Below are 144,179 nucleotides of genomic sequence, written 5' to 3' on the forward strand. Positions count from 1 at the left end.
TGGGGCCTTGTCCCCCCCCCCCCGGGGTGGCATTTTTAGCCATAGAGTCACATTCCCTCGTGAGGCACCTTCCAGGGGCTGTATGCCAGCCTTGGATGGGGCCAGAGGCAAACGTTGGTGGAGCAAAAGATGGGATGCTTGCCTTTGTACCATGCAAAATCCAGAGGTTTTCTATACACGTGTATCTCTCCATCCAGGGAAGCAAAGGCATCATGACAGATACATTCTAGCCAGGCAAAAGCACCTGAGGAAAACTGTGTTAGAGGGGTGTGGCCTGAGGGCCAGGTAAAGAGGGCTGCATTTGCCTTTTGTGGCTAAGGTTCCCGATCCCTAGGTTAAACTTTCCCCCACCTTTTTTTTTTCCTGAGAAACACCACCAAGCTGACAGGGGAATTGCCCAGAGCTTGCAAGGGGAAGGGGGTGATCTTGTCTTTTGATGGGCAGAGCTAGCTTTTAATCACAGTGAACCATTTCCCAAGGCCACTCCAATCACAGTAATTTGAGAGAGGGATGTTGAAATCATGGAACACGTGTTCCAATGAACCCTATGACCGATGCCGTCAGGAGTCATGTACTCCCAGCAGGGTCACCCATGGCGGTAAGGTCAAAGGAGAGGAACCAGACAAAGAACGATCCAAGAATGTTCTCAACGGCAGAACAGGCGGAGGATAACAATGTGTGTTACAACGGCTGTGAAGGCGGATGAAGGCTGCAGCAGATAAAGGACTTCCAGTTGTCGTGGTATACATGCCATTGGATCAAAGCCTTTTTCCTGTCAAGATTGTGTGTTGATCGTGGTGCGCCGATCTCCCCACGTAAAACAAAATCACGCACAGGTGTCTTCCATAACAAAAGTCCCATGGAAAGACTTCATTTTGGAAGACAATCTTACTCGGTCATGAGCGATCGCCAAGCAAGCTAGTTGAAATCATGGTTCAGGTGGGTTGCCCTTCTCCTCTGAGTTTTATCTGTGAGAGCAGTGCCTAAGAGTTGGAATTAGACCATTAGGGTAGCTTGCTTCATTCTCAATGTTTTTTTCCTAGCAAACAATTAAAAAACATACTTCTTTTTTCCTCATGGAAGGTGCTCCCACGAAGGAGACAGGGTGGTGAGAAAAATCTGCTGTTTCCAGTTTTTTAGCATGATAGGCCTTGGACCTATTTGTCTGAAGTTTGGCAGGTTTCTTATCCAAGACACCTTTCCTCATGCATCTGGTTTTCAGACACAAAAAAACTAGAACAGGAAACATTTTTTTATTTTATTTTCCCACTACAAATTGGTAACATCCACCAATGGAAAAGGAAAAAAAGGGACCTGGGAGACCAGGGTTTGAATCCCCACATAGCCATGAAGCTCACTGGGTGACCTTGGGCCAGTCACTGCCTCTCAGCCTCATGAAAACCCTATTCATAGGGTCGCCATACGTTGGAATCGACTTGAAGGCAGTACACACACACACACACACAATATAGTCAACAGGGATGAAACAGGGCTTTGGGTTTAACAGATCAGATTCAAACGCCAAAAATGAATTGAAACAGATCAGGCTGGTTCCACATGTTAAAGACAGGGGATACAAGGTGAATCTTGTGGTCACTGCATACCCCCAATATATCTCACACTAAAGTCAGAAAGGAATTACTTTCACTTGCTTTCGAGACCAATAAATGTACTGAAACCTTCCCCAACCTGGTGCCCTCCAGATGTTTCAGGCTACAACTCCCATCAGTCGCAGATATCATGACTGTACTGCATGGGGTTGATAGGAGTTTTAGTCCAAAACATCTGGAGGGTCCCAGGTTGGGGAAGACTGATACACTGGTCTGCTGTAGGACTTTAAACCCACTCCCTATGTATACTTATTTGAGAATTGTGCCATCAAGCTGCTTGAGTCATACCTCTGAATAGACTCACATAGCACTGGGAATTCTAATCCAATATATCCGTATTGCAAACGAACAGGGTGGTCTTTATTCTGGACTGGTTAATCTAGAAAATTGGTCTCCATCTCTCCCCTACTGCTTTATTGTGGCCTAACAGATTGCCACAATGGAATTTATCCCTGAACAGAAAATTGTTGCCCATCTCCTCATTACACAGACCTAGGTCTGCTAAGCTTGAGCACAGATGCTGAAAGATGAGCCTTTAGACCATAGCCCTATCTTTAAAAGAGTCATATATGCAGCTCATTCTTCTAATGCGGCTGCAGTCTTATGCACCTTTATCTGGGAGTAAGGCCCATTGAACTCAAGTTGGCTCATTACCAGAGTGGGGTGAGGAAGGGGGTGGAAGAGATTCAGCAAAGCCCAAGAGAACTGTTATGGATAGCATTAAGTTTAAGTTGAAACCGAGTAGTGTTTTGTATTTTTCTCTTTTATAGGTCACAAGGACTTCAGCAGTTATTAAGATCACTTTTTAAAATAAACACATCTGCAGGCTTTGACACATGTATTAGCACACTGACCGATGTGCATTGAGGATAAACTGTTTCAAAACAGAGTGGTCTTTCAAGAGCAATTTGTGATTAAGCGCACAGTCTGCTGTTTGATGGATGAAACTAAGAAAGCCTAAGGCCTTGAATGGTCCCTTTGGCATATAAAACCATCGCCATGATACATGGGTGTGTGTAAGAGGGTGTAATCACAGGTGTGCAGAGACACAATTGAGATGGGTTGCTCTCATGCACGGTACTCCCGCTTGCAGCATAAAATATCCCTAACAAAAGTTGCCTCTTAGCTCTGTCCTGGATGTGAGTGGGCAATACAGCGCTGGAAAAGTTGGTACATGCTTGGAGGCTGAAAACAAAGTGCAGGGAGGAGTGGGAGTCACTGTCCTCAACCATATCTCCAAAATGTGGCTATTCGGTTTAGAAATTGTAGTATTGTATTGGTGGTAGTATTATTGGCAATATTACCTAGTTGAACAGCATATATCATTATCTATATTCTTCCTGCATACTGATATGCAGCTTATGTATCCCCTCCAGAGAAGGGACAGGTGGAAGAAATCAGCCACAGCTGGCTGAGTACCTGGGGCCCGGTTCTGCAAGGCGTGGCAACCTGCAGCACAGGAGTCCAACAGGGAGAGGGTGGTGGTAGTAGTAGCCGAGCAGCAGCAGCAAGCAAGCAAGATTACTGCAATGCACTCTACGTGGGGCTGCCTTTGAAGACGGTTCAGAAACTGCAGCTTGTGCAAAATGCAGCGGCCAGATTGGTAACAGGGACGAGACGGTCCAAACATATAAAACCGATTCTGGCCCGCTTGCATTGGCTGCCTGTATGTTTCCGAGCTCGATTCAAGGTGCTGGTATTGACCTATAATGCCTTATAAGGCTTGGGACCACAATACCTGATGGAACGCCTCTCCCGATATGAACCTACCCGTACACTACGTTCAAGATCAAAGGCGCTCCTCCGGTTGCCTACTCCGAGGGAAGCTCAGAGAATGGCAACAAGGGAAAGGGCCTTCTCAGTGGTGGCCCCCAAATTATGGAATGATACTCATGACGAGGTGCGTCTGGCACCAACACTGTTATCTTTTTGGCGCCAGGTCAAGATTTTCCTCTTCTCCCAGGCATTTTAGCATGTGTTCTATATTGTTTTAAATTTTTAAATTGTGTTTTAAATTGTTTTTAAAAGATGTATTTTAAATTGTATTTGTTTTTAGTTATTGTAAACCGCCCAGAGAGCTTCAGCTATGGGGCGGTATACAAGTTTAATAAATAAATAAATAGGTATTAATTGCAGGTGACAACAGTGACTGTTAAAAGGAAATTTCAGCATTCATTTGCTTTATTATTACTCTCTAAATCCCGAATCATGAGGTTCACTGGGTGACCTTGGATCAGTTACACATTCCCAGTCTAATCTACCGTACAGGATAGTTGTTAGGAGGATAGTATGAAAGGGGGTGCATGTTTACCAACTTGAACTCCTTTGAGGAAAGACAAGATATAAATGTAATAAATAATGAGGCATGCTTGTAAAGGGCATTAAATGCAAATTGCAATGAGGTTGTTCAACAAGTGTACATTAGTAGAGACATAATTAACATTTTTAATAAGGAAATTTGGCAGTTCTGAAAGATGACAAATGCTTTCCAAAGCTATGCATGCCAGGAGATATCTTGGATAACAATGGTTAGAAATGGCAACAATTCTATCCAGTTGTCAAAAGCAGGCCAAATGATTACATTTAAAAAGATTCACATACTTTCAATTCAAGGTTAATAATCCCATAACTTCCTGCAAGACAGCTGAAGCCCATAGATGAGCTTCTTCCTTCTGGAAAATATTTCCCAGAAGTACACTGACTCCAAGGTACCTTATCTAGTACTAGGTTGGAACTGGGGAATCTGAACACTGACAGCTTCCCATAATGGAAGCCTACTGTCTAACAGAGGAAGAAGGAAGAGCCACCAGACTGAATGGTCCTCTTCACCTGCAGCCTCCAATTAAATTAAAAATCCTTTGCATCTTCAGGGCTGTGTGTATTTCTTAAAAAGAGAAGAAAAGAGTATAAAAAGTTATGCCTAAGTAGCGCAAGTTCTACAACCTGCATAAAGTTTGAGTATTTGCTTATTTTACATTATTTATTCTGATTCAAGTAGTCTAGATGAGATATAAAAACTGGGGTGTTGAAGTCTCGCCCTCAGACTACTGGAAATCCTGCTCAGCTCTCACCTAGTATCTTCCTGTAAGAATAAATTATTTTTAACCCAAACAGAAAGCTAAAGATTGTATTTTGCTGATGCGTATTCGAGACAATACATAGACAGCATATATGATAATAGCTGCTAGAACCTTGTATGCTAAATACTGAAGTGCCCAAATTTTTAAGAAGTGGACATCTCCTATAATGGCTAAACTTACATATTATCTAAGAGTGAAAAAACCGGACAAATGGAATTTTGTATTGGTAAATTTGTCTTATTTTATTCACTGTTGAATTGATTATAGCAAAACTTCATTTTACAAAACTTTATTTTCAGTTACAAGCCTCTCTTAAGTGAGTCTTGATGGTTTCCTCTTTACTTATGTTTTAAATACTTGTTTGATTTCCCCCTTAAGATATCATTGTAAATGTGTATTTTTCAGTTTCTTTTAACAAATAAAAAAATGCCCAAAATAATTTGTGAAGGCATGTTTGTGATTTTGACGTCTCAGCATACATTTGTAATTGTATTTACAGAATGAGTTGACGAAGATTTCTATATTTTATGACAAGTTTATTTTTAATAGGTTTGTTACCCTGGGATTGTGTACACTACACTTTTTCATTGCCTTCCGAGATTTTTTACCAGGCATTGCCCATAAGCTTTCAAGGCTTTTTGCAGTCATAAGAGCAAGGAAAAAAACTGGAAAGAAAAAAAAGGGACTGAAGTCTTTGAGATGCTGAATTCTGCATATTGCAGAGCGGTTGTGAAATATACAGAAAGCTCATCCTAATTTAAACCATCTATACCAGGAAGCTTGAGCCAGTTTCATGATTAGCCTATCAGGATTTTAGCAGGATTAATTGTTTACATAGCATTTGATGGTTTGGCATGCTTCTTTTCAATATCTTGCTTCCCCCCCTTTCAGGGATTCATCCCATAAAGATGTCCAAGCTAGCTGCAGTAAAAATGCTCCTCCCCTGCTTGCCCAAAACTACTGCTCAAATTAATTCATATAAATTCTTGAAAAACGAAATTAATGCCAGCTATCACCACTTTTCAGGTTTTTTTATTAGTGCATTGCAGAGGCAATTCAGTCATTTTGCAATAAGGTGAACAGACCTGATCTGTGGTCAAAGGCTGCATACACAGTCTCAAGTCTGTCTGGAAGCCACATCCTTCTGATCTGAAAAGCTCTAATCGGTGGGGTGGGGGATAGAAACAAACTCATTGCTGAGAAGTACTTAGAAGCTTTCTATAGTATCTCAAGGCTGAGCAAAGCTCTTTTAAATATTTCTGGGGCTTAGTCCTTACCCACACCAAAAGCAACAACTCTGTATTAGTGCTTCCTATGCAGAGAAGAGATACTTACTAAAAAAAACCATGCCAAAGGAATCCATATTTTGTCAACTTATTGAAATATATTTCTCTGCTTGTTGAACTTTTTACAGCATTGTCAACAACAGACCCTCCACAGTTCATGAATAACACTAGTAGAACACTAAGTAGGTTACATAAAAAAACTACAGAGCAATAATCAATTTGCTGGTTTTCTTCTAAATATTAAAATGAAAAGAAAAAAACCCACATTTTAAACTCAGTTCTGGAACTGCTCTGGAATTCGTAAGGATCCTGACATATAAACATATCCAAAGAAATTGCACAACTGAGATGAAAAGGTGTTGAGAGTGATGCTCTTAGACTGCAAATGATGTCACTGACATCCAAATATATCTTAGTTTCAGTGCTTGAAATAATGGATGATTAGAGACTGGAAACAGCATTTACAAGCAAATCATTATTTAAATACAACAGTATCCAACATAGCTGCTAAACACTGGACGATGTTGCAAGTCATCAGCACATCCACATGTTCTTCTAAATGACGTTTGGGGTCCTAAAATACAAGTAGAAAATTATCATGCATAGACGTTATTGGAACATCACATTGGCAAATAATTGTTCTGAGTTTCTGTTTGATGGCAGAACAGATGCGGTCAATAATTAAATCTTGAGGTTCTCTTATGCAAGCTATTTGATGTAGTTTGTAATAAAAATCTTGGTGGAACCATTAGCTGTTATGCAGAGTGAGGCTGCACAGTGTTATATGAACTAGGGCTGCAAATCAATAAACAGTTACCTGGAGTAAGTCCCATTGAACACAATGGAGCTTATTTCTGAGTAGACACGTATTGGATTGCAGCCTAAATCTGTTGCTACCATGAAAGCGGCATTTTGAACAAATGCAGGAACCAACAATAAGCTAGATATACTTCACTTTTCATTAATATCCCGAGACTGGTGGGAGATTCTTGTGCCCATAAAGGCAGAAGGCAATGATGTAGCTCCCTGCACTTTCAATAGCTTTCCCATTCATTGCAGAGGCACGAGCAGCTCTCTGTATGCAAAGAAATCCAGGTAAATAGGGAAACCAACACTGAACTGAAAGCTCTGTGAGGATGCTGGAATGCACATGGGATTCTTGATCATGGAGTATTATTATTTATTAGTTTTCTTATCCGCCCATCTCCATGAGGTCCCAGTGTGGGTTACAAGCATTAAAAATACAATATTAGAAACAGTGCATGTGTACAGGGCTCCAAAAACATGAACAATCACTGTCTACACCTGTTTTGAGTCACACACAATGCCCTAAAATTACAGTACTGTGCCATTTGCACAGTGCTGCTTTTCTATTTTAAAGGGCACCCATTCAAAGCCTGTTCAAACATAGCAGTTCCCCCTTGTGGTTGTTTTATGGTAGTAGTGTTAAATCAGAAGTGGTGGTGCTGAGTTACTACAGGGTCCTGCTGCTACAATATTTGCCACTGCAGACTATGCTTCCCATGTTGATCCTGCTAGTTGGCACTATGGAATCACAAGGATCAGCATGAGAATAGTCATAGCCAAGTAAGCAGGGTTTTGTTTCCCGCCCCCCCCCCCGCAAAAAAAAAAATGTAAAACAGCCTCAGAGGATGCAATCAAGACTGGGAAGAGTGGCTGGAAGAGAACAGACTGCGTTACACTTTTCTTTCCTATAATTTGTCCATTCAAAATCATACCCCTCCCCAAAGTGCTTTCCCTTCTTCAGAGAAGGAAGCTGCCCCTCCCCCACACCCCCATCTTGTTGTATCCTCCAAGACTGCTTTTCATTAAAAACAACAAAGAAACAAAGAAACACTGTTGGGGAAAATAATCCGGTCCTGCTGTCAAAGGTAGTTCCACCCTTGTTCATTAGCCAACTGTATCAGATTACAGTTGCAATCCTATACCCACTTACTTAGGAGTAAGACCCACTGAACTCAATGGGACTTACTTCTAAGTAGACATGTATAGGATTGCATTGTAAAACATGTTGTATTATTACCCTAGCAAAAAAGAAAATTTAAATATCTGGGTATGCAGCACATTACAAACAATTAGCGATTTTCAATAATCCATTATAACAACACTCTCTCTTTCTTATTCATTTATCAAGTTTATTAATGAAATCTGGGCTCCATTGACATCAATGGGAGCTTTGCCATTTGCTTCCAATGGAACTGGGACTTCATCCCATGTTATTTTAAGATATCCTCACTCAAAACAAAAGTGCTTTCCAATTAAATAAATGAAAACAAACCATAAAATACAGATAGGGGGGGAAACATTGAAGTAAAAAAAAAACCCTGATGCTAAAATGCTCTTTTTAGAAAATTTTGATTTGCAAACAAGTAGCACACCCATAGTGTGCTACTGAATTAAACATTATTTCTGTCCACTCTTGGACTGTTTAATTCGACTCCACGAAGGAGCTTTGGAGAAAGGAGGATTCTTCTTCTGCCAAGCTTAGTTCTGCTTTCCAACAAAAAACTGACAAATAAGTAACCCTATGATTGATCTCAAACACATACTAAGCTGCAATCCAATACACACTTACCTGGGAATAAGTCTAATTAAACCCAACGGAGTTTAATTCCTAGTAGTTATGTATTAAATTGCAGCCTAGGGTATTTTTCTGAACCCTCTTTTTTCCCCCAGCATCAAACATTGTCAGAACAAGACCAGTTCTTCTCAATAGTTCTTCCTATTGTCCCAAGTTGAAACTTTCAGGAGAATTTTACTTATTACTTTTGTATATGGCCCATCCAACCAAGTACTCTGGGCAGTTTAAGTAAACAACGAAGCACAAATACAATTCACACTAAAAATCCAAATAAAACAAATCACAAAGGCAAAAGGCCCAGCAGAACAACTCACATTGGCCTAGATAACAGCCAAAGCGATTTAAACCATTAAAGCCAGAATAAAACCCAGTAAAGGGAAACGTCCAAAATCTGAAGCGCCCACGAGACTGCAGTTAAGACGCCGGGGACAACAAGAAGTCTTCCTCAGAGGCCTTACAGACCTCAGTGCCAGGCAAGCTTTCCTGGAGAACATTCCATAGGGGGGGGGTGCCACCATTACAACAGCCTCTCCTTAGTAGCCGCCCACCAATCCTCATTAGGCAAGGGAACCTGGAGAAAAGCCTCCAAACAAGGTCTAAGCAGGTGTGTTAGGGAGAAGGCAATTCTTCTGTTAATCTGGCCCCAAGCCATCTGGGAATTTAAAGGCTGGAAAGAACCGCATGCATCCAAAATAGCTCAAGCAAGATGAAAGATAATATGGGATCTGTGGGTGAGATAACTAGTCCATTCTCCCTCAACTTCATTTATTCTCATTAATGGACTCTACCCTGCATTTTTAGTACAGTATATTAAGGTGGATTTCCCCACACTCTTTGCTTGGACACTCCAATATTTTATGACACTAGGTAGCAAGAAGATAACATCTTCTGTTCTATGTCCATAATTATTTAGAAGTATAGTGTTGTGTTCCAGTGCTGTAGTTCTGTTTGTGCATCAGACTTCCATCTGCACAATGGTACTTCCTTTTCCTTCCCGCCCGTTTGTAGCCCCTCCTTGCAGGGCCAGTGCCAGAAGGCAGCCAGGTCAGGCCCTGGCCAAGGGCCTCTATGGCCCAGAGGGGCCCCTGAAGGGCCCCTCCTTAGGATGGGAGGGTAGTGCTCCTGTTCCACGATCCGTAGCAGTGTCAACTCCTGACCTTGCCGCAGATCGCAGACAGTGAGCTCCCAGGCCCCCCCATACCAACCTCAGGCCTGCAATGCCCGTTTGCATGCCCCACCTACCTTTTCTGTTGTCTTGAATGTTGTGTGCACTGCACACACATACCTGCCATCCACCAAGATGGTGGTGGAGACTTCCCTAAGGGGCTCATGCCCCTGCAGCCATCTTAGTGGATGGCAGGCATGTGCACATTTAGCATAGCACTCATCCATATCATCAACCAAGATGGCAGCAGTGGCACTAGCCCCTCAGGAAAGCCCCTGGCACCACCTTGGTTGATGGCAGCCATGCGCACACAGTGTGCACAGCATTCAAGACAACAGGAAAGATAGGTGGGACATGTGGGTGAGCGCTATGGGCCTGGGGCAGGCTGGTGCCCAAGGGCCCAGTCATGCTTGGTACTGGCCCTGCCTCCCCATGTCCCCTCAGAATCTCCTTAGAAGTTTGGGGGTCCCTACAAAGCAGATTTTGAGGGCATGGGGGGAGGAGAGGAAGGGAAGTCCTGTTGTGCAAGTGGAAAGCTATTTGCCCAGCACTGGATTCAACCAAAAGTAAAAATAAGTACTGCCTCTTTCTTCAAGGAAAAGCGTTTGGGATTCCCCCCCCCTTTTTTAAACCCACCAACATTCTGGAGTATTGCAATCCTTTAGTTTTTCCCTTCAACAAAATGGCCGTATTTGGTCAAGACACAAAAAGAGTACATTTGATCTTCCAACTCACCCAGTCCTAGACATTCCTGGATACACATTCTGTGCCCTGAAACTCATGGTCATGGGACCCAAAACTGAGTATTTGCATAGCACTTGATAATGTTCAAAGATCCTTATAATGGCCACAATATTACACCATCTCTTACTTTCAGGGAGTTTTCAACTCTTTATGACAGATGGAACAAGTTCAGTGGGTCTTTGGTTGAAGTGCAGATCTTATAGTAACAATCCCAAATTACTGTCCTGTGACCCAAAGGAAAACCAGGCTGCTTATGGACTTTATGTATTGGTAATGGCTGTATTTTTTGTGCTGATAGCTGGATTTTATAGGGATATTCTTGCTCTCTTGGCTTTTCTGCTCAAGTGCAGGAATACTAGTGAAAACCCACTGTGTTTAAGGCTAAGATGCCAGATGGTTTATTTAGGCATAAAAATGTACCAAATGAAACGGTGGCAGATGCCAAATGACTATTTTTTGCCCCACCCCTATTGAGACTATCTTAAGTCAAAGACTTCAAATAATTGGTTTCAGTGAAAGTAAGTGCACCATTTGTAAGGAGTTAAGGAGAAAGAAAAATCATCAGCATGTGACTAAACAAAAACACACAAAACATGTTATTTCACGTCAGTATAATTCATTACACCTCACCTGCTTGCCAACATTTTTTATTGCCAGCTGTTCAGGTGTCATCTTATCTTCTTCTTCCACAGCCTGTGAAGGATATGCAGAAAAGGTTAGCGTTTGAGATCTTATTAAATCAGGAGCTCCTCCAAAATTAAAGGTTCTTTTATAACACTGATGCTGAAGCTACAGCATCACTTTAAGCACTACATATCCAATGGAAAAGGAAGCTAACTTCAGTGATTCCAGAATGGCACCAAGTCATGTGTGTTATGACAACAGGTCCACATTTCCTTCCCCCTCCCTGCAGACAGTGCTTTCTTTGCTACTGGAAGCGGTCTGAGGTGTAGTTTTTACATCTATAGCAGTAACAACATACATGATCCTTCAGAGTGACACAAAAATAGAGACACTTTAAGAGCAGGGGCCTAAATTTTGACAGAAGGGGAGATGGAGGAGGGACGAATGCAACATGAGTAACAAAGAATATACAAGTGTCACTGGATCTTACTCAAGTGCTTCTGATGTGGTAAGCCCTTTTCCTACTCTAAGCTTACACCATCTTTATACTAGAAGGTCTTCTTTGTTGTGTACTTCTGTACAGGAGCATTCCCCTAGCTTTAAAATAAACAGATGCCTGGAGCGTTAGGGCTAGCTCCGTTCTAAAATAATTCATGTCCATTTGTAAGACACTTTTAATTTTCAAAAATGTCATTTCAGCTAGTTTGTTTCTTCTCATTTTCTTGGTTGGGTGTGTCCCCAATTCCAGTGCTAAGTACTTTCATTTTCATTTTTCTGAAGGATGAACAGCTATCCCAGTAGCACATGTGGATTGGGGGCACACATTGACTATCATCTGGACAACCCTTATATCACAGCAACTGCTCAGGCAAAGGCATAACATGGTACCTTGTTATAGTTCTTTGCTAATTCCAGCATTTCCTTCACTACTGTTTCATTGAGTTTGCAGTGTTCACTGTAGTCTTGAAGGGTTAAACCTTCCATCCAACTCTTCTTATGTAAATTGAGCAACATCTGGGGGAAAAAGTCAACAGAGTTGGTCCAATCAGTTAAGTATTACTGACTGTGGAAGTGTTGGCCGCGTTTAAGGGCAAGAGAACAGGTATTAATAGTTGTGGCCTGTACATAAAACACAGCTATGCAATAAACTCTGAATTGTAAATAACATTAGTAGGACAGATGAGAAATCATGCAGATATTTGATGTCTATCAGGATCTGTAGCAACCAACAGCAAGAGAAAGGAAAGTCTGTGGTGATGGAAAGTGTTTAGAACACTGTTGTCAAGTCTGAATTAAGTGGGGCTACTGTAGATGACTTTTTAATTCTGCTGGTTGACTCCTCACCCCAGAATTGAGTATCCATTCCCTTGGAGATCGTCCAACGAGATAGAAATTGTTTGTTCTATAAGATAATTGTAAAATTTGAACCCCCCCTCACAGGGGGATTTGTAAAGACCTGACTGAGTGCTAAAAATAGTTTGTGATCTTGTGGTTTCAAGCCTTCTGCCAAACTATCAGCTTCCAATACATAATTGGTGTCAGAATTGCAGAGGTCCTATTCTCAGTCATGAGAATGAAGCCATGAATGTGCAGAGAAGGACATTGGACTGAAACGGATGCTTGCACACTAGGTGAAGACTGCACATGTTAATGGAAAGAGCCTCAAATCCAAAATCTTCTCTTGTCACACTTGGCAATTATTGCTATCACCTTTACAAAAGTCCTTGCAGTGCAACGAACAAAGAAAAAAATTCCTCAGGTTAGTTCTAAGGTCTAGACTCCAGCATGTGCAGAGGAAAGAAGGATTTGCCAAGATGTGATCAAATATAAGTTTCTTGATGTCTTGAAAGTGCAGGTCTATTACACAAGCATCTATGCTAACACAACAATCTCCCATTTCATCAAGTATGTTCCCTGTGCATATCAGGGCATGGTTTTTCTGTCTGCTTTTAGAAGTGGCAAATAATTTATCATGTAGTTCTTGCAAGCCTTAGAGTTGGCTCTGAGTAAGAAGGATAGATTCAGTTTGAATGCATCGCTTTCACGAAAACTATTCAACTGTTATGTCCTGAATACTGACTTTAATTTCTATGCTCCTCCCCACAAAATAAGTAGCGTGGGAGGGTATTTGAACAGAGGAAGAATTAAGTTGACTCAAAGGGTAGAATCTAGCTGGTGCCCTTGTGCGTTTGATCCGGCTGTTCTGCCCCAACTAGGCATTATGTTAATTAAAATACTGCCTGGAAGCTGGTAGGTAGAATCCTCTTTAGTAAATCTGTTAGCAACTGATTAGGTCTGATTGTCTGTTATCATGCCTCAATTGGCTGCTCCTGGAAAGAGTCTTTAGTTTTGTGTTTGGGGTGGTTCTTTCCAGAAGGAAGACATCTTCCCTCAGGCCTGGTTCTCCACAGCTTGGAGGGCTTGGCTGTGCATTTTCTTTTCACCACACATCCATTCTACCACCTTTGCTCAAGTGAATCTACTATTTAACATCTCTGTGCAATTAAGTGTTTTATTGCTGAATTTATTAGTTGCTGTTCAAGATTACATGAAAAAAATAGAAGATATGAGTTATATATAGTGTGGATTGGACCTGGATTTATCTGCCTGGATAGACATACAGCTCAAAGTGTGTTGAGGCGAGAACACCAGTGGATGCTCTGCTAACACTAGAGGGCACCTCCCCCATCCAGCAGCCCCTAGCACCTCCCCCCCCAAAAAAGTGACTCCAGAGAGCTAGGGGACTTTCTAGAATAGATGGGAGAATCTGCTAAAATCCCCTCCTCCTCTGTGGGTGGAGACATTAATTGGATCAAAAGCCCTCCTGCTGAGTGCAAGGGCAGCAACTGGATTCCATCAAAAACGTCTACTGCTAATGATTATTTATTTTTATTTATTTATTAGATTTATATCCCACCCTTCCTCCAGCAGGAGCCCAGGGCAGCAATGATGAACAAGCCAGGTGGAAACTATTGAAGGTATCATAAGATTTTGCACTGGGGGAAAATTAGTAAAGTTTGTAAGTTAGAAAAGAAAATAGTAGGGGGAAACTGGTACAGTAGGGTCCTGCTCATACAGCGGGTTATGTTCCGGACCCCTGCTGTAAAGCAAAAACCGCTGTAAAGCAGATCCCATTGACTTACATTGACCAAAATGGCACCCGGCGGCAAAAAAACACTGTAAAAGCACAAGCACTGTAAAGCGGAGCCTTTATACAATTCACAACCGCTGTATTAGTGGAACGCTGTAAAGCGGGGCCCTACTGTACATAGAATTCTCCAATGACATTTTTACTGTATCGTTTGAAGCACAGACAATCTCCATAGTTGTAATGGAACCAAACAAAAGCATAGTGTGCTAGAGGAAATTATTAACTTGCCCCAGAAAATTTAAGGGAAAATTCTAACTGGATCATACAAAATTTATGCTTCCTTGAAACAAGGATCTTATCATTTATGTCTTTATAAACATGAGGGCCGATTATTGCAGTGCAGTTTACATATGACTGTCCTGGAAATTTCTTTGGAATATTTAACTGGTGCAGAACGTTCTACATTGCCATCTTTATAGGTACTGGAAGGCATAAGTATATTCAATTTGTACTATAGCAACTGCACAGTATGTTTGCTTTCAGAGACAATTCAAAATACTGGTTGCGATCTTTATACCCTAGGGAATACCTCATTCTCTACACACAGATCAGTAGGACCACAGAAAGAGAAGATAGCTTTCAGATATATGTAGCTTCAAAAATAGCCATATTTTCCTCATAATTTAAACAAAGACGTTTCTAAATTATCGACTTTAAGACAGACTGATCATCACTAACAACTTATTTAGCATTCACTTGTTAGACATGCAAGTGACTTCTGGAAGAGTTGCAATATTCTACAATGGAGTTCAAACTGAGGTTCATTTGGTTGAGGCAACGCATCTATATGACATAAAAGGGGGAGAAAGTGACAGAAATGACAACAAAAGATTTCAGTAAGTCAAAATTCAGATCACAACACTGGAGCATGGTGTCAGTTTAAACCATTTGCAATGACTTTAAAAAAAATAAAATACTCCGAACAATTGAAAATACTCTAGGAACAAAACTTGCCTTCTGTTCTAGTTCATTCTTCCTGTAGTTGATAGTAATGGAGTAGTAATGTCGATTTAATCCATGAATTAAAGCCTAGGAAGAGAATATTTACAAGGAATAAATAAAAGGCACTTGACCACTTCTACCTAAGATATGCAAGAGTCAGATTAAAGTCTAGAAATATGGACTTGATCTGTGAGTTCACCAAAGCTGCACAAATGTACAACCACAAATTACATATCTTATATATCTTAGTGCACTTTATATCTTGCTATAAACCCATCAAAAAACAAACACACATTCTTAAAGGGTACAACAGAACAACTGGTGGACATTTGGGTAAGTGAACAACAGGCCAGAGATGACACAGGGTTTTGTTTTGGCTAGAAACTGGCTATAAGTTATGATTAATAATGTATTCTGTCAACCATAATGTTAATTTTGGTGCAACTATGCAAGACACATCTTTTAAATAGTGATAAGCAAACCAGAATAAGACCATATTCATTATAATATAATAAACAATATAAACTTTCAAAAGGAGTATTTGTCTCAGAGGTCTTATAAATAAATGAAAGTTAAATAAATGCACGCAACTAATTCTGACTAGGATCCAAGAAATATATCTCCACAAGAGAGTCACACCTTCAACCAAGACTTGCTGATTTTTTTTTGGGGGGGGGGGAGAAGGGGATAGCTTTTGCCTGTTCTGGTGCAGCAGTTTCCATGGATAAAAAGATAAAATCACTTTTAAAAGCCAAACAGCAGCTTGTCTCTTTGATGGTGGGAGCTGCTGCAACAAAACCCTGTACTACAAGAGCTGTTATTCCACATGCAGACACATAACTATTTGAATCCTGGCCTCTGTTGCTAAGGGTTGACACATATTAATGGATGGTAATTTAAAAGAAATGTTGGAAATCTACAACAGGTTAGGTTTGGGCTTGGTATAAGTAATCTATAGAAGCTGGCTATGCTTTTAATGGGTGATCAGAGCCCAAGGTATTACTTAACTTTCTAAAAGAAAATAATAATGAAGTATGACACTTTGGGGTTTGCCTGAGAGGTCATTACATACTGCCTTGAAAAGCCCAGTAATATATTCTCTAGAAACAAACAAGCACAGGCTTGCCTGCACCCAATCAAAAACATTAGTGGGTTCTTCCCATACTCATTATGGTTTGTAGCTTGCACAGATTCAAATCGAGTAATATATTTCTACCTTATTAAACAGAAATTCTTTTGTTTGCTTGAGATTGTTAAGCTATTCTACCAACATACATTGTGAAGTCTGAGGGGTTTAAACTATGACTAGATATAAAATCTCCAGAGTGAGAGTAAGTGCTGGAGCCGACGATTCCAACTCAACAGTGGTTTTATGCTGTTTTCAAATGCAAGGCCAGTGTTTACAGCATATGTTGCTATTCGTGCTCCTGTAATTAATCTTCAGAGAAATAATTAGGGTTCTTGGTGGCAACTATCTGGGCCTTTTAAAATTCATTTTAAAAAGAATATATATATATATATATATATATATATATATATAATGATTGCCATTAGAGTGTGAGAATGATAACGACAAAGCATTAATCATTCATGAGGGAATGCTTGTTTAAGAAACAAGATGCTTTCTGTATGGAGGTCTGTTTGCAACCCATTCTGTATCATGAGGAAATGTGAACCTACCCGTACACTGCACTCATCATCGAAGGCCCTCCTCCGGGTGCCTACTCTGAGAGAAGCCCGGAAGGTGACAACAAGAAAAAGAGCCTTCTCAGTGGTGGCCCCCGAACTATGGAATATTCTTCCTGATAAGGTACACCTGGCGCCAACATTATTATCTTTTCGGCGCCAGGTAAAAACCTTCCTCTTCTCCCAGGCATTTTCAGCATTTTAGTAGTATTTAATATGCATTTTAGTATCTGTTTAATTATGTTTTAATTTTTGATATCTTTAACTTATTTTAAATTGCTTAATATGTGGTTTTAATTGTATGTTAGATGTTTTTACCTGCTGTGAGCCGCCCAGAGAGCTTCGGCTATGGGGTGGTATAAAAATTTAATTAATAATAATAATAATTAATAATAATAATAATAATAATAATAATTAATACCAGGCTTTTATTCATTTATTTTAATTTAACAAAATTCATATATTGCTTACTAGAATAAAAGATCTCCAAGCAGTTTACAGTAGAAAGTCTTTAATATTTAAATACGCACTAAAAAACAAAACATGAAAAGGTTACATAAAAATTGTATGTAACTTGACCTGTAAGCTTTTTATATACAGAACAATGCATTTGAAGTTCAGTATTCAGCCTGAAAAGACAATAGACAGGAATTCAACTGACTTGTTTTAACATTTTCTCTCTTTACAAGTTAGAGCAACAATGATGCCATTTACATACATACAGAAAAGACAGAGACTAACATTTTCTAAAGTCTTTTCAATGCTTGGCTGCATTGCTACATGGTCATTCCCTACAGCACTTCCCTTGAGTAAATTCACTAGCTCTTGACTTAATTAACTACAGTTAAGATAAACTAGGATCTCCCTTAACTAGGGTCTGTTAAGCAACTTCACATGCTGATTGAAATCCTGGATAAGTAGAAAACCTGGTGAGCATTAACTGCAGTTAAGGTCAATGCTGGCAAAACTCTTAATTGCAGGGACGAGGGATTCATCTGAAGAAGGGCGGATGGAAAGATGAATCCCCGGCTTGATTAAGATACTTGGTATGTTACATCTGCACTGTCCCAAAATAGGAAGCATAGAGAAGACAGGAATTCTGAAGATAAAACATTCCATCAGTGTCAATGGAACTTACTTTCACATAAGTATAGCTGCAATTCAACTGTAATACTGAATTTAGTTTCTGAAACTTTTAGGGAAGTATTTAAGAAAAAGAAAAAAAATCACATATATATATATATATATGAATATTACACCCACCTTGATTCCAAGTACATGTGCTTACTGGGTAGACAACTGCAATCATAAATACATTTACTTGGGAGTAAGTTCCATTAAAATAATGGAATTATGGTTTTGGTTCAGATGGTTTTGGTTCAGATGTTACTTTGGCCCCAGGGTTCTATCTAGCTAGAGACTGATAGTAGGCTCTGGGACCCTTTCACTGGAAGGTAGTGGCAACTGATGAACTTGGGAGATAAATGGGATCACCCAGTTTATCTTCAGCCCATGGTCAAAAGAGGATGCTCACGAGCCCATTGGCTTGTACTTTGATGACACTGCAAATCAATCCCAGGAGGTAAGGAAATATTTGAAAAGGCCCATTTTCTGTGGTGCCAGGACTACAGTGCTACAGGGAGGGAAGCCATAATGCGAAACAACAGATTTGTTGAACAGAGATTCTGGAGTCAGCATCAATATTCCAAGTAATTAGTTTGATGACTCAATCAAACTGCCCTTATGAACTCATATGAACAACCAGGACCAACAGAAAAAAAGCCCAGGAGCATCAGTGTTCAAAACACTGAAATAATTTATTTTATCACTTGTCTAGAATCTTCATATGATCTCTGGAATAACAGCTTCTTGTAACAGGGGCACAGCAAAGGTAAAAATGAGCCACTATGTACATTTTTAACGCCATATCAAACCTCACTTTGGCTGTAATAATTAGATCTCCGTAGTAAGATTTAGTATTTTAGAAGTATCAGCATTTTGCAAGTATTATTTATTCCATTTGTCTATAAACAGCTTCATGTGCAAACATTTCAAAGCAACGTACAATAAAATGAAATATGCTAAAGGCCCTGCTCTGAGTAAGCACAAGATGAATATGAGGAATACGGGGTACCACTAAGAGAGACTCATCTAATGACGGGTCTATAAAAGGTTACATTCATAAAAAGAGTGTGTGCACAGAATGTATTAATAATATATATCAATATAGATATATTATATAGATATACAGACATACATATGCTTACACCAAATACTGAATTTACCTGGATAGATGGCTTGTTTAAGTGACCCAGATTTGAAGTTGTTTGTCTAGGTTCATGTCCCAAGACCATCATATTAGCATTGATCAACCTGAAGGCATCAATAACAACCTGTAAAAACAAGACGCCAAAGTCAATTCTTTGTAGAAAATGCAAGTGATTGCACCAAGTAACAGTGGAGAAGTCACAATCAACTCACATCTGTTTTTGGCCTTTTCCCAGAAAATTATTTAATTATAATATTAATAAAAAAGAACCACCTGCTGTCTCTGTCATCAGCACACTAACTCAGCCGAGTATTGTAAGGCGACACCAATTATTACATTTTTCAGGCAGTTGGGAAAAAATAAATTTTAAGTTTTATACATTCTTATTTTGATGGCTTAAGTTTACCTATATACACGCACGCACGCACGCACGCACGCACACACGCACGCACACACGCACGCACACACACTATGTAACTTTAAAAACATGTTTGTCACCTACATCTTACCTATTCAAATTGAATGACAGGGAGACTAAACCTGAAAGTGAGCACAAGCTAAGGGACTATGTTTAAAACCCAGTCCTGTCACATCAATTATACTATTGGAATACTTGAAACGACAACAAAATTATAGTCAGCAAGGCACTTTCCCCATGTAGTCCCTTCTACAGATGCTTTTTACTCCCTGCAAGTAGGAAAGAGGCTATAAACTGTCGGATGGATTATGACGACCTTGTCAGTGTCATGGCCAGGAGCAAAACAGAGCAAAAAAAGAAAAGAAAAAAGGAGCGGAACAGAAATCAAGGTCACTCGCAACAGTAAATATACAGTGGACAACTTTTAGTTTATTACTTAATATTTTTGTATTCCCGAAGAGCCCACAAATAACAAGACACAAATGTTTCTCTGATTTTGCCTCAGATGCCTTCAGAAAAGACTCCGTGTCTACAAAATATATTGTGCAAAATCTGAGGTGGGGCAACAGACACCAAGACCACAGCGCTAGAGCCAAGTCATTCCTCAGTTAACCCTTAGTCCTTCAAGCCAATTTTCTTAGACTAGATCCAGTGTTCTCAAAACAAAGCTGGTGTGCTCTAAAACCCTTTATCTCACTTCAGCTACAAATGCACTAAGGCTACAATCCAACATTCTAACTAAGGCTGGGAGTAAGTCCCACTGAACCCAGTGGAACTTACTTCTGAGTAGACATGGATTGCAGCCTAAGTGCCTTTAGGCCAGCCACTATCCCTCAGCTCCCAATCCATAATAAAAAATGGAAATGGACTGCCTTCAAGTCGATCCCGACTTATGGCAACCCTGTGAATAGTGTTTCCATGGTAAATGGTATTCAGATGTGGTTTACCACTGCCTTCCTCTGAGCCTGAGAGGCAGTGACTGGCCCAAGGTCACCCAGTGAGCTTCATGGCTGTATGGGGATTCGATCCCTGGTCTCCCAGGTCGTAGTCCAACACTCTAACCACTACGCTACACTGGCTGTCTAATCCATAATAATCGGCTAATAATAATGGCCTATTTAACAGGATTATTTACTAAGAATGTGTGAAGCACTGCAAAGGACAGGAGAGACTCTCAACCTTACAGTTTCACAGGAAAAGTGTGTCTGTGAAAAACCCACCGTATCTTAGGAAATGATAGCAACACACAATTATAACAACACAAAACCACACATCTCCACTAGGGGAGCACCAGTGGCAAGTTAAATAAGATGTACATGTCATCACCATATGAGGAACTGCCATTTTTTAATGCTTCTTCTAGCACAAGTGCTTTCTGTGCAGAAGCAGCACTTGAATCAGACCATGAGGCCACGTTAAGCACGAAGTCAGAAGTACCAATGAGACCTCAGAAAATGGAAATAAATGGGGTTAAACACAAATCCCGAGGCTAGGAAAACAAAAAATTACTGTATCTTGATTCAATCCATAAACTACGAAGGGTGGTTGACCCTGCTCTTCAGCTGCTGCCCAAGGGCAGCAGACAGGCGTTTAAATTGTCTGGAACAACTTTTTGACAATTACATATCCTTTAAGGTTACATGGCAACAGAGAGGAATAGCAAATGCATAAGTATACACTTTGCTGGCATACTATGCGATGCAAGCCTTTCTTCACATTCAACACTGCCATAAGGGCAATGAATAACAAATACACATACAGTATGAATTTTCTTAAGGCACCATAAATGTCATCTACACATTCTAACGCTCAGCAAATTAAAAGCATAAATTGTAATCCGGCATCCAAGGTTTTCTTCAAGCCCTTGTAAATAAATGACACATCGAATCCTAAAGTCCTGACTGATTAACAAAGCTCTCTCATCATCATCAAGTTAGAGATAAAGAGGAGAATCCTCTCTACATATTTTAGCTCATGTAGTGCTCATCTTGCATAACCTAGTGGAGTTACTGGAGGATCTACTAATGGTGGTAACAATAGGCAGATGCACAGTGTAGGCTTGTATCAGTGGTTCTCAAACTTTTTTGGTTCGTGGCACACTGTAAAACATATAAAAATTTTCTGGCGCACTTCGTGTACAAAATTAAAAATATATTAATATATTTTAAAATATGAATAAAAATAAACTATAGAAAACTATTACTTACCCTATACAAATGGGTTTCTTCTCATTTTTAAATATACTTTCATAATATTTGAGGCACACCTAGCCACCTCTTAGGGCGCACCAGTGTGCCTGGGCGCACCGTTTGAGAATCACTGGCTTATATTAACTGAGAAAGGAAGTTCTGTAGCTCATGGGTAGAGCACCAACTTTGCACACCAAGGGTCCCAGATTCAATCCCTGGCATCTCCAGTTAAGTTTTGGAAAGACTCCTGTCTGAAATCATCTACCAGGCTAGATGGACCAATGATGCAATTCCGATTTAGGCAGCTGTCTGTGTTCTTATACAAACAGCAAAACTATCAGAAGCAGGATGTTGGGGGGATGGGTTTCCCTTTAAGAATTACAGGAACAAAGCACCAAAACAGCATGAGCCAAATTTATGAAGGAAAGGTGTCTTTTGATTTCTAGAACTTGTACAAAGTGAACCAAACCTTCAGGAGCTGATTGGTAGATTTTATACCATGCTCAGCCCTCTCCTCCACCTCACGAACTGGGTAGCTCTATCCCCAGGTCAAATGGGTTAATACCAGGCCATCTCTTTTCAGGAGTGTGCAAAAAAGAACTATGATTTGCACATTAGTACTTTAGAGTAATTGAAGTTTTCCTATGCCAGAGGTAACTGAAGCCACTAAGAATCTGTCTTTTGGTTGATTGGGGGATATCTGCATATTCCTTCTATCCTTATGATTATCCTGCCTAATTAAATCCATCCATCCATTTTAACCTAGCATTGTAGTTCACTTCAGGATTTTTTCCCTTTAAGAAGTTCACTTAGGCTTCCTGACTGTGAGATCCAAACGTATGCTTCCTAGCAGAAGCAACTTAAAAGAGAAAAATTGAGGATGCATAAGAGGTGGTTTCAATTTAAATCAGATGTTTCAATTTAAATCAGATTTTTTTTAAAAAAAATTAATAAAATAGTAAATTTCTCTCTCATTCAATTCTTATTATATCTTATTATCTTATATCAATATCTTATTATAAACATGCTAAACCTACACTTACAATCTCATGAAAATGAACTGTGGCTCTATCACACACACATACATTGAGTTACCTACCAATCAAACATGGGCATTCATTTCAGTTTTTCATCTCATGAAAATGTCTGCCCAGTCTAACTACAAACTTTTGCTTCTTGGAAGTTCTGGACTTTCAGTTTCTGTTGCTCTGACTAAAGTTACATTTGCAAAGGCACAGGCTGGATGGGAATGGGGTTGTTGTTCTGGGCTTACGTGGTGGTAGAGCTGCACCACGCAAGGCAAAGGAATTAGGGCAGAGACAATATAGAAAAGGACAGCTGGAGGCAGAGTAGAAAGGAACACTGGAGAGGACTGGAAAGAAAAAAGGGAGGACGTTATTTTAGTACAGTCCCAGCTTCCCCCCCCCACTTGTGCCACAGAAGATCATAGCTTCTGGGCGTAAGAGAGACCCTATCTGGGAATATTTTGAAGAAATTCCTTCCCTGGGCAAAAAAGCAAAACATGCAAAGTGTGAACAGTGCAAAAAGGAGATGCAGGGACTGGCTGCATAAATGATGACACATCGTAATGAAACCTGCTTATTGGGAGAAAGTGATGTGGATGAAGCTGTGGATATGTCTGAAGAACAATGTGGATCAACTGGTTGGTAAATTCAGTAGTAGGGCCCCACTCATACGGCAGGTTACGTTCTGGACCCCCGCTGAAAAGTGACAACCGCTGAAAAGCAGAACTCATTGAACAGAATGGCGTGCGACACCCGAAAACCACCGTAAAAGCGGAACAAGCGCCATATGAGTGGGGCTTTAGTCTAATTGTGTCTAATTGAGACCGCTGCATTAGCGAAACGCCGTAAAGTGAAGCACCGTAAAGCAGGGCCCTACTGTAATTCACTTTGTATGCACTGTGGAAATGCATCATTTGTCAAGACTCTCCATGCCTTTTAGTATTAGTGTTATTCAACAAGCTGTTTGCTATGTTGCATGTTAATAGAAAAAAAAGCTTAGCTCCTTGTTTAACCAGTTAACTGGGTTTGGAATCTATAATCCAAGTTTACAGTAGAGAAAGATGCAGTTATGAGTTGCCACAGGGTGTCATTTTCTTATTTTATATTGCAGAATAAGCCCCTTATTTTGGAACATCATGGCAGACCATCATGGTGATGCTATAAATCTATTTCCTGTTTTACTTCAGCATAACTCAGCTTCCCTGGGGAACTCCATTCTATACTTGTTTTCTCAAAAAACAAGCATCTGCAGCTTGATACAGGCAATATTATGTACTATTTCCTAAATTAATAAAAACCAAGTTATCTAAACAATTACACAAAGTGTACCCTCCTTGAAAATGCTATATTAAGTTGTAATTTAACATGTTTTAGTAATCAGATTTGTGCCACTTTATAAGAAATATATGAAGAATTGTGACAAACTTAATTTAAATAAAGGGTTTCTCTTGGCGATTTAAATAATGATTTTAAATCACCTTGATTTAAATCAATCCACTTTGCTTTGCACAATCCTGATGAGAAAATATGCATGCACTTGGAAGTTTTGGGGGAGGGGGTGATGGCCCAGGACAGGGCATTCTCTGTTGCAGTTTCTAAGTTGTGGAATTCCCTCCCCAGAGATGTGTCTGGGATCTTTATTATGCAGTTTCCATTGTATGCTGAAGACACACCTTTTTACCCTTGCCTTTGACATCTGAGAAATATATATTTTAGGACCCACCCTATTCTTGTGACTGTAATTGTTTTAAACTGTTTTTAATATTTTAAATTGTGTAAACCGCCTGGGACGTTATGGTGAAGGGCAGGTAATATATTGAAGAAGCAAACAAACAACTCTTGGATTTATGGAAAGGTTGCCTCTTGGCTGTTGTCTCTCAGACAATATTATTCCACATATCAGCTGATAGAGAGGGAACTACATTCACAGCTCACAGTGCAGAAACATCAGCAGCGCACATCAGCAGCGCACACCCCTGCTGAAAGATTTGTGTGTGTGTGTGTGTTTTGTGTGTGTGTGTGTGTAATTTCAAGAAAGAATAACACTTCTACTCCCGGTACATGCAATGGGAATCTAGACAGATTACCTACATGTGGAAAATAGTTTCCATGCATGGGTTTCCACACATGGATTTCCCTTGCTAGTTTGGGGCAACTGTCTGACAGCACTACAGCAACTAAGAAAGCTTAATCTTGTAGAGCTCTGTGCCAGCTTTAAAATCTAATATTTTTATATAATGTTAATTCGTACCAGTTTCCCAAACTCTTGAAACAGCATTTGAACCAGATGTTTTAATTTATGAACACCTGCAAATGCCCAACCACAGCAAAAAGGGAGTATAAATAAAAAGTAAGCAAAAACATAACTAAATATTCTACGCTGCAGTTCTCTAGAGGTTTACTTGATAGGAAACAACACAAATAAAGAATTTACACCGAGGAGAAAGATACAATTACTTGGCAGTGTATCAGATTCAAAAGGTGCTTCATATTTTAGAGTACTAACACTTACACTCCTAGAACGGATTCTGACTGCTCCACTAGACAACATGGAACCCATCCAAGACTGCAATGGCATTTTTTTAAACAAAATTGCTTCGTCTTGTATTTGAGCTCCATATGTACTTTTCAAGATAGATCACTGAAAATGATGCTAAATAAATGGCCAAACATCAGGTTTTGTAACTCTGTTATGATTATAGTGCCCCATTTTTGCAAGGTCATGTTTGGGCAAAGTTTATGGGAAATGCCTTTAGCCATCTAGTGGTTTGCTATGGAACTACACAAGGCACAAACACTTTTGGAACCCAGAACAGTCATTCAATAGCCTTGTTTCAAATCATTTCTACGTTGCTGCTTGAATGGAGTAAAAGCTGACAATTCTAGGTCTCAAAAAATGACAAGTGGTCTGCCTATTTCATTGTGCTGGTCATCAGCACTCAGATAAGTCTCTGGAGAAAATAATACCGGCTATTATACTTGCGAACTGCAACTGTGTAACGGCACCCAATTTTGAATTAAGGAATCATCATTTCTTATAAACTACTGGACAAAAATATGACTTGAGTGACATTTTCCTTCTACTTAGCAGCATCATTACAACCAATGAGAAAAAGAGTATTTTAACTACACTAAGATTAAAGGAACTCACTGTGATCACTATAGCAACTGTCTTAAGGAAAACTAACATGCTCAACAACCTGCAACCTAAAATTAGATCTAGGACGCAATAAAAAGCATAAATGCAGCAACACACCCTACATTTTGATTTCTATGCAATCTTATAATTGCTTTTTTTGCGCAGCAAGAACAAACGAGTCCCTTCTTTAGAGAATCGTATCAAAATAAATAGGCTCATTAATGTCCAGTGCACTAATGAGCAATGGATGAAGGAGGTGTTAATTATGCTACAGTAAGATTCAAGGATAAAGCCCTGGTGAGCACTTGGATATATGCAGTACCTCAAGCCTTCTTTCGGTTTGCGTATTTTGAAGTTCAGTGTGATGCAGTGAAAGCAATGCAGTCACCTTATATTTAGCAGTGGAAACTTTATGGCCGTAAGCAGTTGGAACACAGATCTCACAAGGGTCAATTCAAGAGGAAATAAATTGATATTACTTCCATTTATGCAAGTATCTGAGAGTGTTGCAGACCTCTTAAATTTCCTTTGACCACAAGGATTTGTAATTGCATTAAAATGCAGCCTAAAGGCTTAAATGAAAATTGCCTCTTCCTGAGAAGGGGAATAAAGAGTGAAAAAAAAAGTATACAGATCAAGGTGACTTTTTATTATTATGAATTGCCCTATACCGAAATTCTTTTCACCAACTGGACTATTTAATCCTGCCTAGTGCAAGTGCCTTGAGACTTTGCAGAGGTCACTTCAACAGTAGACAGCTTATAACAAAACCATTAGCGGTTTGGCTAGCTTAAGGAAACCTCTTACTTTCCTTTTTTTGTTTATTATCACTGCATGAATCTGCAGCATATGATAGTTTATAATTTCTCAGGCTTGTTAAATTCATGTTAAAGGTCTGTTTTCTTGTTGAATAAATTTTGTTCATATAATGCTGCCTATTTCATACAGTGAGTCTTTAATAGCACCTTTGGTCTATGCGCAACTCACAGATCAAAACAGAGGACTAAAATAGGGGTTGATGATGCTATTTACATGTGTGATTCCTGCTGTCTTCTTGTTAGTAGCTTTAATATAATAGAAGACCTTGTCTGTTTTGTAATTAACACATCTTTACTGGAGAGATATTTGGAAGTGATTGCTGTGAATATACTGGTTAGTAAAATAAACACAATCACACACCACTTTCTGTTATCAGACAAATTTGTGAATTGTACACATTATACTCCAGATCAACAAACTGTGATATAACAGCCAAGTAGAAGACACATTTATATAACCTTATATTTTTCTGAAAATGTGTATTCATCCTGACCTTGCAAATATAATTAGTTTGTGGGATGCATGGAATTCAGTACTAGGGATGCTTTAGTAATCGCAGTGACTGGAAATAGGTATTAAATATTTGCAAGCTGCCAATATAAAATAAAACCTGCGTCTATGTGTACAGCTGTGTTGGTTTCAAAACTGTATGAAAAACAGCTACATTCCTTATTTGTTTCAGCTACTGTCTTCAGACCAAAGATCCATAATATTGCTTACATTTTGGCAAAATCTAGGATTCAAATAGGTCTCCAAGGAACCTCATTCATATAAATTTTAGTCAAAACATGCAATAATCCATTTAACAGACTAGCATCCTAGCAGGATCTCTCAACACTGTTAGCCAAGTAAAGGGATTATTTTTACTACTTTATTTTTTAAAGACTCCTATTTTCTAACATATCATTGTGTTTTTAAAAAATCCAAGACCTTCCAGGGGAGTTACAGCTTTTACAAATGTCTATATATCTAAATGTTTAACTTTTTAAATATCTATACATAATCATATGTAACAACAAGTCGGGGGGGGATGGGACATACTTCTAATATAGATGTAATATCCAAGGCAATGAACTGCAATCAGTTAATTCAGCTCAGTTAATCAGAACTGAAGGTCTTTCTGACATAAATATATTTGCAGCAACCCCCCCAAACTCTCTATGAAATATGGAAACGCTTTAAAAAATACATTGTGTCGCTTTGCAATTCAATCATCTAGCTATTGTTTCTGCCATATGTTTGTTGAAGAAACATAACAATGCCGAAGAAATTCTGTGCAAATGACATAATGTAGCTATGCCAGGTGTGGAAGAAGTAATGCCCCATCTAAAATCTCCTTTATCACCTGCAATTCACCTGCTATCAACTGCTTAGTTGGTTTCTATATTCTTTAAAAATTAAATGGAACACATGACCCTCGAAAAGCAGCTGAGGTTTATGACCAGTTTGTTATTTATGCTGCCATGCACACTTAGACAAGCACAACTGAAGAACATCTTTGGTCCTCTGTAAACCCACAGCATAAAAAATTCAGAGAAATCTTACTTTTTATGCCATTTCCAATGGAAAGCACTAAGAACAGAAAATGACTCATGCCAAATGCATATCACTGAATTGCTGTGATTGTGAGTTTAAGGTCTGCTACATGGAAATTATTTATAAAAATGTCAATTTTAGCTCTGGAAAACAGATTCCTAGGAGTACACACATTTTCTTTCTCTATCCTTGGAGATTTTGCTTGCTTTGATCAGGTCTACCATGCAACCTGAATACCCATATTGGGAGGGAAGACAGCTACAGAATAATACATTTATCTTGACAAGCAAAGGCATGCATCTGTAACCCACAAGCAGCAAAACCACAAGTTTCAAAGCTATATGCCTTACTGAAGATAGATGGATTATTCTACATCCACTGTGGTAAAAGGCATTTAAAAATAATACTTTTAAACAAAAAGTCTACTTGGAACTTTTTCGTTTAGGGTAGGGAAATAAACAGAAATAACCCTTCCAATTTAACTAACAAGCACTGCTGCCTTATCTAATGCCTACCATAACTGAGGGTTACTGCATTAAAGAAAATTGTTCAGCATATATAGGGATTGCATAAGTTAAGTAAAATCGTTCAATTTCTGAACAAACATAACACCTCCACATAGCAAAGGATGAAATAAAAAACCTAAACAAAATCCTTTAACGCGCATTATACATACATTAAGGCTAAAAGGGAAAGTAACTTGAGATGAAAACTGGAACTAGAGTACTATTTGCAGTTAATATTCAGTGTTAGAAACCCACATTGGCTCAATTCAGATGATCTTCCAAACTATGGCTTTGAGGACTGTAAATGAGCAGCAGGCTCATGTGTTTTCTCATTCCCCTCCTACTCACACAGGGCTTTCCTCCCTGCCCACACATGCAAGAGTGCCTCCTCGGATACACGTTTAGCACTAAGCATAGTTTGTAACAACGTCCGAATTATCCAAGTGATAATTGCTTGCCTTTTGAAAGAAAAACTGGACACCCACTAACTTTTGATTTCTAAATCTGATTTCCCAAACTTTGTTGATTCAAGAATGTGGAAAACTATGGACTGTGCCAAACAGATAAGTGAGAAGAAAGCCACACACAATAGGGAAGGGGGTTATCTGTGAATCCATGGCTTAGTTATGGTCCTCCAAATGATGGTTTCATCACTCAAACTGAGCCATTTTAGATGTAGTTGTGTATAATGTGCAACTGCACTTAGTACACGTTATAATCTAACTGTTGTCTCTTATCATAAACAATGTTTGTGAAGTGGGCACCTTCCACTAAGGCAACAATAAGCTAATTTAGTTTCCCAATCATCTATCCATTTATCAATTTCTCTACTGCAAATAGGACTCTGAATGAGAATGATTTTGAATGATTATGTGTAAGCCAGCAGTTCTCAATTTTTGCCCCAACAGACCACTTGAAAATTGCTGGGGTCTCTGCAGACCACTTATTAAACTTATTTGTTCTGCAATTCAAATCACACAAATAGTTTATATTTTAATAATAATATTCTTGCCTTTCTAATATGACTGAAGAAAAATTAAGTGATTTCCCCCCCTCTTTAGTGCTGGCATCATATATACACATACACATATGTGTTTCACCAGGTAAAGAGAAAGATTGTTCAGACACAAGTTATTGCAATACTAAAATTAGTTTTAATGTTTGTCCAAAATGTGTCTTAAGCGTACACTCTATACAGCTTAAAGCTGGTAGTCTAGCATGCTGACATTACAAAGATTCATGCCTCTGGCAACCTTCTTCCTGCTTCCCTACATGTACTCAGAAGATATGATGCTGGGGGGGTGGGGCAGGGGAGAGAGAGAAAAAGAGAGACACTGTAGTCAGCACTGGAGTTGAGGCTCTGTGATATGACTGAAGAGAAAGCTTATGAGTTAAGCTTCAGTTCCAAGTTGTCAACTTGACAGAACTGAAGTTGCATTTAGAAGCAGCCAGAGATGTGTGCCAAAGTCATCTCCTTGCATTACAGAAGATCTGAAAGTGTCAGTCACACAGCCCATAGTAATGCAGAGAGGCCAGATAAATCAACACTGAGCTTTCTTGATTTGCTTGGCATTTCTCTCAACCATTTCATTAAGCTCTCAGTACTTGTCCAAATAAGCCAGTTAGACCAAAGGCAGGTAAGAATAAAATGCTTAAGAAAGGGCACTATTCCGCGTATAGATTAACACTCTGCATGTAAACACTCTTAAGCTGTGAAGCAATTTACATACAGGAAAGCACTTGTGGATGAATCGACAACAATCTCACCAAAACAAATTACATCATGAAGAAACTTGTTGCAGGGCCACAATATAGCAGACACCACATTAAAAACCAAACCCCACACCCCATACAAGACAAACAGAATGCATGATAGTAGCATAACCTCAAGGTGATGGAGGTGTGAATGATGGCTGCCAGGTCCTATCTAACTCAAAAGGACACAGCCCTTTCAACAGATGGAAGTAGCTCTAAGTGCATCAGGTCAGTGCTAGGAGCAGATGCAGAACCAAAATCACTCCATGACTACAAACTGGAAGAAAGCCCTATCTATGCTGGGAGACCACAGATTACAAAATATGCCAACCACTGTTATTTCTCAATCTCAGGATTTTGCTTCAGAGGGTTCACCCTCTTCAGTCATGGCATGAGTCAGCACCTCAATGAAAAAGAGGGGTATAATTTCCCAGGACAGCACAACCGTAGCATTCTCTTTATGGTGCCACCTGCCAGTCTCCCCCCCGCTCTGGTTCAAATACCTCTATATTTAAGTGGACATCTTTCAACAAGCCTTTTAAGTAGAGACCTTACCCCAGTTTGCATCTGTATCTGAATTGTTCTTATGATGTTATTTTTTAAAAAAATATATATGTTTTTAAAAATGTTTTAAAAAACATTTTGTTTTTAAGGTTATTGTTTAAATATTTTTTTTAATGTTTTATGGCTTGTAGTTTTCTGCTTTCTGGGAAGAAGGGTGGGATAGAAATTTAGCAAACAAATAAATAAAATAAGGATCAAGGTAAAAAATGCAGTATCAGTGCCATGTCTATATGGCTAACATAGATGCAGAATGAGGGTTTGTTGGGAACACAGGAGAGACAGCAGCCAGCAACGCCTGGCCCTTCTGCCCCTGAGAAATAGCCACTGCCGCCTGGACTGCTCGAGAGAAAAAGCTCAACTAGAGTAGTAAGAAAGAGTTTTGGAGGTGTGAGTGGATGAGGAGAGACACCTGATTTATTTCTCAGCAATTGTTACCTAGCTAGGTCGGACCAAATGACAAGGGAACTAACTGTGAGTGGCCATCCAACAGGCCAGTTCCAGCAGGGGTGACCCCAAAGGGAAGACACCAATGGGAGTTTCCCTCTGGGGATTTTCTTGGGGTGACACAGAGGCATGAACCCCTTGCATGTGTTTAAGGTAGACCGTCTTAACAAGAGGTGGTGCAGCAGGTGGTTGGTATATCTGGCTGAGAGATGGGGAGGTGCTTTGGAGGGAAGGTTGAGGCTGTATATAGGTGGTTGAATCCCTTTACACCATATACACTATACACAGAGAGTTGCACTCTGAGCACAGCAAATTTCTTACACCTCTCACATCATCCCCTAATGGAGGGTGATGGGATGATCTTGAGCTCTCTTGTGGTGGGGCTGAGCTATTGTCTTGGACCAGAGAAAAAGAAAACATGAAGCAACAACAAAAGCATTGTGTGTCAGAGGAAAGAGGTAGGGAAGATTTAGGGGTTCACTACCGCCACGATCTTAGAGAGGTAGGCAGCATCATCATTGCAGGGCTAAGACACTTGACATCTGTTGCCGTTCAGCCATCTGTCAAGAGACCTGCGTTGCCCTGCTGACTTGCCCTCCCAGCTGGTGGTGCCATTACTTAATGCCAGGTTAGTCCATAATAGAACAACAGGTGGCTGACCTGGTGTCCATTACCAAGACCTGGGGGCCTCTGACCTTATCCAGCCTTGCCTGCCTGGGTACTTGGGTGTACCATCCACTCTGGGCTCAAATACCTCCCTGACTAAGTTGGCAGGGGTGGTGTCTGGTGTGGTGATGGAGAAGCCCTGGACACTTGTCTTGGAAGACTTCAAAATCCATACCAATTCCATCATGCCTGGGGCAGCTCAGGACTTCATGGCTGCCATGAAAACCATAGGTTTGTCTCAATATATCATGCACCTGACATACTACAGATCATACCCTTGATCTGGTCTTTGCTACAAGGAGATCAATCCTGTAGTGGGAGCGATGGTGAAGTTTTCACCCCATTATAATGGATAGATCACTCCCTGGGTGATGAGGTGCGCTAGATGACAGCTAGAGTGCAGGTGGAGCAAGTCCCCATGGAAATGTGTCAAACTGGAGGTATGAGTATACTGCAGCATCTTCCGTATCTCAGAGGTAGTACTGGCAAAAAGAGCATACAACTCAGCTTTTGTTGCATTTTCAGTAAATAGCTCCACTGAGCAGTTCAGAGTGGTAAATTGGCTGGTCTACACCAGTGCTGCATTATTAAAAATGGACCACTCAATAGTCTGTTGTGAGAGATTTGCAAAGCATTCTGAGGGCAAAACAGCTCAGATCCATACTGAACTTGATGCCACAATTAGCTCAGGTCCATTGAAAGTCCCTGGAGTACCATCTAGTTACAGCCTGAGGGATAAGTTTCAGCTGTGGCAGCCTGAGAATCTGGACAGGACTGGTGGTGAGGCTGACTACATGCCCTCTCAAGCCCTGCCCATCATAGCTGGTAAAGTCTAGTAAGAGGGGATTGACTTGATGGGTCCAGGGTTAATGCCTCACTATGGGAGGCAGTTATGCCCACCACCATGAAAGAGGCAATGGTGTTGCCTCCTCTCATACAGACCTTTCTTGTATCCAGAGGCTTAGAAAGCTCCCATCCAGTCTAATATTCCCTTTCTGCGTAAAGTGATAGATAGGGTGGTGGCCAGCTAGCTGCAGGTATGCCTGGGGAAAGCATATTATCTAAACCCATTTGAGTCTGGTTTCAGGTCCGGTTTTAGCACTCAAATAGTCTTGGTCACCCTGACTGATGACTTTTATTGGGAACAAGACAGGGAGAGTGTGATATTGTTGGTTGTCCTTCTATATCTCAGCAGCTTTAAACACCATTGACCATGGGGTTTTGGAACGACTCAGGGGGGTGGGAGTTGGAGACATTGGATTACAGTGGTTCTACTCCTACCTGCAAGGTTGTTATGACAAACTGTTACTGCGAGACTGCTGACCAGCTCCACAGCTTTTGAGGTGTGAGGTCCTGGACGGGTCCATTCTGTCTCCTATTCTATTCAATATCTATATGAAACTGTTGGGAGCTGTTATCCTGGGATCTGGAGCACATATGGTGATGACACGTAGCTGTAACTCACCATTCCATCTGAATCAGGAGAGGCTGCGCAGGAGTTGGACCACCATCTGGAAGTAGTGATGAGCTGGATGGGGGTCAATAAACTGAGGCTGAATCATGACAAGCTAGAGGTCTTATGTCTGGGAATTAGGTGGACAGTCTCTTCTGAGAGAAGCTACACTCCCCCTGAAGGAACAGATATGTTGTCTGGGAATATTCCAGGATTCCAACCTGTCACTGAGGTCTCAAGAGGCTTCTGTGGCTAGGAGTAGGCTGATTCATCAGGTACAGCTGTTCCCAGATTCTGATCGCCTGACCTCAGTTGCCCATGCCCTGATGACCTCCTGCCTTGACTACTGCAATGCATTCTATGTGGGGCTGCCCTTATAGATGGTCCAGAGGCTGAATATAGTGCAGAATGCAACTGCTGGGTTGGTAAATGGGGCAGTGTGATAGGACTCTCTGCTATTGGTCCAGTGAACTAACAGGTTCAAGGTCTTAGCACGCGTACAAAGCCCTAAACAACTTGGGACCCAAGACCTTAAAAGAGTGCTTCCCCCAATATCAATCATCTTGGTTCCTAGTACTGGGAGGGGAGACCTTGTTTGTGCTGCTGCCACTAGGGGCTACCTGGTTGTCATTGACCTCTGACAGGGCCTGCTCTGTGGTAGTTCCCCATTTGTGGAATGCCCTCCCTAGTGAGGTACCCCTCCCCCTCCCCCCCGACTTTCATGAGAAACTAATACACATTCCTGTTTACCCAGGTATTCGATGGTTGAAAGACCCTGTTCTTGGCAACCCTGAAATTATCAGCTGTGTGAGTATGCAACTCTTTTTACAGGTTTTTATATGTTTTTATTTTACTTTTAATTGTACTGCTTTATCACCTTGGTGTTTGCCTCCCCAGGGTCCTTTAGGAGGAAAGGCGGGATAGAAGCTTATTAACAACAACATACTGTAGGTGAAATGCAAGGCCTGGTTCACACAAAACATCTGCTTAGTGGAGGCTACTGAAGACCATATATGCACAGGTGTGTTCCACAAGGCAAGCTGTTCATGGGCACTAGCTCTTCACAAGATGGTATTTCTTTCATATCACAATTGTATGAAGTAGCTCATATGAGAAGCACACAACAAGACAGTTGCAACTGCAAGCAGTCTCTAGGTGGCAGCTGTTTCATGTGAAGCAAACTTAAAACATTAAGCAGATAGTAGAATTACTGCTATTGATCGTTTGGCCAATTCCTATGCAAGACATTAATGGATACTGCTATAAAATTAACATGTGAAAAAGGTAACAAAATGTATTTCAAAATTCATTTCAGTATGCATTAGATATGGCAGTCATGAAACAGTCATCAATATTTTTGTCTAAGATCTAAAGAACCATTAAACTAATTCCATGTGCCCAAAGGAGCTTTATGATTTTTCCTTTAACATCCCCTAACGCTATGCAGCAAACTGCTTTTGAAAACTGAGTGGAGATTCAAAAGCAGTTTGTGATATGGCATGGTTTTGGGGGAGGGGAGTCTAATTCGTCTGAGTCAGCATGACCTCTTTAGATACAGCTGTAAAGCTTTTTATTATACTATACCAGGGTGGGGAACCTTTGGCCCTCTAGATGTTGGTGAACTACACCATCCCTGACCATTGGCCATGCTTGCTTTGGCTGATGAGAGTTGTAGGTCAGCAACACCAGGAGAGCCGAAGGTTCTCCAACCCTGTGCTGGATTGAGAGAAAGAGTGGGGGGTGATGTTCAATCTATCGTGACACTGTTTAAGGTCTTCTTGGAATTTTCATTTCTGTTTTAACGTGTACATTTAAAAAAAAAATTATATTGCTGCCTACGCTAGGGGAATCTTTTGAAAAAAGGTAGCTTTAAAAAAGTAAACACAGAAAATTGTCTAACAAAGCAAGCTGAAGCGGAAGCTTTCAGAGAGAAACTAACATTGAAATAAAATAACCTTAAATGTGTGATGCCTCATAATGTGTGGGAGAAATATAAATGGGATTTAAGCAAATAAGATGCTATGGGGAGGCTCTGCTCTCATGGTGCTCTCCACTTAATAGTATCCTAAGAAGAATAGGAGGGGAAACGGGCACCATCAATTTGCAACAGGGATGTTGTAGTTTCACCTACTACACCTCTCCATGCACAAGCACTTTGGATTTATCCAATTTTTCCTTTATAATAAATCACAACAAACCAAGAACAAAAGATTCTGCTGTTTGAGTGACTGCTGGAGACAGGATGAGGGGCGCAGAACATACAGAAAATGATATGGCAGACTGAGGTTGATGGGGCTCCTGAACTTGTGGCAAGCACCCCTGTATGGGGTTTTACACTCATTGTGTCATTTTGTCACCATGTGACATCATACGTAGGTGCAGTTATTCTCTGGCAGACTACTTACTTCCAACAAATTACATCTGTTAGCTACTGCTTAGGAAGTAGGTTCACAATGGTCTGGGATAAATACAATAGTTATTACAGAGAATAGCAGCTAAGAGATAAAAAGGAAGCTCCATCTCTATCAATCTCTTCCTCGCATCAGAGTGGATAAGCAGAGAAGGGGGGGGGAACACTGAGAAGGTATAGATATGAGGGCCAATTCAATGGCAAATGGTTTTCCCCAAGTTATGGAGTACAAGAACTTATTCCAACATCATGCTTTTGCCTGGATAATTTCAACAGGCCTGGCACCAGCGGGCAGCCAGGTGGGGCATATGCTGAGAGCCCTAGCCACTCCCGAGGGGCCCTTGCCCAGATCTACAGGCTGGGCCTGGAAGGGTGGAGCTTTGAGATCTATGGTGGTGTTGGCTCACAGAGCATGATTTGCAGCACAAATGATGCTGTGCAACCCGATGCTGATTGCAGAGCGGGTGCTGCACTACCCTCATAGACAACACTGCCCTCCATCACTGGTGCAGGCTTCCCTGTCATCACGTTAGCGCATATGCTCAAAGTGTGCTGACATCATGACACGGGAGGTGGTGGGGTGGCAGTCGGGGGATGTTGGTACCCTGGCACCAGCCCTGAATTCCAAGGTTATCCATCTCCACCCCATAACACAACAAATGCAAGATGGGTTGTGGTTTACTGTCTAAGGCCACAGACACACTTGTGATTATACTGGTTCCACTGATCTCCACCTCTGTTTTTAGAATCCGGATACACACATTGTTCATTATGCTCCGTCCCTTTTTACTCCACAATGTGGGATTTTTGAGATCAGATGCGTTTTCCCTTCAAGCCAGTTTCACACTGACTTGAAAACTATTTGGTCTATCTACCCATGTTGATAGCTACTCCAAGGAGTGTCCAGTGGAAACACTGTGCAGTGGGTGGTCCTAAAAGATCTGACATCAGCAATGGGGCTGAGTATATTCCATCAAACAGTAAGGCTGTGTACAGGCAGGTGCAGATTTGTTTCAAACCGCACACACACAAAATGGTCTCGCTGCTTTGTAAGCAACTAGTGCGCACGTAGCCTAAGGAGAGATGGGACCATTATACATAGGCTCATGAGGAAGAATTAGTGGATAAAATGAAATTGCTGTGGATGCCCGATACCTGAATCATGTTTAGCTGCAGGTAAGAAAAGTTCCGAACTGCAAGATTTCATTAAGGGTCTTAAACAGGGCTACATAAGGATTTACGATAGCCATGCTCTGCCTCCATAGTTGGAGGCAACATGCTCCTGAATACCAGTTGGGGGAAACCGCGGGGGTGGAGTGCTATTGCACCCAGGTCCTGCTTGCGGGCTTCCCATGGACATCTGGTTGGCCACTGTGGGAATAGGATGCTGAGCTAGATGGGCCACTGGCCTGATCCAGCAGGCTCTTCTATGTTCTTATTAAGAAACTCTATTTCCTCTTCCATTCATTCCAAAGTTACCAATTAAACATGTGGGGAACCAGACCAAGTAGCTCTTCCCACATGTTATTAATGTGCACTGCACAAAGTGATACTCGGAATGGGCTTAAACAATAGCAATACCTACATGAAGCTATAGATATTCTGAAACAGTACAAAAATCACAGGAAGGTGCTTTATATCAAATGGGAAATCTTGAAGGCGAACAAAAGATCAGCAGAATAACTTTCAATCAGAAAAATGTACAAAGTGCTCCTTCTCAAAAATCTCTGAAATGAGTATTCGATTCTAGATATGCCTGTGTACTATGTTGTACTTGACAGATACTTCTTGAGTCTTATTTTTTAAATCTTTTTTGTTGTTGAACACAGTTGTACAAACATTCATGGCTTTTAAAAATGAAAGTTAACAACAAACTTGGGTTTGCTATATTCATGTAAGTTGCCATTTTATAATATCATGAAAACAGCAGTAATTGTAGATGGTTACCTGCTTTAATATCACAAAACCATTAACACAAAAACTTAAATACTTAAAATATTTATGAAATCATATAAATGCCATACATATTAATTTAATGACTATTCTACAATACAATAGAAGAGCATGCTCAAACAAAACACCTCAGCAGTATTTTAAAGCAGTAACCACCTAGCCAATTTCTGTATGTTCTGTAGTTTTTCTAATCCACTCTCCCTGTGGCTGAGCAAAATCGAATTGCCTCTCACATTTGCAGACAGCTCTGTGAAGGTGATAATAGAGCTGCTCCCTGCTGTCATGAGGCAGGAAATAGGAAAATGGCATATGGGGCTAGAAAGAAATAAAAAAAAAGAACCAAACAAGAACAAAAGAGATTTCAACAAAGGACAAACTATAACCCAATATGCTTTGCAAGTTAATCTCTTTTCATAATGATTTCACATAATCATTCATCTGCAAACTCACCCTAAAATGTGAATGGCTGCAAAGTCTTCAGGGAAAGTTTTTATTCTGAGACATTTGGAACACACATAAAGCGTTGTGTTCCAGCTCTATAAAGTAAGAATGTTATTTCTATCCATGGAAAGACTGAATCTAGCTCATTCTAATAAGACACATGGTCTTGGTTACTAGCCTTAAGCTCCACTAATTTTAAAAGAACTCAAGATGGCTTACAATTCATTGCATAAAAATAATAATAAAGGTCCCCATTAAAATCACAAATAGCGCAAATATTAACATCAAAGTCAAGCCCCTAGCCTGACCCTAAACATGTTTACTCAGAAAAACTGTACCAAGTTTAAATGGGGCTTGCTGTCTAAATTAAAATTATAGCTTGACTTTTTAAAAGTTGCCTATGAGCAGCTAGCTAGTGCAAAATGCAGCAGTTTGACTGCTCAACTGGGTCAGAGTATTGCCATCACGTTATGCTGCTATCAAAAGACTTGCACTGGCTGCCAATTAATTACTGGGCAAGGTTCAAGGTGCTGGTACTTGTGCATAAAGTGTTATAAAGCTCAGGATCAAAATACTTACAAGATTGTCTCACCCCTTACACACCTGACTGATCACTTCACTCTGTAGGAGAGGGCTTCTTGCAGATACCATCTTATCAGGAGGTCAATTTTGTACGATGTAGGAATTGGACCTTAAGTGTGACAGTACCTGCCCTTTGGAAATCCCTCCCCCTACATATCAGACAGGTACTGTCTTTAAGGTGTCTATTAAAATCTTTTTGGAAGGGAAGTTTTCAAGTGGAGATTTTTATCCCAGTTTTTATATGAGCTGGATTAAAATTGTATTTATATGTGTTTTTATTGTTAAATTGCTTCTGATGTTTTATGGAAAGTGATTCATAAATGAAATAATCACCAACGAACTCTTTAAGAGCAAAGGAGACCACAAAACAAGAGACATCCATTACAGAAGCAAGTTTTCATCTACAGAAATACTGAACTGACAATGCAATCTCTAAAAATGTTCCACGTCTGAGAATCCAAAATGTTCCAATGGGATTTTAAGATAAAACAGATGTTTTCCCCTTTTAATAGAAACTAACACATACCTTTCCTTTCACGCTCTGAATGGGATCCACTACTACAGCTACAGCTCTTTCTGACAGGGCTTCAAAACTCTGCTGAGTATTGATATCCACACCAGACAACCAACAACCAAAGCCAGGGTGACTGTGATACCAGCCAACAACCATCTCAGGTCTGGAACAAAGAAGGCATTTGGAAATGATCCAACACAAAAATATGAAAAACTTCAATGAAATACGGATGTTTTCAAGAGGGAAGGGAACCCAAAAATGTGAAAGGCACCATTAGAAATGTTTAAATTACTGCTCATCAGATTATGGTGAAAACATTAAGATGTGACAAAGGAGTGCAATCATTAAGGGATGCATATTAGCATTGATAGGTTAGGCTCTCAGTTTTTCACCCTCCTACCACACCTTCCAATCCAGTCTTTACCCTTTCAGCACTTCAGTAAATACCTACTCTAGCTCACTGCCACCAAAAGGTGGTTTTTCACAGCAGAATGTCCGTTTCAGATATGGACAACAGGAACAAGCGGCAGGAAAAGATTAAATATCAATTAAACCAGCAGTAGAACTAGGAACTGAGTCAAAAAGCAATTTGCACTGTTCTGCTCAGCTGTTGAGTCTTTCGTTAACATTAATTTTGAAGTTTTTGCGGCAGTATCAGAATTTGAACAAGCAGGTGACAACTGTTGAGAGACCCCAAGTGAAGTAACAAAATTTGTTTAAATATTTGAATGCCTTTTTATCAGGTAACCCCTACTGTGGTGTACAGACCAGCACAGCTGAAAACAAAAACATAATTAGGGTGGGAATAGTCCCCTTTTGTACTAGTGGAAACTGTTGGTTGAATATTGCTTCAGTGTATGCAATAGTTTCAACCAAACCAGAATTTGAAAGTACTCAGCTAAATGCAATCTCCTGAATCTTCTCACAAGGTAGCAAGCCCACAATTAGGTTTTTGTAACATGTTATGTTAGTTGCACAAGACTAAACCAATTACTTCTACTTCAGTACTGGTAAATGAGCCAATAGGAAAATGGGACTTGCATGTGTTATTGCTTTTTTTTTTAAAGCCAATTAAGAAGTCCTTTACCTTCCAGTCTGCTTTAGCATATCCAACATTTTGGCTTGAAACACAGGATCAACTGCCTCTACGCTGACCCCCTGAAATTGGAGACAGATTAACAGCATCAATTATAAATATAAATAATCTGGCATACAGTTACTTAAGGAAATACTTTTCTTGTCACAAAAATATTTCACGATAGTAACAATCTGTTTATATATTACATGTATCTTAGAAGTCAGCTTTTAATAATTGTATAAGGCATATTGTATCCAATCCTTCCCTTTCCTCCAAGTTGCTCAGAGCAGGGTTAACCTCACAACATCCTTGTGAACTACATGTAGGCTATGAATGACTTGTCCAAGGCCACACAGTGAACTTCATGTACGTTCAGGAATTTAAATTTAGTTCTCTGGTATCCAAAATGAACTCACAGTATTATTATTTATTTCTCTGATTTATAGACTGTTTACTATCAAATAGATCTCTAAACTGTTTATCTAAAACACACACACAGGTATGTAAGTCTACAGTTTCAAGAACTAGCTTCTACTTCTAGCTAACTAGCAAATCTAATTTTAATTTGACTATTTATTTATTGAATTTATATCCCATCTTTCCTCCCAAAGGAGCCCAGGGCAGCAGTTGGTTAAATGTATAAAACATTATAAACTCGTACATTTTATAAAAACAAGAACAGTTTGTACACTTCTAAGTGTTCATATTCTGGCCTCTGTTTACAAAAGCCTTCTGGGCAAGCCCACTGTCAATATTCAGAAGTCAATACTAATTTTCCTTGTCCTGTTGAGTATTCATGTCTGCGGCATACTATCAACTCAGCTTCAGATTTATTGCTGGTGACAAAACATCCTCTACCAGCCAAAAGAGTATATCAATGGGAAAAATAGTCCAGAAAATTTACAAGCAAACCCCATCACAATGTAAACGAAGATTAATTCTACCCAAGACCTTGAGGTTCTTGAGTACCCTGAAACATAGGAAGAGTCAACATATAGTTCCCCAATTCCCCCACTCCCAAATTCTATGTTACTCCCACACATCCTGACCAATGATGGTCCTTGTAGGTAGCCCAGGGTATTTCCTTGCTCCCAGATATGTTCACATTTGCCAAGTGAATAAAGCCTTGCTCATCTTTTTGTAATTAATAACATCTGACAGAACACAAGTGAGAGCTCATTAGTGGTGACTGTGGTGAAGAAATAGTGCTTCTTCACCAGCTTGCAGCCCCATTCAATGGAACGTTTCCCAAATGGTTTGAGGACCACCACCGAGACCCTCAGGGCAATGTGAAGGAACTGTCAGTAGCCATTGTGACTTATTAGCTAAGCAATTAAGAGGACATAGCTACTCGCATTCATTTTGACTATAACAACAGAGGCGTACAAACTGTTCTTGTGCAGTACAGTCCACAGAGGTAGCCAGTGCATGGTCTGGAGATTTTTTGTTGAACACATTTTAGTTGATTACACCTTAAGGGTGCAACAAGGCACTTGCTGGGGTGTGTGGTCCACCACTTGTTTGCTTGCTTCTGCCCTCTCATGACTAGCAACATCTAGCAAGAGGGTAATGGCTGGCTGAAGTAATTAATGCTTCTTCGCAGGATGAAAATGATCTAGATCTGTGTCAGCTGCTTTTCAGGCACAGAAACTGCCCTCATCACCTGGACCTCTCAGCAGCAACTTTTAGTACCAACTACCATGGTATCTTACTGGATGCGCTTGGTGGCTTGGAACTGGAGCACTATATTTCAGTATTTCTACTCCTCTCTAGGTGGTTAATTCCCTGCATAGAAGACTACTGCTCAGCGCCAAGGCACATGTTATTGGGTCCCACAGGGTTCCATCTTGTTCCCTGTGCTTTTTAACATCTGAAGCTCAGCTCTATTTCTCCTTTTCACTGGATGTAGGTGAGGCCCTGGAGGTGCTGGTGGCACTAGATGCAATACTTCCTGAACAGAGATAGTGTTTTATCCAATGCAACACAAAGTAAACATCTCCTCAGTGTAATGATTACTGCTAGGGTAACAGGACTCCCCCCTCCCCCTAAACCTGTTCTAAGGGTTTCCCAAACCCTCTGGAGCAGATTTGGGAAAGGTGGGGGGCCTGCAGGGAAAGAGCAGGGAAAGTCCCCATTTGCTAGCAGTAATACTTGAACTGATGGGACACAGTTGTAGCTAAACAATGGGAAATATTCTACTGTTATCTGTACCTTGCTAACCTCTATATATTAGACTAGTGGAATATATTGTACGTGGGAATGTCTTTGATGGGACTTATCAAAAACATCTGTTAGTAAAAAATGCATCTACCAGGTTACTAATTAGGGCTGGTTTTAGGAAGCATATCACCAGTACTTAAAGAGCGACACTGTTTTCAGGTACAATTCATTACCTATAAACACGTAGAGACCTGGCCATCTCCTACCACAGGAACCTGCCTGAACCCTGTAGTCATCCTCAGAGACCTTCATCCATGTGGCTGCTCAGTAAGAATGACAGAGAAGTTGTGGTGCCTCAATGTTTGGGATGATCTTCCCAGAAAAGCTCACCGGGCACCAACAGTGATGTCATTTCAGTGTCAGATGAAGGGTTTTTCTTTTCATGCTCAGGCATTCCAGCATAGTGACCAGCTAATATTTTATTTTGATGCCTCCTTGTGTGGTTTCTCATCTGGTTTTTACCTGATGCTTTTGTGATTTTACTATCTTAACTTTATTTTATTTTTTAATTGTTTTAAATACTAGGAGCTTCAATGCTAAAGGATGGTTTATAAATTCATCATCCATACCGGAAAGATGGGAGCAGCATGCCAGAGAATTTGGATGTATATAATTATAACCTATAAACCAGCACACAGGAGTCTATGCCTTTGGACAAGTCTGAGCTAAGCAGAACTGACACTCACAATAAATTTTTGGTTGATGGTAATAGCCAATTAGTACCAAGTTAAAGAACCATCTCTAAACACAAATATCTGGAACATAAATTGAACTACACTCAAGAGTCTAAGAAACAGGTTCAGAAGTACTGTTATGGCGAAAGAAAGGTATCATTTTAATCCAACACATTCAAGGAAGAGTACTTACCGTTCCTGACTGTGGCATAGCAAACACATCAATCACCCTGACTGTATAGTCATCAACAAATTCTCCAAGCATAAGCCCCATAACTTCCATGGGAACACCAGCTCGGCCATGCTTCAACATCTGGAAAGAAGATCAAATTCTACTGCAAGACTATTCAAGGGACAAATGTTTGATTCTCTGGTGTTTATTTTTTTCCCTATTAGAATGTAATGAAATAAGGCCTTATAGCACTAAAGGTGTGAATTTATAATAATTACATATTCACACCTTTAGTGCTATAGGACCTTATTTATAAAATGTCATTTTCTTGGGACAGCTGGAATTTCCCCATGCTGTACAAAACATTTACGATACCCCCTTACACCATGGCACACACTTAGGCAACAGAGGGGAATTAAGATTTTGAATACAAAAGGCAATGGGATGGGAAGAGAATGGTTCAGATCTGAAAAGCTTGATGATGTCACTAAGATATAAAAGTATTAAAAACAGTAACACTACAATAAAGAAATACAAATTTATAATTGTTGTTGTTATCTGCATCCAAGTCAACTACGACTTATGGCGACCCTATGAATCAGTGACCTCCAAGAGCATCTGTTATGCACCACCCTGTTCAGATCTTGTAAGTTCAGGTCTGTGGCTTCCTTTATGGAATCAATCCATCTCTTGTTTGGCCTTCCTCTTTTTCTACTTCCTTCTGTTTTTCCAAGCATTATTATCTTTTCTAATGAATCATGTCTTCTCATTATGTGTCCAAAGTATGATAACATCAGTTTCATCATTTTAGCTTCTAGTGACAGTTCTGGTTTAATTTGTTCTAATGCCCAATTATTATTGGTCTTTTTTGCAGTGCACGGTATACGCAAAGCTCTTCTCCAACACATTTCAAACGAGCTGATTTTTCTCTTATCCGCTTTTTTCACTGTCCAACTTTCACATCCATACATAGAGATCGGGAATACCATGGTCTGAATGATCCTGACTTTAGTGTTCAGTGATACATCTTTGCATTTGAGGACCTTTTCTAGTTCTCTCACAGCTGCCCTCCCCAGTCCTAGCCGCCTTCTGATTTCTTGACTATTGTCTCCCTTTTGGTTAATGATTGTGCCAAGGTATTGATAATCCTTGACAAGTTCAATGTCCTCACTGTCAACTGTAAAGTTGCATAAATCTTCTGTTGTCATTACTTTAGTCTTTTTGACGTTCAGCTGCAGTCCTGCTTTTGTGCTTTCTTCTTTAACTTTCATCAGCATTCGTTTCAAATCATTACTGGTTTCTGCTAGTAGTATGGTATTGTCTGCGTATCTTAAATTATTGATATTTCTCCCTCCAGTTTTCACACCTCCTCCATCTTGGTCCAATCCTGCTTTCCGTATGATATGTTCTGTGTACAGATTAAATAAACAGGGTGATAAAATACACCCCTGTCTCACACGCTTTCCGATTGGGAACCAATCGGTTTCTCCATATTCTGTCCTTACAGTAGCCTCTTGTCCAGAGTATAGGTTGCGCATCAGGACAATCAAATGCTGTGGCACCTCCATTTCTTTTAAAGCATTCCATAGTTTTTCATGATCTACACAGTCAAAGGCCAACGTATGTTTGCAATATGATCTCTGGTACCTCTTCCGTTTCTAAATCCAGCTTGGATGTCTGGCATTTCTCGCTCCATATATGGTAAGAGCCTTTGTTGTAGAATCTTGAGCATTACTTTACTTGCATGGGATATTAAGGCAATAGTTCGATAATTACTGCATTCCCTGGGATCCCCTTTCTTTGGAATTGGGATGTATATGGAACGCTTCCAGTCTGTGGGCCATTGTTTAGTTTTCCATATTTCTTGACAGATTTTACTCAAAATTTGGACTGATTCAGTCTCAGTTGCTTGTAGCAACTCTATTGGTATGCCATCTATTCCTGGTGATTTGTTTCTTCCAAGTATTTTAAGAGCAGCTTTCACCTCGCATTCTAAAATTTCTGGTTCTTCATCATATGGTTCCTCCGTGAATGAATCTGCCATCCTGGCATCTCTTTTATAGAGTTCTTCAGTGTATTGCTTCCATCTTCCTTTTATTTCATCTCGGTCAGTCAGTGTGTTCCCCTGTGGATTATTCAACATCCCTACTCTTGGTTTAAATTTCCCTTTCATTTCTCTGATCTTTTGGAACAGGGCTCTTGTTCTACCCTTTTTGTTGTCCTCTTCTATTTCTATACAGTAACTATTGTAATAGTTCTCTTTGTCCCTACGTACTAGTCGCTGTATTGTTGCATTTAGGGTTCTGACTGTGTTTCTATCGCCTTTTGCTTTTGCTTTCCTTCTCTCTTTAACCATTTGAAGAGTTTCTTCAGTCATCCATTGGGGTCTTTCTCTCTTTTTAGCTAGAGGTATTGTCTTTTTGCATTCTTCTCTGATAACATCTCTGACTTCATTCCATAGTTCTTCTGGTTCTCTGTCAACTAAGTTTAAAGCCTCAAACCTGTTCCTTATTTGATCTCTATATGCTTCTGGGATGTTATTTAAATTGTATTTTGGCATTATGATTGCTTTGTTCTTCTTCTTTAGCTTTACTCTGATTTTCGATATGACCAGTTCATGACCTATACCGCAGTCTGCTCCTGGTCTTGTTTTTGCAGAAAATATGGAACTTCTCCATCTTCCGCTACCGATTATATAATCAATTTGATTCCTATATTGGCCACTTGGTGATGTCCACGTGTACAGTCGTCTTTTCGGTTGTTCAAAAAATGTGTTTGCAAGAAACAAATTATTGGCTTCACAGAATTCAATAAGTCTTTCTCCTGCTTCGTTTCTGTCTCCTAGGCCCCATTTCCCCACAATTCCTAATTCTTCTCTGTTCCCTACTTTTGCATTCCAGTCCCCCCTGATTATCAGCACATCTTGTTTTGGTGTGTGATCAATTTCTTCCTGTACTCCTGCGTAAAATCTCTCCAATTCCTCCTCTTCTGCATTTGCCGTCGGAGCATATACTTGGATGATGGTTATGTTGATAGCTTTCCCATTTAGTCTCATTGATATAACTCACTCAGACCTTGCGTTGTAGCTCCTAATTGCTCTTGCTACATCACTTCTCACTATTAAAGCAACCCCATTTCTTCTTAATTTCTCATTTCCTGCATAAAATATTTTGTAGTTGCCTGATTGGAAATGTCCCATTCCCGTCCATTTTAGTTCGCTCACGCCAAGTATTGTAATGTTGACGCGTTCCATTTCTTGTTTGACAATTTCTAACTTTCCCTGGTTCATGCGTCTCACATTCCATGTTCCTATTGTGTGCGTCGTACAACTCTGGACTCTCCTTTTGCATCTGTGTACATCAGCCTCTGGGCTTCCTTTTGGCTTTGACCCAGCTGCGTCAGTCACAGCGCTACTCATACTTGTCCTTTGATCTTCCCCAGCAGCTCGGTGAGTGCCTTCTGACCTGGAGGTCTCATCTTCCAGCACTATCTCGTGTTGCATTTTGGATACTCTGTTCACAGGGTTTGCGTGGTAAGAGATATTCAGAGGTGGCTTACCATTGTCTTCCTCTGAGTTTGGATGCATCTTAGTCTGGTGTTTCAGCTTTGACCACTCCGCCTTGGGTGCCCCTGCTAGGAGTCTAGCCTCTTGGTCGAGACTCCTGACGGCTTTGCTCTCAGCTTCTTCAACACACTCAAACCCCCTCACCATGTTAAGGTGTGCATCCGAAGAGGAGAACAAATTTATAATAGATGCTGTATATTACTACAAAATAACTACGGCACAGTTGATATACAAAGACTACAGTAGTTCCTCATTTTTTCACATTAGAACTCTATCCCGTCTTTGTGAAATATCATCCAGCAAATACTTACCTTCAAAAGTGCAAGGGAAGAGATGTAAACCTGTTCAGCTGTGTCAACTGCAGGAGCATCAGTAGGAGGTCCCTAGGAAAAGAAGCAACACATCACTATGTATTTGGCTACATGCATAAAATATGCTTCATTCTAGCAAAAAAAATAGCATTCTGTCCAGCATTTCAGATACAAGGAGAGGTCTAGAGCCGCATTATGTAGTAACTATCAATACCCGCTTCTGGCATCAGCCTCCATCTGTCTCCCTAATAGACCCAATTGAAGATCAGAGGAAGCATCCAAATGGCACAGGGCTACAACTGGATGAAGAAACCCTAACAAACCAGCCTCCTTTGCAGGTATGGAAGCATTGTTAAAGGCACCAAGCTATGAATGAGAAGTCCCTACTGCAAACCTTGTCTCTGACACAAACTCAGTATGCGGCCTTTGGCAACCTACTCTCTTGGTCTCAGCCCAGCAGCTGAATTTCAAGGATAATTCTTACCAAGTTTATAGGGTTGTTGTATGGATTATAGCACAATAATGTGAAATGCTCTCAACTCAAAAGCAGCCTTCCTCAGCCTTGGGTCTCCAGATGTTGTTTGCTTAGCCACTGGTGAGGGATGATGGGAACTGTAGTCTAAACACATCTGAGGACCCAAGGCAGCTTTAAAACATTATACAAATGCTAAGTATTCTTATTGTTACTGGCATATGCACACACACACACACACATGTCCCTCTGGAACTTGTCCAAAGTAGATACCAAGTATGCCCCTATATAATGTATTTGGTCCAAGGGAAGGCAAATGTGTTTCTTTGATCATCTATCTAATCAGAATTTTAAAAATCATGAATAAGGTTTTAGGTGAAAACCTGTTACCAATAATACAGGCTTGGACTCCAGTGACATTCTCTTAGTGAGTTAAATATTGCAGGAAGTCTAATTACATGCATATATATATATATATTTCCAATTCACCAATTAACTACATGTTTCTCACAGTGGTGTGAATATAAATGCTGCTGAGCTAGCATGATTAACTGGCACCAACACAAACACAATTTCCCTTTGCTTTGTCAGTTTTCAGCTAAAGAGGACTTGAAGAAAAAGGCTATGGAAGCACTTTGCAGTTCCACTGGTGCAGCAAGAGAAAAATGGACCTCCAATCCCTAGGTGGAAAAGCTGTGAACAAAATACTCTGCTCTTTGCTTCATGTGTAGCTAATAAAAAATTAGCACAATTGTCCTAGGTGTGAATGATGGCTGCGGCCAGTACTGTGTATTGCTCAAGTGCAGAATGCCAACTAGCATTTGAGAGAAAAAGAGAAAAAAAGTATATGCCCTTTCTGGGAAGCAAGGTGCTTCCTGTGAATGATGACACAGTGGTACAAATTCTTTTTCTAGAAGTGATTTCTAAGCCTAATAGAACTCCACGGAAAATAGCCAGTACATGTTGATTATCAAGGTTGATTATGAAGAAAAACACAATGAGGACTTTTATTTATAAGTGCTGTATTTTGCTTCTCATACTTCTAGCCAAAACAGCTTCCAGTACCTACACAGTAATAAAACTGAGTAACAGAGAGTTTTTTGTTTGCTTGTTTTTGGTAAACAGTAAGAGTTTTTATATGCCTTCTAATGACAGCAAAAGTGGGTGTTTACAGTCTTTCCCAGGGAGAGAATTCCAAAGAACTGTGGCCATAACGGAGAAAGCCCTGCTTGAAGCCCTGCAAATGACATTGTTTTAAAAAGTGCAATTCAGAGCAGTTAACTCTCAGGTAATGTTAATGGGTATGCGACTTTGTACGAGGAGAAGCTTTGAGAAAGACGCTGAAAATAATGGTCATGGTTATTTGGGGCTGTGGAGACTAAGGGAGGCATACCCCGGCCTCCAACACTGACCAGGGCAGTAAAGGACACTGGAGGGCTGCAATCCCTGCCTCCCAGGAAGAACGTCATAGCAAGGGGGAGACAACCTGGCCCCATCCATCAGTCAGTGAATGAGTAACTGCTCCAATGCTTGCTTTCCTCTTCCCTCCCCATTCCTATTTATTTATTGGCCATCTTTTTATCCCACTTTTCAGATAGTATTGTCTCCTAAAGTAGCTCACATCAATTTTGAGAGAGGGTGGGATCTGCCATACACAGGAGAAGGCAAAGACACACAAAGGAAGGGGAATGGAGAAGAAAAGATAGAAGAGGAGAAAAGATCACCAGCTCTTCTAGACCAGCATGAAGTGGTAACTGTAGACAGGCATCCAGTTCAGGCCAGGCAGAGCTTCGCTTGCTGGTGTCCTTGCTTGAACAGCAATTGGTGGCTCTTTGGCTGACAGATGGGCCCAGAGCATCTTTTCCCCCTTGCTTTTGCAGTCCTAGGTCACCTGGAGCTCAGGAGTCTTTCCAGCAGAGTGGGGGAAAGCAAAGCTCCCCACAGCTGCTCCTTCTCTGGCCAACAGATGGAAATGCAACCTCCCAGTGATCCTTGGTCCCCTAGCTAGTAGCAGACACCAGTGTGCGTTGCCCTTCAGCTCTGCAATGTAACGGGCACAAGGGAATTCTCCCTTTTGTTATTCTGTCTATTAGATTGGCAGCTTGAAAGCAAGGACTAACATGTTTTATGTGCAGTCATTAACATTTTGGGTTGCATCCAACAAAGCTGTTGCATTAGTGCAAGAACTTCCGCCTCCAAACGAACTTCCTCTTTTCACAGGCCCTCTCCCCAAATTTGCTCCAGAACAGAGCAAGTCCCATTGTGTAGCAGAAGTGCTTACAGGACAAATTCAATGGATACATTGATACATCATTATCATCAGGTCTGAAGGAATATGGGGAAAACTACCATATGCTGAAGAGAATTTGGGGTAAGTCATTCAAGCAAAAGCCATGATAGTATTTTGTAGGGAGGTACTGGAAACTGATGAAGAAACAAGGCACGTACACAGCATAATGGGATTCAGTAGAACATCTTCCGCAAGGACAGGAACTATTGGTAGTATAGGAGCAAGGGAGCAGTCGCACTGGATAAAGGAAAGGGAATTGTGACGTATCGCCTATGGTCTAAAGAAACTTTCTGTCATTGCCCATTACTTTGGGCTCCCAATGTCCATTAGACAACCCCAACCCTTTCTGGGGTAACACTGCAACAGTTATTTCTACAGTCTCTTGAAAAAGCTCAGAATTTCCCGTCTGATTTAATCACTTTTCCCAATTTCTACTTACACTGCATACTACAATTAAAATTTATAGCAACCCAGTTCAGATGTCTAATTCCATTCTAATGCCTGGTTATACCCAACTCTATTGTTGCAGTCGGCTAATACTAGCATATGAGCTTTCAAATATTTGCATATTTGCCTAAGAAGAACAACACTTTCTACCCTCTAGGACTTTACACATTGTTGCTTTGCCCTCAGTGGTGTTCACAATGTCTCTTAATTTAGCCGCAAGTTGTTAATGTGCAAACACACACTACTCTCCCTGCCCCGCCTCCCAGATTATTAAACCTGCTAAACAAAATATCCCTAAGGTACTTTACCCAGCAAAGCTTGATGTATTTAACCAGTCGATATCCAAGCGCAGCAAGTCCTACTCCCAAATATTCTAATTAGCAAAAAACTACTATATATCAATTAGTTCTCAGGTTTACTTAGTGTGACTACTCTTAAATGCTGTTAAATGCTGTTAATTTGGTCATGTGGCCATATTTATTTTAGAAATGCATTCTATTGCATATGAACATGCAACTGCAATCCTAAGTCTAACTTTGTATTTACGCGCTAGCCTGGTAGCCACAAATGCAATGAATTGCATCTCGCTGATAGAGGAGGGAGGGACAGAGCAATCCATCCCTCCTCTATGCTAAGCATGGAACTGCAGTGGCTGCTGCGGAAGAGGCGGAGCTCTCTGCCCCTCTTCCGATAGCTCCCAGCGGGCTAGTAGCTTTTGTGGGCTTATTTACACAGCTACTCAAGTGCATGCAAGCAGTGTTAGTAACTTCCATAAAAACTACGTAACTTGAAACTGATAGCAAAACCCCAGTTGATCGTGTTTCTGCTTTAGAACAAAATTCTGGAATTCTGAACAAGTATTTAAACCCAGACTTTAAAATCAACTTGAATTTAAAGAAAACGTATCTGGTCTAAAAAATTAAAGCCTCAATATGAAGATGTGCAACAGCAATTATGCAACAAATTTCCTTTTAAAAAAGAGAGGTTAAACCATTCACACAGAACTGATCCTTCAATTTATACTCAAGCATATTGCCTAGAGAAGGCCCTTTGTAAACTGTAAGGCACACAGAACCTTCTTAGATCCATACCATAACCAATTCCTTTGCACACTTCTGTGCATATCTGTAAGCTCGTTAATATGTTAACAAAATATATCTGTAAACCCCAAACTGTCGGAGGCCCTCACGCTGCCCCCCTCTTTACCTCCCAGCAATGTTAATGAAGGTGCATGCAGCCTGAACACTGAATTGTTAGGTTACACATCAACCCTCATCTGCCAGTCATTTTCCATTCCAACCAATAATCTACAAAGTTGATGAAAAGTAAATATACTTTTCTCCAATATACCAGATGCATCAAATTCCCCAGAGAATCAATGTGCTAACACCACCACCAAGGACTGAAACTGAAGCAAGCCTTTAATTTGGTCCTTTACTGATAACTAAAATAAAGCATAAAAAGCAGAACTTTAAAAAACATTGAAGTTCTTTTGTATCCAATGCGTACAAAGCTTGGGGGGGGGAGAGAAATCAATCCCGATTATACTTTTAAGAGAAGAAACAGATGCTTCTTCCTGACTAAACTGTCTCCCAAGTGTTAGTCAGTGAACTGACCTGCCTGCAGGGCAATCATATCAGTCATAAGCCGTATCAATCATTTCTTTTAAGCCATCACTTATTAGCGAATGGAGGATTTAAGGTAGACTCACACTATTAAAAATCATTTCTTTTATCAACATTTAGTGATAAAAAATGTTTCCAAAAGTCTAAAAGAATAAAGTTCAAATAATCAGCTCATGAATCAATCAAATGAGGTTAAAATGAGACACTACTTTTCTTCAGGAGCATTCAGATATGATCCAGTTATAAAAGCTGTGACTTTTCCTTGGGCAGCCCTTGTTGACTAAGTGTTAAAAAAAGGCATTTGCCATTATAACAGCATAAAACTAACGCCTCAGAGTGTTACCTACTCAGGCCTTTTAGCAAATTTGTTAACACTTTTAGGTATATTACTCCACCTTTCTCTTAGTGTGAACTGGTATCAATTATTTAGCCAGTTTTATTACGTTATTAGAATACCTGCTGATTAATCATGAATCAAAGTGTCATTTTAGAACACTGCCCTTCACTTCTTCTTTAAATAAAAAAGCAAGAGTAAACAACTGACAGAGCTACAAAAAATGAACGCTATGAACCTAGAAAGAAATGTGATAACTCATTCTGAATATGATCTCTCTCAATCAAAAGATTTTTTAAAATGTCCCCAAATGTTGAAAAAAGTGGGTCATTTTTAAAACATTCAGTTGATGCTATGTCAGTATAAATGAGCTCTCTGCAGCTAAACTAAATTCTTATATGAGAGGGTGAGATCCGATACCAACTCCAACCTTTATTTTCACAATTAAAACCCCTTTAAAATATAAACACAACAAAACAGACATAAGCAAATGTACAACTATCCAACACTGTCATGTTTATTCTTACCCAGCAAAGTAAAAAAGGGAACCTTTTAATACTTAATTTTGTGAGTATTAAACAACTAGTGTGAAAAACAAGATGCATGTAAACTATTTCTACTGCCTCTGCTTCAATGACTAGCTGAGACAACCTGTTATAGGAGGTGTTAATTGGCAATAGGAGTGCAAGTCAGAAGCATGTTCCCCATCGTCCTAACCCAGCAAGGCTAGGTCATTAAAGTGGAAATGAATTCTTTCATGCTGACTTAACTCTTGGAGTGCAGATTTTCAGCTGTTAAACCTACAGACAATTGAGAGTGTGTTACTTCAGATGGCAGAAAAACCATTTGCCTCTTAAAAAAACCCCCACTACACTGTGTATAAGTTACTTTATGATTCAATGAATTATTCATTAAAAATTAGAAATAATTTTAAAGGAGTTCAAAGGGTTAATGCATACTTCACTATATGCAGATTTACAACTAGTGCAATATACACATAATTTTAAGAGACTTGAAAGTCTACACTTGGAAGAGGAGAATGAGACAAGTGATTTTCCTTAAGAAAGATAAATAATGCTACCATCCAATTGTAATTTTGTGTTTAATTCCATACATAGCTGTTAAAATAATTTGTATACAGTAGGGCCCCGCTTACCAGCGCTTTGCATTCCGGCGTTCCACTAATGCGGTGGCGGGAAATTCCCCCTTTTAAAGCCGATTTTGCGGCATTCTGCGGCATTTTGGCATGACGGCCCCATTATAGTCTATGGGTTCTGCTTTATGGCGATTTCCGCTTTACGGCAGGGGCCTGGTCCCTAACCCGCCATATAAGCGGGGCCCTACTGTACTCCTATGCTTAATATCTCTTTATGCTTTATATTTTGGTGGTGTTTATTTAGATATTTCTATGCCACCCTTCACCACACGGTCACAGGGTGATATACAATGTATTAAAACACATCAATACATGTATCTAAAACCAATGAAAGCATCAGCGCAAGTAAACAAAGCAAAAACAAAAACAAAATAGGTTCAATATAAAGAATATATAGAACAAATAACACCTCACCTCACCTCCAAAAGAGAGTATATCTTCACCATCTTCCTAAAAGAGTATTATGGTGAGGGTAGATGAACCTTTCAGTGGGGAGAACATTCCACAGTTTTGGAGCTGCCGCTGAAAAAGCCCTACTTGCTCACCTTGTCCCTGACAGGGACCATGAGCTAGGCCTCCTTGGCTGATCTTCAAAACTAGACAGGATGGTATCAGAGCCAATGTTTTAAGTAAAGAACACACATCTAAACAATACCATCTGGAGCCAATGTGGTGTAGTAGGAAGTGTGTTAGACTGCAAGGATTGTGAGACAGAGGTTTAAATTCCTGTTCAGCCACGATGCTTAGTGGGTGAAGATAGTTGACCACTATCTTGGAGCTTAACCTCTCTCATAGTATCGTTATGAGGGTACAATTGGGGGTAAGGAAACCATGTATGTCAGTTTGTTGGTGGAAAATGGAAATGGACTGCTTTCAAGTCGATCCCAACTTATGGCGACCCTATGAATAGGGTCTTCATGGTAAGCGGTATTCAGAGGTGGTTTTACCACTGCCTTCCTCTGAGGCTGACAGGCAATGAATGGCCCAAGGTCACCCAGTGAGCTTCATGGCTGTGTGGGGATTTGAACCCTGGTCTCCCAGGTCGTAGTCCAACACCTTAACCACTACACCACACTGGCGGAAGGCAGAGATAAAAACAAACAGAAATTTCAGGAGCTCTATCTTATAAAATAAAGTTAGTTCATAAAATAGTATTGTTAAAATATACCTGCAGCTATCACCTACACATAGAACGAAGCAGTAAGATGTCTTCAGACACTCTTTCCAATTAATATTTTACAAAAATGTTTTCTGAGACTGTTGGTCTAATTTCACAAAATGATCTCCACCTTGCTAGAAATTTCCATTTTTGTTTCCTCCCCAGCCAGGGATATCTACATTAACACACAAAGGGAAGTTAACACACCACACTGATACACAGCAATCCATGCTTAATGTACCAACGAACTCTAAAAGGGGCAATGCGCCAAGGGTTTTCAAGCATCAAAAATTCATTCCACACTATAAACACCAACCAGTCCCACATTTTGGCTCACAGAAAAGAGCTAAGTCCCTTTGCTTTTCCAAGAGACAAATGTTACATGCTATCTGTAGAGATTACTGGTGGGCAATCATACAAAGAGAATTTACTTTCCATAACATTTATAAGGAGAGCATTGAGGAGCACTGTTGTGGACTGAAAACATCTGGTCAGTAAACACTACTAAAGGATTTACAGAAAAGGGAAACAAAGAAGAGTGTATTGCACAAATACCAGAATGTTTTAATTAAAAAAAAATCTCTCTCCAGTACTTTAATTTATATTCCACCCTTCCTCCTAGAATCTATTTTGTTAAAAATTATGTATGTGTGCGTATATAGGAATAAGATTCTTTGATTCTTTAAAAAGTATAGAATTAAGGCAGAGGTCTTGGAATATTGTGTATTAAGTGTGTTCGAACACTGGATGCTAGCAATTTTTAAAACTTAGATAAAAAATCCATGAGAACTACTGAACAATTACTTTGCTTTCAAAGAATGAACGCAGAAAAAGTAATAGTTTGGGAATGGGGTAATGCAAATAGATTGACACAAAGAACCTCCCTAATATCACTAAAAGCTCACTAAATGTATGGAAAAAAAGAACTGCCAGCAGTTGCCTGTGCTTTCAAATGTCTACTAGAGGTCATGTGTGCCCAATTCCTCAACTTTAAATTTTTTTAAAAAAATCAGATACTTGCATACTTTAATTGCTTAGATAATTCCAACATTTAGGGAGGGTTCTGTGTTGCCCCAAACTTTGCATGACATTTAGTTCAGTAATTTCACTGAGATCAGAAGCCATTTTTCAGAGAAGTGGTAGGAGGAGGGACTCATCCGACATTCTGCTATGTCTGAAGCTGAATGGGAGATGCATGTTCACTCCTTCCCCCTCTCTTTATGAAGAGAGCTCTCCATGAGCACGACTCGTTGGTTTAACTCAGGACATAGCAAGAAGGGTGCACGTTAGGAACCAAGCAGTCACTTCCTTCCATCTTACAAACAGGTTAAAATCTTCTACAAGTCTTAGGGATGAAGGAAATGAAAAGGTCAAAATGGTATCTTTTCCTGTCCCTTCCCAGCGAAGGGGCATCAATATATTATATTGCTTAACGACAACCCTTTCAGAATCTTGAATTGATTCATTGATAAGAGGTAAGGTATCTGGACTTCTTTTCTAAATAGATGGTGCGATAGTTTGTTAGACTAGGAGAGGACAGTAATCTCCTGACCCCAACATCTGCTGATGATTACTACTAAGAGCAGTTCAGGAATGCTGAAAATTGTCCCTTATGCCCTTCCTTGTATGTTTTGCCTTTTTAAAAAGAGTAATGGGTGGGCCAACACCTCTCCTCTAGGCTTTTCATTACAGTTTTGGAGCCGGTCATGCATTTACTCAGAAGTCAGTCTCACTGATTTAGGAATACGCCACATGGAAAAAAATAAAATAATTAGCATAGGATTGCAAGCCATATCTGCAGAGGCATGGATGACAGAAAATGTTATGTATTTATTATGATCATTTCTATCACATTCATCTGTCACGCTCCACTCAGTGGAACTTACAACAAATTAAAGATTGCCCCCATTAAAAAAATAAAATAGGGCAGCAAACAGAGACAAGTATTGTGTGTGTGTGTGTGTGTGCATGCGCGCGCGCTTGATAACCACAACACCAGGATGCAAGCTCCTGAGAAAGGCCTAATGTATTGATTGTTCAAGACAAGTTAGCAGAAAACTTGCATTTAGTTTTTTTTTCAACAGATCATTAATCCGTCATTGTAATACACACAAAAGGAAATCAGACTATGAGTTCAGCTTCTACATACTGGTAGATCTGCATGTACAATAGGATTCTTAGATCAGTGGCAGGTCTCTTAGGTGCTACAAGTTTTATCAATGAGTTTTTTTAAGAAAGGGGGGGAAGAGCTTCTACAGAATCAAGCAGTGCACTACTTGAAACCTCTTTCAAAGTGACAGTTTTCAAGTGCCATGTACAATGCCCTAATCTGGAAGTGTCCCAGCTAACCCATCTGATCAACAATTTCACAGATGGAAGCACTTGATGGCTAATTGGCAAGCCTATTATTCAAACAAAATAGCTATTTGCAATTCTTGCTTCTTTATTTCCAGTTGAAGTGCTAACACTGCTAAGATACAGGTCAGTCCTCCCCCGTGCTCCTTTTTAAAAGAAGTGATCTACCTTTACATTGATTCCCACAAGATCTCCATTTAAAAGCATCTAGCCAAAGTTGCAACAAGCAAATATGGCAAGATGCTGTGTTCTCTATTCAAGGACAGACTTAGCTGGCGTTTCAGTTACTCTTTTTGAGGGCTGTATACAGTGTTACTCTGGGTTATTTACCCACCCACCCGCATCATCATGTCACCAGCTGTCAATGCTATTGTGCACTAGAAATGACATTTTAGAATTCAGAAAAGGAAATGCAGTGAGAACAAATGTTTAATTTACATTAATAAATTATATTAGTACATTCTAAATCCATAGTCAACGCAAGGTGATTGTACAGTTACCCCCGAGAGCCCAGGAGTGGGCAGAAGAGAGATTGGAATCTACTGGTAGATCTCTCGGTGATTTGCAATAGAACAGCAAGGGGCTCTGGCTCCAAATTGCTGAACAGCCGCAACAACAAAAATGACTTTTTCCACCTAAAATAGTCTGAAATTAAGAAAGCTAACCAGAAGTGTATTTTGTGTGAAAGGGACTGAGAACTCAGCTCAGTAATAGTACCGAAAACAAGTTACTAGGCTCTGGATGTACTCTGAGGCACCCTCTTCTTTTATTCAATTGCATGTCTTTTGTACTTGGCTCTTGTTAGTAGAGCTCGGGGTTCTAGTGAGAAACAAAATAGGTCTAACATGACTGAAGTCTGCCCACCCCTGCTGTAGCCCACTGGAAAAGTCCCTCCTTATTTGCCTTGTAAGTAAAGAACACCAACAAACACTGCTGTGTGATAACAACTTTGGTTCATCACAATGAGGATTAGATTTATTTAAGAAAACTAGTCCCAATACTGCTCACTAGAAGGAATGGTTATGAACAAGGTCCTGGTTCCCAGTGACAACTCCATCATTTATAAAATAGGAATGATTTTATTGAATAAATTGATATCTTGCCTTTCCTTCCCAAGGGTGCTCAGGGCGGCTAACATAAACTCCAATGAAACCATATGTAATATCCAACAATTAAAATGACAGTTACAAAAACTACAGTGCCTAAATATACCTATCCCCTTCCAAAGGCCTGTTACAAAAAAAGTGGTTACAAGAAAAATACCAGATGCAGAAAATGTTGCATTTATTACATTTTCAAAGTAAAAAGCTATTTAAGGGAAAGGGGAATCTGCTCCAGCTCTTATTTATTCTATTGCGCTCTGATTTCCCTATATACTCCAGGTAGCTCTTTAAAACCAGGACATCAAAGGCATATCTGACTGGCTCTGCTTTTCACACTCGGATGGAATGTGCTTTTGAAGTCTGATAATGCCCTCTTGCTTCCCTGGATGGAGGACAGACAGGGGTGCTCGAGTGCAGAAACTAGCCTAGTGTACAAAGGTAAATTTTACATTGATTACTCCTACCAGAATTGCCTCTGGCACCACCCTCCACTGGCATGTGCCCCCCCATAAGATTGCCCAAAAGAGAATGGGGCCCTTGGCCTCTCCTGCTGTTCCCCAAAGACTGATATTCAGAGGCATGGTGCCTATGATGCTGGAGGTAATATACAGCCATCATGACTAGTAGCCATAGATAGCCTTATCCTCCATAAACTTGTATAATCCCATCTTTAAAACATCCAAGTTGGTGGCCATGACCACATCTTGTGCGAGCAAAGTCCATATTTTAACTACAGAGTGTATGAAGAAGTATGTCCTCTTCCCGTTCCTCAATATCCCACCATTCAGCTTCACTGGATGACCCAATGTTCTAGTATTATGAAAGAGGAAGAGAAACGTCTATCCACACACCTCTATCATGTCCCCCTTACTAACATTTTTTTCTAAACAAAAATCCCTAAATGTTAGTACCTTGCTTTGTAGTGGGGGGTTGCTCCAGCACTCTGAACATTTTGGTGGAGCATTTTGGCACTTTTGCCACCTCTACAATATTCTTTTTGAGACGTACACTGCTTTCCAAATGTGGTGGCACCACAGGAGTTGTGTAAAGATGCTAAATACTAGGGGAGTGTGTTGGATGTTGGGAGTAACTTCAGTTCAGGCTCAAATTTCAGACTTCTGCTGTGCTCCAGATAAGATTAATTTTAAAAACTCATTCTTTTAAAACAAGGCTAATTTAATCCATTCCATGGTCATTTGTGTTACAATTGGCAAAGTGTAAGGAAATGTTTCACATTCAAAATTGTTCACTCCAACTTTCAAACCAAATGAACCTAACACTCTGACCTTCATCTTCTGCAGTTTAAATGTTAAAAAAATGCCTGGCTGATTTTCAATTAATTTAATAAATTTTGCACTGAACTCAATAATAATGTCAGGTATGCTCAGTAAAAACCAACTGTCAGTGTTCTAAAGGCCAGACTCCCAGCTGCTGGGCTTGCCTAATCAGGGGGCCACACCCACACCAAACTTTGATTTTATGCGAGACAGTCATGGCTTCCCCCAGAGAATCCTGGGAAGTGTAGTTTGTGAAGGGTGCTGAGAGACTCCTATTCCCCTGACAGAGCTATAGTGGCCAGACTGGTTTAACAGTCAGCTGCTCTGATTGAAGCTCTGTGAGGGGAACAGGGCATCTCCTAGCAACTCTCAGCACTCTTCACTAACTACACTTTCCAGGATTCCTTGGGAGAAGCCGTGACTGTCCAAAGTGAAATAAACGTCTGGTGTGGATGTGGCCAGGGATAGCTTTGGTTTAAATTAGGGTGGGAGGCTACCTGTGCCTGCTGTAGAATAAAAAGGTGGGGGGAATTCTGAAAAGCAGTGAAACTGTTCACAATGTTTTCCTTTTGGAAAGGAAAGGGGCTTCCCCTCTGCCCAGTGCCCACCCACCCAATCTCCTCCCCTCCCTGCCCCTTCCCTGGTTCAGTGTTGGACTAGGACCTGGGAGACCAGGGTTCGAATCCTCACACAGCCATGAAGCTCACTGGGTGACCTTGGGCCAGTCACTGCCTCTCAGCCTCAGAGGAAGGCAATGGTAAAGCCACCTCTGAATACAGTTTACCATGAAAACCCTATTCATAGGGTCACCATAAGTTGGAATCGACTTGAAGGCAGTCCATTTCCATTTTCAAACATGATTGCACAGAAATAAATCCCATTGAACTCAAAAGATATGCAACTGATCAAGCCCACCCTCCCTTCTCCTCCCTCCTATCCCCTTCCCCTTCTCCCTCCCCTCCCCCTGGTCAGTTTTACTTATCTTAAGCATGATTGCACAGGAGTAAATACCACTGAACCCAATAAGCATGCAAATGATCAAACCTGCCCTCCCCTGCCCCTTCCTTTGCCCCTCCCCCTCCAAACCCTACTTCCTCCTCCCCCTCCTTTCACTTCCCTCTCCCCTTCCCTTTTCCTTCCCTCCCCTCTCCCCTCCCCCATGGTCAGTTTCACCTATCCTAAACATGATTACATAGGAGTAAATCCCATTGAACTCAATAAACATGCAAATGATCAGACCTGGCTTTCCCCTCCTTCCCCTCTCTTCTCCCTTCCTCCTCCCCTCCCCTCTTCCTTCTTCCCTGCCAACTCCCTCCCTCCCCCCTCCAGTCAGTTTTACCTATCCTAAGCATGATTGCACAGGAGTAAATCCCACTGAACTCAATAAAAATGCAAATGATCAAACTTGTCCTTCCCCCCCACTCCCACTCTCCTTCCTTCCTGCTCCCATCCCCCTCCTCCCCTCTGCCCTTCCTCCCCTCCGCCCTTCCTCCTTCCCATCCTGTGGTCAGTTTCACCTAGCCTAAGCATGATTGCAGGGGAGTAAATCCCATTTAACTCAATAAGCATGCAAATTATCAAACTTGTCCTTCCCCCCCACTCCCACTCCCCTTCCTTCCTGCTGCCATCCCCCTCCTCCCCTCTGTGGTCAGTTTCACCTAGCCTAAGCATGATTGCAGGGGAGTAAGTCCCATTGAACTCAATAAGCATGCAAATGATCGATCCATTCTCAGCAAGTTTGCACAGGATCCCATTTCTTAACTCCCAGATTAAAAAGCAGAGAAATTCACAAATAGGCAAAAAAAAATACCTATAGCCCACAGATATTTCTATCAAACTTTAAAAAGCAGGGAAATTGGGCAGCTATAGTGAATGCACCAGGGGAGCAGGAGACCTGACCTGACCTCCTCTCTGAGATATTGGACTGCCCTACAAATTGGTCAAAATGCAAACACTATTTGGGTTGGTCTTTCACAGTCCAACCCACTTCCTGTGTAGCTTGGAAGAATTTGGTAACATGTGCCTCTGAGCATATGGTGAGTGGTGGTAACACCTGCAATCAGCCCAAATAATGGAAACAGATGTGCTGTGCTGATCTTGTTTTAGCAGGGAGGAAGCAACATTATTAAGACAATTGACATAGTTCAGATAGTCACTTTAAATATGCCTGATTTACTTTGCAATTTTAGTGAAGGTTCCTATAGGAAATCAATTTATTTTGCTTCTATTTCTGTGAATATGTGAAGTACAGCAACACTTTGCAAAATTTACACTAAAAAACTCAAAACATAATTGTGGAATAATGGCACTGACTATTCTGCAGAATAGTCTCCAGTGGACACCAAGAGTGTCTCAGCTTGCACAAGATAAAACAGTGGGAGGTAAAATATATTCTAGCAAAATTCTAGGTGTGCTCTATGTTTTTAACTGACCGTACCCACTTTGCCTTAAATGAAATGGTTTAAACATCGCAGCCTGAAGACATGCATCTTGGGTAGGCTAAGTTTGTTTTTTCCAACAGCTAGAGTCATTCCTGAAGTTGCAACATATTATAATCAGTCTGATTTTACATCAAACTGTAGTTTCAGATTCAACTGTTAATGCGCCCAAAATAGAAATAGAACATAAGCTCCAGTTTGAAACACAAAAGGCTGTCTGCACCATCATATGACACTGACCAATAAAAACGCTTTGAAATTAATAAAAATAAATTTGACACAGGTTTCTAGGATGACTAATGAGAAAAGTATTTTTTTTCTAGATTAGATTCTCTATAGAAACAATAGTAACACAGGAATGAAGCAAAGTAAGAACACCAATAAAAATGCAATTCTCCATCTTTGCTTATGGCAGGTATTGCCACCACTCACCACATGCTCAGAGGCAAGTTACCAAATTCTTCCAAACTACATAGCAGTGGATTGGACTGTGAAAGACCAACCCAAATTGTGTTTGCATTTTGACAAATTTGTAGGGCAGTCCAATATCTCACGAGAGGTCAGGTCTCCTGCTACCCTGGTGCATTCACTATAGCTTCCCAATTTCCCTGCTTTTAAAATTTTGATAGAAATATCTGTGGGCTATCAGTACATTCTTAAACCGCAAGGTATTTTGCATATTAGTGAGCTGAATCTTATAGTCCAATAACTATCAATAGCATATTTGTGACAATCATACTCATTTCAAAATTGGTAACTCAAACATTTTACCATCTCACAAGGTAAGAATTTTGTTCCACATGCTACCATTATATTGTTGTTGTCCCATGAATGGTTCCAAACATGGCAAAATGTTTTATGACCAATATTTAATCTAGGTTGTCGGGGAAACAGAATAGCGCATACTAATTAATGCTACATTACCTTATGAACAGTTCCAGGATTGTGCCTTTTATATAAGCTGGTTTATTTATTCAGGAGCTGTTGGCCGCATATCTGTGAACTGTTGTTCACACACCTTTTGGTCACCAAATGATCTCATATGAGAGAGTGGAGCCAATGCCAGAATCATATGGATGATATGAACAGGAGATCAACAAGGTGCAGCTTCAGATTGTGCCTTTTCAGGCTGCTGGAATTGTGCAACAGCAGCCACATACATATAACCAATGCTGAGATACTGGTTCATATAACAATTTAATGGATGGACCATTCCCTGGTAAGACTTGGGTTGAATGTAGCTACAGGAATACCCCGAATAACGGACACTCGCTATAACGGACATTCTCCAACTCCACCATACCCCACTTAACATATGCGCGCGCTTTGCAATAACGGACACTGACGGAACGTGCGTTGCGAAGCGTCGTGCCACGTGCATTGCGAAGTGTCGTCTCCCACAGCCCGCAGCATTTAGAGTGACTCTGAGCGACTGTCCTTTCGCGTCTGGTCTGCTTCATCCTCGTTTTCAGTAAATATTCTTTACTGTAAATTGTTTAAATTCTGTACTGCAATCAGAGCTCTGCCTGCCCCGTCCTAGGTCGGTGGCGGCAGTGTGTGTGTGCGCGTGGGGCGCACCTCGTGCTCTTTACTGTAGATCCCCCCGATTTCATTTTATACCTCTCCATTGTTCCATTTTATACCTCTCCATTGTCCTGCTTTAATTGATTGTGATAAAAAAATAAAAAAATCTTTAGATCCCTGATTTAATTTTATACCTCTGCATTGTCCCATCTTCCTTTCCTGCTTTAATTGTGATAAAAAAATAAAAAAACTTTAGATCCCCGATTTCATTTTATACCTCTGCATTGTCCGCCATTGTCCCATCTTCCTGTGTATAAAATTATGCATGGCATTGAGAAAGTGGATAGAGAAAAGTTTTTCTCCCTCTCTCATAATACTAGAACTCGTGGACATTCAAAGAAGCTGAATGTTGGAAGATTCAGGACAGACAAAAGGAAGTACTTCTTTACTTAGTGCATAGTCAAACCATGGAATTTGCTCCCACAAGTAATGGCCACCAGCTTGGATGGCTTTCAAAGATTAGACAAATTCATGGAGGACAGGGCTATCAATGGCTACTAGCTATGATGGCTGTGCTTTGCCACCCTAGTCAGAGGCAGCATGCTTCTGAAAACCAGTTGCCGGAAGCCTCAGGAGGGGAGAGTGTACTTGCACTCGGGTCCTGCTTGCGGGCTTCCCCCAGGCACCTGGTTGGCCACTGTGAGAACAGGATGCTGGACTAGATGGGCCACTGGCCTGATCCAGCAGGCTCTTCTTATGTTCTTATGTTCTTTCCTGCTTTAATTGTGATAAAAAATTTTAAAAAATCTTTAGATCCCCGATTTCATTTTATACCTCTGCATTGTCCCCCATTGTCCCATCTTCCTTTCCTGCTTTAATTTATTGTGATGAAAAAATAAAAATCTTTAGATCCCCCTGATTTCATTTTATACCTCTCCATTGTCCCATCTTCCTTTCCTGCTTTAATTGACTACTTTTCTCTCTCTGCCTATCATTAGTTCTGGCTTTTGCCACTGCTGGCTTGTGTGTGTGTGGGGGTGTGCATTGGTGTGTGGGGTGTGCATTTCCCTTGCTTTCAGTACAGTACAGTACTGTAGTACATACAGTACATAGTGGCAGATACAAAGAAAAGTTGTCAATCTATCACCTTAGATATGAAGCTTAAAATGATTAAACTGTCTGAAGAAGGTGTTTCTCAAGCTGAGATAGACCGAAAGCCAGGCTTCACTCGAACTACAGTTAACAGTCATGAAGAGCAAAGAAAAAATTATTGCAGAAGTGAAGAGTGCTACGCCAGTGAACACAACAAAAAATAGAAAAAGGGATAGCCTTGTTGCAGACATGGAGAGACTCTTAACAGTTTGGATAGAAAATCAGACTGCACGCCAGGTTCCTGTAAGCCAGGCAATGATTCAAAGTAAGGCCTTAAGCCTATTCAATGACCTGAAGGCTAAGAAAGGTGAGGCAGCGAAGGATGCCGAATTTGTTGCAAGCCATGGATGGTTTGATAGGTTCAAGAAGAGGTCTAACCTACATAACATGAAAGTGCAAGGAGAGGCAGCTGCTGCAGATACTGAGGCTGCAGAAAGCTATCCACGTGACCTTGCCAAAATTATTGAAGAGGGAGGCTACTCCAAGGAACAAATTTTTAATGTGGATGAGACTGGGCTGTTCTGGAAAAAGATGCCTGCAAGAACCTTCATCGCCAGAGAGTAGAAAACAATGCCAGGCTACAAGGCAGCCAAAGATAGAATAACCCTTCTGTTAGGTGGCAAAGCCTATGCTAATTTATCGTTGGGAAAACCCTAGAGCTTTGAAGAACTATGTTAAAACTAGACTTCCAGTGCATTGGAGGTCTAATAGAAAAGCATGGGTGACTGCAGCCGTTTTCGAAGATTGGTTTGACACCTGCTTTGTACCAGAGGTGAAAGCCTATTGCAAGGACACCAATATCCCTTTTAACATTTTGCTCCTTGTAGACAATGCCCCTTGCCACCCTCGAACGTTAGATGAACTGAACCCTAACATTCGAGTGGAATTCCTACCACCGAATACCACCTCACCCCTGCAGCCCATGGATCAATGTGTCATAGCCACCTTCAAGATGAACTACTTGAAAAGAACCTTCAGTAAGTGTACAACATCTTGGATTGCATCAAAACTATAAGAGATGCTTGGAATGACATCAAGGAAACAACAATGAAAGGGGCCTGGAAAAAATTATGCCCACAGTTTGTTGATGATGTCGAAGCCTTTGAAGATCCTGTAGCTATTGTTACTGAAAATATTGTAGAGATGGCAAGGCAGTTAGAGCTGGAAGTGTTGCTGAACTTATGGCGTCCCATACTGAACTCCTCAGCAATGAAGATCTTCTGGAACTTGAAGAGGGGAGAGAAGAAGAAAATGTACCGGATGAGGATGAGACCATGAACAGCCTGAAGGCCTAACTTCAAAAATTCTCTTGGAAGCTTTCCATCATCTTGATAGCGCCATGGCTCTTTTTGAAAAGCGTGATAGGGACTTTGAAAGAAGTTCCAAAGTCAATGCTATGATTTCAGGGGCTTATGCCTGTTACAAAGAAATCTACAGGGGAGAAAAAAAAGAGCTACAGATCAAACCTCCTTAGACACCTTCTTTCGTAAAAGGCCAGCAGCAGCACCCAGTCAATCTCCCAGACCATCAACATCCACTGAAAGTCATCTCTAGCATCGACATCAGCCCCAAGCCCTACTCTTACTTCAGGTAGTCCATCCAAATCGCCAGCAAGAAAGTGTCTAGCCCTTGATGACTCGACTTATGAAGTAGAAGATATGCCCTCTACTTCATCCTTCCTGCAAGACATGTAAATTTTCGTTCATCCATTTCGCATCTGCCAGCTGACATTTTAAAGGTAAGCTTACCCTTTTTCTTAAAGGGTTTATTTTATTTCATGTTTATTTTAGTTATAAATGCGTTATTTACATCAGTTATGCCCGTATATGACGATTGCAGTGCAGTACATGCATCGATAAGTGAAAAAAAAGTGGTGCTTCACTTTAAGTACATTCGGTCTGGTCCCATTGCGTATGTTAATGCAGGGGAATTCCTGTACTCCACTCTGCAAAGGTGTGGGGACCCAAGTAAGTCTAGCCATAGTACAAATCTGCTGGCAGCCCTTTATACTGCCACTGCAGATTGCATGGAGGCCATAAAGTTGCCTAAGTTTAGACAAAATAAGTTTCAAGATCTAAAGAAGCTTTCATGTTATTTATCAAATAAGTTTAATAAATTCCATTATAAATTCCCAAGTTCTTTCATTCAACCTTTAATTAATATGCAAACCTCTCTGCAGTAATCACTATAGTTCCCACTTCAAGTTTTCTGCAGCAATTACTAATGGCAACACTTCTCTCTCAACTTGTCAACAGTACCATTGTTACAGAAATGATAATCAACTTCCAACACCACACACAGTCCCCATTTATATTACTAGCATTCTATACCATAGACTCAACCTGGCCTTTGTCACCAGTAGTAGTAGAACTCACAGTGAGTCCGTTGTCATGGACAGACCATTCCCTGGTAAGGTTTGGGTTGAAAATAGTTACTCCACTCTGCAAGGGTGGGGAACCCATTGAGATGGTCTGCCCTCGGAGACTTATGGAATCTGATGGATTCCTGAATGCTCTGGGGGATTTTCCCACTGGCATGGCTGGTGCTCCTATCGAGGCTCTGTCTCACTGTGGAATGGTGAGATGCATAGATGCATACAGACATCAACATGATCACTTCTGAGTGCCCCCACCATCACTGTGGAGAACGTAGGTCACCTCGGTATTCCAGTGATCTCTGTGCAATGAAACAGGAGGGTCAGTGGGTAGAGTGCAGATGGCGCAAATCTCTGTCTGAACCTAACCGAATACAGGTAAGCGACCGAACACAGAATGCGACCCTACTTGTTCCCCTTGATTTCTCAGCGGCTTTTGATATTGTTGACCATGTTATCCTTCTGGAACGGCTCAAGAAGGTGGGAGTTGGGTGCACTGTACTTCAGTGGTTCTGCTCATACCTCCAGAGCTGCTTCCAAAAAGTAGTTATGGAAGGCTACTGTTCAGCACCACGGGAATTATCCTGTAGTGTACTGCAGGGTTCCATCTTGTGCCCCATGCTGTTTAACATCTATATAAAGCCACTTGGAACTATCATCAGGAGATTTGGACTGAGGTGCCATCAATATGCAGGTGACACCCAGCTCTACCTTTCTGTTCCATCTAAATCAAGAGAGGAAAGTTGAGGTGTTGAACCGATTCTTGGAGGCAGTGATGGACTGGATGTGGGCCAATAAATTGAGGCTGAATCCTAAAAAGACAGAGGTGTTACGTGTCCAGAGTTCTCATGACCAGGAGGTGGGAAGATGGCCTGTTCTAAATGGGGCTGCTCTTTCCTTGAAGAAGCAGGTTCGCAGCTTGGGGGTACTCCTTGATCCAGCACTGTCACTGGAGGTTCAGGTGGCCTCAGTGGCTAGGAGTGTCTTTTTCCAGCTCCAGCTGGCTCGCCAGCTTTGGCCCCTTTTGGACAGAGATGACTTGGCTACAGTGCTCCATGCTCTGGTAACTTCCAGACTGGATTATTGCAATGCATTCTACAAGGGGCTGCCCTTTAAGCCAACTTGGAAACTTCAATTGGTTCAAAATGCAGCAGCCAGATTACTGGCTGGGGTTCCCTTTAGAACTCATATAGCCCATTTTAAAACAGCTGCATGGGTTCCCAGTTCATTTCGGGCCCAGTTCAAGGTGCTCACATTAGCATTTAAAGCCCTAAACAATTTATATCCTAAATATCTAAAAGACCACCTTCTTCCCTACAGATTCTCTCAGGTGTTGAGATCAGCAGAGGGGGTCCTTTTGGCAGTTCCCCTCAGAAGTTTGGGATGGGGTGGCCTGGGAGAGGGCATTCTTTGTGGCAGCCTCTAAGTTGTGGAACTCCCTCCCTACTGAGGTGCATCTGGCAATTTCATTGTATAATTTTTGGCGAATGCTGAAGATGCATCTCTTTATCCTCCAGCACCTGAGATGTGTATTTTTAGGACCCACCCTTTTTTCTGTGATGTTGTTTGGGTTATTTTGAACTGTTTTTAATTATATTTAAATTGTTATAACCTGCCCTGGGACCTTTGGGTGAAGGGCGGGTAGTAAGTAATGATGATGATAATAGTACCAAACAAGAATACTTTGCTTGCAGAAGGGCTTTGCTCCAGCTGAGACCTCTGTTAGCAGAAAGGGGATGGGGGTAATTTCCACCAATTTCCCTTCCTCTGTGAACTGCTCTGGAGCATTGGGGATCCTCTGGAAGAGCATAAGAGATGGTACAACAGGAATTGACAAATATAATATCCCCCATGCTTTTGCTGGGGGACACCTCCACTGGATCAAAAGCCCTTTTGCACACAGAAGGGCAGCAAAAGATGGAACCCATTGGGATCAGAAGCTGTCCCAGGGGTGTTCAATCTCCTATCTTGAAGGTATCCTCATTTATAATTCTTCTATATTTTCATGCCTCCCTGGAGTGTTCAGACAGACCTCAAAGCAAGGACACCCCACTCTCAAGCCTTACCTGAAAATATCATGCATAATGATTCAGCAAAGGTAGACTGCTAATGTCACGGTCTCTCCTGTAATGGGGGGCAACTGCTTGCAACAGTTTTGCTGATTTGGCAAATAAGTTCCCTTTTTCATCATGGAACTGCATTACCAAAACAGGTCCCCAAAACAGAAAAAAAAATCACAGCACAAATTTACAATACACTGGGTGTCAGTGATTAAATTTAAATGTGTCCGTTTCCCTGATTTGGTGACTGAAGTTACAACGCCTCTAATATTCTCATAGGTTAATGAGAAACTCTTAGAGTGTGACCAGCTACACATCTCTTCGAACTTTTAAGTTATAGACTTTTAAGCCTAATTTAAATAAATGCACCAAGCTCTGGATAAGCTGAAAAAGAAAATGCTAACGACTAAGCTATAATGCCAAATTCAAAGATTTAGGGAAATGTGACTGTACTCTCTTATTCCTGAATAAAGCAGACTAAAAGGCTTTGTAAAAAAATCGTATTTGAGAGAAAACAGTATTTGCCTCTTAAGGTACCTTGCACTGACAGAAACGTGACTGCATGTAAAAAAAAATTAGGAGAGGGACATCAATTTGGAAAGGGACGTGAGGAACACAGTATGTGGTATGTCAAAGGATAGCGGTTTACTGAAATCGGATTGGTATCTGTCTCCTCAGCCAATGGGTAAGTAGAACTATACACCACAGTCAAGAGTTTTTATTTGGCAAAATGGTTCTAGTTTAGCTTGTTTATCTATATGCCAGTGACCAGTAGCAATAGAAACATGCATAGGAATTTTTTAATCAAAAAATGATCTCAGGACTGAATCTGCTATATGTAATACAGCTAAACCAGAGACAGTGGCAGGGGGAGGGGAGAGTACTCTGAGCAAGGGAGCAGGAAAAAAGTGTGGCATTCTGGGATGACAGAAAATAAAGACTATATTAAGTGCAAGGCATTGGAATATTTATTCCACCACAGGAGTGGTTATTAAAAATGACAATCTTCCTGTACTCAGAAATAAGCATGAAGTTGCAATGCTATAGATATATGTGACTATTTTAGTAAGCATCGCAGACAGTTTTCAGTATATTTTTAATTCTAACACTACTATGGCAATGGCCAAGCAGTCTGCAGCACCAGATCTGATCACGTTCACATTATATCATGTGAATGAGATTTGAACCATCATCACTGACTAATCCAGGAATATTTTATTTGCAACTTGTTTGAGTTTCCACTGCATGCTGTATCAGATTTTGCCAGTTCATTGTGTCTGAATGTATAATCCCATGTGACAAATGAAAATATCTTGCAACTTCACATGTTATGCACAGACAAATTATGTTTGAAAGTTAAATTAAATACAGTGCAATAATTTACATTGACGTATTGGACAAAAGAGGCTTGTTAAAGTTCAAGCCACAATAAACGTGTTAGTCCTTAAGGTGACACAAGATACACTGCTACTTTTTTGCCACAATAAACAAACACAGCTATTCTTCTAGAATTCATACACAATAATGTTCAACTAAAATTAAACAGCAGTATGCTCTTTTCTTTCCACTTACCATACTTCCAACTTTCTGCAGTTGCTTCATCACATTGCACTTTTTTTGGTAATTAAAAGTAAGACTACCAACTGTAATCAAAACTTTTTAAAAAGTGATTAGCACACTGTAATACTAACCTGTCCCAGACCAGGCATACCTCCTCCAAGTCGTAGAAGTCTATCCATGTTTTCTAAAGAAAAAAAATAAGTAAGCATACCTAGACTCTGATGTGTTTACTAAATTGTTCTCCATATAATTCACCTTCAGTCACTCAGTATGTCAAAAATATTGGTAGTAATTACAACACAACATCAGACTTCCTGTTAATTAACACCACATATTAATTCACGAAGCTGTCTTCCATACTAATTAACAACCTTACTTTAACTCCACTGGTTTTGGGTTATCCCCAGTTTTGAAAAAGAGAAGCATTTCTTGTTATACTCTTTTTTAAAAAGCATTTGCAAAAATCATTTACATTCTCCTCTCACCCACTTACCTGAAAAAGCATCTGCATAGCAAAGTAAAGAAAACTCATCCGGTATAAGAGAGTTTCCTTCCATTTGTCCAAAACACATCAATATAAAAATAATTCAAAAGTGATTTTTTTAACATCCTCATTAGTAAGTTCTGTGCTAATTAACTTACAGCTTGTCAGTTAGCATCAAAACTGCATGTGAAAGATGCTGAACAAATTATAGATTTCTGAATTAGCATCAAAAGCTTTTCTTAATGAACTCATTACACCAAAAGAGTGTTGTAAAGTAAACATTAAATGCCTTTAGTTAAAATACTAAGGGCCAGAGTTGTGTGCATTTAAAATCTTGTTAAATATGGAAAGAAATTAAACCACAAACATTCTACCATTTGTTATATTGCTTTAGTACTAACATACTTGCAGATGTAATGTGCCATTACTAGGTTCTGAAATTCTGAATATCTTAAAGCATTAGCAGCATACATTTAAGTGCTCAGAATGGCTAATTAATTGGAGCCAAGGCTCCAAAGTCAGAACTGAAAATAGGAAGAACATCTCTCTCACCACTATCAACAGAGTCCACATTCCTAAGATGATTGGTAAGGGCTTCCAGGACAAAAGGTAGAGGACAGGGGTGGGGAAACCTCCAGCCACAGATCTAATCAGGCTATCAGGCCTTCCCATTTGTCCTATGAGACCATTTTGGCCAGGCCAGGCCCATCTGCCCTACGTCTGGCATCACCTATGATGTCAGGTGAGGAGCTCCTTGGATGAAAGGGGTTTGCAGCATGCCTTGCAAAGCACTTCCGACGCCTATTGTTGGTGTTTTGGCGAGTGTAGCACAAGGCACTTTGCAAGCCATGCTTAGCAAGCAGAGACATGAAAGGAGCTCCCTCTAACTGACAATCACCTGGTCATAGCTTAAAGGGAGCCTCTTTGAAGGTGCGCTCCCAGTACCAATCAGCTGACTGGCACTGGAAGCATGTCTTCACATGAGGTTGTTCTAACCAATGATCAGCTGTTACAGCAATTTAACTTTGTCATGTGGGTGGTCAATTTTGACAACTGTAATGATGTCCCTAACTTTATTCGTTCACAGATGTAATACGCAAGGCATGTATGCAAATCTCTACATCATCATCATCTTCAAAGAGTAGAGAATAGGAGATTGAGATTGCCATTTCAAAACTAGAAGGCCAACATGCTCCTGTTGACTTCCGACAGCAGTGTAAAAGACTACAAAAAGGATCCAGCCTAGGGAGTCCTTTCTCACCCATTAACCTGAGGTTAGCAGTGTTCCTGCTAACAGGTGGCCAGGCCTGTCTGGTGGTGCCAAAATCGAGCAAGAGGGACAGAGACTTGCATAACAAGTGACCAATGGTGTCAAGTACAATCACATCTTGTGGGGCCGTGGGGGGGGGAAGAGAACCAAACTGACTTATTTATTTTATTTATTTAGAATGTTTGTGTCCTTTCTTTTTTCTGTAATGGAGCTCAAGGTGACATAGATAGGGATTCGCAGATGGTCTCTCACACAGGAACTGAGCAGTCCAAGGCCTGCTTAGCATTAGCAAAGTGGCTTCAGTTCGTCTCCTCAAACCTGGGAAGAGTGCAGACACAGAAGATCCACATGAAGTTCTTTATATTGGGTCAAAATGGGTACAGAGGGAGTTTGGGAAGACAAAGTATGTGCTATTTTGTTGCTCCAGTCATCCAAACTACCATGTCAAGAGAGTTTTTTTGATTATGTGGAAGAAAGAACAGGTTGCTATCTCTGTATTTCTCCAGCACATTCTACGCCATGTCAAAGTGAAGTATATGTCCGAGAAAACATAGGGAATGCTTCACTGAATGTAGGCAAAAATGCTAATCAGAATTTTAATTATATTTATGTGGCTTAACTACAGGAAGTCCCACCATTTTTAACAAACTTTTATCAGGACTGTACTTACAAGGTCAAGTTAATCTTTGGTCACAAATACAAAGACATGGACTGAATAGGGAACCAGTTATGCAAAATATGCATCTAGTTCCACGACCTATTTCAACACTCTAGATCAGCCTTTCCCAACCAGTGTGCCTCCAGATGTTGTTGGACCACAACTCCCATCAGCCTCAGCCAGCATTGCCAATGGTCAGGAAAGATGGGAGTTGTGGTCCAACAACATCTGGAGGCACACTGGTTGGGAAAGGCTGCTCTAGATCATGATCTAGATCATGTGTGGAGAACTGGATCTGACCCTCACCCCCCCCATGGGTCAAGTGTGACAGGTGGGTGATAGCACAATGACATTGGGAATCCCAATTTTTGCATAGTGCTGTACGATCCCCAATTATTAACTGATTGACGACACTTGCAAAGTGGTGAGCACGGGGCTCTGCAGGTGCTGCCAATCAGCAGGGCCTGCAAAACCCCTTTTGATATAGCTGCATTTTTATCTGGAGCAGATAAGGTCCCAGATCAGGTGTAGGACAGGTGGCTGGGGCTTGTCCAAAATGGACTGGCAGTACCCCATCACTACTCTAGATAGCAGAATTGGGTTTCTAAACAATTGAAGTAACACACTGCCAGATATATAAAGGAATAACTGGATCTATTCTATGTTTACCATGTACTCACCTAGCTTTCAGTTCCTTTAACCAACTTTGTTCCTGATCTCAGCTGGATCTCCAAATTCTGGTGTAGGTAAAATTTAATTCCTTCCTAAACAGAAGGAACAACAACTATTTAGAGTAAAAGAGCACTTCCACTGCTTTAAGTACCAGTGCTGAAACACATAAGATTCTGTGGACACGCCCACATGAAAGTTAGAAAAGGCAATGGCATTTAAAACAAAAAGTACCATGGCATAGAACCAGCATAGAAGCAATTGTAAAAAATATATTTCTTCAAACCAACATAGGAAATCAAAGCCTTTACGCAAGGCAAAAAGCAATGTACTATGTCAGTTGAGGGAAGGTCATTTTTGATAAAATAAAAAGAGAAATTGGCCTCACTGCTTAAATAAGTCAGTTGGAAATGTTAATGGGTTTTGTGATAAAAGAGCTGTTTTTGTAAACTGGAGATTGAAAGAGAGATACACACTGTACTTAGAATCTGATATATTGCTAATAGCTTTGTTTTATTTCTTTCTATTTATATCAGTTTAATACAGACTTGTGTGTGTAAATATATTTTTAAGGTAATAAAAATTACCTTAGCTATTAGCTATTTCATCTTGGAGTTAGCCCTCCACACACATGCTAGTGTCCATCTTAGCCATGTAACCTCTTCATATTGTCCACTTTACTCATGTAACCTTACCTCAGGGTGTCACATTTATGGGTGTTGGCATGCTAATTTGATTCAACTTGGCAAATGAACTTAAAATTGTCTATTTAAGCAACACAGATTAGCCTACGTTAGAACATATCAATATATTGGAATTGGTAAGGATGGGAAGTCATTTGTGAAGTAAATCTTGTGAACACCATTTGAGATTTTTGCTGAATTTTGGCAAAACCTTTGAGGTTGTCACATGAACTATTCAAGACTAAGGCTGCAATCCAGCACATGTCTACTCAGAAGTAAGCTCCACTGGGTTCAATGGGGCTTACTCCCAGGTAGGTTTGTATTGGATTGCAGCTGATGGCCCCAAAGGTGAAAAGACAGGTGACTTGAAAGAATATTAAGCTTTACCATTCTGACCTGCACGCAGATTCCGTGTTATGCAAAAGTGCTGCCAACCCTTAAGGATGCTCTTAAATCCACTTTGATGACCCAGTTTAATTAGGGTTCCAATTTTAGTCTTGGCTGGCAACAGTCATACACAACACAGAATCCATTTGAAGGAAAGGTTTGCAGGCTGTCGTGGAGGTCATACACAACCCTACAGCTCAATCCCTAAAACCAAGTTAATTGTAAGTCTGCACCAGCCCCAAGAAAATGTTGGATAGCAGCCTTTATTAGCCATTTACAGTAATCAAACATTTTATGAAAGCTGAAAAGCATTTTTCACATTTTCATATGGGCAAGTTTTTGCAGATGGATGCTGTTGAGGTGCCAAAAAAAAAAAGAATAGTTAATGAACAAGTATACCAGGAGTTCTCCACAAATGCAACAGGATCTCCCAATTATCATAAATATTTGTATATGCAAATATTTATGCATAATGCAGTATTGTTTTAATAACTATTCCAATGCAAAAATGCTACTCAGAATTTAAAGCTTGGGGGAACCATTGCCAACAAAATAATGTAAACATACTGCTATTGATTTTGTTAACTTTTCTATTAATAGCTTGTTATACATTCTTTAATAGGCTACAAGTTCCACACACCCATTCCTCAACTTCAACACTTGTCACATATCTATATCAGCATTCTCTACCCAAACAACCTTGGATAAGCACAGAAAACTATAAATTCTGCAGAACTAAAAGGGACAGGAGGCATCCCACATGACAGTCAGATTTCTCTCTACTTGAACTGGACAGCTAGGCAGGACAAGGCAACCCAACCTTTTCCTGACACTAATTGCTAATGCATTTCGAAACAGCATGAAATTGACTCAAGTTAGAACTGATCTGTACCAGTCTTTCATTACAGGTTCCTTGATAACCATGCAGCAATAATTGAGTTACCTGTAAAAATAAAATTAAGAATTTCTAGAGCCAGTTGTACACATAGTACAACTACAGGACTAGTCTTGTATTAGCCATGCTAGTATGTCCTCTGTGACAGCCTGCAAAAAGAAGCCCTGCTTCTATTTTCCTCTTATTTCTTTTGCATGTCCCTTATTTTTTTCAGAGAAAATGTTAAGCACAAGCATTTTATAGTTAGAAACGTAAATAAAAAACTAAAAAGTTGTTCACTGTAGTTAATGTACTATGGTGAAGTCAAAGAATGCTACACCAGGCAGCTACACGATGCCACTACATGAATTTTATTACTCCACTGATGGGAGTGAGGATTGCTGCTGTTTTTCTTGCTCTTGGTGGGGCAGTTTTTACAACAAAAGGTAGACTAATGCCTCCAACAACTGAAAATTGATGAAAGATAGGGTGGTATTCAATGCTAGTCCTACTCAGTGTAGACCCATTGAAGTTAACAGACATGGCCAACAGGTTCATTAATTTCAATGCGTCTACTCTGAGTAGGACTTAGCGGAAAAAACACAGAAGAAAAGTTTATTTTATTATGTATAAAAATATTTATAAACCACCTCATATAAAACTTCAAGTTGTACAACAAAATATGAAAGTACAATAAAGCATAAAATGCCATAAGGACAATACAAAATCGTAATAAAAATGACCGACTCATCTTGAAAAAGTTTAAATAACTTAATACACCTCTTAACTGTAATGGAATAACTTGCATTAGAAGGCATACAAACTGACTCATGAACAGTTCACCTAAAAAAGGAGACTATATAGAAATTGGATGTGTTAAAAAACCATTAAGATACATCTAAGTAACTGTGTGAGAGCCAGTGTGGTGTAGTGGTTAGAGTGTTGGACTATGACCTGAGAGACCAGGGTTTGAATCCCCATACAGCCATGAGCTCACTGGGTGACTTTGGGCCAGTCATTGCCTCTCAGCCTCAGAGGAAGGCAATGGTAAACCCCCTCTGAATACCGCTTACCATGAAAACCTTATTCATAGGGTCGCCATAAGTCGGGATCGACTTGAAGGCAGTCCATTTCATTTCAAGTAACTATGCATCCTCCCAATAAAAAAAACCCCCAAGTTCTGTTTGAAGCAGAAAGATAGTAGAATTAAGCTTTGGTACACAATATCTCAACTACAGCAGTGGAACAGTGAAAAATGGCTAGATTTTTCTCTTAACAGATGGAGCCATCACCATCACTAGCAGCTACTGGCCAAGGTAATGACATTTATTTATTATTTGATTTATATCCCGCCCTTCCTCCCAGCAGGAGCCCAGGGAGGCAAACAAAAGCACTAAAAACACTTTAAAATATCATAAAATATCATTCCTCTTCTCCCAGACATTTTAGCATGTGTTTTTAAATTGCATTTTTAAAAATGTGTTTTTAAATTTGTGTATTTGTTTTCAATGTTTTTAATTGTTGTAAACCAGCCAGAAAGCTTCGGCTATGAGGCAGTATACAAATGCAATAAATAAATAAATAATAAATAATAAAAACCAGACCTTAAAATACATTAAAACAAAACAACTTTAAAAACATTTTTTTAAAAAACCATTTTAAAGACATCTTAAATAAAAAGGGTTAAAAAACACACTGTTTAGGAAAAAAGGCTTTAAAAAAAAATATTAAAATGCAATTCCAACACAGATGCAGACTGGGATAGGTCTCAACTTAAAAGGCTTGTTGAAAGACATCCCATTCCTCTGCAGAATATGCCATTTGTCTTACTGCAACCAGTAAGAATGCTGTATCCAGAAGATCCAAATTGTCACTGAGCTATAATGCTAAGCAGGCCTGTGCAAAATGCTAGTTTTAGAAAATAATCATACGATGTAGTAAAACATGCTACAGAAGTGAACAATATCAACAGAAGCAACAATACAGCTGCCAGAAGCTGGAAAAACCGCTGGGATGGGTAACTTGGGGAGCATCTGCTGCACCGGGCTATTTTCCCCCAAAAAACTTCAGAGTGGCTTTTCGAAAAAGTGTCAGGGACTTCTATTTTTGTCCCATTATGCTCTCTTCATATGAGAAATGTGTTGTGCATCATGCCTTACTTGCACAGCACTTTGTGAAGATTTGAACCTAAACCACTTAGATTTAGATGTTTTCTCGGCTGCAATAAGATAACCCCAATCCGCATCCTCAGCAGGGCACTTTTCACTGTGCAATTTAGCAGCACTGGTCAAGAGAAAGTCATACCTGTTTCTACAGTTTCACACACTGCACAAGTTTTGGAAAGGAAATATTCCGTAAGTTCAGAGTGAGATTTTGAATTTGGGTGGCATATGCAATCCTATAAAATTTCAGCCTTTCCCAATCTTTGGGTTCCCAGAGATTTATTTATTTGTATACCGCTATTTCATTAAAAACATTCAAAGTGATTTACAACAAGTTTTAAAAAACCAACCACCATACAATAAAACAATTAAAATACAATAAAACAAAGGTCAACTGTTGCAAAAGGACATCTTCTTAATTGCCTGTGTAAGCCTGGCACAATAGAAAGGTTTTCAGCAGGTGTTTAAAAGTTAAAACAGAAGGCACCTAGTAAATCTCTGTTGGCAGTGTTCCAGAAAACTGGGCCAATGACACTGAAGGCTTGAATTTGTGTTGATGTTAAATGAGCCTTGCCAACTTGGGGGATGACCAAAGCCATACCTGCAGATGGGCTTAGTGCCTGAGCTGGGATATAAGGGTTCAAGCTGGACTACAACTTCCATCAGCCCCAGCCAACATGGCCAACAGTCAGGAATTATGGGAATTGTAGTCCAGCAACATCTGGGGACCCAAAGGTTGGGAAAGGCTGCATACATGTCTTCTCAGAAGTAAATCCCACTGGAAGTAAATTAAATAGAAGTAAATTGCTGCAAAACACCCAGAGAGCTTCAGCTACGGGGCGGTATATAAATGTAATTTTTTAAAAAAATACCACTGAGGTAATAGGATTTACTCCCAGATAAGTGGGTGTAGGATTGCAGCTTGAATCTGATCTCACTCCAGAGTCTAAACACCCTTCCCTTACTAGTGTCTGTGACAGGGCCAGTTATTTTTTTTAAGTTGACAACCGTTCCTTCCACTGTTCTACTGACCAGGGATTCCCAAACTGTGGTCCACGAGCTTCATTCATGTTGTCTGTGGCATGTTTGTGGTTGAAAACGGGAGATGGCACATCCACTACATTCAGTATTAATACTGATTTCTAATTGTATTTTTATTTCTTCTTTTGTATCTAATTAATTACAATTTTAATTCAAAGGAATTAAAATGGTAATGCAAATAAAATATATAAAAAAGAAACGAAACGAAAATACAATCCAAATTCGTACAGCATCTAGCATAGGGCATTACAATTGCTACAAGGGTCCGAAAAATCGTTAAGTGGCCCACCAAGCCCCTCAGCCATTTTCAAGTGATCCGTGGGGAGGGAAGTTTGCGAGCCACTGCTTTGGCGACAACTTTAGAACAAGTTTCCCAAAGAAACAAAGGCAAAGGAAAGAGAGAGATGGTAGTCAGAGAAAAGCATAAGGACAAAACTTTCAAGCAAAGACAGTCAGCGACAGAGATTTTTAATAAGCAGGATTGGAAGAACTGTGGCCCTCAAGATGCTGCAGAAGGTAGATCGTGATCTACTGGTAGATCAGCGGCTGATCTACAGTAGAGCAGCAAGGCTTCCAACCCACCTGTTTTAAACAATAGCAACAACATATTTTCCCACCGAAGTTAGAACGTCAAACTCCGAGGTCCAAAATGAGCTGTACTTTAATTTTGATAGTGTGTCTTTTGCAACTGACTCTGCCTGTTGGATCTTGGGATTCAAGAAAAAAAATCAAAGTAGATCCGATAAACTTGGAATTCGGCCCACCCCCCTCCTAGACAACAACTCCCACCACTCCGACCATCGGTAACGCGGGATAGGATTGATGCGGGCTGGAGTCCAACAAAGTCTGGAGAGCACCACGTTGACTACTCCCTGCTTTTAGAGCACCAACCAAGTTCCCCGTCAACAACTCCTCTCCTGGGTTGCCACCGCGGTCGCGGGAAACGATGTTTTTCTCACCTCCCCACCCCGGAGCTTACATTACACACACCCTCGAGGCCCACCTGCCGCAGTTTTGTTGGAGTTGCTCTCCTCTTCCTAACCCGGACAACCTCTCCGTGCCGCTTTCCCCTCAGCCGGGCCGCGATGAATCAGCCGTATTCATTCAAACTCAGTGCACCGTCCCAGGCCTCCCGCAAACACATCCGGGGGCAAAGAACGACACCCGCTTCAGTTTCCTCTCTCTTCTTCCGTTCCGCAGCGGCAACCAATAGAGTGCCCAAGCTCATAGCCATGGCTACGAAACGTCCCGCCCACTCTTCTCTCCCTTCCCCGCATATGAGAATTTTCTTCCTGCTTCCTCTCTGGCTATGCCCCGCCTGCTGCCTTACCCAGAACTTCGTAGCCGCGCGCTTGAGCCGCATTTCTGAAGCCCTTCAACGGTGTTTCTCTTCCCTCAAAATGTTCAGCGTGAGGGCATTTGCTTATGTATGACCTACCTACTCCCTAAAGAATCGGGAACCTGACTGGCCGAGATACTCAGCTTGTGTCTGTATCATGTTTTTAGGGAGTCGTTCCTGACCTTATATATTACGTTTGTATTCCAGCTTTCCTCCAAAAAGCTCAACGTAGTGTACGTCAGTCTCTCACAGAAACATGCCTGCCTTCTACCGAGTCAGACTACTGCTCCATCTAACTTAATACTGTCAACACGAACTCGCAACAGTTCTCCAGGGGTCTCTCCCAGTCTTTCCTGGAGGTGCCAGGGATTGAACCTGGGACTGCATGCAAAGCTGATGCTTCACCACTACCCTATGGCCTTCACCCCACCCCATTTTATCCTCACAGCAACCCTTTGAAGATGGTTATGCTGAGAGACGGTGAATGGTCTAAGATCATCCTTTAAGCTTCTTGGCTGAGTGGGGATTCTCCCTGCTCCTAGGGCACTTCCACACAGCAGTTTATGGTGTTACTCATGCATGCAAGTTTTGTGCAAAGTCCACAGAATGTCCGCACCAAACTGCTGATCCTTGTTATTTCCCTATTTAACCTGGATTTACCATTTTCACAGGAAATCCCAAAAAGTAAAGAAACCTCCAGTGAGAATGGTGAATCCAGTTCAAGTAGGGCTGGTATGGTGCTGGTATTTTGATGAGGATATTGTGTGGACACCACAACATTTACATGCATGAAGTCCACAATAAATTGCTGTTTGGGAATGTCCTTAGTCTGATACTCTAGCCACTAGACTATAGTGTTTATCTCTTTACAGCAGGGATGGGGAAGCTTGTAACCCTCCAGATGTTGGACCTCAACTGTCATACCTTACTACTGACCTTGCGGGCTGAGCCTGGAGGAAGTGGGAGTCCCACATCATCTGGAGGACCTCTGCTTCCTCATCCCTGCTTTACAGGTTATGGATGGCATCCGAAAAACAATTTGCCTGGGAGCAAGTTCTACTGAATTCATGCATACCATCAGGCTGTATATGTTCTAGAGTTGCCAGGTCAGAAGCATCCCAGACACTGAGATTTCAGGGTGCACCCTAGTAATGTAATGGGGGCGGGCTCTAGTGATGTCATTAAGCATGATATCTTAAGCATCAACCACAGTTGGTTGGAGCATACAATTCAAACAAAAACATTTCTCTGATTGGAAATTAAGACAGAAATCAGCTCAAAGATGGTGTCTGGTTAGGAAACATTTAATCTAGCCTACTTGATTCTGGCAAGAAGGATTTTAGTGCCCTCAGGCCAGGCCAGTCACCACAAGGCCATTGCTGGAAGAAAGGAGTCTACTGTTGTGGAGATGTTAGATGGGAGCACTCAGGAGTAAAGATGGATGCCCCTGAAGGCTGCAATTCTAAACACACTAACTTAGGGACTAAGCCTCATAGAACTCATTAGGACTTCTGAGTAGATATAGTTTGGATTTTGCTGTTGGTAAAGCTTGACTAGGGATCCTCTGCAAAAACATCCATATACAAGCAGGGTTGGCAACTCCCTACCTGGAATGCCCTGCCCCTATCTTTTAACATGGCTGCTCCAAACTTCTTTACAGACTTGACACTTCACTTCAGAAAGAGGTCTGAGAAATGAGTAAGAGTAAGAAGATTCTCTACCCCTTTCTGTCTCCCCTGTGAGCTGCTATAAACTCACTTTGACAGCTAATCCAATTCCACTAAATAATAATTGACAGAGAGAAAACACAGATAGTTTGGTCTACCTTCACAGGCAGCAGCTTGGGAACAACAATTGCAGCCACGCTGTCAAGTATGTGAATTCTGTTTTACCACTACTGGCAAGAAACAAACCGTCGTGCAACCAACAAGGTGCATCATTAGTGGGTTTTGCTGAGCGCATGGAACCACTGTCTGTTGTTGCTTCTATGGATGTGAGGTTAAAGGTAAATGAAATGCAAATAGAAAAACAAAAGACAGTGATGGTTTCCTAAATGCAATATCATACCACCAACAACAAGATTCCTGAGTAAGGCAGAAAACTAAGCATTCCACAACCAGTCAGGGTTCCTAATCAAAAACCAAAACAATAAAAACCTAGCAGCCAGTCAGCCAAGGTCACAGAAATCACCAGGTAGCACAAACTGATCCGGGGACTGCAGTTAATGCAGAATGCTGTGGCACGATTGCTGCCATGAGTGAGACCCTGTGAGCATATAATACCTCTGCTCTGAAATCTGCACTGATTGCTGATTTGCTACCAGGCCAAGTTAATCTGCTTTATACCGACTCAGGCTATTTGGTACCATCTAGCTCAGTAGTGATGACAAGGACTAGCATTGGCTTTCCAGGATTCCAGGCAATAGTCTTTTCCAGAGATTGGATTTTGGACCTTTGCATGCAAAGCATGTGATACCCTGTCACCTGTTTAAAAAAGTATCTTTTAAAATTGTTCTTTTCAATTCACTAATGAATCATACCTAGGGCAGATCCACACCATTCATTTAAAGCACATTCAACATACATTTGAAGCACATGAATTCCACCACAGAATCATGGGAACTGTAGTTTGTTAAGTGTGGTGGGAACTATAACTGGGGTGGGGGGGAAACTACACTTTCCAGGATTCTTTAGGGGAAGTAATGCACTTTAAATGAGAGTTGGATATGCTTTAAATGTATTGTGTGGATCTACTTAATAAACTTTGCCTGCATACAAATTGTTTAAATTAATTTTTAAAATGGAAATGAGCTATAATGTTTACTGGGTGACCATGGGCTACTCACCATCTCTCGTCTGTCTGCCCCTCAGGATTAAAACAACAGAGGGGAACCACAACCATGCCAAGGAAGAAGGGCACACTTAAAATGTAGAGGATATAATATACAGTAGGGCCCCGCTTTACAGGGTTCTGCTTTACAGCGTTCCGCTGATGTGGCAGCTTTCAATCAGGGGAAATTCCCCGTTTTAAAGCCGATTTTGCCATTTTGTGATGTTTTGCGACGCTTTCGCATCATTTTTGCGAGACGCGGTCCATTATAGTCTATGGGGTTCCGCTTTACGGCGATTTCCACTTTATGGCGGGGGCCTGGTCCCCAACCCGCTGTATTAGCGGGGCCCTACTGTACAACTATTGTGTGAAATTATATACTTATTGGGACAGCATGAAGAAATATTTATATAAGCATAACTGTCAAAGATGTTTATTATTTACACAACCTGTAAAAATATTTATCGTGCAATCCTATGTTTGTTTACTCAGAAGCAAGTCCCAATGTATTCAGACAGGGAAGTGTGCACATGAGTGCAACTTCAAGTGGTAAGGAACTTCATTCACCCAATCCAAAATATTTGGATTTATTTAAATATTTATTATTTATAAATATTTATTTATTTATTATTTTATTTATACCCCGCCCTTCCTTCCAGCAGGAGCCCAGGGCAGCAAATTCAAAATCATGCCACTTTAAGCTGTTTTGCAGTTGTTTATCCTTGTTTTTATGGTTATTGGATTTTAAAGGGATTTATTTCTTGTTGTGGGCTGCCTTGGTTTCCAGTCGGCAACCCTACCTCACAGGGTTGTTGGAAAGACTCCGTACACACACACACTGGAGATGTAAAAATACATACACCCTATAGAACAGTTTATTGTCAAACCAGTTGGTCATTGCAGAATATTTTAAAAAATAAATTTAGTAATAGTTTCCCACATAATAAAAGCCGTGATAGCTAACTAACCCCTGCCTAATTGCTTTAAAAATAGGACTGGAGGGGGAGAGAAAGATTTACAACACAAACACAATTCTTTGCTATGTTCACTCAAAAGTCTCATTAATTTACAGCACTAACCTAACCATGTCTACTCAAAATGAATACCTATTGAATTCAATGGTGTTTACTCCAGGTATGTGGGATTAGCATTGCAGCTTTACTCCCAGAAAAGTGAGTATAGGATTAAAGCTTCGTATTGGGAAGGTTTTCAAAACAGTGCCCTCTTCAATAGCCCAGGAAAATTTAAACTTGTTTGATTCCTGCACAGAAGAGAGAAAAAGACTGAAAGCTATATACTTACTCAGTTTATGAGATTTTCAGATAAGCAGGGAAAAACAACAGTTTTCTGGCCTTGCAATGGAGTCTAGGCATTGCCAGGAGGTCAACAAATCACAGTCCTGACTTCACTTATTGGCTACAAACCTGAAAGGGCAGGGTTAGAGCAGCCAGCTATGAGCTCCTTTAACATAAATTGTGTGTGTGGGGGGGTTAAACTGACATTTTGGTGTGTATCTCATGAACCAGACCACCTAGAAAGTTAATTTTTTTTAAATGAAAGCTGAGAGTCAGGAGATTAAGGTGAGTCACCCGGAGAGGACCCCAAAAATCTGGAGTCCCTGGGCAAAAACCAGAGACCTGGCAACCCTATTCACAGCAGTCAGCTGTAAATCAGTGCAGTGCCATCAAGGCTAATGTAAACACAATTGTCACTCAAGGTGAAGCATTACTCTCGGGACTCAGGCCGTTTTATGTGTTATGCTTTTACTCCACATATAATCTTTGTAGGAAAAATGTGAATCATTCTAGATTCTAGAACTTATTTTAGGGAAGTAGATGTGATGCAAATAAGAAAGCTTGCATGCAGATGAAAGCAAATTTGTACCCAAGTTTTGCTGCTGCCATACTTCTCAGACTTCATGAAATGTAACTGCCCACCATCATCGTATTAATTACGATTGCCACTATCACATACATTTTGATTTTTAAACATAAAGATTTTAATAAATATTTTTGCCCATCAACAAGTAGAGCATTCCCTTTTCCTCTTTCCAGAGTTGACTCCCCCAGGCTTTTGGCATTTCTTATTAAACAACAAAATATGCAGAAATTACATCAAGGGTGCAAAAAAATCAGAATTAAATCATCTTTAATATGTCACCTCAGTTTATGCCATTCATAACAAGGTGGCTTAAGTTACTTGCCTTTCATAACAATGTAGTCTGCTTTGTGTCCATTCTGTATAGATTGGATTGACTGGGAACCAAGCCAATGTTTCCCTTTATTGAAAAGACAATTTGTAACTCACGCAATGCCATTACAAGATTCCAGCATTTCACAGAGAAAATCATTTTGATACAACAGTCCCTTGCAGGTGCAAGAATCTACACACAAAGCGAGCCCGCCAAATGAGGGATTTCTTATTCAGTTCAAAGGATGGAGCAGTTCCAAGCACACAAACGAGTCTGTGTGCCAATCTGCTGCTTCCGTTGACATGAATGAGGAAACATGTATGTAGAGGATGCTGTGGATCTGAGTATTTTTTGTTGCTTACATGCTTTAATTTTTGTTCAGGACTTAATGTAACTATTTACGCAATCTCTTCCCGATATTTTCTTGCACCATCAAGAATGCATTTCTCATCACATGAAGTAAAACAGCTTTCATGAAAAAATGGTACCACTTCCTCCTTTATGCAACCAAATATACAGAATAATCCTGTACATGTTTACTTAAATGTAAGTTTCACTGGGTTCAATGGGCTGAATATCACATAAGACGAATGTGATAGCACAATTTCAAAATGGCAAAAGTTCATATATTTTATCAAGAGTGTTGAAATAAATATATTGACAACTATTACATTGAAATGAGACAAGAACCCCCAGGGGAGTCAACTGAAATAAATATTAGTTTCTACGATATGTGAAAAGTTAATCCAAAATCTAGATTTGGTTCAAACAAGTCCTTTAAGCTCTAATGTGAGCTGATGATATAATCAGGGCATACCAGAGTCACTGGGCCAGAGATCCTGTTGAGGCCTTTTAAAAAAAAATTATTTATGCATGCGTGCATATACAATTTACATACTGCTTAATATAGTGAATCTCTAAGTGGTTTGCATGAGATATACTAAATGCAAGTGATAAATACCTCAAAAACTACTCCCACTCTATAAAACGGTTGTCCAATTATAGGAAGGGGCTTTAAGGGTGCCTTAGTCTTTACTCCACTTTTCCCCACCTTTTGGCATATACCGCAAGATAGACAATGTTGTTTTACATCTTTGGAGATATTTGACCAATAATAGTGTGCAGCCAATCTCCTCTTGGTCTTTTTTATTCCCAGATGTCCTGCACATGGGACATCGTGGGCTACCTCTAGCAATCTGGTTCTGTATTTGCTAGGTACTATCAATTGCTTCACTGGTTCACATTCATCCTTTCTCTCAGCAGGCATCCACAGTCTATATAAAATCCCATTCTCACACACAATTTGATTCCTCAGCTTGTCAGTAAAGGGAATCTTTTGTGTCAGGGCTTGCTCCTTTATTTGCTTCAAACTGGTATCTTTATCCAGCTCTTCTCTGAACTGCTCTGCCTCTTCACTAGGGACCATTTGATACAAGTTGTTTCTTTCAGCAGGCTTTCCAGGGGTTGCTATGGTGACCTTAGGCTCAAAAACAGGTTCCACCCTGTTTCCTTCAGCCCCTTTTAACATGGCTTCTGTTTCTCTGCCAAGTTGTTGTCTGGTTACCACATATATTTTTCCTTGTGCCCCCATTACATCTCTTCCCAGTATCACTGGTTCTTGTTGTTGGGCATTAATACCTACTTTATATTTTCCTTCTCGGCCTCTCCACTGCATTTTCACTAGGGCCATGGGTAAGCGTTTTGGTTGACCCCTCACTCGTTGGATAGTCACCGTTTCCTGAGGTAATATTTCCTCAGATTTTATTAAATCTGGCCTCAGTAACGTCTGAGCGGCACCAGTATCAAGCAATGCCCAATAATTTGCCCCTTGAACACACACTTCTTCTCTTAGACTCGAATCCAAGTCTTTTACTTCTGTCCAGTTTATCTGGCAGAACTGAACCTTTTTCGTTGTTAGATCTTTTGGTTCTGTTTTTACTGCCCTTGCCTGAGCAGGATTACTAATGGGGTTGGCAACCTCACATTGAAAACGTAGGTGTCCCGGTCTACCACATTTATAGCATAATTTCTCCTCCATTTTAGGGTACACAGATCCACTCTGGGGTGTCCTGTGCCCTTCAGATTTTACTGGAGGACTCACTCGCTGTTGCACCACATCCTTTTTGCCACCATTATATGGTCTGGGTTTAAACTCTCTTGATGTTTTCCCCACCCAGCCAGTTCTATTGGAGGCAAAGTGATCCGCCATCTCTGCGGCCTCCTGCACCGATGTAGGGGAACGGTCTTTGACAAGGAGCCTTATTTCTGGTGGTAACTGATGGAATAATTGATCCAGTATCATGAGGCTTTTCACCTCTTCCACTGACTGAGCTTTGGCACTACTCATCCACTTTCCAAATATATCCATCAACTTTGCTCCCAGTTCAACAAAAGACCTCCCTGCTTGGATCTGACAGTTTTGGAATAACTTTCTAAAATAGTCAGGTCCCAGTCTGAACCTTTTGTATACTGCCTCTTTAAACTCGGCATATGTGACGGGCTTGTCTGAGGGGAAATATTGGTATACCTCTGCCAACTCCCCCTTGATCAAGTTCGATAAATATTGCATATATTTATCCTCTGGTAGCCCCCACATTTGAGCCGCGTTTTCAAAAGTGCTGAGGTAAATTTGTGGATCTTGTCCAGGCTCAAACAGTGCAAAATCTTTCGGTGTCACCTTTATTTTAGTTTCATTTCTGTCCTTTCTTGTTTCATCAAAATGAAACTTCTCTCTTTCAAACTTTAACTTTTCCACCTGTAATTCAGCATCCAATGCTCGTTGCTTCTCCCTCTCCTCAAACCCCATTCTCATTCTCTCAATTTCCAACTCCCTCTGTTTTTCCTTCTCTTCCGTTTCAAAGACCCTCTGCTTGTCTTTTTCCTCAGCTTCAAAGACCCGCTGCTTTTCTTTCTCATCAGCCTCCCTCCTCAATCTCTCAGTTTCCAACTCTCGCTGTTTTTCTTATCAGCCTCCCTCCTCACTCTCTCAGTTTCCAACTTTAACTTCTCTCTCAAATACTCTATATAAGCGGCACTTCCGGGAAGGGTGACTTAGCCTGTGCCTGCTTTTGAGACGGGCTCCTGCCTCAAAAGAAGCTTATTCAGATATATCAGTCAGTTTTTTCTTTTTTTTTTGACTGATTAAACTTCTCCCGGGTAGGGAGAAACGAAGAGATTAACCTCAAAGCCTATTTTTGTTGGGACGACCAGATCTCATTAATTTATGGGACGAGGTCCAGCCGACGAAGGTGGGACGGATTTTCAACAGCAAGCTCTATCTGTTAAAGCGAACGTTCATCTTATCTTCTAAGAGAGAACGCACTAACAGGCAAGCACCCTTCTTTCTATATTTTTCTTTTACTTGACTTAAATTGTTGCTGTTTAAAAGAGATTTGCCAGATTGATCGGTTTTTGACATCTCACTGGGGAGCCATAACTTCTCTCTGCTACGCACTAATTAATAGCTTATCTCTGTTTTTGTTGCAAAAAGCTGTCCTGGATTTGCATTCTAAAGATATACACAGAAGAGGGATTTCTATTCCAGATTTTTATTTTGAAGAATATTATACTGTCTGAGACTACTCTCTTTTTGGTCTATTTTATTTTGACGAATCTGTTTCTTGACGACTGCCATTAATTGTTTCGATCCTGGGAACTGCATTTTGTTTACTTAACTATGGAGAGATAAGGCTGTCTGCTCTGTTTATATTGTGATGTCACCAAGTTTGGAGTATTAACCCAATTGTTGCTGAAATAAGAAGTGGTTTTCCTATATTTTTCTTTTAAAATGGCAATTAAGAAAGTGGCTGAGAAGCTGGAAATAACTATGTTTCAGAAAATAATGGATGAGATTGAGATAACGAAACAAAACCTGCGACAGGGTTGTAAGGAGCTGAAAGTTGAATTGAGTAAAATGAAGCAGGAGATTAAAGATATAGGGGTCCCTGTGAGAGAGGTGACCCTGGAAGGGGTCCCTGTGAGAGAGGAGACCCCGGAGATTGGAACAAACGTGGAACAGGAAAAAGATTTGGAGTCTATGGACTTTAGAAACAAAATCTATTGTTTGGAGACACAGGAGATTAAAGACATAGGGGTCCTTGTGAGAGAGGAGACCCTGGAGACTGGAACAGGGGTCCCTGTGAGAGAGGAGACCCTGGAGACTGGAACAGGGGTCCCTGTGAGAGAGGAGATCCCGGAGATTGGAACAAACGTGGAACAGGAACAAGATTTGAAGTCTATGGACTTTAGAAATAAAATCTATTGTTTGGAACTCAATGTTATCTCTGAAGAAATTAATGAAGATTCTAGAGATAAAGTTATTAATGGCATGGATAATCTTCTGGACTGGAATGATGTGATGGAGCCCAATATAGAGAAAATCTATGGAATTAACTGCAGCCATGTGACAATGGAAAAACTTTCAAGAGATGACCCAGTGTATTTTGAAAAAAAGAACAGAGATATGATTTTACAGCTGTATTTCAGCAACCTATTCAGAATGGATGGCAAGAAAATATTTGGGATAGAGGTAATTCCCATTAGACTCTTACTATATGACTATGGCTTTGACAGCAAGATTATTATGGAATACTGATAATGGAAGATTGGATACTGAAATTACTGGACTTAACAAGACTACTGAAGATGGAAGATGGAAAATGGAACTAATAGGGATAATAGAACAATGGCTACTGAAATTACTGAACCTAACAGATTCTGATGTGATGGATTAATTGAAATGTTTATTTTGACTATGGTTATGACAATAAGATTATCATAATTAGTAATGAGATGGATTAATCGATATGCTTATCTGGAAAAAAAAATTGATAGATATATTTCTTAAAGAATTGAAACCTCTCTTTGACTTTTTGTGGAAAGAATAAAGTAATGTTTATGAGATTTGATGATTAAGTAAGATAACTACTGGAGGAAAGTGATTTTATAATATGACTTAAGAGACAGGATTGTTATATATTATAGACTTATAACTGATTTGATCTTTGACAAATGGGAAGTCAATATTTTACTCTTTATTTTTTATTTTTCTTTTTTTTTTTCTTTTTTTCTTTTTGTTTAACTATTTTTGATTTTGTTTTTTGTCTTTGAATGTTTTATGATTTTGTCTTGTATGTTTTATGAAAATCTGAATAAAAATTATTGAAAAAAAAAATACTCTATATAAGCGGGATTGCTTGAGTATCCTTCTGGGGTCTCTTCCCTGACAGGTTGTTTTTGCTGGGCAGTTGCAACTCCTATAAGTGCTACCCTCAATTCATCTACTCCTTTACCCTCGTGAGGTAAATTGAATGTTATGCACTTCTCCACCAGCTCCTCTCTTTTCATTTTTATATATTCAGCCATGTTGTTGGAGTTCACTCACTCTTTGCCACACACTCTTTGCCAGTCACTCTCACAGGTAATCTTTATTTGTTATTTCTGTTTGCCACACCACTGTTAGGGGCTCTCTTTTGTCCGTATCTGGACTCTCTTTTGTTCGTATCCCACCGCTACAGCCAACACCTGTGACGCCCTTCCCTGGCTCTCCCTGTCAGGTTCCTACCTGCTCGTGGCTACTGCCTTTCACTAGGCACCACCAGGGACTCCAGCAGTCCAGACTGTCCTTTTTTATGGTTTCTCTCTCCGCTCTAGCACAGATCTCAATAGATCCCCCTGCTAGGCAGCACCACCAGTCACATTCTACAACCAATGTTCCCAGAGACCTTGCCTGAGTCTCTCTATCCGGTTACATTCGTGACTGTGTGCCTATGCTGTTCCCAACCCCCTTGTATCAATGCAGATAACTCATAACTCGGGGTTGCTCTGGATACTTATAATGTTATCTTCTCCTCTTCACCACTGCCACCATTTGTTACTGTTTCCCTTCAGCCTTGGTTATTACCTTACCCTCCTTTCTGGTCTGTGAAACCCAAGCCAAGGATCAGGCCTTCGGTAAACCAAAATAGTATTTATTAAATAACATTAATAACAAGATAACTTTGATAATGATCTACAAGCTTATGGTTTCATCTATTACTGTGATATTTGACATTACTAATCCGAACTCCACCTCCCTCTTTCTCCACACTCTCCTGACATACACCAACTCACACCCACCTCCCAACTCCACCAAAACAACCCACTCACGTCCACCCAGATTCAACTGTCATCCTTCCATTTATACTCTCAGCCATCCAAACACTCAGCGAATCATCCAGCATTCTACTGCTCATTTACTCCCCCCTCCTCTTTCATTCCACGTACCATGTATCTTCTATACAAACAGCACTTACTATATATACATTAATACAGGAACATCACAGTCACCAACTTGGATGGCTTTAAAAGAGGATTAGACAAAAAGAGGATTAGACAAAGCTATTTGAACTGGTCCTTCCAAAACTGTGCCTGCTTCCTCTATCCCTTGAACTGGCACCATGAATTTTGTAAGATGTTCCTCAAAAAAATCATCCTTCATTTGCAAATTAATAAGGCTTCTTAACATTGCAATCAGATGACCCTGGCTTTTTGGATTATGATGGGATTCAAGAGTTTTCCACATCTCTCTGGCATTTTTAGAATTCATAATCAAAGGAATCTGCACATTACTCACACATTTAGTGATGAGGTCTTGTACCGTTTCATCCTTCTCAGTCCAAATTCTTTGTTCCTCCCAAGAAGCACCTTCTCCTGGTTCCGCTCCTGTAATTACTTCCAACAGCTTCTGTTGCCTCAGGTGTTTCTGCATGTGAAATTCCCACAGCTTCCATCCTCCGGGTTCCAGTTTCTGGAGACCTAGCCGCTCCGTCATGCTGGCCATCCTGAAGTAAAAGCCTCAACTCTTCACTGACTAAAAACTCTGAAGGTCTCTAATAGCTTCTTTGATTCAAACACAATAGCTCCTTTAATTGCTCAAATCTCCATTTGCATGGCTGGTGCCAAGAACCTGTTGGAATTCTCTATTGAGATTCGTAGCAGAGTTGCGTAGCACTGAGGAACAGAGAGTATTGAGCGAGCTTAGTGTGTGTGTGTGTGTGTGTGTGTGAATCTTTGCTAAGATTCTACCTTCCCTGGAAATTAGTCAGACTTTAAAATGAGAAACAACTACCTTATTCTGGAAGTACATGCTTGATAGGAAAGAGTTCTATATCTAGCTAACTGGCTATGCTGAAGCAGCCTGCACTGGTCCCAGTGCTGGCCCTTATCCTGGTTGAGAGGAGAGAGAAAGAGATGTCAACTCCCCTCTAGAGAGAAAGAGAACACTGAGAAAGGTGGGAAGGAACTGGGATCAACATTCCTTTGCTTATCAGCCTAGCAGGAAGGGGAGAGATGGCAGAGGATCAACGGGATAGGTATAGCCTCAACCAGCAAGAGGTCTAGCTCTCTAGCTACCCTTATTAACCCCATGCAGCCTCAACACACCAAGTTGGAGTTGAACCTCACACATTCCAACAGATCCAGTGGTCCCTCTTTTTCTTCCAATACAGCTTCACCGTCACCTACCTCTCTGGCAGACAGAATAAACAAGCAGATGCACTCTCCCACAAGCCAAATACGCAGTCACCCAGCAGCCACAGTCCCTGATGGACCCGATACGGGACCAGCAGCAGAGTGACCTGTATGCTCAGGCACACCTGCAAGTACTCCAGTCAGGAATCCCCACCTTGGACAGTCCATTCACACTTAATAATGGTACCCTGTACTATTAAAACCATCTATACATTCCCCCAGGTGCCCTCCGGGGAGAGTGTTCCACCTATGCCATGACAGCTTTGGAACCTGATTTACCAGTCTCCAGGGGGATGACCGCTATCCTTGTTCATGAAGATGGCCCACTTCATCCCAAGTCCTGGACTACCCGCATCTTAAGGTTGTTTCTCGCCCAGGTGTTCTGTCTGCACAGACTTCCGGACCATCTGATGTGGGACCAGTGAGCCCAGTTCACTGCCCGGTTTTGGCAGACCCTATTATAAATCCCGGATGCCCAGGTCCATCTGTGCTCAGCCTACCATCCTCAGTCGGACAGCCAGCCAGAGCGCACCAATGTCACATTAGAGCATTATTTGCTGTGTTATACAGCTTCCAACAGGATGATTGGGTGGACCTGCTGCCACTGGTGGAATTTGCATACAGTAACTTCCCACATGCATCCACACCGCAAACCCCCTTCTTGCCACTTACGGCTACTACCCTTGATTTTTCCCATCAGTGATGCCACCCTCCTCAGTCCCTGCTGCAGACCTCATGGTTCAAGAATTGCTTGCTGTGCAGGCAGTCCTGAAAGATCAGTTGGAGCAGGCTAAGGAGGCATACAAGCGATTTGCGGACTGCCATCACCAGCCGGGGCTGCCTTTGAAGGTAGGAGACCAGGTGTGCCTCTTGACTAAGTTCCTGCGGCCCCAGTGGCAGTCCTAGAAGCTGGATGAATGGCACATTGGTCCCTTCCTTATCACCCGGCAGATCTACCCAGTGGTTTCCAGTTGCAGCTGCCTGCATCCCTGCACATTTACCCCATCTTCCATTGATTGCTGTTTGTTCTGGCCCTCCCACCTCACCCCTTGAGTGCTCAACCACAGCCTCTGCTGCATGTGGAGATCGATGGGGAGAGACTCACAGGAACTTGCATTTGAAAACTATCAAACAGGAGAGAAAGTTATGGTGAAATTCTCATAGGTGAGAATGGTCATCTCAGGCTGCATTCAGACAGCAGTTTATTCCGTTTCCCCAACATTTTCTTACCTAATAATTTCTGCATTTAATTTGATCTTTCACACTATATAAAAGCCTTTTCTGGAAATTTAGTGGAATATAGTGGAAGTTTAGCACTTATTTCTGTGTTAATTGCTCCCAGAAAAAAATCTGTTTGTAACACCAGTAACCCAGAAAATCACAGGAGTAAAGTGACAAAATTTGGGGTGGTACACTGGTATACAGTTGTTTCCTGCCATTTTCATGGGGGAATCATGGGGGAAGAGATGTCGCTACTCCCCCACCCTTTCTGCATATGTGCACATGTCCAATGCCATTCATTGTTGTGTCACACCACAGCCACTGGTGTAAATGAAATTTAGCACAACATGGTGGTATATCGGTCAAAAAGCCACAGTTCCATAAGACAACAGGTACTACAGTGTGAAAGGAATGTCAGAAATCTGGACAGAAGCGCTACCATTATAATCAGTAAAACTAACACAATAAACCCCATGTCTGAATGCAGTCTTGCTCTTGAGGTGGCCAAGTGATTTTTTGCAGATTCCTTTTTTTCATTTTACCCATCATCTCACCCGTGGTCTGCACCCTGCAACATTCCATGGTGCCTGTGCTTCAGTTACAGCCCAGGGGAAGACATCATAAGGTGACTTCTCCTTTGGGTCTTTTTTCAGTTAGGAAGTGTGGGCAGTTAGGGAGGCTGCAGATTGCTGGCGAAATGTTTACTGGAAAGAAAGACACATATACCACCCTTGGAGATCTAACAACAATAAAATCCCCCACCCACAGAAATTCTAATGTTCTCTGGGAAGTAGGCAGAAAATGGAATCCTCTTTCACGAAGGTCACATCCACATTATACATTTAAGGCCTATTTCAAGTATACTGCTTCCTGCAAAGAATCCTGGGAAGTGTAGTTTGTTAAAGGTTCTGGGAATAGCAGCTCCCTGTAAACTACATTTCCCAGGATTCTTTGCAGTGAAGCTATGTGCTTTAAATGTGTGGTGTGGATGTGACCAGAGAAAGAAAATGTGTGAAAAATTGGAGAACAGATTTAAGCACAACACTAGTAAATATGGCAGTAACAAGGCAGGTGCCTCTGAAACTGATGCCAGGATTGTGGGAGCTATTTCAGTGAAGAGAGGATTCAGGGACCATCCATAAAGACTTTTCAAAAAATTAACATATCACCATGCCCTCCAGTTCTGTTTGTTCTGTTTTTTAGTACTGATTTCCCCCCCTTCAACTAGCAGCAGGGGAAAGGGATGGACAGGTGAAGCTTCAGCAATCACTGAATGCTTTGTGTGTGGATTATATAATATCAGATTACTACAGAACAAAGCTACTAGCTTACTTGGAAGTATTCAGAGTCTCAGATCTCCAGGGTTTGGCAAGTGGTGGGGATATCACCACGGTACAGCAAGACTAGAGGCCTTTCGGCAGAGCACTGCCCATGATTAATCTTGGTGTATTGTAAACTGGACTCTCAATGGTTTAGAGTTGGGTCTGATACGCACCTATGGATAACCAGTGGTGAAAATAAAACCAATGTCCTGGGGCTTTGCAAATTTCACCTACATTTCCACACCATAGTTTATGCTTGTGTTTTAGTATAGATGCTTGAAAATTACTGATTTTATTTTGTATTTAACATTTTTAATGTAACTTATTTTTAAACAGTATTTTAAATGAATATTTTAGACTGTCTAGTTTTTTGTTCTAGTAAACAGTATATCCATTTTGTTAAATGATAAATATACACTCTTCTTCATGACAAATAATTTCTGAGTCAGAACTCTACATTCACATTATGTTTATTTTTTAATATATTTAATATCTTTCAGTTGAACTGTATCATAATCAGACATGAACATGCACCTTTTGACATATTTTTACTTGTAACCCAGTATGATTTATCACAGAAAGATGAGATATAAATGCTTAAAAAATAAAACTGCTTCATCAACCATAATTTAATATGCCATTAGCAGTGTACCTTATTTTTGTCTGGAATCTATTTTTAATAGACAACTCACTTTATACATTTATTTCCATGGTATTTATTTTACAATATTGCTCCACAAAATTTATGTAATCAATAGTCATCTTCCTCACCCCTGTCACCATCTTCAGAGCCTAGCAGAAAATACAGAATTTGTTTATGCAATCCATTTTCCCAAGTTATCAACACCTTAACTAGGTTCCATCTCTAATTTGTTTACATGTTCACAGATTTAATCAGAGGCCAAAGTGAGCTGGAAGTGAGGGGGGAAGCCGTAGATAATTAGGCCTTCTCAACTCATCTCCATTTCATTTCAGTGTAAGTATCCATAAAAACAATAACACAGTTGTGATTTCAGTTGGTGCCAAGGAGGGGGTTTAAGAATTCACTGTGGTATGGAATATCCGGAAAGTCACCTGAAGACAGCAAAATCGCTTGGGATTTACTTGTCATATAAAAGGATCTGTTGATTCATCAGGATAAAAAGCCTGAAGTAATGACCTCTGGTACTTCAGATTCAGGACAACCTACAGACTTTCTAAAATCAAAACAACAAATTCAATAGAGAAAAAAGGAAAAAAAGAGAAAATAAATTCAGTATAAAAATACTGTGCCTTTGTTGTATTTTTTTGTATTTTTATTGAATGTATTGTTTCATGTATTGTGCTTTTAAAGTGTAGTAAGCCATCCTAAGTAGTGTATAGATGTATATATTAAAGTTTACTTGGTTATTTTTAAATAAACATGTTAATAAGAGAATTCCATTATGAAAGTGGTGGTAGAACTGGGAAAAATATGTTGTATATCTGGGATTTTGCATTTCCATGATCCTTAATTTTCTGTTTTCTAGGGCCTTTCCGAGGTGCTATAAGAATCCAACACAAAGAGAAGTTGCATAGATAAATCTAAACAAGAAAGTTGCATGAATAAATCAAACATGTATTCAATTTTTTTTCAGCCTGTGTTTTGGGGTTCAGTGTTTCTGATACCAATTTGCACTAATAAACAAAGAGTTAACAGCAGGTATGTGCATGACAGAGGTAGATTTGAGTCTCAAATGAGTAGTTCATCCCTGCAGAAATAACCATCAAAATGTACTGTCTCTACCCTGCGGGTTTTTACAGAACTTGCATGAAATTTTAACACATATTAACAGACTCCACTGTATTTCATAATGGGTACATTCTGGAGATATATTTAACTATGGCACTCAGACTTTAACTGAATGATATATTGAATGTGCTGTGATTCAGTAATAGAAGTCATACTCACCCAGCTCTACAAAACAGAATTGCTGCATGCTTGCCATGAGATGCAGGAGAGCATTAGACATTTTGGCATAATCTAAATCAGATTCATTATGACCTATCAAGCCACATATAGCTATCCAGCCATGTATTGTGCAAGATGCTGGAAAACCTCTGCTTTTACAGTCACAAGTAGACAGCAAACTAGAGTTTTCTTTGGCCACCACTGGTGGGCTGCGATTCAAAACTAGGTCACAAGCTGTGCAGGCTGGCCGAAATCAATACTTCCTTCATTTTTACCCATATGACAGCAAACTGCAGAGTCAGATATATTACATGTAGTTATAATTGCATGTTTACATCTGCACTTTGTCATCTTCAGTAAATTGAATATTTACACCAATAATGCTAAATAAATGTTTATCATCTGCATGAAGGCAACCCTATGCCACACCAAACACCTTTCCAGGTGGTCCCCTGATCCTCAGAAAGAGCTTTTTGGAGGCACAGGGCATTGCAGCCTGGGGAAAGGAGACGGAGAAGTCCCAGTCCATGAGTACAACGGCTCATCTACACGGTGGTTTACTGTGTGTTTGGTGCTACTCACATCTCTTATTAATTTGCATTGTTCACATGACATTACTGGCAAACAGAAGCTATTACGCAGTTTCCCCCCAATAAATCTGTACTAACCCAATCCCCTGATAATATGAAAAGTTTAGAACAATACGGCTCCACTCCACTCAATATGTCTTTGCAGACGGTTTGCTTTGATGGTTTTTAGTGGGTGGTTGAATCGTCACTTTCACCTATTCCTCTTTCTCCGCCCACTAAATCTCCCCTGAATTCATTTTGTTTCCAGTGGTTTATCCAGCAAGTTCCAGCTGCTCTGTCCTCCCCCCTTCACAGTTTGCTGCAGCCCTCCCTCCCTTCCTTCCTTTCTCTCTGAGTAAATTTCCTTCACTCCTTATAACTAGCGATAGAAATTTCCATTGGGTTTTATCATTCTTTCTCATATTCTCTTATCTTTGCGGAGAGAATTTTGAAGTAGCATCTCTCTGTGTCTGGTTTCCAATTTTTTTACCTAAAAAAATCTAAAGTGGATTTCTTTTAAAAGTTGCCTCAAAGATATCAATATCAATATTGATATTTTCTCAAAATACTGATATTATATTGATTTGTTTTTCCAACAGGGAAAAATTAACTCAGAAAAAGCAAGAGGCAGCAGAGAAAGGGAGGGCAGATGACTCCGCTTCTTTTCAACCACCAAACTTCAGGAAGCGGTGTGGGCAGGAGGGAGTGGAAATACTGTGCAGGTCAAAGATATTTGCACATGCCCAGTAACTGAGCAACTGGAGGGAGTAAAAATGTAAAATTAGAGGGTGGAGCCACAAGGAAACAGTGGCACTAATCCTTCCCAGAGGAACGCCTACTTGTGTGAATGGAAAACAATAGTTTTGAAGCTACTGTTGAGTACAAAGTGTGGACGACCTTGCAAATCTATTATGATGGTGTGCCCCTCCAGACATTCATTTTATTGTGCATTTGTGATGATTTGTGCTCATGGTGGTATCCATGCAGTTATACATGATCCCACTTTCAGGACTGTTTGCACCTGCAAACATTTTGTAGTGGACATACTGCTTCATTTCCAATCAGTGCATGTCTCGTAACTTCTTGCTGAAACCCTGTAACTTTTTATACCACAACTGATGGGGTTTCTGCTTTTGTTCAAGAGTGCCCCTCCAGATGGCAATAGCGCATTGGGGAAGTACTGTAGAACAACTAATGAAGGGGAATGATGTGTTGGCTGTCCAGTATAAATACATCTGCAAAAAAGGAACTAGTCTGGAGAGGCCCTTTAAGTCATGTAGTGTAACAAACTGAGGAACTGTTAAAGCAAAAATGTGGCATCTTCCCTTATGTAGCTGGAATTATATATCTTTGTACCACCTGTAGATTCAGTCCTGGCATTTTATAATATAAAGTGAAAACAGACTTTCACTGTTATTCCTAATGATATATCAAGTCATAGTATTGTTTTCTCATGAACGATACATATATCAGAATATCATAATATAAATATATATTCAGAACAAGAAAAGAGGAAACAAGAGAAATATTTACATTAGGAAGTACAGTGAATTAATTGCATATGTAAAACCAATATCCAAGTTGTTACTTCTGACAGATGGTATTTTATATTTTGATGTAAAATATATATATTCTTAATCATATATGTCAAGCAAAAGAGACCATATGTTGTTAAACACTTCCAAATCATCATTTATTATGAGGGGCAATCTCTCCGGAGCCTCATTTTACTATGGTCTCATCCGGCATGTCACATATTTGACATGCTGGCTTAAACCCCAGCAAGGTGAGGTTCTAGATTGCTCCTCATTATAAATGACAATTGTCTACCCCTTTTAATGCAGTCATTGTTTAGTTTTCATAATAAGGTTGCTACAAAATTAGTTGCCACTTATTACTTATATCTGTAACAAAGAAAGGGCAGTGATGTGATACTGGGTGAAGGACCAAGAACAGTTTCACTGGTGATGCTAAGGGTGCTTTCTAGGCTCAAGGCACATGGTAGTTGTAGCTTTTTCAGTGTTGAAGGTGGCATGCGAAAAGCATTATTTGTGGTCTGCAGATACTCAGTTGTACTGTCTTGGTTCAAGAAGGTTTGGCAAGTTTAATAGCATTCTGACCAACATCCTTTCCACACTTGTTCTAAGAAGCACTTGAAGCAAGCCTACGTTAACAGCACTTCCAGGCTGTCACTATTTTCAGGTGGGATTCAATCATGTACCAGCAAATTCAGGTTGTACAATTATAGTTGGTTGGGAGGTCTTGCACAACAAAACCCTTCCCCCAAAGATTGGACTTTTTGTGATAAAGCCAGTGATGGGAGATGCACTGGAAAGTGTGGAATAACACTTGCTTTGACGTAAGCTACATACACACCGTAAATCAAAGGCACATTTAAAGCACATCCCCCCCAACGAATCCTGGGAATTGTTTACCCCTCACAGAGTTTACCCCTCACAGAGCTACAATTCCCAGCATCCTTAACAAACTTTAAATAACCAAATCAGAACAAATGCTCATCAAATAGCCAATGTTGTCTAATCTTCCTGCAAACAAATCAGGATGAATGCTCAGTAAACAGGTCATCTGGAAGCACCCTAAGGGTAGAGACACATTTACTGTTGTGCCTGTTCCAGTGCTTCCCCACCTCCATGGGGGCACATTATGCTCGTCAAACTCTGCCCCTTTTTACTCTAAAATTCTGGTCGGATCAGGTAGAGTGCATTTTGTAAAATTCAGCTTCAGGCAGATTTCGCAACTGACTGGTAGTTCAATCTGTTTGTCTTCCAGGTGTGGCCAATGGAAACACTTTGCTGCAGGCTCAGGCAGAGACAGTGATTGGCTCAACACTTTGCTGTGGGCAGTCCTGAAAGTCTGAAGTCAGCAGTGGAGAAGGGAGGTGTGGCCAGCAGAGGGCAGAGTCACTTCAAAACACAGTCAGAAAAACTGTTTTGAAGTGACTATTGTGCCCACAGCTTATGTCTCATGTATGAAAACACCTTTTGTGGCTCATGTGAAAAATAAAATGTGATTTCAAATGAAATAGCTGCTGGACCCTGTCATATGATTATAATAAAGGAGCCCTGGACTCCTTTTGGCATGAAGGGTGGGATATAAATGTAATTAATTGTTATTGTTATTGACAATATTAACAACCACAATATAGTGAACTTCTCTCATCTAACTCAAGGATCATGCTGACATTCATATCCATGGAGGTCAATGAATCCAGCTGGTTATACAAAATATCCCAACGTGGTTCTATGGTTATAATATATGTGCACTTCAACATAATGAGGGAGACCCTTTACAACAGGCATGCACAACCTACGGCTGTTCAGATGTGGGGCCCTTATATATATCTAACATGTGGAAGGGAAAAGAGCATGCGTCTACTGCTCCCATCCCTGACCTCTGCATATTCAACAAAGGGATGCCTGTGCCCAGGTGCACTTTTATTCTTCTTTTAAAATAGTTGAGAAGGGGCATGACCACATTTATTTATTTATATAGGGTGCTGGTGGTTCTAAATGACCATGGCTAGAGAAAGAGGTGTGGCCCACAAGACCTATCTGCAACTGATTCCCCCTCCCCTGCCCATCTTCATCACTGGTGACAGGAAATGACAACTAGGACAATATTCATGTGTATCACATTTTCTATGGTGTGAGAAGTGAATCAAGCTCAGTAAAGATGAATCAAATCAAGTCTTCCAGATCTATCAGACTGAAGGCGAAGCTTGTAGGGAACTGGAGAAAATGGAATTGGAATTGGTAAGGTTGAAATCCTTCACACTGTCACATGCAACGATGCTTTCATTTATTGTTTGTTAGCTACTAATATAGAACTGAGAATAACTAGGAAGAGATGCTCAAATGTTCTAAGAACAATTTGGTCCATGCAAGGGTGCCATGGGTGTGTGTTTCCAAAACACACTTCTGAAATACAAGAAATGTTGCAGCTACAAAATAATTCACAGTGACGTGGGTCTGAATTGTGAGAAGGCAGATAGACTAATTAGAGAGAAGTAATTGATTTATAAGTGACAATCAAATCAAAGTGATGCTTGCATATGGCATTGGAAAGAACATAGAAACAGTGAGCAACAGCAGCTTGCTAATACTTCATTTGGAAAGCCAATGTACTATTCATACTTATTATATCATGTTTTCCCCACAAGATTGATGGAATGGTTGATTCTTCCCACTTGCCCTGACAATATACTTTTTGTATCCTTTCCAGCCTTTCATTAGGGACCATTTGGACCAATCATAGCAAGAGTAAGGTAAAAGGTGTGACAGACCAGGGTGCAGCTCTTTGGGTGGAGAGTAGGAACCGAGGGGGGAAAAACTTGTGTGTTCTTTGGTGAACTTGAAGGGAATGGGCCATGTTTTGTAATTCTCAGGACTGACAAAGATGAGATTTATGTTTCATAAATAATATTTCCAAAGTGTCAAGAGCCAAATCACACTTGCTACCTAGAAATTCTCCTTTATGAATTTTGGGATTGAATATTATCCAGATATTCTCTGTCTGCCCAAATGTGTCTCCAAATGTTTGCTATCTATAGTATTTAACACCCAAAGATGTTTTACTTCAGTATTTGATCATTGATAGTTGCCATGCAAAGCTGGTTACTTTCCACACCAATTTGTCTATCAAGGATCCCCTGCACATTGACCACATTGGCTATGCTGTGTGTGTTACAGAGCACTCTGGGGCATGTCATGAGGTTTGTACTAAATTCATGTGGTGTACCTTAAAACCTACACATTTTTTTGTGTGGTGGCCACTATTTCCCCCCAGAATGCCATGGAATGACTAAACATCCAGGGCATTCCAGAAAAAGAAATTTGTGAGGCAGTTGAGAAGACCTCTGCTGCTGCTGGAGAAGGTATCTCCACTCTCCTAAATGAGTGATGTGTAGCTTGAATCGGGAAATGAAAATGAATCCTATTTGTGTCCGTTCATTACACATGGCCAGGGATACAAAACCAATGCACATCCTGCTGGTAGCTCAACAACAATATGAGTCCCTTCCCTCTCAACAAAGCCCGAGCCTGATATGGCAGACAATGAAACTAGAGACTACCCAATGCCTCTGCAGTGTGTGAATGCACAAACAGGAGGAGCAGACATAATAGTCCTCAAGATGTTTGCAAAGCGTCACTTAGAAAAGGAACCTTACTACACGGTAGAAAATCACGACAGTTTAGAGTCTCTAATCTGTAGTAATAAGGACAACTCTAAGGCTATTGCGTTGAAAACAATCTGCCGGTTTCTTTTTGTGCATGTGGGTTAGGGATGGGAGAGAATTGATTCAGTTCATATTTCAAGCCAAACCTATCAGATTTGCAGTTTCCGAAACAACATGAGAACTGAAACATAGCCCTCCTTTGAAATTTGCACTTATTCAAATTTTGAAGTGTGGTTCACCAACCAAGCAAAGTTTTGAAAAATGCATACATTAGGGGAAATGTGCATAAAAACAAATATATGAGTGAAACTAACATGCAAAAATGAATTGTATGATGAGAAATGTCTTGCAAAAATGTGTACATGAGTCAAAACTGCCTACAAAATGTGTTTATTATGAGAAATTTGCAATAAAATGCTGGAGAATTTTCATGAGGATTTTCTTTTTTTTAAATTGCAAATGCTGCAGAAATGTGGAGAACTGAATTTAAGATTGGAAAAATGAGAAACTGAGAGAAACAATATTGATCTTTCCATCCCTAATGTGGGTACTCGTGGCTAGTAGCTGTTGAAAATTTCCTTCTACAGCTGCACTGTGCGGGCAGGAAACTGTGATGTGATAAAAAAGAGAGTAGTTGTATATGCTGGTGAGAATGCATGCCACAAAACTCAGAATCAGAGCCAGAGATAACTTTTTGGATCAACTCTGGTTTTGGCCAACATGTCCAACACACTCTACAGTTAGAGTACTCTACATACTCCAATAGATGCCAAATGTTAAAATAAGAAAAGAAAAAAAGGAAAAAGGAGCTGTCTAATTAGTAGTCCAATTTCATTCATCTCAAATAAAAAGTGCTGCATTATAGTGGAAGAATGGAACCTTGAGTGCTTCCAAATAGGAGCTTAATGTTGGAAACAAGTGGTTTAGAAATTGCAAACAGGTTGTTGGCAACAGGGTGGTGTTTTAATTTTTTTTTAGCAGTTTCCTATCTGAAAGGGTAAATCCAGATTAAATGGGGGGGGATGTGGGCTGGCATTTTGATGCCAATGACACCATCTGTATACTGGAAAAAAAGACATGTATGAGAAGCACCCACCCCATAAGAAATACTTACCAGAAAACATCTCTTGTCTCTCTTAAGATCAGACACCTTTCTCTGGGAGCAATATGGAGAAGCTCATATCAAAAATGCATGGTGTTACATGGTAGCTGCAGTTTCCAAGAGTGAGGAACTAGCATTTTGAACATTTGCAAAGGTTTCCAGAAGAAATTTGTGCCACCATAATTCAAAATGTTGGTGATTACTCTTAAAGCCCCAAACAGTCTAAAACTGGGATATTAAAAGGACAGTCTTCTCTCACATCATCCTGCCCACTTATTTAGGTAATCCTTGAAGGCTCTGGTCAGTATTTCACCAACACTGGTGGTGTAGTTGGTGGAAATGCAAGATCTGACCTTTTTGTATGTGGCACCCAGGCTCTGGAACTCCTTCTCCCACAATGCACCACTATGATGGTGGTTTGATGTTTGATGAATACTGCTTTATTTCTCATTGCTTATTGGCTCAAGCAACTATTCACCCTGTTTTGTATTTATTTATTTATTCATTTATTGCACTTGTATACCGCCCCATAGCTGAAGCTCTCTGGGCGGTTTACAGCAATCAAAAACATTAAAACAAATATACAATTTAAAACACATATTTTAAAAACAATTTAAAACACAATTTTAAAATTTAAAACAATATAAAAACAATTTAAACACATGCTAAAATGCCCGGGAGAAGAGGAAAGTCTTGACCTGGCGCCGAAAAGATAACAGTGTTGGCACCAGGTGCACCTCATCTACTGCTTTTCTGCTGTTTTTTTGGCTGATGTTGTATAGCATTTATTTTGTTGATAATCCTATTGACTGCTTTTGGCTTGTTTTAATTTTGATTGTCATTATTAGTCTTGGGTATCCCTTTCAGGACTGAAAGGTGGGATGTCACCCTGCTGCTGAAAGAATTGCACTGGCTGCCCATTTGCTACTGGACCAAGTTCAAGGTTCTAGTTTTGGTGTACAAAGCCCTATACAGCTTGGGACCAGGATACCTGAAAGACCGTATTATCCCTTATATGCCCAGTCGATCACTGCGCTCTGCAGGTGAGGGCCTCCTGCAGATACCATCTTATCAGGAGGTCCGTTCTGCACAACATAGGAAACGGGCCATTAGTGTGGCGGCACCTACCCTGTGGAACTCCCTACCCTTAAATTTTAGACAGGCGCCATCTCTGTTATATTTTCAGTGCCTACTGAAGACCTTCATCTTTCAACAAGCCTTTTTAGATATCTTATCCCAGTCTGCATCTGTGTCGGAATTCCCTCCTCTTAAATATTAGGCAGGTGCCATCTCTGCTATCTTTTCGGCACCTTTTGAAGACTTTCCTCTTTCAACAAGCCTTTTACCTTGAGACCTATTCCAGTCTGTGTCTGTTAGAATTGCTTTTAATATGTTTTCTTTAATAATATGTTTTAACCCTTTTTTAAATAAAAGATGTTTTAAAGCTTTTTAAAAAAAAGTTTTTAACATTGTTTTGTTTTAATGTATTTTAAGGTCTTTTTATGATGTTTTATAGTGTTTTTAGCATTTCTGTTTGCCGCCCTGGGCTCCTGCTGGGAGGAAGGGCGGGATATAAATCAAATGATAAATAAATCAAATGATAAATAAATATTTTCTTTATAATATGTTTTTAAACCTTTCCTTTTATTAAAAAGATGTTTTTAAAGCTTTTTAAAAATGTTTTAAGATATGTTTTGTTTTAATATATTTTAAAGTCTGTCTTTATAATGTTTTAAAGTATTTTTAGTGCTTTTATTTGCCACCCTGGGCTCCTACTGGGAGGAAAGATGGGATATAAATCTAATAATAAATAAATAAATAAATAATAAAGGGGGATGGGGGGACTTGGAAGCGCCTTTTTCAATGGCAGCCTCATGAATAACTCATTATGGTGTTCCTCTACCAAGTCATCCCCTCCCACTTTAAGTCCCCATTTTCAGATAATTGAAAGGGAAACACAGGGAGACTTGGAAGATGCTTTTGCAAATGTCCTCCCTCCCCTTTTAACTCCTTGTTTCCAGAGATTTAAGGATAGTGCACAGAGACTTGGAAAAGACTTTATAACAGCCACCACACTGCCATTTGAGAAAACGGGAGTGCAGGAGCTGTCTTAAAGCCTTTGCAAAAGCCTCTTTGAAGTATCTTGCACAGGAGAGCTGCTTCACAGGATGCCTTTGCATAGGGCTGCTGGAACATCTGCCAAGGACATTTAACCCTGTCCTCCCACCCATAGCCTGCTGTCACTAGTGATGTCAGCAGATGAGCAGGTAGGTGTAGTTTAGAGGAAATGGCCTTGAGGGCCAAATGGAACTCCCTGAAGGGCCATGATTGGCCCAGAGGCTGGAGGTTCCCCACACGTACTTTAGAACCTGTTGGGAACATCTAGTGCTTCATTGAAATGAGCTGGAAAAGACTAGCAGAATTGGATATCATCAAGATTATGGTGTGTTAGATATAATTCCCTCACCTGACCTGGTGATGCAGCATATGAAGCACCTCAGAGACTGATCTCACCATTTGAGAGGCCTGCCAATACCAATTAACTAAACAGTTTTTAAGACCAGCACCTTGAGCATCTGCAGGTACGTCAAGGAACAAGTTTTCTGGCATAGTTGAAAGTGCTGGTTTTAACCCCTAAAATCCCGCATGGTTTGAGGCCTGAGTACCTGAAGGACCACTTCCTTCTGTATGAACCTGTCTGACAGCTACCATTCTATAAGGCTGTTTTCATGGTGTCCCATATCTCCAGCTGAATTCTGCTGCTATATCTTTCACTTTCTCTGACTCATAACCAGCTCGTGGTGCAAATGGATTCTTGGGAAATGTTATCTTCCAGTTATCTGCTGCACCAAAATGACTGGGTTTATTTTGAAGGCTCTAGCTGTGATATTTGTTCACTAGCTGCTTTTTGAGAGCGGCTTCTTCTTAAAGCTTACTGCTGCGTGAAGCATTAGTTTTCATGCAGTTAATGGTCTTGTATTAAAATGACACAGATGGTCTTCTTAACACTCATTTGCATTCTGTTACTTATTTTAATGCTGCAACTACTGCAAAAATCTTTGTTCCATCACTGACTGCAAGCAAAATCAGTGTCTGGAGCTGAACATACGACCTCATACATTTTGCCCTCATTTTTTATGGTTTTGGAGTAACTGCTTTAACATATTCCCGGGAAGTAGCCCTATTAGCCTCCTGCATCAAGAACTCAGAGTTCCATGGCGTCTTAAAAGTCTAACAAATTTATTTTGGCATCAGACAAATGCTTAAGCCACAATAAATATGTTAAGTTGCCACTCAGAACTTCTGGTTAGCTTTTTTGCTTTAACATCATAGCTTTGCAACAATGAAATTTAGACAAAGGTAAGGAGCACATGGCAAATTTATAATAATGTTATTTACAGATCCATAATACCCATAAGAAAGTAAAAAGATATAAGAATGATTCTGTTGTGTCAAGAACAGGCACCAAAGGCTTGTAAAAAAATATTGTTTTTCAAAAAAAGGTTTAAAAGCATATTAAAAAGCAATTCCAGCACAGGAGCAGACTGGGATAAGGTCTCAACTAAAGCTTGTTGAAAGAGGAACTTCAATAGACACCGAAAAGATAACAGAGATATTATCTAATATTTAGGGTAAGGAGTTCCACAGGGTAGGTGCTGCCACACTAAAGGTCCGTTTCCTATGTTGTGCAGAATGGACCTCCTGATAAGATGGTAACTGCAGCAGGCCCTCATCTGCAGAGTGCAGACCTGTAGAATCTTGAACTCAGCCTGGTAGCTAATAGGTAGCCAGTGCAATTCTTTCAGCAGTGGGGTGACATCTTGGCAATACCCTGCCCCAGTGAGCAGACTCACTGCAGCATTTTGCATCAGCTGCAGCTTCCGGACCAACCTCAAGGGTAGCCCCACATAAAGCACATTACAGTAATCCAGCCTGGAAATTACTAGTGCATGGACAACAGTGGTCAGACTATTCCGGTCCTGAAATGGCAGCAGCTGTCTTACCAGCCGAAGTGACAAAGATGGATCCAGGAGCACCCCCAGACTACGGACCAGCTCTTTCAGAGGAAGTACGACCCCATACAAAGCAGGCAACTGACCAATTATACAAACTCGGGATCCACCAACCCACAGTGTCTTTGTCTTGCTAGGATTCAGAATCAGTTATTGGCCCTCATCCAGCCAACCACCGAGTCCAGGCAGCAGTCCAGGGCTTGCACGGCTTCTCCCAATTCAGATGTTACAGAGAAACAGAGCTGGATATCATCAGCGTACTGCTGACACCTTGCCCCAAATCTCCTGATGATTGCTCCCAAGGGCTTCATATAGACGTAGCATGGGGGACAAGATGGGACCATGTGGCACCCCACCTGCCAGGGGGCTGAAAGACAATCACTCAATGCTCTTCTCTGAAAACAACCTTGGAAATGACCCTGCAGATAGGATCAGAAGCACTGTAAAACAATGCCTCCAGTACCCATCTCACCAATCGGCCCAGAAGGATACCACAGTCAGTGGTATCAAAAATCTACCAAGAGATCAAGTAAGAATAATAGGGTCGCACTCCTCCTGTCCTTTTCCCGATAAAGGTCATTCATCAGGGTGACCAAGGGCGATTCAGTCCCATAACCAAGCCTGAACCCAGACTGGAATGGGTCGAGATAATCTGTTTCATCCAAGAGTACTTGCAATTGCTGCGCCACAACCCTCTTAATCAGCTTCCCTAAGAAGAGGTCAGTAGTTGTCACAAACCAATGAGCAGGAGAGGTCGGATCACTACCTCTTCCAGGGCGCTGGAACCACTCCCTCCCACAATGATGCATTGATGACACCCTGGATCCACTCTGTCAACCCCCCTCAGCAAGCTTTAACAAGCAAAGAACGGCAAGGGTCAAGACACATTGCTGGCTGCATCATCACAAGCACCTTGTCCACATCATCAGGCCGCATCAACTTAAACCCTTCGCAAGAAGTTGTAACAGATGTTGCACTGGATATCTCACTGGGGACTATATTAGACGTAGATGGGGCATCAAGATTACTATGGAGACAAGCAACTTTATCCTCCAAGTGCCTTGCAAACAATTCACAGTGGGCCTCTGAAGAGTCTAAAACTCCATTTCCTGGAACTGATGTCAACAGACCACTGACAATATGGAAAAGCTCTGCTGGACAACTACTTGAGGGTGCATTGGTGGTAGAGAAGTGGGCCTTCTTCGCTGCCCTCGCTGCCACACAGTAGGCACGGTTATGATGTTTTAAGCATGCCTGATCAGCCTCACAGCATGTCTTTCGCCACTTGCGCTCTAGCCATCGTCCAGCCTGTTTCATTGCCCTTAGCTCACCTGTGTATCAAGGTGCAAACCGGGCTCCACAATGCCAGAGAGGGCGCTTGGAGGCAATCATGTCAAGAGCCCGACGAGCCTCACTGTTCCATAGTGTGACAAGTGCTTCAACAGGGTAATCTGCTCTATTTATTGAGAACTCCCCCAATACATTCAGAAGTCCTGTGGATTCCATTAGTCTCCAGGGGCAGACCATCTTATTCTGTCCACCACCACTGTAGGGGAGGATCAGAGCCATAAACTTCACCAGAAAGTGGTCTGACCATGACAATGGAGTGACATCCACCCCCATATCTCCAGACCTTCCCTTCCTCCATCTGGAGCAAACACCAAATCGAGGGTGTGCCCTGCCCTATGTGTCAGGCTGGTGACAACTTGAGACAGCCCTGTGGTCATCATGGAGGCCATGAAGTCCTGAGCCAGAACACTAGAGGCAGCCTCAGCCTGGACACTGTAATCACCCAGGACTATCGTTCTGGGCTCCTCCAGTACCAAGAGGGTACTGTGGTTGGTGGTTTCTCTGACCATAGAAGTAATATTCCATTGATCCTGGGTGGGTTTGCCAGTGGCCCCCAAAGACCAGGCTTGCAGCTTGAGGGTACTCCTGAATCTAGCATTGCTTATGGATGATTTGCTAGCACCCAGAGCACATAACACCTTTGCCCAACCTAAGTTGCTTTGCTGCTTGTATCCCCTCCAGGAAAGAAATGACCTTGCCGAGGTTGTCCATGCTTTAACAGATCCTGACTTGATTATGACAAAGAGTTATGGGGCTGCCACTGAAGTCTTTAAAACTTCAGTTGGCTCAAAATACACTGGCTAGATCACTGAAGGGGGCTTCCTAGAATAAACACATTACACCAATATTAAGAGATCTTCATTGGCTCCTAGTTTGTTTCCAGGCACAATTCGAGATGCTGGCTTTAATTTCTAAAAACCCAAACAAGATGTATCCCATGTGAGGTCCTCCAGGTGTTGTTGGACTACAGTTCCCATTATCCCTGACCATCAGCCATGCTGGCTGGTGTTGATGGGAGTTGTGGCCCAATAATATCTGGGGGGCACCACATTGGCCGGAACATATTGAGGCCACATCAACCTGTCCAGCAAGGGGTATTATCTATGGAATCCCTTCTCCAGGTGCCCTCACCTTTCGAGGTAATCCAGGTGGCTATTGGGGAGAGGACCTTCCCAACTAAGGAACTTCCTCCCAATTATGTTTCATCTGGTGCCTAATTTTCCATCATTTGCATATCAGGCAATGACCATCCTGTTTGCCCAGCTTTTGTTTGATGGTTTGTATAGTTGGTTTTAGTTAAGGTGATTCTTTGGGATGATATATGGACAGCCAGGACAGCGTTAAGTTTGTTTTTTATCAATTTATTTTTATTGCACTTTGAGAATTAAGTATTATTTCCTTCGGTTCAGTTTGTACTGTCATTGTATTTCCATCCTAAATGTCTTTATCCTTTTGCTAACAGCTTTGAAGTACATTACATGGCAGAAAGTCAGTAGAGAAACATTTTTTAAAAATAAATGTAAATGGACAGACTCTTTGAAACCAGAACAGGGGAATTTAGATTGACTCCACATAAGTCACAGTGTGTATTATCTGGAGGTGTTGATAGTCACTCTGGCATGCATTGCAGCTCTCAACTGGACAGATGTGTAATAAAATTCACCTACTCATCCTGACTCCTTTGGTTAACTGGTCCACATATTTGTCAGCCTTTTGCTTAAGTTTCTTCCTCACACTTGTCCTGTGTTTGCCCACATTGTAAGAGCCGCTCCTGCAGCTCCTGCTCTTTGAGCAAAACCTTCTTCAAATGTGCTTTCAAACCTAGGAGCCATGCCAGAGAGTCCAGCTGGAGTGACAAACTATGGGCCAGTTGCTGGGCTGATGGGGAAAGAAATTACACCCTGAAATTGGCACCTGAAGAAATGCCAGTAGTGGCCAACAGAGATGATCTGGCACACAAATATGAACCTTGAGAAGACAATATTTGCTTATAAGACATGAGTTATATCCAGGAGTTATATGCACTCTGTTCCTGGTGAGTACAGAGAAGTGTCCCAAGCCTTGGCTGTACAAGTGGTCAGAGGAGTTGTAGGAACAACACCAGGCATGAAGGATGTTGCAATGTGGATCTCCAAGAATAGGGCTCTGACAGAGGGAGTGGTCCTGATCCCATCTGCCAATATACGTAAGAGACTGATTAATGCCCTAGTGCCAGCCTCATTGGCATTGACTGAGAATGAATGTGGCAGTTGCAATGAGGCAGTGGCTGCCCTTTATTTGAAGGCACATGGACATGCAACCAGTTTAGACTGCTACATTGAAAATAGAGGGAGCTGCGGTTGCTTTCTATTTTGAGATGTGCCTGACCCCAGAAGCCTAAGCGACAGTATATGGCATAGTGAAGAGTTTGTTGAGAGGACAAGCGCTGATGCTGGCAGTACATACAGTCTTGGAAGTTCTGCCTGATGACCACAGTCAGGCAGAACAGTTCAAAACTGTGTTGGCTCGAGCACAGAGTGCCCTAGACTCTTTTGTAACAATAATGGGGTTTTATTTTTATTTATTTATTACATTTATATACCGCCCCATAGCCGAAGCTCTCTGGGCAGTTTACAGCAAGTTTTTCACTCGCCTAATCTTTGTTTTGATAATGTTACATTATTTTTATAATTAAATGACTGGACTCCGGAGGGAAGAATTGCTGAGTTAAGACCCCAGAACAGTGTCTCAGAGGAAGAGAGAATAACTGACTGGATTCTGGATAGAAGAAAAGACTGAAGAATTCAAGCCCAGCAGACTGTTTAACCATGCTGTCATAATGAATGATGTTTGTTCATTTCAGCCTCTTAGGTGGTAAAGACTGGGATGTTATGCGCTGCTTCCATTTCGTATGTATTGTTTACCACCCAAAAGCCTTCATTAGCAAGATAAACATTATTATGTATCAATGTATCAATACTATTATGTATTATGTATAATAATTGGTATGAAGTCTGGTGTTAAAACTCTGTCTGGGAGGAATAGCCTGCCTTATACGGAGTCTCAGGAACTGCCTTATATGGAGTTGCAGGAAATGGAATGATTTAGCAGCCAATGTTCCAGGCAATTCAAGATGGGAGGTGGTAGCGTGTGTGAATTAGGCCTCCAAGTGTTCCGGTCTGGAAGTAAAGTTGGTGGGAGGATGGTGAGGTGAGAAGGAAGGGTGATTCTCTCTCTCATATGCATATCTCTTTCATTATTTGGAAAAGCTTGGATATGTTTACTTGTAATATTTGCCTAGACTTTTTACCTACACATCAAGCAAAACAATATTTAGACCTTTGCATTTGAATTTATCACTTATTAAACTCTGTTCTATCATTTCCTTTTTTAAAAATGAATATTTTGTGTATTTTTCTTCACACTTCTTTTGTTCCACTCAGGAGTATCCCTACCGTGAATATTTCCACAACAACTTTCAAATTAGATAAGACTGCTCATATCTGAGTGACCCAAGTGATATTACTTTTGCAAACAGAGTAGGGCTTATTGCTTGTTTTGTTTTGCTGGAATAATAGCAATTGTGGTGCTGTTCTTTTAAGATGATGTGTTTCAACTGGACAGAGACCCTAGCACAGTGGGACACAGCACATGCTCTGAATCAAGGCCCAATCCCTGGCATCTCAAGCTAAAAGGATCAGACAGCAGGAGATGGGAAAGGCGCTCTCTGCCCAAGTCCCTGAAGAGCCACAGTCAGTCAGAGTAGACTCAGCTGGATGAACAAATAGTCCGACGTGGTGTAAGGTCATAAGAAGAGTCCTTCTGCATCAGGCCAAAAGCCCATCTAGTTCAGCATTATGTTTGTACAGGAGCCATCCACATGTCTTGGAGAAGATCACAAGAAGGGCATGAGTGCAACTGTACTCTCCTCACTTGTGCTCCCCAGCGACTGGTTTTCGGAGGCACATCCTCTAGGATTCTGGAGGTCATATATAGCCATTGTGACTGGTAGCCATTGATAGCCTTATCCTCCATGAATTCCTATAAAAAGAAAATTCTCTAGAGCAAGCTAGAACAACAATACATGTTCTACCAAGCTGATCACAGGTCAGCAGTCATATGTCTTCTCATTTTGCTTGCCAGAGAATACAAAAACGTGTTTCACACAATACATGGCTGGGTTGGGTTGAGTTTAGCTGTGTAGGTCAGAACTGGTTCATTCCATAATTTACTTTTACTTTGTCAGGTGATGCTACTGATATCAACTCAAGAAAGATCTATCAAGAGCAACAGTTCCTGCTGGTGTAGACCTGTGAGACCTATATTAAACCCCTTCATCACTGACTGCCCTTGGTCTGAGAGCCATGAAGCTGTCAGTATAACCTTCCTCACAAGATGGTTGTGAGGATAAAATGATGGGTGTATGCTGTCCTGACCTCTGTGGAGGAAAAGTGGGAGGAAATGTAATAAATATTAGCCATGATGACTTATTTCAATATACCTCTGAATAACACTGCAAAGCTGGAGACAAATGAAATGGCTGCCTCTTCAGTACCCTGCTTATGAGCTTCTAGGGGCATTTAGCAAATTATTCTTGGGAAAAATGCTTTAATATGATCCAGCAAGGCAATTATTATGTTCTTATGGCTGTCTTTCTTTTCTTTTCTTTTTTCTTTCCGGTTTTCCTTCTGTTTCTTTTCTTTTCTAACTTATTTATTTATTTGCTTAATCAGAACCAAGTTGACAAATGGCCATCATATGCAAATATTTGAATGCCTTTCATAATGTATGTTGGCAAAGGTACCCCAGCCTTGATTCCTCCTTCCGTGCACTATAGAGAGACATGTGTCCGCGGATACATTAATGCTTTAATGTATTGCAACAGAAGTGTGTACTACTCACCGGCAAAAATGAGTGATGAGGCAAGAACATCAGTAGTCCAACATTTCTTAAAGTCGTTATACTTTATTGTTGTAACAGAAAATAATAAAAATACCTTGGGTTAGTTAAAGAAATTTGGGAACAGGAATCTCTTTTTCTTTTTTTAAAAAAATAAAGGCATTTATTTAATTTATACATTTATTTAGTAGATTTGTAAACTGTTTAATCGAAGTGCTCTCTAAGGCTGTACAAATAACATATATATCCCATCTTTCCATTTCAAAGACAATGCTCAAGGGAGCCCTCAGTAGATAAAAGTAACAAAATGTAAATTAAAAAACTACAACTACTATGATATATCATTCAAAGTATAAAAATCCAAGCTAAAAGAACAAAAACAGGAAGACGGCTAATAAAACCTAAACACACCAAGTGTAATTTCACTCCTTAGGGCAGATTTCTCCCACCTGGTGCCCTCCAGACATTGTTGGAATACAACTCCCATTGTCCCTGATCGTTGGCTATGTTGGCTGGAGCTGATGGGAGTTGTAGTCCAACAACATCTAGAGGACATCAGGTTGAGGAAGGGTGCTTCAAGGAGTTTTCAGCTTGACAGGCCAAAACTGTGTTTAAAAAAGAAAGTGGCAGAAGGTCAGTAGAGAAGAGGCATGGTGAGCATCCTTTGAGAGTGGAGTACTTGAGCCTAGGCATGGCCGCTGAGAAGGCTGTTTCCTGACTCCCAGCAAGGCCCTGGTGGGACACGGAGAAAAGCCTTTTTGGTAGAGCTTTGTAAGTGAGCAGGGTCTTTATGGAAGAAGATGGTCCTTCAGGTGCACTGTGTCCAAGCTATTTCGGGTTTTATTTATTTATTTATTTATTATTACTATTATTTATTTATTTATTTATTTATTACATTTGTATACCGCCCCATAGCTGAAGCTCTCTCGGCGGTTTACAACAATTAAAAACAGGAAAAACAAATATACAAATATACACATTTAAAAATACTATTTTTAAAAAACAATTTAAAAACACATGCTAAAATGCCTGGGAGAAGAGGAAAGTCTTGACCTGGAGCCGAAAAGATAACTGTTGGCACCAGGCGCACCTCGTCATGGAGATCATTCCATAATTTGGGGGTCACCACTGAGAAAGCCCTCTCTCTTGTTGCCATCCTCCAAGCTTCCCTCGGAGTAGGTACCTGGAGGAGGGCCTTAGTGTACGGGTGGGTTCGTGTCGGGAGAGGCGTTCCATCAGGTATTGTGATCCCAAGCCGTGTAAGATTTTATAGGTTAAAACCAGCATTTTGAATCGAACTCGGAAACATACAGGCAGCCAATGCAAGCGGGCCAGAATTGGTTTTATATGTTTGAACCGTCTGGTCCCTGTTACCAATCTGGCCGCTGCATTTTGCACAAGCTGCAGTTTCTGAACCGTCTTCAAAGGCAGCCCCACGTAAAGCACATTGCAGTAATCTAGCTTGGAGGTTACCAGAGCATGGACAACTGAAGCCAGGTTATCCCTGTCCAGATAGCAAAGTTGGTAGAAGGCCGTCCGTGCCACCGAGGCTACCTGAGCCTCAAGTGACAGAGATGGTTCTAGGAGAACCCCGAAGCTACGAACCTGCTCCTTCAGGGGGAGTGCAACCCCATCCAGGACAGGTTGAACATACACCATCCGGTCAGAAGAACCCCCACTAGCAGCATCTCAGTCTTGTCTGGATTGAACCTCAGTTTATTAGCCCTCATTCAGTCCATTTGTCACAGCCAATTTTAAAGTCCATAACCAGCCCCTTGGATTGTGCCAAGAACTGACCTGGAAACCAGCTATAGTAATAAGGGAGCCTCATGCTCCCAAAACTAGTGTAACTGGCAGATGCTCAGCCAGATGAAGTTTCTGTAGACACTTAAACTTCCCTGAGCAACAAGAAGTTCCAGGGTTAGCACTACTTCGGTTCAGTGTATCTTTGCAATATGTGCTTTATTTCAAAATATGCATGCAGAGCAGAAGTGGAACAAAGCAGCTGACACTTCTACAAGACAACAGATCCACTACTTTGCATCAGGTCCCCCAGAGGGGGGCTCTGTGCCTTCAAGGTGTCTTTGGTCTTCATCCCAGTTACAGCTCTCTCCTTGCCTCTGACTCTTCTAGAACGGAAAATGTCTGTTCCTACACACACATGTATACATCTGTAGCTCAGTGGTGGAGCATCCGCTTTGCATGCAGAAGGTCTTAAGGTCAATCCCTGGTGTGTCCAGCTAGGGTGGGAGGAAATCCTGCTTGAAATTCTGACCAGCTGCTGTCCATCAGTGTAAACTAGCTAGGTGACTGGTTATTAGCTAGCTACTGAGCTAGCTGGACCAATGGTCTGACTCAATATAAGGCAGCTTCCTATGTTCTAGGTTCACACATTTGCCACTTGTGCTTAGTTGGGAGGAAGCCACGTATCCTAATCTCTAATGGGTATATTATTCAAACACCAAGCAATTTTCCACTGTCCCTTAGCCCAGGGAGGAGAAGTGTGTACACTCCAATTTTCAGCTCCATCCAATATGGCCAATGGGCAGGGATGGTGGGAGTTATAACCAACAGCATCTGGAGGGCCACAAGTTTCCCATCCCTTAGCTCCCACTGAGGAAACATCAGCTAATTATTCTGATGTATAGCCAGCAATCCTCCCAACAAAGAAAAGGAATAACCTGGTCAGTAGTCATGACACCACATACCCGCAGGCAATGGTTTAACATATCACCTTCAAATATCAAACGATTGTCTATATCAGCCCATGTGAAGCAGGATCTGTCCTGTGGCTTAAAAGTGCAATGGGGACACAACTGGAAACTAGCTAAACATTTTTTTGCAGGTCCTTAGTATTATCAGTTATCTGTTAATGAAAAAGATTGAGTTCTAGACGTAGAAAAGCATCCACAGGAAATGCTAATCTGCATCAACTACAGAATTGCTTGAGGACTGAAATAATATGGGTTGCTATATATTTAGAGTTAGCCATATACACACAACACAATACAGGTGATTGCCTGCAAAGGTTCAGTCTAAATTGGTTAGTCATTAAAGTGCCACATCACTTTTGATTGCTTTGCTGCTTCATGCTAACCCAGTTGCTTTCTTAGCATTTATATGCTCCTTGAAATTCATCTGGGATTAAAAGCATTTGATGAAGCCATTGCTATTCAACGTTTGTACAATGTAGCATGCATATATTCTCAGAACACTAGTAGAAGGTAAAGGCATGCTTATTCCTATAGCAGAGCTGTTCATTGTATAATTCAGTTTTTTCAGCTGAGTGTGAACTTACTGCAGGTGAAAATAAGATGATCCAGATCTGTCAGCACTGCTATACATGTAGGTGGTTCCATTATTATAATTTGTGAAATGCTCACAAGCTGTCTTTGTAAGGGTTTGTACATAGAATAATGTATTACGAAGAGGCAAGATGTTCTACCTTATCATGGCAGTTACACTTGTGCAGTCTGTAGAAGCAATTGAACGTGTCATAAATAATAATAAAAAACATTATGCTGTGAAGAACGAGGGGAGGGGAAAAAAGAAAACAGGAAAGTTATACACAATCTGAGTGTTGAGAGGCCAAGATCTTGAAACCACTCACTTGTAAGTAATCCAGTGCAAATGATTTAGAAATGGGGCCTTTGTTGTGGATGAAGTATTCAATTTTTTCGCTGTCTGTAGTACAGCTTTACATATGTCAACATCCTGCATATTACATAATTACTGTATCATAGAGTTGCTGTAATTCAGAATAAGACCATCTGCCCTTTTTTGAGCAATAGGCTAGCAAAAAATAAGCCCACGGAGACAGTGGTTTGCAGTCTTTTTAGTCAGTGTACCACAAAAGGGCTTTGATCGTCATTCAAAATGCGACTATCACTTGTGCCCCTTTATCAGGAAGCTCTTTAGCATCTTATGCTGCATCCTGTGGCACTCTCATTGCCAGTAGCATTGCAGCGCATTCTCAAGAAGCATGAGTCCAGGGATTAGGGATGGAAGGATCTGTCAGTTTCCGTCCTCTCACTTTCTCGTTTTCCCAATCTTAAATTTAGTTCTCCACAATTCTGCAGCAATTTGCTATTTTTTTTAAAAAAATCATGAAGATTCTTCACCGTTTTAGTGCAAATTTCTCCTAACACACACACATCTTGACCAATGTACCCATTTTTGCAAGCAATCTCTTCAAATAGAATGCATTTTATAAGTTATTGTCACTTAATATATTCATTCTTATGTACACTTTCCCCTGATATATGAATTTTGGTAAACGTTCTTTGGTTGGATGGCAAAATTCAGGTGAGTTCAAATTTTGAAGGCTGGCTGTATTTCAGTTCTCATATTGTTTTGGAAAGTGTGAATTTGGTAGATTTGGCTTTAAATGAGAACTGAATCAAATTTTGCCCCCATCCCTACTAGGGATGTTGCTGAGTCTCATGTTTCGGGGCTCAAAAGGACAGGTTTCTGAGGCTTGTAATCAAGACCAGCATCAAGGGCTGGCATGGTCAGGCATCTGCTGGTGGCCACCCTCCAGGAGGGGGCTCACTGACAAGAGCCCATTGGACTTCCCATCTTCTTTAGCTTGATCCTCCTGCCTCTTGTTCTAGCCCAGATGACTGTGGTGGTGAGAAAGAGGACCAGTGGATGCCACTGCTTTTCTCATTGGCTCCCTGCCTGGCGAGCAAGCAGCTGACAGCAGTGATGAGGAAGAGAAGCAGCAGCTGCTATAGTGAGACTGTCACTGACAGAGGCCCCCAAAATCCTGGAGCCAACACTGCTTTTAATATTTGTTGCAAATCAAGAGCAAACATTACAGCCCTCCCCCCATTCTTCTCCAGCTTGGAAAATAATTCCTCTTCCACTTAGCTCCTATTTTGTTTGCCCTCAATAGTCCCCCTCCTACCCAATGCCCCAGTAATCCCTCAACCCCCTTCTTGCCCATCCCTCTCACCCCCTTTACTGTGGTGGAGTGACAACAGCTGTAGGAATGGTAGCCAGCCATAGCAAGCCCCCTCTCTCACACACACTTTCTTACTTATTTACTTACTTACTTCCCAGGCCAAATTAGCTTTTGGGAAATGTAATTTCCCTAAAGGCTATTGACACCCAGTGCGGTTGGCCTCTATTCCTTCCAGCCCTCTTCTCTTAGCCTATTGCTTCCTTCATCCATCAGAATGAACTAACAACAGAGTTTCATACAACATATAGTGAGCCAAAGTTTTCTCAGAAGAGCATTTTCTTTAAAAAAAAAAAAGTTGGGAAATTTCACTTTCCCCTTCTAATAATATTCAAAAGAATCTCTCTCTCTCTCTCTCTCTCTCTCATGGCTGGTCTGTGACCGAAATAAAAGCATTCATTCATTCATTCTCTCTCTCTCTCTCTCTCTCTCTCTCTCTCTCACACACACACACACACACACAAATTTCACAGCCCACAAAGAGTGTAGAGAATTTTGGGAGGCCATTGTAGTTCAGTCCCAGCTTTATTACATCATCTTTTTTGCTACTGGGCTGTCTGGCTCCCTCTCTTCATAGTTTTACGTGGTTTGTTAAGATGTACCTTTTCTGGTAGGTGTTTGGAGGAGGAGAGGCCTGGTTGCTCTTGCTATTAGTAATTATTGCATTATATGTTGTTGCATGTATTTAAAGGATTGTGTTATTTTTACGGATTATATGCACTTTATCTGTTTGCCTTCTTGTAAGCCACCTTGTGGCTTGTGCCAAAGGGGGATATATAAATCAACTAAATAAAACCAATAAATAGAATATTTGTATATATACTGCTTTCTGACATTCACATAAAAAGTGAGATGTAAATACCTTATGTAAATCAAGTAGAGGTGCCTAGAATTGTACACAGGATTCTCAGTGTGGCAGCACCATAGATTTATACAATGGTATTATACTTGCTCTTTGCTGCTGTGAGAAACCAAGAGGCAAATCATCATCATCATCATCATCTCTGAAACGAGCTAAAATTGTGTTTTCTGTTCATGCTCGGCAAATCAATGTAAAAAGAATATCAGGGGACTGAAATTCATTCTGTCCTCTCAGTGAGCAAATATGTTTAATAGAGTTCCAGATGTTGTGCTGTTATTTATTGAAAACAGCACATAGAGGGAAGCCATATTTTCTCCCCAAGTTAAATATTTATTTATTTATTTATTTATTATATAGGAGTTGCACTGCAACTGTCAGACTTTTATGACAGGGCTGGGGAACCTGTGGCTCTCCAGACATGGGTGGACTCCAACTCCCATCAGCCCCAGTCAGCATGGTCAGTGGTCAAGAATGAAGGGTGCTGTAGTCTAATAACATTTATAGGGCTGCAATTTCCCCATCCTTGCTTTCTAACGTGAATCCAAATTAAAGCTACAATCTTATATCCCCTTACCTGGGAGCAAGCACGTTGGATTCAATGGGACTTGTTTCTGAGTAGACATGTTGAGATTGCAGAGTCGCTAAGTGTATCAGAACTGGTTCATACCAGTTCCAAGTGTTTGACCCAGTCACTGAACCATTCTAAAAGTTAATACCAGTACTAAAACCAGACGGGAGAGTTAAATGATACCGATGAACCTGAACCAGAACCGAACACAAATTTTCAGTGGTTCAGACAGCTTCCCATTTTCAAAGGACCAGCTAGTCTACTTTCAGAAAACCTTTTCCTTAAGTCAATCCTTCTTTCATTTTAGTTAAATGACCACACTACAAATAAAAAGTAATTTCAAAGGTGTTAGACTGCCAAGGTCCTCAGCCTAAGAATTATGGGAATTGTCAAGAGGCTACAGAATCATAGGAACATAGGGAGCTGCCTTAAACTGAGTCAGACTATTGCTCCATCTAGCATGGTATTGTGAGCCCTACCTAGAGATGCCAGAGATTGAACTTTGACCTTCTGCATGTAAAGCAGTTGCTGTACCACTGAATTAGGGCATTTCCCCCTTCCCAGAGAGGCTTGCCGAGTGCTCCCATTATTATCTTTCCAGTCCCAAGCAAAATGTTTTAAATTCTCCCACACTTTTAAAGAGTTATAATTCAGCTGCTTTTTTCCTTTTTTCCGGTGGGGTGCTGGTGGTGGAGTTGTGTGTTTTGTTAGGGGAAGGTTGTATTTTAATTGTCTTCTATTCTTTATGTACATTCTTCAGAATGTCGTCAAAGTGGGGGAGAGAATATCAACTTTATAAATAAATAAACACAGAAATAAATACAGAACCTTGATCAGAATTCTTAGCATCTTCAGATAATTACACATATTTGTGCATTTTTGAGGTTTTTGAAGATCATGATGTCAGTTAAACCACTTTCAGTTTTAGTACATTTTTAGTGTCGATAATGCCCTGAATCAAAGCCGCTATGTGAAGCACTAATGCTGTTGTTCCATATGAGTTTCATAGGTAGGACAGCCATCTGCTAAAATAAAATAAGATTTACTTAATGGCTTAACTGCTGTAACTAGCCTTTCACTTTGGAGGCTGAGAGTGAACAGCAGCAGTCTCTGTGGTTGCCATGCAGAGTAAGTAGCTTGGGCTTGCTGCTGTGTAATACACAAAGCGTTGTATGTCAATGGTTTTTTTCCCAATTCACACATGTATTTCAACAATGTTCAGAAAAGCAGGCTCCAGAAAAGCTGAGGAAGCAGTTGCCAGATGACAACGAATGGGACATACCACCTTCAAAACTTCATTGCTTTAACCATGCTAGATGTGCAACACCTTAATCCTGGTTGGGCCAGTATGTAAGAATGCTGAACATGAATGGAGAATTCCATGGCAGTTCAGGAAGCAGGAAGCTATTCTGAGTTGCATTCAGACCAACAGAACATGCCTCTGCAGATCTACTCAGGAGTAAGTCTTTTTAAGTTCAAAAGGAAACATGTGTATAGCAGGGGTGACCATCATGGTGCCCTCCACAGAGCATGGGCAAAAGGTCAGGGATGATGGGAACTGTAGTCCAATAACATCAGAGGACACCACATTAGTTACCCTAATTAGTTTATAGGATTGTATAAATCGGTCACACTTAGGTTCCTGTGAAATCAATGTGGAGAGGTACTCATGGCTAGCTTAAGTCCTACTGATTTCAGTGGCTTGATTTCAACGGGACTTATGTGTGACTAACTTTGTCTAGATCCAAAAAGAGAAGTGTATGGAAGACAGGGAAGAAGCTAGAAGACATCAGCGAAGGAGGGAGGGAGAAGGAGAAGGAAATATTGCAACTGAAACACCTGTAGCTAAGCTAATAAGCTATCAAGAACTTTCACAATCATGCTGGCTGGACCAGTGGTTTCTAGATCACAATAATTATTCATTCATTCACTTCACTCACACACTTATTCATTTTATTTAAATTATTTCTGTACCACCCCTAAGCAGAGTTTCCAGGGTGGTCTACAAAAGCATGATAAAAATGCAAATAAAACACAAACAACATATTGAAAAGCCAGTAATGCATCAAAATATATTTTAAATGGCTCTGTATATGTTATTTTGAAAATATTACTTGTTTCTTATTATATATATCTGGGAACATTCAGGAGGCCCAAAGCCAGCAAGGCGTAGCGGACAGGAAAAGTGGGATCCTCAGAATGCTCCTGCAATCTTGGGTGATACCGTGGAATTAGTGAGCCTGTGGTCGTGTGATTTGTATGCTAGAGAACAAGGGGTAATGCAGTACGAAGAGAAGAGAAAAAGCATGTTGGAAGGAATATACTAAGACTTTGTGCTAGTTCTTACTCGGGTTGCAAATAGCGGCTTGAATGATCAAAGGCTTTTGCATACAAAAACATTCCCTGCATACAGAACACTAGGTATTAGTCTGAAACCCTTCTGCCTGCCCTCTGCGCCTTTTTATTTTATTTAAAAAACACAATTATAGAGTCCCTGTGTGCAATCTGGACAGCCCAGACCTCAGTTAGGACAATTTAGACCACATTCTCTTGTTTATCCTGAAACTGATGTGTATTCACATTTAACTTAGTGTTTTATTTGTTACCTCTTATTAGTAGTTTAATGCTACTAATAAGTTAATGGTTGTTGATAATTAATTAATTCTTTAATAAGTAATAGTTACAATCCAATGGTTCAATACATTCTAGGCCTTGGGAGAAAAAAACAATGCAAAGTCATCTGAAAGTCATTGTCTCTGCCTTTGGGTAAGGAGTTGAATATTCTGAATACACCTAAATATTCTTTGGAACTTTACACAAAGCACATGTCACTTTTCTATTTGTGACTGAAGCCCATAGAGGAGCTATTGTCTAGTGATGAAAGATATATAAGGTTGTGGAGTACCTGCAGTTCCAGCCATAGATACATTGTAGAGCTTGGCAGACCACAAGTAGTAAGGAATGTGCAGAGTCATTCCAGTATCAGGATCTGTGATAGCATGACTGGGAGCTGGAAACAAAGCTAAAGCCAAGGCTAACCAGCACTATCTAGATCAAAAAGCAGATAAACTGGGGAGTTCTGGTGGTGGTCCTAAGCCTACAGAGCACAGAAATAATGTGAAGCTGCCTTATATGAAATCAGATCATTGGTCTATCTCACACAATATTGTCTACATTGACTGACAATGGATCTCCAGGCCTTCAGATAGGACATTTGTTATGCATTAAGCTCTGTCTGTCATGAAACCCCACAGTAACTTGAGGAAGACTCAGAGGAGAACACGATACAGACTGTACTATCCAGGGAAGAATGATATCTTATCTCATGTCCTCACTACAGGGGGCATGGCCCTACTACCAACCTCAGACAAGTGTTTAACAGTACCTCCATCCTCCTGACCCCAAAGAATCTAACAGATACAGAAACAAGCAAGAGTGCTTTAAAAACCAGAGCCAGCACCTTCAGGGAGATGGACCCAGCTACTGTACAGGGCATGTCAGTCTATGTAAGGCTTCAGCTTGAGCTCTTGCTGAGACAACATAACTCCATAACTCAGCCCCTGGGAACTGTCCATGGTCCTGACTCGTGCCTTTCTTGAGATGTGGCCTGCTCTTGCCTTGCCTTGAACTGACTTTGCTAGACGCAACCTGCCCCAAAAAGATTCTGCCAGACTGCTTCCACTTCCTCTGTGAGCCTGAAGCTGCAGTAGAACAGAATACTGCTTCTCTAACGCAGCCACACTCAGTTTATGAGTAATGTTCTCAAAAACTGCATAGGACTAAAATAAAACAAAACACAACACAACCACACAAACTTACAATGGTATATACTATTTATTATTTATTTGTTACATTTATATCCCACCTTTCTTCCAAGGCGCCCAAGTTTCCTTTCCTCATTTTATCCTCACAACAATCTTCTGAGGTAGGTTAGGCGGAGAGAAAGTGACTGGCCTAAGTTCACTTCATGACTGAGTGGGGATTTAAGTCTAGGTTTCCCCAGTCTTAGAAACTATTATTTAACTGCTGCATCACACTCACTCTAGACTAGATTTGATTACTTTAAAAGTTGACTGGATGAGACAATCTTAAACTTTTTTTTTCACAATGAGAATTGGTCAACTAACTGAGTGCTCAGTGATCTATATGACTTTATAAAGCACCAGATATTTGCTCCACACAGTAAGTCACTTGTGAAACATGAGGTGGGTGGGACTAAAAAGCAGTTTACTATCAAGCTTGGTAAAGTTGTCGTATCTCTTGCTGCCTCTGGGGTTGGTGTGGTAGAGGTGAGACTGAGATCTACAGGGTTAAGCAAGTGTTTGGGAAGGAGTCTTTGGTAACTGATTATGTTGGCAAGGAAACATCACTTTGGAGTAAAGCATAGAGGAAACATGTCCCATGGTTTTCTCCCTGTTCTTCATCCATGGAAATCTCCATGTTGGTGGCTCCTTCCTGAGATGGTCCAAGGAGAGGATCTCACACATTCTCAGGGCCCTTGAGGTCTCATAGCTCTTCTTCTGATGCAGAAGTCTAGGTTCTGGGCCATGGTAGTCACAAATAACATCACCTTCTTGGCTTCCAATTGTTAAAAAACTATACTGGTGCCCACGATCACTGTATTTCACAAGGGCATATGCTGATGAAGTGCGCATAGTGAGCTAATGTTGGTGCTGCATCCGCGTCACATTCAAAGTGAGACCTACTGGATGATGGTGATGACCTTGTTCTGTGCGTTGCAAGTTGTGAACTTTGAATGAGTACAATGGCTAGGAAACTGTAGAACTAAAAGCAAAGTGCTAAGAGTAACACTGCATTTCAAAAGAAGATGGTGCTGTCACTACAACTGACAGGGAGCGGGGAGGCACATTAAAGTAGTCCCTCTCTCTCTCTCTCTCTCTCTCTCTCTCTCTCTCTTCCTCCCCCCTCCAATTCCAGACTTGAATTGTGAAGGAATGTCAGGAGCTTTCCAAGTTTCCGCTGCGTAACAGCACAGCTTTTGCCTCCTTTTGTTCTGCCCAGTGTGCCCATTTTTAAATATTCAAACAAAGCTCCATAAACCGCTAGTTACACCATAATACCAGCTTGTGTTTACGTTTTCAGCTCTCCAGATCATGATCCCATTGAGTGCACATAGAGCGAGTGCTCGTGAGTACGCGCCCATTCACCATCAGGAGAAATCAGACTGTAAACACAAGCTGGTATTTTGGTGGGAGCGCACTAATATGGCGGCTGGGAGGGTTGGAAGTGAAAGGTCAATGATAGGTTCAGAAATTCCTTGCTTTTTTCAGGCTGAGTGATGCTGCTTGTATAGTAGCTGTTATTTTTCACTCTCTTCCAAATAGGAGACACTCAGCTGTTATAAAGCAACAAGGCCTAGTTAGAATGGTTTCTTTTAAGACAACATGAGATGAATCTTCTAAGGCAACTGGTGGGACCCTTATTGACAATGTGTAAAGCAAGACTGGATCAGATATGAGGATTTTTAAAAAGCGCACACACATAGTTAGACTAGATGATCTTAAATGTCTTGGTGACGATTCAGACAACTGCTCAACTAACTGAATATCCACTGATAATTAAGACTTGTTTTAAAAAAAACACCAGACCCTTCCATGACATGGGAAACCACTTTTGAAATTGGAAGAGTGTAGAAAGCAGCTTGCAATGAAGCACAGGGAAGCTGCTATTTAAGGAGGGGAGCATCAAATGGTCCACCAGGTATGCACAATCCCTTGAGGACCTCTGGATTCCAGCTGATCTCCTGCCACTCACCCCCATGTCCCCCATGAAAGACTGCCGAGGTGACACCTTTCTTTTTAAGATATTAAATTGGACAGATTTGAGCACAGCTTAAAAATAAGTCAGTTGGTGAAAAGGAAGCTACAAAATTAACTCTGAGAAAGCTATTTAAATCTTGGATGAGATTTGTGTTGAGCTCATGTAAATCTAAATAAGCCAATACAAAGCATTTGATCCTGAAAATGGAGAGCTGAGCAACGTATGACGGCCCTAGTTAGATGTCTGCAAGAAGCTCCCTAAATAGCTTTCTTCATTTAGATCATTTTTTAATAGAATTACACCATTTCAGTCATAAAATGATCAAGAACAGTCTAGTCTAGCCCACTAGCAGGAAACATCATTAAGAAGCAAAGAGTAATGAGCAAGTTACATCGCATGAGCTAAATATATCTCATTGAGATCATGTTAACTCTTCTATGTATTTATATAAACAAGTCATATATGGGCAAAGATAACTAGATCTCTTTGGGAAATATTTTGACACTGATGACTTGGAATATGCATTTCCTAAGTGTTGATGCTCTTGAAGTTGTAAGTAGGGTCTTCCTTGCCTTGGAAAAAAAAGTTGATGTATCTCCAAGGGAGAGAGACATGGATACAGTTTATCCATGTAGTTGACTTCAATATGCCAGGAGGGCTGAATAATTACTCTTTCATAATGGGCTGACACCTACAATGTTTGTACGGATTATCATTTTCAGTGTGATTTAATTGCTTACTTCTTACCTGAAAAGATCGTCTTCCTGAGGACACCACATTGTTTCTACATAAATGGGTTATGCTATAATAAATAAGGGACTGTAATGCAATTATTACAAATGATATGACTGTTAACACTGGTAATGAAACCAGAAAGGGGAGAGATTACTCAGCTACCAAGCAATGTAATAACAAACTTTGCTCAACGTTCAAGAATCATGATACCAAACTCAGGGTTTCTGTGTTGATATCATTTGTGATTGCAGAGATATGAATGATGTGTCAAATTAAAGTGAAAAGATCCATGGCAAATTAAAGGGTCAAATTAAAGTGAATAGATCAGAGGAAAATTAGTAGTTTTGCCAATCTACCAAAAAAAATCACAGAAAGTTTTTTTAAAAGGGACAAAATCAGAAGTAAACATAGACTGAATGTTATCTGTCACTCTATGAACTCTTCCAATTGGTTGAGCTGCTATGATGTCATAAAAGCCTGGAGGGTCTGAGGGATGAGGAGGTTTATAGTGCAATCCTAACAATGAAGTAAATCCTATTGGATTCAGTGGGGCTTACTCCTAGATAAATGAGGTTAGGATTGTAGCTGCAGAGAAAGAGGCGGTGGTAGGTCAGAGAATTATGAATCTGAGAACAAAAGGCGCAGAAGAAAATGGGAAGTGGGGGCCGGAAAAGGAGTAAAGCTGAAGGCCAAGGAGACAATGGGTAGAATAGATGGGGTTCTGAAAGACGTGAGGACATAGGTGTGTGTTTAGGGGGAAGCAGAATAAAGAAATGAGTCCTGAATTACCAGTATCTTCATGAGTCTTTACATCACTTTATGCTGGTTAGTACTATTTGGGGACAATTGGGCATGGTTCTGTTCAGGTGAATCAGTCAACATGTGAACACGTGCTATTGGAGGGAAGGGTGCAATAAACTGAGGGTGACATAATTCAGAATAAACCAATTATAATAAAATGTGTCCATAAATGTTCTTGGGCTTCCAGTTGTACCATCTATTGTGAACTTTGTTATAGAGAAATGACCCACTCCGTGCTTGTTTCTGTCCAAAGCCCAGTATAGTCTATACTTGAACCAGAATGGAACTGTTAGACTAGGGCTTTCACACTGCACTTTACTCCATTATTCCAGTAATTTGTGCATTTTATTGGCTCTTTCACATGATGTAAAAGCTAGTTCCAGAAATCTAGTGGAATATAGTGGAAGTTTAGCACTCATTTCCATAATAAACAATTCCAGAAATATCTGTTTGCAAGCTTGGGAACCCTGGAAAATTGCGGGAGTTTTGTATTAGCTGCAGCCACTCACATTCCCGCCCATTAGGTGTGCATCAATTTGTTTTCCCTGATGAAAATTGTACTAGCATTCCGGCATAGGGATGTGTAGCAGCTTCCCCTTCCTCCATTTATGTTTCTGTCTCTGCCTCTTCATGTGGATTAACATGTTTTGGACTGTTGTTTTTAAAACAACAGTCAGAGCTTGGAGATAGGAATGGATGAGGTTTAATAAAACTATAGGCTCCAACCCTTTTTAGAAGCTCAACCACACTCTGTAGCTGAGGAACTATTGGTATATTGACGTACGCCAGCAGAAATGGGGGGAGGAAGCCCACACTAACTCACATGGTGAATTATGGGAGAGCCACAGTGCACGAGTATAATGGGTGAGGGACGAAAACAAAACGGTGTTCGTTGCATCAGTGTGAAATGTCGGTATATTGTCTGAAAAAGCCACGGTTCCTTAGCGCAAAAGGTACTGGCAATGTGAAGGGAATTTTAGAAAGCAGGACAGAAGCGCTGCCATTTTAATTCACGCAACTGATCCAATAATCCCCTTGTGTGACAGCAGCCTAGGACTGCTTCAAGGAGAGTCGTTTACTGTGGAATCACTGTGCCTTATGCTGTTCTACCTTTTTTTTCTATTTACATATCAATCAGGCAAATAATTGTCTACAATTGGAAGGAGGTTAATGGATGTAAATGGTGATTGTTATCACCTAGACAGCAGTTAAGAATGCATCGGCTCAGAGGAAAGACAAACCCAACGACAATAATGTAAAATTCAGAGCTGCAAGAAATCAGCGCTGGTCCGAAAAGGCAGCGGATTGTTGGATTATTTCAAAATCCTGTACTAAGTCCGATTTAGTGGATATTCGCCTCCATCCCTAGTATACGCCAGCTTCTCATGTTCCTATATGTATAGGGCTCTTCCAGTTCGCAGATACAATGTGACTACCCTCAACTTATTTATTCAGTGGCTAGTGCTCCTGCACAATTATTCACATCATCAGACGTTTTGGTAGATGGGAGTGATTAGCATGGGGTCACACATACTACATGATGGGCACACAGCAAGCTCCATACGCCAGAGCAGCAAAACAGTCAAAAGGTCTGAGGGCTTCTCATATAAGATTATGCCCTGATATGTGGGATTAATTAAGAATGTTTGCTTTCCCTTTTTCTTCTTGGTAGTGGTTGTGCTTATTCAGGCATGAATCTGTTATCAGAAACTTCTTTTCCTAAGGAATGTTAAGTGTAGCTATAGGATTGCCTGCTTATATGCCAAGTCCAGGCAAGGAGCACTTTTTTTTTGCATTGGATTTAATAATGGCACATTAATTCCCTCTAAATTTTATTTCAGGGTGCTTCAAACAAATCCTGTAGCGAATTATAAGAGGAGTATCATCTGAACAATTCTGTGTTACCAGACATGCTTTATTTCCAAAGCTAGGTATTTATCATCATCATCATCATCATCAGTTCTTTTCAGCATGATATGTAACAGCTATTGCAACATCTATTACAACAAACATTTTAGATGCTTCCTGTTCAGAACCAGGATTGAGCTCACCCAGAAATAGCTGTCAGGGAACTTCTGGACTGTGGGTAGATTTAGTTGCAGCTCCTGTTGAACAGTTAATAAAGTTGTGGTCCATGTTAGCCCAAGAAAGCTTGTGTCCCTTTATTCACCACTAGGTCTGTAGTGTGTCATGAAATGAGTCAGAGAATCTGGTGGATCCATCACTTGATTAGATCTTCCAAATGATCCAATTGCACAGTCATGCAGTCATTACGAAATTGAATTGTGTCACACACACACACTGTTCCTTGCAGATCCATGCTCTTTTGGGCTCTGTTATGATCCCCACATTCATATTTATCATCATAATCATAAAAACAAACGGACTAGTGTACTTCAGTTAACCACTTTCAGCATCTGTCAGAGATTCTAAAGCACTGGTGGGACACTGAAGCTTGTGTTAAATGGGGCCACTTGCCAGTGAAGTTACATGCACTTGTGCAAGTGGTTGAGCAAAAAGCAACAAGGCCTCTCCTACTCCCTTGGGCAACACTTGGAAATAGTAGGCAAGGCATGTGTGTGAGGAAGCAATCTTTGAGAGCCCCACGAAGAGGAGCAGCAGCAGCAGAACAATATTCTCTTCTGATCCTGCTTTCTGATGGACTCCAGCACATTTCTCATTGACCCCCAGGCCCTGGTTACGTGTATCCATTGACCTCTCTCACAAGCTTGGGCTATTCACCAATTCAAACAGTAGTTAAACCCCCACAATAAACCTTCTGCAGCTGAGATAGATCACTACAAGGAATCCAGTGAGCTGAAGGAAGAAGCTAGAAGACTGCGGCAGCAATGTCAGCCAGGCCAGGCCTACCATTAGCTAGAGCAGAACTGCTGCCTCAGGGGGCAAATGCTGGAGGGCAGGGCAGTTGTCTCCCACCATTCCTCCCTAAGGTCCCTAAGCTCGCCTGGTGCTCCCAGGTGTGGCAGAGGATGCTATGCCATCACTGGTCTTGAAGTAAAATTCCACTGCTACTCCAGGTGGATTCTATATGCGGAATGGGAGGGAACTATCTTGTCTTTAGCCTCAGGCAGCAAAATAACTTATACCATCCCTAACAACAGCAATGGCTGATCATTACGCATCTGCAGTTTTAAAAAATTGTTTCATTATCCCATTCATTTTGTGATTAGGAGCCTCATTTGTTTTGTTAGCCATTCATTACATCAGCATCCATGTCTTGATTCATTTGTTGCCATTTTTTCTTTTCATCACTCAAATTACTTTCCTTTTTTAGCAGTTTTTTTGCAGTGGCGGCATCAGAACCACCGTCTCTATCTGCTTCTGGTGACTGCCATTTTTTCTTTGAGATTGCTCTGGAAAGATACACTGTTCAAGGCATTCTGGGATTTTAGAAAGGAAAGGGTGGCCACCAGGAATGGCCACAGATGACACAGGTAAGTCTCCCATAACCCCCAAGTGGTACAAATAAGTAGAAGTCCCATTTGCTCCACTCTGCATTTGTTTCAGAATGAGTGAAAATGGAAATGAATGAGCCTAATTTGGTTGCTTTTCATTAATTCCAAAATGAATGAATGCCCCTTCTAAATACTGGGCCGAAGTCAAAAGTGTAAACAATGTATGGAGTGCCTAGGGACCTGCTGTGCATGCACAATTGTTAACTTAAAGATGGTGTAAACTTGAGGTCTGTATTGAGAAAAGAGGTGTGCTTGTTTCCCAGTCAGAACAGTTCAGATAGATCAGTTCAGGGGAGCACACAAAATTTAGACTTCACAGAAGCCAAGATAGAGAAGCTTCTCCTACTGTTAAAGATACCTGGACTCCAGTAACACCTATGATCTAAACTCAGCCACAAGAAGAAAGTCCAATGGGGCCTGGAAAGGACTTCTGGATCAGTTCCGTTCTCAGCCCTACTACATTCATTTATTACATTACATTGTTACATTTCTTCTATGGAACTCAAAGCAGCAGATAGTCTCCCATCCAGCAACCGGCCAGGTCCAAATCTGGATTAGCTTCAGCAAGGTTGCTGTCCCATGTGGCTTCAGATCATGCCCTGACACCGGATGAAGATATGTCAATTCATTTATCAAGGGCCTTTCAGTACTATCAGTTTACTGAGCAACAAACATGCATTTGTGCCATATTTGTTGTGAATAAATAGTCTACATGACTTCACTCGGGGATGTGCTTCTGTTGTGGGATATTGTGAGAAATTGTGTTGTGGGGAATTGTTTTCTTGAGAAAGGCACATTTGTGGCTTTTCCTACTGTTGCAAGGGATGTGATTGTGCAAGTGTCATGGGGCCCTGTTGGCTATTGTTTGGGAGTCATTCATATCAAAGGACAATTTCCCCCATCCCATGCCCATAGCATTTTTCAAACCTTTAAACACATCTTTATTTTTAGGAGCTCCTGCTATGAACTTCAGTGTTTTATCTAGCCAGATTTGTTTAAAGTAGTGAAAAAACTCACCCCTCCACTGTAGCAATGGCCATTTCTTTTGTGAACTGATTGAGAGTGTCTGCATTAAATCATTGTTTTAATTCATTGGAAATGGTGTTCTCTCTCTCCAGATGTGTGGCTAGCCCACACCTGGCCAGATTCTAAAAAGAAAGTGATGTGTGAAGGGCAGTACAGTTATCTTCCCATAGTCTTTCTGTTATATGTAGATCAGCATGGTGTTCCTGCTGTAGAAAAGAGACTTGCGGGAGTATAGGACACAGACTGGAGCATGGTTTTGCAAACAGCATGTCTTCTGTAAAGGAAGTGAGCGCTATAGCTCAGCAGCAGAGATCTTGCTTTGTGCGCAGAATGCCCCAGGTTCAATCTCCAGTTAAGGATGGGACAGACTCTTGCCTGAGTCTCTGAAGAGCTGCTTCCAGTCACTGTAGATAATGCTGAGTTAGATGGACCATGAGGTAGCTTCCTATGATAGCTTGAATAGAAAAAATGTCACTCAGTTCCTCGAGATCACAGAAGTTGTGAATTTGAACTGGGAATCTGGATCTGAAGGAGGCCTAGGAGAAAGGAAGAAAAGAGTAAGATAAGGCAGTGATGTGATGGAAGGCTTTGGGAGAACAGGAGTAAATAATAATAATAATAATTTAATTTGTGGGTCGCCTATCTGGCCAATGGCCACTCTAGGCGACATACAATTTAACAACAATACATTACATCATAATAAAATACATCATAAAATACAATATAACAATAAAACAATAAAACAGTTCCAGTACAGAGTAGTAGGCTATTCGTCGTAAAAATTTAACCCTCCCCGTAAGTCCCAAAGGCCTGTCTGAAGAGCCAGGTCTTCAAAGCTTGGCGGAATACATTCAGGGAAGGGGCATGTCGAAGGTCATACGGGAGGGAGTTCCAGAGAGTGGGGGCCGCCACTGAAAATGCCCTCTCTCTTGTCTCCGCCAACCTAGCTGTTTTAGTTGGCGGGATTGAGAGAAGGTCCTGTGTGGCTGATCTTGTTGGGCGGCGTGGTTGGTGGCGCTGGAGGCGCTCCATCAGATAAACTGGGCCGAGACCGTATAGGGATTTAAAGGTTAATACCAACACCTTGAATTGGGCCCGGAAAATAACTGGAAGCCAGTGTAGGTCGAACAACACTGGGGTGATGTGTTCCCGGCGGCGACAGTTTGTAAGCAGTCGAGCCACAGCATTCTGTATAAGTTGTAATTTCCGGACCGTTTTCAAGGGTAACCCCACGTAGAGCGCATTACAGTAATCCAACCCAGAGGTGACCAGGGCATGTACCACCAGTGGGAGCTGATGAGCAGGAAGGTAGGGCTGCAGTCTACGAATGAGGTGTAATTGATACCAAGCTGCCCGGCTCACTGCCGAAATCTGAGCGTCCATGGACAGCTTGGAATCAAGAACAACCCCAAGGCTGCGGACCTGGTCCTTCAGGGGCAATTTCACCCCATCGAACACCAGGTCAACATCTCCCAACCTTCCCTTGTCTCCCACGAGTAGCACCTCAGTCTTATCAGGATTCAACTTCAGCCTCTTCCTTCCCATCCATCCACTCACGGATTCCAGGCACTTGGACATGGTCTCCACAGCAGACTCTGGTGAAGATTTAAACGAGAGATAGAGCTGAGTGTCATCCGCATATTGGTGACACTGCAGCCCAAATCTCCTGATGATTGTCCCCAGCGGCTTCATATAGATATTAAATAGCATGGGAGAGAGGATAGAGCCCTGTGGCACACCACAATTGAGAGGCCAAGAGTAAATACAAACTCAAAAGGAACATCAAAGTGAATTACAGTGCATGCAGATCTACTTAGCCCTAATGACTTTAATGGGACTTACTCCCAAGTAAGTGAGTAGAGGAGAGTGGGGAACCTTTTGGTCCAGTGGGCCAGATCTTTATTTCCCATCACCTCCTGGGCCAACTTTGACAGGTGGGTGGGTTGGGCCAACTGCCTGTCAATCATCTGACATCATGATGACATCAGGAGACTGATAGGTCAGTATTCCTGACGACCTGTCAGAGTTGACCTGAGGGGCAGGGGAAGTGTCTGCTTTGGCAACACATACTCCTGTAGAAAACATGCTGGCAGAGGAGCAATCAGCAGATCAGCAGAGGGTTCAGTCCTGTTCTCTGTAGGGATTGGCTTTACCAGTGACCTCAGCTGATAGGCAGGTGGGTGTGGTTTGGGGGGAAATGGCCTTGCAGACTAAATTCAGGGAAATTGTCTTCTGGGCCAGAGGTTCCTCACCCTTGATGTATAGGATTGCAGCCGAAGATCCATTTTAAGGCATCTAAGGATACAAGAATATGTGAAACCGGCTGGAAGAAAGGAAGAATCTCTCTCTCTCTCTCTCTCTCTCTCTCTCTCTCTCTCTCTCTCTCTCTCTCTCTCTCTCTCTCTTAATGATACTACAAGACAGATAACAGCATCAAAACCTGACTACTGTAGTTCTTGTGTTTGTAACCTGGAGGCTGGATTACTGCAATGTGCTGTATGTGGGGCTGCCCAAGAAAGAAAGAAAGAAAGAAAGAAAGAAAGAAAGAAAGAAAGAAAGAAAGAAAGAAAGAAAGAAAGAAAGAAAGAAAGAAAGAAAGAAAGAAAGAAAGAAAGAAAGAAAGAAAGAAAGAAAGAAAGAAAGAAAGAAAATTACAGTATAAAAACTCATGAAAAATTGTTTGTATCCTGTAGGCTCAGCTCTTCTGCCTGTTGATACTTGCTGTTAGAAAGAAACTAGTGGAGAAATCTGCTTCATCATTCCCTCTGCCAATTGGGGATCAGGCTAGAACAGCATAGCATCCACTTTGAACCAGCCTTCTCCTAGCAGCTAAGCTTCAAAACGGATTTGGAAATAAATGAGCTGGGATGCAAAGTTGGGTGAGACGTAGGATGAATGGGTGGAGTTAGAGCTGAGACACAGACATTTTTATTTCAAACCACATGGGCAAAGGAAAATGGGTAGCCTGATGGAATTGTGACATTGGGTGATTGACAGGTGGGCAGCCCCATCTATGTCAAAGTTGACCCAGATGGGTTCAGGGAAATAAGGATCTGGCCTGCCAGATCCTTATCTCCCCCAATCCATGTGGGCCAACTTTGAGCTAACTGCCCTAATGGCTCAACATACTTCCATGCATGCTCCACTCACAACTCAATCTCACATAGCAGGGGTAGTCAACATTGTGCCTGTCAGATGTTGCTGAATTTCAGTTCCCATCACGCCGAGCCAGTGTGGCCACTGGTCAGGGATTATGGGACTCGTATCCCAACAATATCTGGTGGACATCACATATAACTCTGTTATATGCTAATACAAGATCTATAATAGGTCCTGTATGTTGTGCTGTGTGTAATTGTGTGCTTAATTTCATTTAAAGCAACAGCAGCAGAGTAACAGCAGATGTTGAAATGCGAGTGTGCCAGCATGTGCATGCGTTTACCTAAGAGAGCAGGCTTTTACCCTGCATCAGCATCACTGAGACTTGAGACTTAGTAAAATAAGAAAAGCTACTTTATTTATAGAAATACATTGTAGATAGAAAAGCAAACCTAATTCTAACTAACTAACTAAGTTGGAGTCATGACGCCCAGATGTAGGGGTTAGACTCATGGTTGGAGAGAGCAGAGACAAAGGAATGTCTCCTTTCTCCCCAAGGGTCAGAGGACAAAGGAGTGGAAAGGGCGGAAGGAGGAGGGGCAGGTAAGCTTCCCTAAAGACGTCACAGTCTAGCGACAGAAGGAAGTCAGTCAGAGCATCACAGGTAAAAGGTAAACAAAGCCTATCCATCTGGAGGACCTTAGCCCTATCTTCCCTCTGGAGCACAAAAGAACAAAACAGGAGTTGCTCTTGCCCCACTTCCAACGCTATATACTAATAGTAAGTGTGAATCCTTATGTAGGCAAAATGGCACCACCAGCCCACAAAAGGAATGTGTTAGGCTACAGGAAACTTCACGGTTTGAAGAAAGATCAAAATAATCTTTCTCAGGGAGGAAACCTAAGTAGAGGGGAGGAACCAATACAGCCCACTGTGGACTGGGCATGCTCAGTGGGCATGGAATGCTGACTGAAGGATGAGGATGAACTGGAAAATGGGGGTGGGGGTGGTAGAATAGAGCACCATGGAAGAAGACATAGCTGGAGCCCTAAACAGGAGCACTCCTCACTGCCACATTTTGATGCAGGTCTCACTCCTTTGCTTCTAATACACTTACAGTCATTCTTGGCTTAAATGGATTGTTTTTAATATTATACTTACAGCCTAGTCCTTCTCTACTTCAGGCCAATATTAACCCTTCTTTCAAGTTCTTCAAAGGGTGGCTCAAGGGTAACAAAAGGGCTATGTTTTTTAAAATTTATTAAAAAGCTAGGAATACAGAATTCTCATCTCTCATTATTGCAGGTACTCTTGGATGAAACGGATTATCTTGACCCACTCCAATCTGGGTTCAGGCCTAGCTATGGGACTGAATTGGCCTTGGTTGCCCTGATGGATGACCTCTATCGGGAAAAGGGTGAGTGCGACCCTGTTATTCTTATTTGATCTCTCAACAGCTTTTGATACTATTGACCATGGTATCCTTCTGAGCCGACTTAGTAAGATGGGTGTCAGAGGCACTATTTTACAGTGGTTCCAATGCTATCTCCAGAGTCATTTTCAGAGAATAGCATTGGGTGATTGTCTTTCAGCCCCCTGGCAGTTGTACTTTGGGGTGCCACAGGGTACCATCTTGTCCCCCATGCTGTTTAACATCTATATGAAGCCCTTGGGAGCAGTCATCGGGAGATTTCGGGCAAGGTGTCAGCAGTATGTTGATGATACCCAGCTCTATTTCTGTGTGACATCTGAATCAGGGGAGGCCATGCAAGTCCTGGACCGATGCCTGGACTCAGTGGTTGGCTAGATGAGGGCCAATAAACTGAGTCTGAATCCTAGCAAGATGGAGGTGCTGTGTGTTGGTGGTTCCCGAGTTTGGATACTTAGTCAGTTGCCTGCTTTGGATGAGGTCATACTTCCTTTGGAACAGCAGGTCTATAGTCTGGGGGTGCTCCTGAATTCATCTTTGTCGCTAGAGGCCCACATGACCTCAGAGGCTAGGAGTGCCTTTTACCAGCTTTGGCTGGTAAGACAGCTGTAGCCATTTCTAGATCAGAATAGCCTGACCACTGTTGTCCATGCACTGGTAACTTCCAGGCTAGATTACTGTAATGCACTCTATGTGGGGCTGCCCTTGAGGTTGGTCCGAAAGCTGCAGCTGGTGCAAAATCATGTCACCCCTCTGCTAAAAGAATTGCACTGGCTGCCTATTAGCTACCAGGCTAATTTCAAGTTTATAGTTTTGGTGTACAAAGCTCTATACAGCTTGGGACCAGGATACTTGAAAGACCATCTTACCCCTTATATACTATTCCCTGAAGATGAGGACCTCCTGCAGGTACCATCTTAGCAGGAGGTCCATTCCGCACAACATAGGAAGCAGACCTTTAGCGTAGTGGCACCTATCCTTTGGAATTCCCTCCCCTTAAATATTGGACAGGTGCCATCTCTGTTATCTTTTCGGTGTTTCCTCTTTCGGACCTTCCTCTTTCAACAAGCCTTTTAAAGAGAGACCTTATCCTGGTCTGTGTCTGTGTTGGAATTATTTTTTAAGATATTTTCGGGCTTTTTAAAAATGATGTTTTGTTTTATTATGTTTTTAAATATGTTTTGTAATATATTTTAAAGTCCACTTTTATGATCTTTAAGAGTGTTTTTAATGCTTTTGTTTGCCACCCTGGACTCCTACTGGGAGAAAGGGCAGGATATAAATCTAATAAATAAATAAATAATACAATTGTACAAGCAAAGGTTAGTGAAAAATCATTTGTCTCACCTTTTCATTATTTAAAATTATTTTTCCTATATATGTCCTGTTGGACAGCTGAGGAGACATCTTCACAAGTCATGCAGTACTTAAGTGAATACCTTTGTTACAAGCACCTGGACAACGGAGTTTTTAATAAAAATGTAGGCTGCAGCTTAATATGTAAAACAATCTTGATTACACAATGAGATATTATTTCCACTGTAGTACCACTGTAGTGGCCTACTGTAGTACCCACAAAGTTGGCAATCAGGCCGGCTCCAGCATTGGCCCAGGTGGGGCACTGGCTGAGGGCCCAGGAATACAGAGGGGGGACCTGCTGCTTGTTGCTGATCCTATCCTAGTCCAATGCTCAGGAAGTGTTTTTCCCCGGCTAGTTTCTCTTTTTATCTGATTCACCAAAGTGGAGGGGAAATTGATGGGTTAATACCATGGAGTAGAAAAGCTGAGCCCAGAGTGTCTCCTCAACTTGGTAACATTCAGTGCTAATGTTGGGATGGTCTAGGCTTGTTGCCTCCTAATTTCTGTAGTATTAACCCCTTAAATGTCCTCCAGCAGAAGGGAAGAGCAGTGGCAGCCACTGAAAGCCAGGCTGGATCATGAAGCAGCAAAGGAGGAAGAGGAGGCTTCCTGGCATGGTGTGCTCTGCTGCAGGGCAAGCAGCAGGGACTCCGGAGCCATGGCAGGAATGCCCCCAATGAACTTTCAGACAGAGGTCTGGCATTCCTCCTTTCTCTCTCTCCTGTCTGATTCCTCTGTCATCCCAGTCTTTCTGTTCAGGTTTTGTTTTACTTTAAAAGAGTGAGGCCAAGAGGGAGGAGGAGTGTGGTTTGAGGAGGAAAGCAAGAGGGCAAGAGCCCCCCTTACAGCCTTTGCCCATGGGCCCTCAGAAACCTGGAGCCAGCCCTGTTGGCAATCATCAGACCAAGCTGGTGAGACCAGTAGCCACTGTTAGACCACGCTCATAATTTGATAAGTTTAAACCTTTACTTGGTCTTGATGAGAAACTGCCCTTTCTTCCTGATAGCTGCATCTTAGTCCAGTCTCTGCATTGCTGGGAAGGGAGTGCTTCCTTTTCTAAGTCCCACAGATAGAAAGCTTTTTAATCTCAGTAGGCTGAAAGCAAAAAGTCAGGTAATTACAACCTCTGTTGTAGAACTTCAATATGCTGATGATAATGTAGTCTCCGCACATTCAGAGGAAGATCTTCAAACTATCCTAAATGTCTTTGCAGAAACATATGAAAAGCTTGGCCTCTCGCTTAACATAAAAAACCCCAAAGTGCTTCATCAGCAGGCGCAAACCAATCCCTCTGAAGCACCATCAATCCAGCTTAATGGTGCAACGCTGGAGAGTGTTGATCACTTTTCTTATCTTGGCAGCCATCTCTCTGTAAAAGCTGACATCAACGCTGAAATTCAGCATTGTCTGAGCTCCACGAGTGCCACATTCTCCCGAATGAAGCGTAGAGTGTTTGAGGATCAGGATATTCGCAGGGAGACCGAAATGCTTATTTACAAAGCCATTGTACTACTGACCTTACTGTAAGCCTGTGAAACATGGACCATCTATAAACGCCATTCCCAAATTCTTGAAAGATTCCACCAACGCTGCCTCTGGAAAATTCTGCAAATTACTTGGGAAGATAGGCAGTCTAATGTTAGCGTATTGGAAGAAGCAAAGAGTATCAGTGTTGAAACAATGATACTCCAACATCAACTTCGCTGGAGCGGCCATGTTGTTCAAATGCCTGCTCACCATCTTCCAAAGCAGCTACTTTACTCCCATCTTAAGGACGGGAAATGGAATATCGGTGGACAGCAAAAGAGGTTTAAAGATGTTCTTAAAGCTAATCTAAAAAAATGTAACATGAGCATTGAGAACTGGGAAGCTTTGGCCCATCAGCGTCCCAATTGGAGGTCGGCCATTATCAAAAGTGCTATGGACTTTTAAGAAGCACAAGTACAGGGCAAAAGGGACAGACGAGATAAGCAGAAGGCACGTCAAGCATATCCTCATCGTGACCATCTTCCATCTGGAAACCTATGTCCTCACTGTGGGAAGCTGTGTGGATCCAGAATTGGCCTCCACAGTCACTTACAGACCCACTGTTAAAGACCTTACCCTGGAAGGCAATCTTACTTGGCCACAAGTGATCGCCAATGAGATGAATGAGACCATTCTCACAATTTCTGCTTCTGCTGAGAATCCAAGTTGTCATATACCAGCATCCAGTTCCATATGGGAAAGATAACTAGAGGATGGAGAGGATAACTAGTGTAGGATGCATACTAGTGGAACAGGTACCTGCTATCACCGTCTAATGGGTGAAAATGCTGCTGACACCACCTCCTCTATGTTTTAGCAGCCAATAAGAGGCTATGACACATGATGATTAATAGCATAGTGCTCCAGCCTTGTACTAAAGTTCTCAAGTGGCCAAAACATTATGAGCCTTTTTAGAACTGGGAGGGAGGGAGGGGGGAGAGAGAGACTTTTTAAGAAACAAATCTCCCTGAGAAGCTTGTAATTAGTGGTCCAAATGCAATTTGAGTAGAGGAAAGGTTGTACATCATTCTTATTTCATGTGGGAGACAAAGTCATTCAATATATCTTTTGTATGTTCATTCTAGGGACACCCAGGAAATTCATAAACACTGTGGGAAATTTGCTGGCTTAATATTTAGCAGAGAGGAGCCAAACTCTATAGACTTTCACAGTGATTTCATGTACTGAAATGAGCGTTTCAAGAAGTCAAGCCAAATGGGAGTTTTCCTTCTCTGTGAGTCTAGTTTAGAGAATAGAATCCCTCAATATGCTGTGCAATTTCAAATTCACAAATGTTTTCTTGTTACACTTTCACAGAACAATTTATCTGGCAGCAGCTTAATGGAAAGTGAGTGGGTGCAAACTCTGAAAATCAGGATGCATCCGTTGTTTTTTTCTTCACACCCATACATTAATAAATGACTACAAAACAAAATAATTTTGTATAAGTAATATCTACAGTCTTTAATAATTTTATCCACACTAAACTAATCTGTCACAATTCAGCAAAGAGGTAAGCATGGTTTAAAAATCTTAAACTCTGTACCTGTGATCTAGATGCTTTGATCAGCTTGGCTGCATTTCAAATATCTGTGAACACAGCCTCAAATCTGAAACTTTGAATGTAGCCTTATTTCATAGATCTAGGAGACTGTGAGCCCTCACTTAAAGCACTGTGTTAATCAGTATGGCAGCACAACATACTGCTAGCAAGAATATGAAGCAGGAGTAGCTGTGGATCAAGGTCACATCCACATATCTTGAAAACTACACTTGTCATCTTTGGGTCACATCCACACCATACATTTAAAGCACATAGCTTCTCCCAGATAATTATTCCTCACAGAGCTACAATTCCCAGCACCCTTAACAAACTACAGTTCCTAAGATTCTTTGAGGGAAGCCATACACTTTAAATGTGCTTTAAATATATGGTATGGATGTGACCCCCAAGAAAAAGCAAGATGCTAAAGGAAACGTTGAGAGATAAAAGACAAGCCATCAGAAAACACCTGTATTTCAGTACTGTTACCAGGCCAGATGTGGTGAAAAACCAGCTCTCCAACCAAGATGGACTGGGAAGCAATAAGGAGAATGGCGAGATATCTAAAGGGCACTACAACCATGAAACTGAAGCTAGCAGCTAGCCGAGATCCCAAACTAGTGGGATATGCAAAGGCTACTTGAACTGTTTAAAGATTTAGGCATCTCTATACCTGGGCCTGTTGTGATGCATGAGGATAACCAAGGATGCATCAGACTCATGGAGTCAGAAGGGTGAGTTCATGAACCAAGCACATAGATTCCACACCGTATAATTATCCTTTTCTAGCCTTGGGATATTTGCTTTAAGTGTCGATTCTTCAGCCATCCTTACCTATCTTTTGTTCTGCTTTTCTTTCTCTAACTTAAAGTCTCCTTTTGTTGATCTCTTTTGTAAATCACACACAGTATTTAGCCTTTTTACCTTTTAGGCACAACTTGCAATTCAACTTAGTTTACTGGGCTTCCCATAACCCTTTGTTGTGTAAATTTATATTTTTGTTATAATACAATAAATTATTATTAATATACAAATTTACACAACAAATATAAACCAAAGATGCCAGGTGTAGTTTTTAAGAAACCAGTTTGATGCAATAGGGTATGGTTGAACAAGCACCTAGATTTAAAGTGATTTTTTCCAGAAGTGCTGGGGGTAGGGGGGAATAGAGAGATCAAGACCTTTTAAAAATATTTTTTCAGATTCCATTAAAAAAATCTCCCAAATATCTTTCATTGTGATAATTGTTTGTATCTTGTTTGTGTGTTTTTGTTTAATTTGGGTAGTGGGGCCTGTGTACATTTTGCATTGTCAAATGAAAAAAGAAACACATATTGCTCCTCTCTGCTGCTCATATTCCAGAACAGAGCTGGTATATTCTTCCTGTATCCTTGGGACACAGAACCAAAATATATATGTGATGGGGAGCATAGCCCAAAAATTGCAGTGTTAATGTCCCCTTAAAAGGCGCTGTTGGTAAGATCTTTCGAAACCGAGATTGAATATAGTTAGAGCTCCTAGATGGGCACCCTTTCCTTATTAATTCCCCCTATTTAATCCATACAGAAGATGTGTACGAATATGCCCCAAACATTGGAGCACATCCTGTCCTCCAGATTGTACCTATTTTGGATGATAAACTGCCAGACTGATTGCTTTCGTACCAGTCTTATTACTGTGCTGAGAGTTTTAATGTTTTGTAAGTTCTGGAAATGATAGCATTTGGGAACTACATATGCATGACACTCTGAAAATAAGTACTTCTAGGCTGTAAGAAAATGTCCATTAGGGAAGCAAGATTTCAACAACAACAAAAATTAGTGGCAGCAGTCCATAGAAGCGCTTTGCTCTAGCATCACAGCCCAGCGTGATATGTTATATGTCTCAACAGAATCCTCCCCTTTTAAAAAAAGAAAGTGTGCCTGTTGCATATATGTCATTTTCAGAGAGGTCAAGGCTAAGCTTCAAGCCAGCTTCATCACCCAGAAACAGCTTTGGGACATATCAAGTTATAATAAGCACCTAACCACAGCCAGTTCCTATGGTGCAGGGCTGTTAGCTCTGAGTTCCAGGTATGTTTAAATTCCACTCTCTTTTTTCAGAAAGTAACAATTATCTCAGGCTCCCTTGCCCCTTACACTCCTGCCTCCCCATCTCCCAAGGTTTTTTAAAAAAATCATAAATTCCAGATAAATGAAACTAGAAACAGGTGGATGGTCAAATCATGTATTATCCAAAAAATGGGATGGAAGTGGGGAGGAAAGTTGGGTGTGAGTTTCTTATATCCTTGGAGAATTAAAGTTGCCAGCTCTCCCCTCCCCACCTGCTCTTGTACCTGTACCAGAAGCTTCATATGTAGAAGTGTAGTGGATGAAGTTCTGTCTGGCACAGACAAAGAGATGGAGAAAAGATT

General features: G+C 41.0%; 1 protein-coding gene across 1 annotated transcript; it reads right to left on the bottom strand.

Moving 5' to 3' along the window:
* Positions 1 to 4,035: 4,035 nt before the first annotated feature.
* PSMD14 (proteasome 26S subunit, non-ATPase 14) lies at positions 4,036 to 80,350 on the bottom strand. The gene is made up of 12 exons (XM_061608648.1): positions 80,151 to 80,350; positions 74,012 to 74,095; positions 71,051 to 71,103; positions 47,594 to 47,665; positions 43,739 to 43,858; positions 40,661 to 40,731; positions 39,586 to 39,736; positions 19,176 to 19,283; positions 15,217 to 15,291; positions 12,000 to 12,125; positions 11,118 to 11,180; positions 4,036 to 6,550 (listed from the first exon to the last, which is right to left on the bottom strand). Exons 3-12 carry the CDS (start codon positions 71,096 to 71,098, stop codon positions 6,452 to 6,454), a joined length of 933 nt encoding a protein of 310 aa, XP_061464632.1. The 5' UTR covers positions 71,099 to 71,103; positions 74,012 to 74,095; positions 80,151 to 80,350; the 3' UTR covers positions 4,036 to 6,451.
* Positions 80,351 to 144,179: the final 63,829 nt, after the last annotated feature.

Source organism: Rhineura floridana, chromosome 2, assembly GCF_030035675.1.
Source record: "Rhineura floridana isolate rRhiFlo1 chromosome 2, rRhiFlo1.hap2, whole genome shotgun sequence".
NCBI lineage: Eukaryota > Metazoa > Chordata > Lepidosauria > Squamata > Rhineuridae > Rhineura > Rhineura floridana.

Bases quoted from the DNA above. Each gene is read 5' to 3' on its own strand.
- PSMD14 (XM_061608648.1), bottom strand. From the start codon at position 71,098: ATGGATAGACTTCTACGACTTGGAGGAGGTATGCCTGGTCTGGGACAG. The intron at 43,859-47,593 runs GTAAGTATTTGC...TCTTCTTTCCAG, and splicing joins CTTCCCTTGCACTTTTGAAG to ATGTTGAAGCATGGCCGAGC. The intron at 39,737-40,660 runs GTAAAGGACTTC...TCTTTGTTCCAG, and splicing joins ATGCTAAAGCAGACTGGAAG to ACCTGAGATGGTTGTTGGCT.